This window comes from Nerophis ophidion, linkage group LG12 (assembly GCF_033978795.1).
Source record: "Nerophis ophidion isolate RoL-2023_Sa linkage group LG12, RoL_Noph_v1.0, whole genome shotgun sequence".
NCBI classification, from domain to species: Eukaryota; Metazoa; Chordata; class Actinopteri; order Syngnathiformes; family Syngnathidae; genus Nerophis; species Nerophis ophidion.
The window spans coordinates 62,963,159-63,100,658 of record NC_084622.1 but is presented as its reverse complement, the minus strand read 5'-3'; the positions used below and the strand labels follow the sequence as shown (position 1 = coordinate 63,100,658).

Here is a 137,500-nt window from a genome sequence, read left to right as displayed (position 1 = left end):
ATAGGCAAGCAGCTTGGTGTGAAAAAATCAACTGTGGGAGAAATTATCAGAAAATGGAAGACATACAAGACCACTGATAATCTCCCTGGATCTGGGGCTCCACGCAAGATCTCATCCCGTGGGGTCAAAATGATCATGAGAACGGTGAGCAAAAATCCCAGAACCACACGGGGGGACCTGGTGAATGACCTGCAGAGAGCTGGGACCAAAGTAACAAAGGTTACCATCAGTAACACACTACGCCGACAGGGAATCAAATCCTGCAGTGCCAGACGTGACCTCCTGCTTAAGCCAGTGCATGGCCAGGCCCGTCTGAAGTTTGCCAGAGAGCACATGGGTGATACAACAGAGGATTAGGAGAATATCATGTGGCCAGATGAAACCAAAATAGAACTTTTTGGTATAAACTCAACTTATCGTGTTTGGAGGAAGAAGAATACTGAGTTGCATCCCAAGAACACCATACCTACTGTGAAGCATGGGGGTGGAAACATCATGCTTTGGGGCGGTTTTTCTGCTAAGGGGACAGGACGATTGATCCGTGTTAAGGAAAGAATGAATGGGGCCATGTATCGTGAGATTTTGAGCCAAAACCTCCTTCAATCAGTGAGAGCTTTGAAGATGAAACGTGGATCCCAAACACACCGCCCGGAAAACGAAGGAGTGGCTCCGTAAGAAGCATTTGAAAGTCCTGGAGTGGCCTAGCCAGTCTCCATACCTCAACCCCATAGAAAATCTGTGGAGGGAGTTGAAAGTCCGTGTTGCTCGGCGACAGCCCCAAAACATCAATGCTCTCGACAAGTTCCGCATGGAGGAATGGGCCAAATATTTATTTTCCACCACAATTTACAAATAAATTCTTTAAAATTCCTACAATGTGAATTCCTGGATTTTTTCCCCACATTCTGTCTCTCACAGTTGAAGTGTACCTATGATGAACATTACAGACCTCTGTCATCATTTTAAGTGGGAGAACTTGCACAATCGCTGGCTGACTAAATACTTTTTTGCCCCACTGTGTGTGTGTGTATATATATATATACACTGTGTATATATACACACACACACACACACACACACACACACACACACACACACACACTATTTTATATGGCTTTATTGAGTTTACAACCCCCTGACGTTGTTTTATACTGTTTCTGTACATAATTAGGGTCCGCCCTGCTTATGGCAAAGGACTCCACAGGATTCCTTTGCCATAGGCAAGGACCCTATTGTTCCTGCTGCGTTTTATTATTATTGTTTATTCCGCACTTACGCGCGGCAATTTGACCCCCTTAACATGCTTCAAAACTCACCAAATATGACAAACACATCGGTCTACCGGGACACCCCAACATATTAAGCAACCAAACCCCAAAAATGAAAATTGCGCGCTAGCGCCCCCTAGGAAAAAAAACCCCAAACTGCTTGTAACTTCCGTTAGGAATGTCGTAGAGACATGAAACAAAAACCTCTATATAGGGCTGACTTATACCTAAATTTCATAATTGTATCTTCTGGGGCAAAAATCAACAAAAATTTTGCAAAAACCCATTCAAAGCAACATTTTCACAAAAAATTCTACTTTTGCCTCTTTGATCTGAAATTTGACCCCCTTAAAATGCTTCAAAGTGCCAGTTAAAGCTATACTATGCCAAGCGAAAGCCATTTATCAACAACATCCAGAAACGCCAATCTGTAATTTGACCCCCTTAACATGCTTCAAAACTCACCAAATTTTACACACACATCAGGACTGGTGAAAATTGCCATCCAATAAAAAACCAAACCCCAAAAATGAAAATTGTGCTCTAGCTCCCCCTAGGAAAAAAAACTGACAAAACTGCTTGTAAATTCTGTTAGGAATGTCATAGAGTGATGAAACAAAAACTTCTATGTAGGTCTGACTAAGATCGGGACTCGGGACACGGCGGCGGCGGCCAACGGCGGACCCGACCAACGCTGCTTGCAGCTTTAAATGTGATCATTGTTATTTATTTGCTTATATGTAAATGTTGCATATTATAAATCAAAGTTTAATAAAAAAAAACACACACAAAAAAATCAAGTAAAAAGTGCGGTATGCTAAAGAGTTGTATGGGCCAATTGGTGCCATTTACTTGTTAATTATGTCTTTTTCAACTCTCAACCTGAAAATAAACATATATAACTCCTTAAAATGTGTATAGGTTCATCTCAAGAAACTGGATTTTATAATTGTACATTGTGTGCAGGGTTCTTTAGACAAAGATGACTCATTTGAGTAACAGGACTGAACGTTATAGGACAGGGGTGTCAGACGACCTGACTGAGGTTTTATTGAAAAATAAATAAAGTCCAATTGCTCAAGCCATGCCCTTTCTGGTGGTTCTGTGATAACGATATCACCCACGGAGCAGAACAGATGGGGAGTTGCCCACACCCGAGCTAACTGATAGCAGCTTTCTGTGAGACTTTTTAAAGCTGAAGAAAGATAAGGAATCCTTATATAAACAAGCCATCAATGCCCTTGATCAGAAGGAGCCGACATGGATCTCATTCACAAGCAAAGGTAAGACCACCTTTCTTTTATTTTTTATTTACCGGCATTCTTTACAACCAAGCAAAATCCCATTGAGATCAAAGATCTCTTTTCCAAGGGAGACCTGCATGGCCAAGAGGGCAGCAGCAAGGTTACATTAAAAGCAGTAAACAACACAAAAAACATCACATTTACAACATTAAATAACTTGCTACATGGTGGTTTATACTGGAAATCCAAACTGTTGACACACTGCATGTTGACATATGTTGCTATACTGACACCTGGCGGTGAAAACGCAAAACTGCAATCTAGGGATAACAGTCTCCTTTGTAGATTCATTTAATTGACATTCATTTCAAGTGCTTGGATTTGAGTCATAAAGTGAATTTCACGACCTTGTATTTTATGAATTAAAGACAAATAAAACATAACAAATGAGCTGTAAAAGACGGTGCTGAAAATAATAACCCTTATAATGTATTTTTTTTTATTAAATGTGCTTTTCATGATGGTATCCTTACATCACACTCAATTTTTTACTGCATTCCATTGGTAAGCATAGGGGTGAGAAGAGGTTTTAAAATGATTAGCGCCCGCTTACTTTTACCGCATGCCTTAAATAAGCACAGGTGTGAGACGAGGTTTTAAATTTATTAGCGCCCTGGCGGCTATTCAAGGAAATACGCTAAGTCAAAATTACCATCATCTTTGAAGCAGTTAGAGGTCCGTGCAGTGCTCGCAATTGGTTGATGGCGCAAAGCGCACCCTGAAGTACATTGTAAAATTGTGTTCATTGTTTAATTTTTTTAATGCTTAAATCTACTATGTTTACATTGATTCATTTTTTAGTTAGGTTACCTTGATTTCGGCTTTTGTGTCATGTTTTTTTTTTTGTTTATATTATAATTGTAATATTTGGAGAATGATGAATGAATGTGTTGTGGCAGTTGTAGATTTCACCAATGTGGTGGTTTGAGAAAACACTTGCTTTTCCAAGCACCAACATGAGAATGCTAAACAGGAAGTGCTTACAGTTTTCTAAATACACTTAAACAAAGTCTAAGTTCATTATCTTCTTCATGGTGTTTTTGAAAATGCACCAAGATTTCCCTCAAAAATGTTCAAATGTCAAGAGGATTGTTTTGTAATATGTAGATTTTTAGAATTTGCCCCTTCTATTTTTAGTAAACAGGGTAAAACAAAGAAAACAATCTGAAGTTGCCTTTACTTTACTTAATGCTATGATCTCACCAGTCTAGCCCATGTGGACACAGACTCTCCTCCATGTGGCCCCCGAGCTAAAATGAGTTTGACACCCCTGCTTTAGGACAAGGTTTTTAGCATAGAATTAGTAACGACATGAACTATTGCTCCATAGCATTTATGATAATAGAATATTGACACAAAGCACATTGCAAAACTTTAACAGAACCCAAAAAATATTCGAATATACTAAGTTTTTAATATTTATTTTTTAGGTTGGGGGACAGTGCTGGGATTCATAAACATGTAAGATACATAAAAAGAAATAGCTGGACTTATTTTCGACTGATGTGATTTCTGGTATCCGCAACATTTTTCACAAGTGGGAAATGTGTTAGGGTTGGGGTGTCAGATTTGTTCTCATTGAGGGCCACATCGCAGTTGTGGGGGCCTTCCGAGGACCACTTGTAACGGTGGATATATTGATATTCTTGCACAATTGCCAATGCAATTGATTATGAAATGTTTTCTACAAACACATAACTTGCTTTAAAGCAGGGGTCCCCACACTTTTTCTGCAGGCGAGCTACTTTTCAATTGACCAACTCGAGGGGATCTACCTCATTTATATATATCATTTATATTTATTTATTTATGAAAGAGACATTTTTGTAAACAAGTTAAATGTGTTTAATGATAATACAAGCATGTGTAACACATATAGATGTCTTTCTTTCATGAAGACAAGAATATAAGTTGGTGTATTACCTGATTCTGATGACTTGCATTGATTGGAATCAGACAGTAATGATGATAACGCCCACATTTTCAAATGGAGGAGAAAAAAAAGTTGTCCTTTCTGTACAATACCACATGAAAGTGGTTGGTTTTTGGCATCTAATTCATCCAGCTTCCATACACTTTACAAGAAAAACATTGGCGGCAAATTCCGTAGCTTGCTTGATTGACATTCACGGCACCCGAGGGTCTTGTGAGATGACGCTGGCTGCTGCCAGTTCATTATTATGAAAAAATGACAGAGAGGAAGGCGAGAAACACTTTTTATTTCAACAGACTTTCGCGCCGTCCCTTCCGTCAAAACTCTAAAGGCCGACTGCACATTTCCTATCTTCACAATAAAAGCCCTGCTTCATGCTGCCTGCGCTAACAAAATAAGAGTCTCAGAAAGCTGGCGTGCACACGCCAGCTTTCTGAGGGATCGTTTGTGCACGCCAGTTTTCCGAGACTCTGTATTTAGTTAGCGCAGGCAGCATGAAGCAGGGCTTTTATTGTGAAGATAGGAAATGTGCAGTCGGCCTTTAGAGTTTTGACGGAAGGTACGGCGCGAGAGTCTGTTGAAATAAAAAGTGTTTCTCGCCTTCCTCTCGGTCATATTTTCATAATAATGATCTTGCAGCAGCCAGCGTCATCTCACAAGACCCTCCGGTACCGTGAATGTCATTTAAGTGACGTCTTGGTGAAGATTGATGATCACTCATTTTTAGGTCTATTTTTTTTAAAAGCCTGGCTGGAGATCGACTGACACACCCCCCGCGGTCGACTGGTAGCTCGCGATTGACGTAATGGGCACCCCTGCTTTAAAGTGAATGCGACAAGCAGATATTTAAGTATACTCATTTTTTTTTGTAATATAAAGTATTATATTTGCTTATGTCCTTTTAGCGTGGATAAAATTATTCATTTTTAGCCTCCTCAAAACACACCTCTTCAGATCTGCTTTTAACCTGTGATTAATGTTCTGTGTCTTGTAATGTCCTGTTTTATGTATTTTAACAATGTACTGCTTTTACATTTCCTGTATTTTATATTACTTAAAATTGTTTTATATTTTAATTATTTTTTTAGCCTGTAAAGCAGTGGTCCCCAACCACCGGGTCGCAGAAGAATTTTTTATTACAAAAAAACAAAAACAAATTATTAAATCAACATAAAAAACACAATATACACTTACAAATAGTGCACCAACCACAAAAAACTCCCCTTTTCATGACAAAAACAAGAAAAAAAAAAAGGACCCCCCCACCGGGCCGCGGGACAAATTATTAAGCGTTGACCGGTCCGCGGATACAAAAAGTGAATTAGTGAAGTGAATTATATTTATATAGCGCTTTTTCTCTAGTGACTCAAAGCGCTTTACATAGTGAAACCCAATATCTAAGTTACATTTAAACCAGTGTGGGTGGCACTGGGAGCAGGTGGGTAAAGTGTCTTGCCCAAGGACACAACGGCAGGGACTAGGATGGCGGAAGCGGGGATCGAACCTGCAACCCTCAAGTTGCTGGCACGGCCGCTCTACCAACCGAGCTATACCGCCCCGTTGGGGACCACTGCTGTAAAGCGTGTTTGAGTGCTAAGAAAAGCGCTATATCAAAGAAAATGTATTATTATTATTATTATTTATTTTCTGGTTGACCTATCACACTAGGCTGCTAACAATTTAGCACCCTAGCTCCGTTATGTCCGCTGTAATATTGACACAAATTAGAAATAAGTCTCCAATGGCTGTGCTGGTGTTAAATAGCAAACAGCATCAAGAAATTATCTTAGATTGCGCTATAAACTAAGATCTAACCAGCCATGACAAAATACGTATTTCATGGAAAACCCAAATTTTACCAAAAAGGAGCGGTGCTTTTTCTAGTGTTTAAAGTAGTTTAAATATATTATTTTTTGTGCTTTTACACACTGCTGTGGACATCCAATGGATCCCAGGCCACGCTTTGGACACCCCTGCGATAAACAGAGGACAACGGCAGGGTGAAAAGTTGAACCGCATTCAGGACCTTGTCACATTAATCAGCTCTTAGTCATTTATGGGCCTTGATAGCAAAGCAGAGTTGTCTTATCTTGTAATTGGCAATTAACTAAAAGGTCTTCTAAGAAATTATCACACAGTTGTTTTTGTCATTTTTAGGACCTTTGGTTTTTGCCCTAAGTCCTGAGTTTGTAAACACCAGAAACAAAAGACTTTGACAATGAAAGATATCGATCCAATCACTGGTACCAACCATATACTTGTCAAGAAGTGTTGATGTCGAACCCCAAGATGGCTTCTTGCAGGAAAACATGATTTTAATGCCTAAAGAAAATCCAGGAAAACTGGAACCAGCAAACAGCTTACAATCCTCAAGCACCGACTGGAGGGCGAGGCAGGTATAAATAGTAGCCTGATTGCCAATTGCCACCAGGTGTGCCAGGCCGCCAAACAGGGACGGGTGAGCGCTCAGGTAGACGTGTAGGAAATGGAAAACAAAATAAGAGCGCTGACAGGAAATAAAACAGAGAAAAACGGAACATAACAAAATTGTCAGTGACAAGCCTGCCAGTAGCCCCCTTTCCGATAATGGATAAAAGACGTTCTAAAAATAAAATAAAATAAATAAAAGTCCTAAGTCACCGGAGGGAGGACAAGGCGTTTGGGCGCCAGGCCTGCCAGAGACGAGGAAGCTGGCAACGCCATGGGGGGAGCTGCTGAAGACGATGTTGTCGTCGCGGGAGGCGCCGGATCAGAAGGCGGCAACAACGTCGGCGTGGGAGGGCCCACCGGGGTTGATGGCGGCCTCTGCAGGCCCAATTGGGTGGATGGTGGTGCCCGCAGGCCCAACAGGGTGGATGGCGGCGTCCGCAGGCCCATTTGAGTGGATGGCGGCCTTCGCAGGCTCAACGGGTTGGATGGCGGCGTCCGCAGGCCCATTTGAGTTGATGGCGGCCTTCGCAGGCCCACCTGGGTGGATGGCGACGTCCGCAGGCCCACCGGGGTGGATGGCGACGTCCGCAGGCCCACCGGGGTGGATGGAGACTCCCGCAGGCCCACCGGGGTGGATGGAGACTCCCGCAGGCCCACCGGGGTGGATGGCGACGTCCGCAGGCCCATTTGAGTGGATGGCGGCCTTCGCAGGCCCACCTGGGTGGATGGAGACGTCCGCAGGCCCACCGGGGTGGATGGAGACGTCCGCAGGGCCACCTGGGTGGGTGGCGACGTCCGCAGGGCCACCTGGGTGGGTGGCGACATCCGCAGGTTCAACGGGTTGGATGGCGACGTCCACAGGCCCACCTGGGTGGGTGGCGACGTCCGCAGGCCCACCGGGGTGGATGGCGACATCCGCAGGTTCAACGGGTTGGATGGCGACGTCCACAGGCCCACCTGGGTGGATGGCGACGTCCGCAGGCCCATCAGCGCCAGAATCTTGTCAGGCCTCAAAGACAGGGGTGCTGACACTTTTTCTGCAGGCGAGCTACTTTTCAATTGACCAAGTCGAGGAGATCTACTTCATTCCTATTTATAATTTATATTTATTTATTTATGAAAGAGACATTTTTGTTAACAAGTTAATGGTGTTTAATGATAATACAAGCATGTGTAACACATATAGATTCCTTTCTTTCATGAAGACAAGAATATAAGTTGGTGTATTACCTGATTCTGATGACTTGCATTGATTGGAATTAGACAGTGGTGCTGATAACGTCCACATTTTCAAATGGAGGAAAAAAAAAAGTCCTCCTTTCTGTCCAATACCACATGAAAGTGGTTGGATTTGGCATCTCATTTGTCCAACTTGCATACTCGTTTTTAAACACTTTGTTATGAGAGTAGCATATGTGTGTGGCCCTTTAATGTCTGGCAGCAGGTGAGTGACGTCAGTGAGTGTGTGGGCGAGCGAGGAGAGGGAGCGGTCGCTGAGGGCGGGGGAGAAATACATTGGCATTAATTAGCTTGTGCACGCTAGCTTCCTGAGACTCTTATTTTGTTAACACAGGCAGGATGAAACAGGTCTTTTATGGTGAAGACAGGAACTCTGCAGTCGCTCTTTAGAGTTTTGACAGTAGGTACGGCCCAAGAGTCTGTTGAAATAAAAAGTGTTTCTATCCGCCCTGTAAGTGATTTTTTTCTTAATAATGAGCTCGCAGCAGCCAGCGTCATCTCACAAGATCCTCGGGTGCCGAGAATGTCAAACAACTGAGGAAGTGAAGTTTTGGTGAAGATTGATGATCGCTAATTTTCATGTCTATTTTTATCATGCCTGGCTTGGATCGACTGACACATGCTCTCCGATCGACCGGTAGCTCACGATCGACGTAGTGCCCACCCCTGCTCTAAGAAAAAGAAATATCCACAGGGTTGGCATTTGGCTAAATACAGAGTCTCAGAAAGCTGGCGTGCACATCACTTGTGCAAGCCAGCTTTCCGAGACTCTTATTTTGTTAGCGCAGGCAGCATGAAGCAGGGCTTTTATTGTGAAGATAGGAAATGTGCAGTCGGCCTTTAGAGTTTTGACGGAAGGGACGGCGCGAAAGTCTGTTGAAATAAAAAGTGTTTCTCGCCTTCCTCTCTGTCATTTTTTCATAATAATGAACTGGCAGCAGCCAGCGTCATCTCACAAGACCCTCGGGTGCCGTGAATGTCAATCAAGCAAGCTACGGAATTTGCCGCCAATGTTTTTCTTGTAAAGTGTATGGAAGCTGGATGAATTAGATGCCAAAAAACAACCACTTTCATGTGGTATTGTACAGAAAGGACAATTATTTTTCTCCTCCATTTGAAAATGTGGGCGTTATCATCATTACTGTCTGATTCCAATCAATGCAAGTCATCAGAATCAGGTAATACACCAACTTATATTCTTGTCTTCGTGAAAGAAAGACATCTATATGTGTTACACATGCTTGTATTATCATTAAACACATTTAACTTGTTTACAAAAATGTCTCTTTCATAAATAAATAAATATAAATGATATATATAAATGAGGTAGATCCCCTCGAGTTGGTCAATTGAAAAGTAGCTCGCCTGCAGAAAGTGTAATCGTTTGACCTCTGTTATTGCCAACAAAGGTTATATTACAAAGTACTGAGTTTAATTTTTGTTATTGACCAAATACTTATATTCCACTATAATTTACAAATACATTTTTTAAAATTCCTACAATGTGAATTCCTGGATTTTCTTTTCCACATTCTGTCTCACAGTTGAAGTGTACCTATGATGAACATTACAGACCTCTGTCATCATTTTAAGTGGGAGAACTTGCACAATTGTGGCTGACTAAATACCTTTTTGCCCCACTGTATGTTAAAGTTATGTAAAATATAAAATGTTATCTACAGTCTATATGACTTTATAAGGCATATGCAAAACCTCCTACTAACAATTTTTTAAAAGAGCATCAAACATTCATAATATATATTTTCTAGCCTAACTTGCAGATCTCCAATGAATTACTGTGTGCACTCTGAAGTGTCCTTAGCTTCCACTCTTTCCTTGAAATGTTTCTCCAATTTCCCCTGCTGACCTGCCAGCAACCTCAATTTACAAGCTCAAATTAAGATAAGGACAGGTTGTAGAAAAGTCAAACCGATGAAGACCGATGAAGGTGGCACATTATCTTATCTCTGGTAAAGAAATGTGCTGTCATGAGAATAAAAAATCTCCTGCACATAGGACAACATTTACAAGATTGGGGTCTTGTGCAGGTAAAAAAAAAAAAAAGCACAGACTGCTTTTGCTGAATGAAAACATTTATTTTGTATTACCAGGTTATATTATGATTTACGAGTCTTTGGAACCAGAATGCACACATCATGAATACAATTTGTTGTATTTGAATTGTACTACAATAGTTTGGATATATACATATAAACAACAATGTATTATTAGTCCATTGTGATGTTACTGTCACAACCTAATTGTGTCATGGCGTGCAGTAGTGGTCCCGATCTGGATCTCTGTGTCCAGAAGGTCAAAATACAGGCTTCTGTAATGCGTCATATGTATGGGTGGGAACTTAGCTGCAAGGAACAATCTTGATTGCAGTGACTCATGTGAGCAACAAGGCAGCCAGCACACTGCACCCACCTGTGGCTTCTGATGGGAAGATAGAAAAGAACACACTCTTTTAATTGCGGAAATAATTGAACATTGTGTTTAATATTGTGGTTGCAATTTGCAGTGTCGTAGAACAGCACCACAGGAGGGCTTTGGGGGCACCAGAAGATTTGAACGAGAGTCAATAGCAGTGACGTGCTGTCAGGGGAGGCAAGTGCAGGCAGTGCCTCACCTGACACCAGGTGGCTTAACCATGAGATGTTCCAAAACGAAGTAATAAAATAAAATAAGTGTTAATATTTCTCTTTTGGTTTATGCTTTCTATGGGATTTTGGTTTGTTTCCTGTATATTTTGATAATCTTCATGTTTCCTGATCAAAACAATGCAGCAGATGAGAAGTGAGGCAGACACAGGCGGTGCCTCCACGGCTACACATAGTGTGTAATGGGCGTGTGCGTGCCAGGGCGAGCATGCTTGTTGCCACGGGGAAAAGGCAGGGTATGAGGCAGCAAGTATCTGTGCCTCAAGGTACGGGGCGATATATTGTCGACTTGTAGTTCAATGCCTCAGCAGTACATTGACTCGCCACACTGGGAGAAGTGGGGGCGTTCAAGCTAGCAAACACAGGTCTTTCCAGCAGAAGCCAGTCTTTTTTTCTTTTCTTGTTTTTAAACTGTATTTATAACAAACATGGCATTTTTATTAGAGTAAGCCAGCGTTTGTGAGTGTTTTTTGTCAGATGCAAAAATATTGTTTAATTTCTTCAAATGAAATGAAATTAAATGAATGTGTCTGCCAATATGGAGGATTATATACTGCAGTGGTTCTCAAATGGGGGTACGTGTACCCCTGGGGGTAGTTGAAGGTATGCCAAGGGGTACGTGAGACCTTTTTTAAATATTCTAAAAATAGCAACAAATCAAAAATCCCTTATAAATATATTTATTGAATAATACTGCAACAAAATATGAATGTAAGTTCATAAACTGTGAAAAAAAAATGCAACAATGCAATATTCAGTGTTGACAGCTAGATTTTTTGTGGACATGTTCCATAAATATTGATGTTAAAGATGTTTTTTTTTTGTGAGGAAATGTTTAGAATTAAGTTCATGAATCCAGATGGATCTCTATTACAATCCCCAAAGAGGGCACTTTAAGTTGATGATTTCTTCCGTGTGTAGAAATCCATCTATCCATTTAATTTCCACGGCTTATTCCCTTTGGGGTCGCGGGGGGCGCTAGTACCTATCTCAGCTACAATCGGGCGGAAGGCGGGGTACACCCTGGACAAGTCGTCACCTCATCGCAGGGCCAACACAGATAGACAGACAACATTCACACACTAGGGCCAATTTAGTGTTGCCAATCAACCTATCCCCAGGTGCATGTCTTTGGAAGTGGGAGGAAGCCGGAGTACCCGGAGGGAACCCACGCATTCACGGGGAGAACATGCAAACTCCACACAGAAAGATCCCGAGCCCGGGATTGAACCCTGACTACTCAGGACCTTCGTATTGTGAGGCAGACGCACTAACCCCTCTTCCACTGTGAAGCCCAATACTGAAACATTTCAAGTAAAAAGTTTCCTCAATACCGACCTCGGTATTTTACTTGTTATAGAATTGATAGCAACGATTTCAGTGCCAAGTGAACTTTCTAAAACGATGAATACCTTATGTTGGAGGCACATATATCCACAACACATACAGAACTGCCAAGACAGTGTCAAATAAAACCATCTTCTTTGGTATTTTTGATACAACTGCAGGCCTCAAATTTTTAAAGTCAAGGCAAGTGTTGCCTTAAAGTAGTTTTAATATCATATACTTGTGTGTGTATGTATGTATATATATATGTATATATATATATATATATATATATATATATATATATATATATATATATAGTTTTAATATCATATACTTGTGTGTGTATGTATGTATATATATATATATATATATATATATATATATATATATATATATATATATATATATATATATATATATATATATATATATATATATATATACATACACACACACAAGTATATGATATTAAAACTCCTTTAGGTGTATGTATGTATGTATATGTGTGTGTATATATATATATATATATATATATATATATGTAGGTGTGGGAAAAAATCACAAGACTACTTCATCTCTACAGAACTGTTTCATGAGGGGTTCCCTCAATCATCAGGTGATTTAAAAAAAAAAAAAAAAAAAAAAAAAAAATCTCCTGATGATTGAGGGAACCCCTCATGAAACAGTTCTGTAGAGATGAAGTAGTCTTGTGATTTTTTCCCACACCTACATATTGCGCTCTACCACGGTATCGAGCACTATTCTCTGGATAATCCAATCAAGACACATATATATATATATATATATATATATATATATATATATATATATATATATATATATATATATATATATATATATATACATATATATATACACACACACACACACACAAATAATCAAATGTTAATAAATTCATATAGACTATCACAGTGGTTCTCAAATGGGGGTACGCGTACCCCTGGGGGGTGCTTGAAGGTATGCCAAGGGGTACGTGAGATTTTTGAAAAATATTCTAAAAATAACAACAGTTCAAAAATCCTTTATAAATATATTTATTGAATAATACTTCAACAAAATATGAATGTAAGTTTATAAACTGTGTAAAAGAAATCCAACAACGCAATATTCAGTGTTGACAGCTAGATATTTTTGTGGACATGTTCCATAAATATTGATGTTAAAGATTTCTTTTTTTGTGAAGAAATGTTTAGAATTAAGTTGATGAATCCAGATGGATCTCTATTACAATCCCCAAAGAGGGCACTTTAAGTTGATGATTACTTCTATGTGTAGAAATCTTTATTTATAATTGAATCACTTGTTTAGTTTTCAACAAGTTTTTAGTTATTTTTATATCTTTTTTCCAAATAGTTCAAGAAAGACCACTACAAATGAGCAATATTTTGCACTGTTATACAATTTAATAAATCCGAAACTGATGACATAGTGCTGTATTTTACTTCTTTATCTCTTTTTTTCAACCAAAAATGCTTTGCTCTGATTAGGGGGTACTTGAATTAAAAAAATGTTGACAGGGGGTACATCACTGAAAAAAGGTCGAGAACCACTGGACTATCATATAGTGTATGATCTAACTTGTAGTAAAGTTGTGTATAAACGAATATATAAAACACCATGCAATTTTCAGTCCATTATTGTTTACATCAGCAACTTATGTTCAACGTTTACAAAAAAATTACACACGTGGTCGTTGAAAGCCCATCCATCTATCCATTTTCTACCGCTTATTCCCTGTCGGGGTCGCGGGGTGCGCTGGCGCCTATCTCAGCTACAATCGGGCGGAAGGCGGGGTACACCCTGGACAAGTCGCCACCTCATCGCAGGGCCAACACAGATAGACAGACAACATTCACACACTAGGGCCAATTTAGTGTTGCCAATCAACCTATCCCCAGAGCCACGAATCAAAATAAACATTCACGTTACAGCACACAAACAACATCGACAAGTCGAGAACTGCTGAGTTTCGAGGGCAAACGATCGACTAATTTAGCACTCCTTTTTAATTATTAAATTAACCTACCGAAAGAAGTTGCTACATTTTTTCCCAACAGCCTGTAATTCTTTGTTTTATTTTTTGGATCAGTTCCTTACTCTGCATTTTGGGAGCTGCCTGACGTAAACTCTGTTGTTTATAACGATTAACGTTAATTATGCGATGTCTTAAACATTTGAAAATGTAAGGAAAAAAGTAATGTCGGGGCGATTTTAGTAATTTTATACGACGAAACAATTACGTTGCAATTGTCCATTTACAAGTAAAAAGTTAAGGGCGGTCACGGCACGTTCTTGCTGTCAATGCTGGTCCATTTTTTAGGGCAGTAAAAGTGAGAAGGGCAGTCGCGGAACTTGCCGCGGTTGCCGTGGTTGAAGTCGAACCCTGCCACTGTGTTCATGTTGCTTTATATCACAAACATTTGTACAATTTATGGAATGTAGGAAATGAAGAGATACCTCATAAAAGATTTGGGGATTCACAGGGAAGTGTGCTTGCTGAATATCTTTTAGGGTTTCACTTTTCCTCCATTTAGCTCGACGGTTCTGAAACCAGATCTGTAGAAGGGATACACAAAAAGGGAACATATATTTTTTTTAATTTCACATAATCTGCATTGTATTTGAAGCAGGCCAATGGCTTATTGTTGCCGACAGGTAGAAGTGAATTCTTGGACGCGCTGTGCAAAGATACAGGCTGGGTTTTGTGTAGTTATTAAAAGAAGACTCCTTTGCACATCAGGGGTGTCAAACTCAAATACAGAGTGGGCCAAAATTTTAACCGGAACAAAGCCGCGGGCCAAGGTTGAACAAATTAACCTTTTAATAGGGACCCAAACAAGTTTGCATTAAATATTGAACAAGCAAGGCTTATATAACTTTAGTGACATGCAAAATCCAGTTTCAAATAATAATAATAAAAACATATCAATGGCATATCAAATAACATTTAAATAAAAATGTTATGCCTTTTTTTCTATTTGCAATCTTCTGAGGTAAATATCAATTTTTTTCCACAGGCTAATAATAAATTCGAAAATAAAATAACAATAATGAATGAACCAAACATTCAAGCCTTGAAGTAGCAAGAGAAAATGCATGAATTAAACGTTAATTATTGGTTAGTTTGCTGGAAGTTTCCCGGAAGTCTTAGTGCTGCAAGGGGTTCTGGGTATTTGTTCTGTTGTGTTACGGTGCGGATGTTCACCCGAAATGTGTTTCTCATTCTTGTTTGGTGTGGGTTCACAGTGTGGCGCATATTTGTAACAGTGCTAAAGTTGTTTATACGGCCACCCTCAGTGTGACCTGTATGGCTGTTGACCAAGTATGCCTTGCATTCACTTGTGTGTGTGTGTGTGTGTGTGTGTGTGTGTGTAAAAGCCACAAATATTATGTGACACGCTGTTAGTACGGAGGAAAAGCGGACGTGACGACAGGTTGTAGAGAACGCTAAAGTCAGTGCCTTAAATGCACGCCCCCAATATAGTTGTCCAGGTGGAAATCGGTAGAAATTCGGGAGAATGGTTGCCCCGGGAGATTTTCGGGAGGGGGACTGAACTTCGGGAGTCTACCGGGAAAATTAGGAGGGTTGGCAAGTATGAGTATTAGCGGTGAATGCGGTGTTACAGCTGCACCGACGCTGTATAATACCGGCGGGCCAGCTCTAATGCTAAATTGATATTGCCTCAAGGGGCAAATTAAATTACACGGCGGGCCAGAGTTTGACACCCATGCTTTAGATTATTATTCTACACATGTAACACACTCACCAGTGACCAGCACCTACCTTCAACCCTCCAGACAGCCTCACACATAACACATTACTCCTTAAAGGCCTACTGAAATGAGATTTTCTTATTTAAACGGGGATAGCAGGTCCATTCTATGTGTCATACTTCATCATTTCGCCATATTGCCATATTTTTGCTGAAAGAATTTAGTAGAGAACATCGACGATAAAGTTCGCAACTTTTGGCCGCTAATAAAAAAGCTTTGCCTGTACCGGAAGTAGCAGACGATGCGCGCGTGACGTCACGGGTTGTGGAGCTCCTCACGTCCTCACGTTGTTTACAATCATGGCCACCAGCAGCGAGAGCGATTCGGACAGAGAAAGCCACGATTTCCCCATTAATTTGAGCGAGGATGAAAGATTCGTGGATGAGGAAAGTGAGAGTGAAGGACTAGAAAAGAAAAAAAAAGGCGAGGGCAGTGGGAGCGATTTAGATGTTATTAGACACATTTACTAGGATAATTCTGGAAAATCCTTTATCTGCTTATTACTAGTGTTTTAGTGAGATTATATGGGACCTGAAAGTTGGAGGGGTGTGGCCACAGGTGTTGTGACCGCCAGTGTCTCCGTTGGGAGGAGGTAAGAGAGTCCGCAGCTGCAAGAGGATGCAAGCTCCGCTCATGTCTACGGTAAGAGCCGACTTATTACCACCACTTTCTCACCGAAACCTGCCGGTTGACATGTGGTAGAGAACCATGTTCGCTTGACCGCTCTGTTCCATAGTAAAGCTTCACCTTCGGGTATGTGGACAAGGAAACACCGGCTGTGTTTGTGTGGCTAAAGGCAGCTGCAATACACCGCTTTCCACCTACATCTTTCTTCTTTGACTTCTCCATTATTAATTGAACAAATTGCAAAAGATTCAGCAACACAGGTTGTCCAGAATACTGTGTAACTATGTGATGAAAAGAGATGACTTTTTGCCGTGAATGGTGCTGGAAGAACCTGTCCGCTACAACCGGTGACGTCATCATACGCGTCATCATTCCGCGACGTTTTCAACAGGATACTTCGCGGGAAATTTAAAATTGCAATTTAGTAAACTAAAGCGGCCGTAATGGCATGTGTTGCAATGTTAATATTTCATCATTGATATATAAACTATCAGACTGCGTGGTCGCTAGTAGTGGCTTTTAGTAGGCCTTTAAATGTGATTCTGTCTTTTAAACCAGTCTAACAGTAAAAACAATTCATGCTTAAACATGGGTTGATTTTGGTGGTGACTTGAATATATTAGGTCTTAAGTATCCTATTAAAAAAAGGTGTTGTATGATGTATTATATGCTTAGATAGTTTAATATGTACTTTAATGGAACAAAACTCGGTCAGAGTGTCAATCAAAAAACCATGCTCCTCGTGCCTAACACGGCAAGCTTGCACACCTGTATACATCCCAAAGTCAGGTGCAGACATGAAGCCAACTGCTCTCTGGTGTTAACATCCGGGTAGTGAGTCTGCTGGAAGACATTCTCCAGCTCCTGCACCTGGAGCGGTGTAAAAGTCACCCTGGTTTGTCGCTTTTTTCTCACATCTGTAAACAAAGAGATTGGAGACTGTAACTGCTACAAGCATCTTACAGACAAAAAGGAATGGTAAAATGTACATGTAAAAGTCATTAAGTAAAAAAAAAAAACGCAACATAAGAATTACCCAGAATTCCAATGCATCCATGACTCTTGGCTATATTATACACCCCACTAGCACGAAACCAGCCCCCCCCCACGCGCCGGTTGAGGTGGGCGGGGTTGGGGGCACGTGGATGCATTGGAATTCTGGGTAATTCTTATGTTGCGTTTATAATGTGTTACAGAGCCATTGTTTTCCAGAAATGTGTTTGGTGTGGGTTCACAGAGTGTGGCGCATATTAGTAAGAGTGTTAAAGTTGTTTATATCACAACCATCAGTGTAAAAGGCATGTCTGTTGACCAGAGGTGGGTAGTAACGCGCTACATTTACTCCGTTACATCTACTTGAGTAACTTTTGGGATCAATTGTACTTTTCAGAGTAGTTTTTATGCAACATACTTTTACTTGAGTATATTTATAGAGAAGAAACGCTACTTTTACTCCGCTCCATTCATCTACATTCAGCTCGCTACTTTTTTTATTGATCTATTAATGTTTGTTTGGGTTTTTCAAAGTAGGATCTACGCATGCCTGCGTTTCACCAATCACATGCAGTCACTGGTGACGTTGGACCAATCAAACAGAGCCAGGTGGTCACATGACCGTCACACCCGACTCAAACAAGTTGAAAAACTTATTGGGGTGTTAACATTTAGTGGTCAATTGTACGAAATATGTACTGTACTGTGAAATCTACTAACAAAAGTCTAAATCAATCAATCAAAAGTGTATAGGAAAAAAGACACTTTTCATTTCAACCGTACTTCCCGTCAAAAGCCTAAAGACTGATCGCACAGTTCCTGTCTTCACAATAAAAGTGCCGCTCCATCGCGCCTGCGCTAACAAAATAAGAGTCTCCGAAAGCCAGCGCAAACAAGCGAGCAAGCTACGGAGTTTGCTGCCAATGTATTTCTTGTAAAGCGTATAAAAACGAATATGGGAGCTGGACAAATATAAGATGCCAAAAACCAACGACTGTCATGTGGTATTAGACAGAAAGGAGGACTTTTTTTCTCCTCCATTTGAAAACGTGGACGTTATCAGCACTATACTGTCTGATTCCAATCAATGCAAGTCATCAGAATCAGGCACTACACCAACTTATATTCTTGTGTTCATGAAAGATAGGAATCTATGTGTTAAACATGCATGTATATTCATTAAAACATCTTCAACATGTCAACAAAAACGGCGAAATAAATAAATATGATATGTGTGTTTTTGTATATGATATGTGTGTGTATGTATATGTATATATGAGGTAGATCACCTCGACTTGGTCATTTATTAAGTAATAGATTAACGTTGAAAAACTTATTGGGGTGTTACCATTTAGTGGTCAATTGTACAGAATATGTACTGTACTGTGCAATCTACTAATACAAGTTTCAATCAATCAATCAATCAATCAATTAATCAATGAATCCCTACTGAGGCTATGGTGCTGTTAAGTTATTGTGGCTCAATGTGCCTTAATTTTTTTTTATTTTAATGTACTATTATTTAATATATATTATTGTTTTAGTTGCTTAAGAGATATTCCTGGCTCTGAATTTGTTTGTTGCTATTTTTATGTTTTTGTGCATTACTTGTTGCCGTAATCATTAAACAAACAGGTTACTCATCAGTTATTCAGTAATTGAGTAGTTTTTTCACAACATACTTTTTACTTTTACTCAAGTAAATATTTGGGTGACTACTCCTTACTTTTACTTGAGTAATAAATCTCTAAAGTAACAGTACTCTTACTTGAGTACAATTTCTGGCTACTCTACCCACCTCTGCTGTCGACCAAGATTGCATTGCATGCATGCCTTGAATAAGCGCAGGAGTGAGAAGAGGTTTTAAATTAATTAGCGCCCCGGCGGCTATTCAAGGAAATACGGTATTAAGAAATGTGTTATAATGAACAAGTACAAACAGGGTGGTGTAAAATTCTGGATTTCACAACACTAAACAACACCTTCAAGATGAATTTGATAAGACACTATTTGCAAGACCCTACCTCAATTTGGAACTTCATTTCTCATCATGTATTTTCTAACGTTGGAGGCCTAAAATTTTTGCCATTGTGTAACTTGTCATGATTTGTGGTCCGGTTTATGTTTTTGTTTTTTTCTGTTAGTTTTAAGACTCCATTTGTTTCTTTTTTTAGTTTCCATGGCAACTAATTAGTTTCACCTGCCTCTGGTGTTCGGGACACGCACCTGCTAGAGTCAAGAGAACATTATTTAAGCCTGTCTTTGCCAGGGAGTCGTCCTGGCGTCATTGCTTGTTTTCATGAGATCCCATAGTTCATGTTGTTCGATTCATGCCGTGTCCACATAAGTCGTGTTTGTTTCATTCCACAGTTTTGTGTTTGTTCCCCGCCATAGTTTCTTGTTTGTTCCACGCCGTAGGTTTTGTTTGTTTACCTCATGAAGTGCCAAGATTTGTAGTTAGATTAATAAATATGTTCCTACCTACAAGCCTTGTCCGGAATAGTCCGTTTGCATCCCGGGAGAACAAACCTCGCGACATGACTACAACATTGATAGGATTCCTGTTGCTCTTTCAAACTTCCACAAACAAACACTTCTGGCATGGTCTCTTATATACAAGCAGTTTCTCACCTATGAAATATTTCATTTGGAACAATAAAGACATATGTTACAAAACAAAATCTATTTTCCTCAACAATTGGTTCAACAATGATATTTTAGTGAGTCGGCTTTTCAATAAGGAAAGTTAACTTTTTAATTACCAATAATTTCTCAACCATTTTAAGGTCCTTGTGACTCCCAAACAATTTGCCATTGAATTTGATGCTATTACAACAGGTATTGTTATGTTGTACAGGGTTTACTCATCTCCTCTTTCTGCTGTAAAAATTGTGAATGATCCACTTGACACTCTTGTGGAGAAACTTTGCTTTGATCAGAAAAATCAGCAGTTTATTCCAAAATGATTGTGTCTGTCTCCTATGTAATTGCGCTCTGGAATACTGTTGTGAATGACATCTGCTCGGTCAAAACGGGATCCCTTCCTAAAAAGGTATTTACTTCCCAACAAAGTAAAAGAGATATCTTTTAAAAATAATTCATCGTTATTACCCTGTAAAGACTGCGATGGTTAGATACAAGAAAGACATTGATGTTACCGGCACCTTATGTAAAATGCATCCAGAGACTGTTTACCACCTGTTTTTGACTTGTGAAAGCACTCGATCACTATGGCAGGGCATCTGTCGCTTCATGCTGGACAATATTCATGACAAATTTGTGCTTTGTTTTAAAATATGTGCTATTTGGATTTACACTGTATGAAAAAAAAAAGTACATTAATTTTACATTTGCAAACTCATCTTAGCACTTTAATTGGTTAAGTTTTGTATTCATAAATGTAAGTTTCTCAATACCTGACCTGTTTTTTGTGCCTTTAAAAAAGATTTAGAACTCTACATTAAAGGGGAACATTATCACCAGACTTATGTAAGCGTCAATATATACCTTGATGGTGCAGTAAAAAAGACCGTATATTTTTTTAACCGATTTCCGAACTCTAAATGAGTGAATTTTGGCGAATTAAACGCCTTTCTGTTTATCGCTCTTTTGGCGATGATGTCAGAACGTGACGTCACCGAGGTAAAACCATTTTCATTTTCAACATATTGCAAACACCGGGTCTCAGCTCTGTTATTTTCCGTTTTTTCGACTATTTTTTGGAACCTTGGAGACATAATGCCTCGTCGGTGTGTTGTCGGAGGGTGTAACAACACTAACAGGGAGGGATTCAAGTTGCACCACTGGCCCCAAGATGCAAAAGTGCCGAGAAATCTGCCGCCAGACCCCCATTGAATGTGCTGGAGTGTCTGCACATTTTACCGGCGATGACAGACATGGCACAGAGATGTATGGATAACCTGCAGATGAATTTGCAACGATAAAGTCAACGAAATCACAAAGGTGAGTTTTGTTGATATTTGGTCGCGGCGTGACTGCCAGCTAATCAATGCTAACATGCTACGCTAATCAATGCTAACATGCTATTTACCGGCGGTGCTAAAGCAGACATGGCACAGAGACGTATGGATAACCTGCTGATGCATTTGTAACTATATTACCTTTCCTTCCACCCACATTTAATGCGAAAAAAAACACCAAACGACGGATTTAAGTTGCTCCAGTGTCAAGAGATGCGAAAGTCCTGATCGTTTGGTCCGCACATTTTACCGGCGATGCTAACGCAGCTATTCGGCCATGCTATGGCTATGAATAGCGTCAATAGCTATTCGCTCAATAGCTTCAGTTTCTTCTTCAATACTTTCATACTCCAATCATTCGTTTCAAAACATGCGTAATCTGTTGAATCGCTAAAGCCGCTGAAATCCGAGTCTGAATCCGAGCTAATGTCGCTATATGTTGCTGTGCTATTCGCCATTGTTTGTTTACATTGGCAGCACTATGTGATGTCACAAGAAAATGGATAGTGTCTTTGCAGAGAGCGAAAAAAAGGCACTTTAAAGCTTTTTTTAGGGATATTCCAGGACCGGTAAAATTTTGAAAAAAACGTCAAAAAATACAACAAGCCACTGGGAACAATTTTTATTGTTTTTAACCCTTTTGAAATTGTGATAATGTTACCCTTTAAAACATTAATATGTATGGCTTGTACTTGTATAGCGCGTTTCTACCTTTAAGGTACTCAAAGTGCTTTGACACTACTTCCACATTCACCCATTCACACACTGATGGAGGGAGCTGCCATGCAAGGCGCTAACCAGCAACCATCAGGAGCAAGGGTGTAGTGTCTTGCTCAAGAACACAACGGACGTGACGAGGTTGGTACTAGGTGGGGATTGAACCTGGGACCCTTGGGTTGCGCACGGCCACTCTCCCAATTGCGCCACGCCGTCCCTATAATATATATATATATATGTATATATATATATATATATATATATATATATATAGGCTCACTCAATTTCAGTTAATAACTTAAAAGTGGAACACAGCATCATCGTTTTCACAACTTTTTGGTTGTTAGAGGTAGAGTGTTTTAATGTACAGTTCAAAATCTGTAAATTCAAAGTAACTAAAATAGAATGCAATACATATATAATCAAAAGTAACTAAACTAATGTGCAATATATATATTGCATTCTATTTTAGTTACTTTGAATTTACAACCCTCTACTGCTGTTTTGTACGTTTTTTGTACCTACTTTGATTATTATTTCTCAACAGTTTGTAAATGTATAAAGGTTAAAAAAAAGACTGTCACAGGCTGACGCAAATCTTTGTTGACAGAAATGTTCCAACATTTTTGCAACATTAAACATCATTAGTAAAATGGAGGCTTCTCAGAAGGTGAGATAACTCCTGGAAATTACTGGCTTAGAAATGACAAAGGTATACATGTGTGTGTCCAAAGTAAACAGCTATTAGAAATACAGCCTATGTTATCTACAGATAATGTGTCATGAGACATGTGAATATAGATTGAATAAAGAGGACTTAAAAGGAAATTAAATGAGGACAAAAATACCTACATGCGAGGCATATTGATGCAATATGTACATACGGCTAGCCTTCCATCCATCCATTTCCTACCGCTTATTCCCTTTTGGGGTCGCGGGGGGCGCTGGCGCCTATCTCAGCTACAATCGGGCGGAAGGCAGATAGCTAATTAGCATCAATTAGTTTGCAGTAATGCAGTGACTAAATATGCCTGATTAGCACCACACACAGGTCAATAACATCAACAAAGTTCACCTTTGTGCTTTGACATTAAAAATTTGGTGGCCAAAATGAGACAAAAAAGGAGTGGCATAAAACATGTCTTAGAAAGTTGTGCACGTAAACCAGACTTGGGCAATAATTTTGACACGGGGGACAAATTTAGAGAAAAATATCTGTCTGGGGGGTCGGTATATCTATTTTTAGAAAAACTAATACAAAACCTCACAATAATGTGTGACTGAATGCTAAAAATGTTATGACAGACTACCTCAAAAACGGAATGGAATTTAAATTTTTCTATGAATGATAAAATGTGGAATATTGAGAAAATATGAATGTCACAGCCTCTCTCAATCGCCATATTTTACAATGAAACCAAATGCAACAAACACAGCGAAATATGAAAGTGAAGGGTACAAAAACAAAAAACATCTCCAATCTTATATATCTGATACATCACTAAGCTTTAGAGCTTTCTTGTAAAAATCTCTTTCCACGTCTGTCTATGACACTCGCATTTCAGGCTCAGGAAACACTCTGTAGAAACGCTTCCCGCCCACAGTGCTTGGTGCCTCGTCTGACCTACTGTGATGTAGATTACCATAGTAACTAGTTGGGTTGTACGGTATACGGGTAATAGTATAGTACCGCGATACTAATGAATCATATTCGGTACCTCTGAAAAGTACCAGTCCGCCACACCTTAAGATTTTTTGTTAAAATAAAGCCAATAATGCAATTTTTTCTGGTCCCCTTTATTTAAAAAAAGTACTGAAAATTACCGAAAAGTATCGAAATAGTATTGGTATCAGGACAACACTAGTCACTAAAATATCATGCGAAAGTGCAGATTTCAACCATTGAAATACTTTATATAGTTGAAGACTTACGGTCTTTAGAAAACATTACTGCAGATCATACACTTTGCATCTTAAAGAGTTCAAAAAAATATTTGGGAATGTCGGCGGGCCGGATTGAAAAGCTTAACGGGCCGCATGTGGCACCCAGGCCTGACGTAAACAAACTATGAGGAGTTCAATGACCGCCAAAATTAGTAAGACAAAACAGCGCTTGCCAAATAGTCTCTAATAACTGAAGCGTCTTTAATATAAACAGTGTGATTTATACCAATTATGGAGGTTTGTGTCATGTTTGTCCTCCTACAGAAACCATATTAAAACAAAAAATATATTTTTTCCCCTCATCTTTTTCCATTTATCATACATTTTTGAAAAAGCGTCACAGAGCCACTAGGCCGGCACTATAAGAGCCTAATGCGGCTCTAGAGTCATGGGTTGCCGACCGCAGGCTAGCCTTAGATGCAGCCTTGCCTGTGCTTTTCTGTGCATTTTGAGTTTTGTACTTTAGGTACTCTTTATAACTGCACACCGCCTGCCTTTTGGGGTCACATTTAACAAGAATGACCTCATTCTACATAACATTATAGTTTACAAGAATACAGTTGTTGTATTCCTATTTAAAAAAAAAATACAGTTATGGAAAGAAACTTGTAGTGGTAGGTGAAAATGTGTAATATTCTGAGAAAAAGTCATAAAATTACTAGAATTACATTGTACTGTTACATGAAATCGTAGTAATAGTTTACAAGAATAAAGTTGTAATATGACAAGTATAAACAATTGTACAGTTACATAAACCAGTAAAAGTAGAAGGAAAATAGTGTACGTGTAAGAAAGAAACACAAATAGAATGTTTTGGAAAAGTTGTACTTTCTCAAGGATTACATCCCACTGTTGAAAGAAATAAAGTCGTAGTTTACAAGAAAAAAGTTTGAGTATAATACGAATGAGGTAAAACATTTTATAGTTAAGGGAATAAGTGAAGTGAAGTGAATTATATTTATATAGCGCTTTTCTCTAGTGACTCAAAGCGCTTTTACATAGTGAAACCCAATATCTAAGTTACATTTAAACCAGTGTGGGTGGCACTGGGAGCACGTGGGTAAAGTGTCTTGCCCAAGGACACAACGGCAGTGACTAGGATGGCGGAAGCGGGAATCGAACCTGCAACCCTCAAATTGCTGGCACGGCCACTCTACCAACCGAGCTATACCGCTATAAATGTGTAGCGATAGCCACCAAAAAGTTGTAATATCCGGAGAGAAAGTTGCAATGTTACAAGAAATATGTCATACTGTTACATAAAACAGTAATTGTAGAATTAAGATAGAATTAAATTATATTTTTAAAAAAAAGTACTGGTACAGGAATAAACTTGGAGCGGTAGAAGAAATAATGTTGCTATTTTAGAAAATAAAAATCATGTTCCGAGAAAAAATATTATTAAAAAAAGTCATTTTTTGATGAATAAAACTATTGGGTGGAACCCTGAAACAATTAAGTTGTAATTTAATAACAATACATTTTACTGTTACAAAATTAAGTCATAATGTTAAGAAAATATAGTCTCCTAATTACAATAACATTAACAATATCATTGAAATAAAGTCTTTGTTTATGAGAATATGGTTATAATATCAAAAGTATAAAAACAAATCGGAGGTTACAGTTAGAAACTCATAGCAAACAATAAAAACATCATAATGTTAGAAAAAAAGTGAAAAAGTCAACAATTCCCCAGCATACAGTCATAATTTTCACAAAGATGACACATGAACATTGAGCAGTAGTCTGGTTCATACTGTACAACTAAATATATCTTCATAACATTTCATGCTCAAACTCAACACAAGAGGGGAATTTCTGTCAATTCAGTTTTTTACTCGGGAACATACAATAAAATATACAGTCACATTAATTGTATTTTGAAGTGTACCTTGAACAAATGAGTTATTTCGAAGCACATATCACTGTGGATAAATATAAAAACATACCTGTGCATGAATTGTGGTTAGATACCCTGCTGTTCTCCATAACAAAAGACCGATTGTGATGAGCTTCTTCTCTGACACAAGTGGGCTTCCTCAGAATCTCTTCAATGGAATGAGATAAATGTTTGCGTGGTTCCTGATCGGAACTTTTCTCAGTACTATCTTTGTCCCACATGGTATTAACCTTTTTGTCTTAAAATGACCCTTTACTGGAAGCACAACCCCTTCCAAAAACTGTGTGAACAACAGCTTAGGTTGAGAAAACAGTTCTGACTTCCTCCTCCTGTCTTTGGTACTTATCTTGCACTCTGCTCCCTGAAAGATGAGGAGATTCAAGTTGGCCTCCTTCACCTGTGGGCATGTGTTTAACCTCCATCACATGACCACCGTGCAGGAGGGGCGACGGGTGTACTTCTAGGAAAAGCCTAATCACCATCCATTGTTAAAATTCTCCAAGTCCGCAAAGAGTACGCTCACACCTTGATCATTACATCGGCACCGGCTTATCAGTCATGCATTATTTCAAAAACATTGCTTGTGTTGTTGCGGCAGCCTGAGATAGACTGAGTTGTAAAACATAGTGGATTTAGAGGGCAGATCCTTTTTTTTCGTTCTTATCATTAAATTCAGTGAAAAGATTATCTTTATGATCTTGGCCTCTCTGTGGCCTCTCACACTGAAGTTGAACTCTCAGAAACATTTGCTTAAGAGGCGGATGCTGACATCTTGTGGTGTGTTCTGGCAAGAACTATGTAGGTAAGGTATTAGACCTGAAAGGCATACTGAAAGCCACTACTAGCGACCACGCAGTCTGATAGTTTATATATCAATGATGAAATATTAACATTGCAACACATGCCAATACGGCCGGTTTAGTGTACGAAATTAAAATTAAAAATTTCCCGCGGAGTTTCTTGCCGAAAACGTCGCCGAATGATGACGTTTGTTTGTGACGTTATTGGTTGGAGGGGACATACTAGCTCAGCACCACTTACGGCTAAAAGTCGTCTCTTTTCATTGCATAATTACACAGTAATTTGGACTTCTGTGTTGCTGAATGTTTTGCATTTTTTTCAATTGATAATGGAGACTATAAAGAAGAATGCTGTTGGTGCAAAACAGTGTATTGCAGCTGTCTTTAGCACCGAGACAGAGCCGGTGTTTCTTTGTTTGTTGTGAAGCTTCAACACAGAGCGGTCAAGCGAACATGTTTCTCTACGTCAACCAGCATGTTTTTGGATGGGAAAATTGTGATATATTTATCTTACCGGAGACATCAGTGGATTATTCGTCCTCTTGCAGTAGCTGTCAAAAGAAGCAGGTGTGAGCTTGGCTCCTCGGCTTCTCTCTGAGACATTGCGTGTTCACCGCAGCCATCCGACTTTGAGGTATGCCTTTACAATCTCACTAAAACACTATTAAAACAATAAGCAGATAAGGGATCTTCCAGAATTATCCTAGTAAATGTGTCTAATTACATCTGAAACGCTCACACTGTCACCGCCCAGAGCCGTCGCTTTTTATTTTATTATTATTATTTTTTTTTCCAAGTCCTTCACTATCAATATCCTCATCAACAAATCTTTCATCCTCGCTCAAATTAATAGGGAAATTGTCGCTTTCTCGATCCGAATTGCTCTTACTGCTGGTGGCTCACATTATAAACAATGTGAGAATGTGAGGAGCCCTCACACCGGTGATGTCACGCGCACATCGTCTGCAAGGCTTTTTTATTAGCGACCAAAAGTTGCGAACTTTATTGTCGATGTTCTCTACTAAATCCTTTCAGCAAAAATATGGCAATATTGCGAAATGATCAAGTGTGACACATAGAATGGACCTGATATCCCCGTTTAAATAAGAACATCTCATTTCAGTAGGCCTTGAATGAAGAATGTTTGCACTTGGATGATCTTTTTGCTAACAACTTCTTGGCACTGTATTCGAAATGAAATCTACATGGTTGAAAAGCAATATTGTTTCTTTCCTGTATTTACCGTAATTGTAAATTAAGGTCTGTTAAGTGAGCAGAATAAACACCCATAATACTGGGAGGAGAAGATGCGGATGTAGGTATGGTATTGGCTGTCAGAACTACTTACAGGTATCCAGGGGGGTCACTAGATTTGAAGTATACTTGCACTTGCAACATCTTTTAGCTCACAACTTCTCGGCACTGTATTCCAATTACACAACAAACACTGAATACATCCAAATGTTTAAAAGTGGAAGTGCAAGAGTAGTGTTAGTCATCTTTAGTAAGCGTGAGATGGCCCAAACACATACAGTAAGGAAAATGTTGTTGCAGAGCACTACAGAGTTGACCTGAACACAGAAGAGGTTTTGGTGGAAAGAAACATTCTTGACTGGAAAACAGAGGCTGGATGTCCACCCAAAGATATGTTGTCCGTGCACAACCTCTTTGATTCAGAATTGTTGCACTTGCAAGATTTTTTTGCTCACGACTTGTTGTTACGGTATTAGAATTACACAGCAGATACTGCTGATATCTAAATGGTTGAAAAGCAATATTGTTTGTTTCCTGTATTTACCGTAATTGTAAATTAAGGTCTGTTAAGTGAGCAGAATAAGGGGTGCAATTCATTTTGTGTCTCTGTCTTCATAAATATGCAGAATCTAGACTGCAATATTACATACATCTTACTAAATTGGCTAAATGTCAACACTTAGTATGCTAACAGTTAGCATGCAGGCAAAAAAACAACAACAATATATTTGGCTTAGTTTTGATATCTAAAAAACTGTCTAAGCTGCTAACAGTTAATTTGTTACCATGTTAACTGTTGGCCTTCTATCAAGCTAATGCCACGTAAAACATATCGATTACTTTTAGTTTGTTTGTTTTTTACTTAAAAAATTGTATAACATGCTAACAGTTAACATGATAGCATCTTAACTTAAGTATGGTAGCACTCAGTACGAAGAGTGTCAAAGGTGTCGATTGAGTTGAGCATTTTGACTCTGAAATAGTTACATCTTGTGGGAAAAGTTTATTCTGGAATACACCGAAATTCATCCATCCATTTTCTACCGCTTGACCCTATCTCAGCTGCATTTGGGCGGAAGGCGGGGTAGGCCCTGGACAAGTCGCCACCTCATTGCAGGGCCAACACAGATAGACAGACAACATTCACACACTAGGGCCAATTTAGTGTTGCCAATCAACCTATCCCCAGGTGCATGTCTTTGGAAGTGGGAGGAAGCCGGAGTACCCGGAGGGAACCCACGCAGGTACCGGGAGAACATGCAAACTCCAAAAAGAAAGATCCCGAAATTATCAATTAAAATTTTAAATTCTACTTACTTTAATTTCGATTTGCAATTCTACTTCCCTGTGATGAGGCGGCGACTTGTCCAGGGTGTACACGTCTTTCAATCAATCAATCAATGTTTATTTATATAGCCCCAAATCACAAATGTCTCAAAGGACTGCACAAATCATTACGACTACAACATCCTCGGAAGAACCCACAAAAGGGCAAGGAAAACTCACACCCAGTGGGCAGGGAGAATTCACATCCAGTGGGACGCCAGTGACAATGCTGACTATGAGAAACCTTGGAGAGGACCTCAGATGTGGGCAACCCCCCCCCCTCTAGGGGACCGAAAGCAATGGATGTCGAGCGGGTCTAACATGATACTGTGAAAGTTCAATCCATAGTGGCTCCAAGACAGCAGTGAGAGTCCCGTCCACAGGAAACCATCTCAAGCGGATCAGCAGCGTAGAGATGTCCCCAACCGATACAGGCGAGCGGTCCATCCTGGGTCCCGAATGCAGCTGAGATAGGCTACAGCAGGGGTAGGTAGGGAACCTATGGGTCTGGAGCCAAATGTAGCTCTTTTGATGACTGCATCTGGCTCTCAGATAATTTTTAGCTGGCATAATGAAATAATTCCGCTGGTAATCAGTGTCAAAAATAACGTTCAAAAGATAAAACATTGTCATGCATTTTAATCCATCCAACCGTTTCCTACCACACCTGTTAAAGAAGTGACATTAAAGGTCAAAGTATTTGATCTATTATTGGTTAGCTTCAGAATAACAATGTTATTAAAAGGAATAGGATACTTATTATTCTCTAAAAATGTTGGTCTTATTTAAAAATGCACGCATTTAGTTGTATTCAGTGTTAAAAAATATTATATGGTTTTCATGCCAAAAAGGTTCCCGACCCCATTGGGCTAGAGCAGTGGTTCTCAAATGGGGGTACGCGTACCCCTGAGGGTACTCGAAGGTAAGAGGTACGTGAGATTTTTTTTTTTTAATCTTCTAAAAATAGCAACATTTCAAAAATCCTTTAGGAATATATTTATTGAATAATACTTCCACAAAAAATACATGTAAATTCATAAACTGTAAAAAGAAATGCAACAATGCAATATTCAGTGTTGACAGCTAGATTTGTGGACATGTTCCATAAATACTGATGTTAAAGATTTCTTTTTTTGTGAAGAAATGTTTAGAATTGTTGCGACTTGTCCAGGGTGTACCCCGCCTTCCGCCCGATTTTAGCTGAGATAGGCGCCAGCGCCCCCCGCGACCCCAAAAGGGAATAAGCGGTAGAAAATGGATGGATGGGTGGATGTTTAGAATGAAGTTGATGAATCCAGATGGATCTCTACAATCCCCAAAGAGGGCACTTTAAGTTGATGATTACTTCTATGTGTAGACATCTTTATTTATAATGGAATCACTTGTTTAGTTTTCAACAAGTTTTTAGTTATTTTTATATCTTTTTTCCCAAATAGTTCAAGAAAGACCACTACAAATGAGCACTATTTTTTTCTCTGTTATACAATTTAATAAATGCGAAACTGATGACATAGTGCTGTATTTTACTTCTTTATCTCTTTTTTTCAACCAAAAATGCTTTGCTCTGATTAGGGGGTACTTGATTTAAAAAAAATGTTCACAGGGGGTACATCACTGAAAAAAGGTTGAGAACCACTGAGCTAGAGCATCTACCGCCACCCTGAAAAGGACAAGCGGTAGAAAAATGGATGGATGGATATGCTGATCATCAAAACGCCCACAATACTGGGAGGAGAAGACGCAAATGTAAATATTTAGCACACACAACGTGTCAACAATCATAACTGGGCAGCACGGTGGGAGAAGGGTTAGTGCATCTGCCACACAATACGAAGGTCCTGAGCAGTCCTGGTTTCAATCCCGGGCTCGGGATCTTTCTGTGTGGAGTTTGCATGTTCTCCCCGTGACTGCGTGGGTTCCCTACGGGTACTCCGGCTTCCTCCCACTTCCAAAGACATGCACCTGGGGATAGGTTGATTGGCAACACTAAATTGGCCCTAGTGTGTGAATGTTGTCTGTCTATCTGTGTCGGCCCTGCGATGAGGTAGCGACTTGTCCAGGGCCTACCCCGCCTTCCGCCCGAATGCAGCTGAGATAGGCTCTAGCGACCCCCCCGCCACCCCCAAAAAGGGACAAACGGTAGGAAATGGATGATGGATACATAACCCAGGGTTTTTCAACCACTGTGCCGTGAGATACAGTCTGGTGTGCCGTGGGAGATTATCTAATTTCCCCTATCCATCCATCCATCCATTTTCTACCGCTTATTCCCTTTCGGGGTCGCGGGGGGCGCTGGCGCCTATCTCAGCTACAATCGGGCGGAAGGCAGGGTACACCCTGGACAAGTCGCCACCTCATCGCAGGGCCAACACAGATAGACAGACAACATTCACACACTAGGGCCAATTTAGTGTTGCCAATCAACCTATCCCAAGGTGCATGTCTTTGGAAGTGGGAGGGGCCTATCCCCAGGTGCATGTCTTTGGAGGTGGGAGGGGCCTATCCCCAGGTGCATGTCTTTGGAGGTGGGAGGAAGCCGGAGTACCCGGAGGGAACCCACGCATTCACGGGGAGAACATGCAAACTCCACACAGAAAGATCCCGAGCCTGGATTTGAACCCAGGACTGCAGGAACCTCGTATTGTGAGGCAGACGCACTAACCCCTCTGCCACCGTGATTGGTTAAAAATATGTTTTACAAACCAGTCATTATAGTCTGCAAATGATGTGTTATTGTTGAGTGTCAGTGCTGTCTAGAGCTCTTCCATATCAGTAGGTGGCAGCCGGTAGCTAATTGCTTTGTAGATGTCGGAAACAGCGGGAGGCAGCATGCAGGTAAAAAGGTGTCTAATGATTAAACCAAAAATAAACAAAAGGTGGGTGCTCATAAGGGAAGGCTATGCAGAACCTAACTAAAACTGAACGGGCTACAAAAGTAAACAAATACAGAATGCTGGACGACAGCAAAGACTTACTGTGGAGCGAAGACGGCGTCCACAATGTACAACCGAACATGACATAACAATCAACAATGAAAACAAATGAAATATTCTTGATTGCTAAAACAAAGTAGATGCGGGAAATATCGCTTAAAGGAAGACATGAAACTGCTACGATGAAATACCAACAAAAAAAGAGAAAAAGCCACCAAAATAGGAGTGCAAGACAAGAAGTAAAACACTACAAAAAAGTGAAAATATGTCATGATGTGATGTGACAGGTGGTAACAGTACACCTACTTTGAGATAAGAGCTGTATTGATGCATGCTTGGTTATGCTTTAAGGCAGGGGTCGCCCGCTGGCCCGTTCTAAAAATAGCTCAAATAGCAGCACTTACCAGTAAGCTGCCTTTATTTTTAGAATTGTATTTATTTACTAGCAAGCTGGCCTGGCTTTGCTCAACATTTTTAATTCTAAGAGAGACAAACCTCAAATAGAATTGAAAATCCAAGAAAGTATTTTAAAGACTTGGTCTTCACTTGTTTAAATAAAAATCATTATTTTTTTACTTTGCTTTTTATAACTTTCAGAAGGACAATTTCAGAGAAAAAATACAACCTTAAAAATGATTTTAGGATTTTTAAACACATATATCTTTTCACCTTTTAAATTCCTTCCCCTTCTTTCCTGACAATTTAAATCAATGTTGAAGTATTTTTATTTTTATTTTAAAGAACAATACATACATTTTCATTTATTTCTTCATTTTAGCTTCTGTTTTTATGACTAAGAATATTTGTGAAATATTTTTTCAAACTTATTATATTTAAAATTAAAAAAAAATTTCTGGCAAATCTAGAAAATTTGTAGAATGAAATTTGAATCTTAATTCAAAGTCTTTTGAATTTCTATTTAAAAATTTTGTTCCGGAAAATCTAGAAGGAATAATGATTTGTCTGTTAGAAATATGGCTTGGTCCAATTTGTTATATATTCTAACAAAGTGCAGATTGGATTTTAACCTATTTAAAACATGTCATCAAAATTCTAAAATTCATTTTAATCAGGAAAAATTACAAATGATGTTCCATAAATTCTTTTTTTTATTTTTTCAAAAAGATTCAAATTAGCTAGCTTTTCTTTTTTTGGGGTTGAATTTTGAATTTTAAAGAGTCGAAATTGAAGATTAAACTATGTTTCAAAATGTAATTATAATTTTTTTTGTGTGTTTTCTCCTCTTTTAAACCGTGTGGAGTTTGCATGTTCTCCCCGTGACTGCGTGGGTTCCCTCCGGGTACTCCGGCTTCCTCCCACTTCCAAAGACATGCACCTGGGGATAGGTTGATTGGCAACACTAAATTGGCCCTAGTGTGTGAATGTTGTCTGTCTATCTGTGTTGGCCCTGCGATGAGGTGGAGACTTGTCCAGGGTGTACCCCGCCTTCCGCCCGATTGTAGCTGAGATAGGCGCCAGCGCCGCCCGCGACCCCGAAAGGGAATAAGCGGTAGAAAATGGATGGATGTATGGATAGCGCCCGGGCGGCAATTCAAGGAAATACGTTATTTAGCGTTTTGTAGCATCCCGACCAACATCCCTAGGGATGTGGCGCCAGTATTTGCTGCGGCCTCCAGTCTGTCGCTGCCAGCTCTGTTTGTTTTTGTGCTGTTCGCGTCTGTTGCCGTCTTTGTCAGTTCACTGTGGTCAATTTCACTCACCCGGCCGGAGTCCTGCCTTCCTTTCCCGCCTCCTGGCTCCTCTCCCCCGGCGCCGCGACAAACATGGCCGCCAGCAGGTGCAAGTTAGGACATTCCTGGCCCGGCTTCCCGAAGGAAGAATGGTCCGCTAGCTGGTCTCTTCCTGCACCCGCGTTCGCTGGATCCCGCCCTTTCCTGGTTTAGTTCCTGTAGTCGGATTGGAGGGGGGGAGGCTCGCCCCCATTGCTCCTGCTGTCCCCGCCCCCGGAGGCGCGGGGTGAATTCAGGCCACCTTGGGCTCTGTCCTGGCACCACCCGGATCAGCTGTTGGACGCGCCGGCCCCGGTCAAGTTCGGTCTTGTTAACTCAAGATCTTTGACCAAAAAAAACCCAACATTTATCCTGAAGGATTTATTAAGGACTTCCTCTGTGTGACGGAGAAATATGGCTGAGAGCCGGTGAGTCCGCGCCTTTTCATGAACTTTCACCACCGGAGTGCTCGTATTTTTATTCTGCGGTCGTCCGGAACAATAATTCTTGAACTCGCTTTATAAGTAATATATTTATTTAAAGGGAGCATTTTTTTCCTCCTCTGTTGACAGCAGTGTTGGCGCTAGAAATTTTGATAATGTAAATTTTTGGGGTCCCACTTTTTTTGTAAGCGTTTTGAAAAAAATATATTCAAACCCCGTATCTATATGAGTTGGGAAATTGTGTTAGCTGTAAATATAAACGGGATACATCCATCCATCCATTTTCTACCGCTAATTCCCTTTCGGGGTCGCGGGGGGCGCTGGCGCCTATCTCAGCTACAATCGGGCGGAAGGCGGGGTACACCCTGGACAAGTCGCCACCTCATCGCAGGGCTACAATGATTTGCAAATCCTTTTCAACCCATATTCAAATGAATACACTACAAAGACAAGATAGAAGCATTTAAGTCTCACCTTAAAACTCATCTGTATATTCTAGCCTTTAAATAGACTCCCTTTTTAGACCAGTTGATCTGCCGTTTCTTTTCTTTTTCTTCTATGTCCCACTCTCCCTTGTGGAGGGGGTCCGGTCCGATCCGGTGGCCATGTACTGCTCGCCTGTGTATCGGCTGGGGACATCTCTGCGCTGCTGATCCGCCTCCGCTTGGGATGGTTTCCTGCTGGCTCCGCTGTGAACGGGACTCTCGCTGCTGTGTTGGATCCGCTTTGGACTGGACTCTCGCGACTGTGTTGGATCCATTGTGGATTGAACTTTCACAGTATCATGTTAGACCCGCTCGACATCCATTGCTTTCCTCCTCTCCAAGGTTCTCATAGTCATTATTGTCACCGACGTCCCACTGGGTCATTATTGTCACCGATGTCCCACTGGGTGTGAGTTTTCCTTGCCCTTATGTGGGCCTACCGAGGATGTCGTAGTGGTTTGTGCAGCCCTTTGAGACACTAGTGATTTAGGGCTATATAAGTAAACATTGATTGATTGATTGATATTTGATGTTCAAACTCATAAACTTTATTTTTTTTTTTGCAAATAATAATGAACTTAGAACTTCATGGCTGCATGAAGTAGTTGGGAAAGGGTGTGTTCACTACTGTGTTACATCACCTTTTCTTTTAACAACACTCAATTAAACGTTTGGGAACTGAGGAAACTAATTGTTGAAGCTTTGAAAGTGGAAGTCTTTCCCATTCTTGTTTTATGTAGAGCTTCAGTCCTTCAACAGTCCACGGTCTCCGCTGTTGTATTTTATGCTTCGTAATGCGCCACACATTTTCGATGGGAGACAGGTCTGGACTGCAGGTGGGCCAGGAAAGTACTTGCACTCTTTCACTACGAAGCCACGCTGTTGTAACACTTGTCTTGCTGAAATAAGCAGGGGCGTCCATGACATGTTTTGGATGACATGCTCCAAAACCTGTATGGACCATTCAGCATTAATGGTGCCTTCACAGATGTGTAAGTTACCCATGCCTTCGGCACTAATGCACTCTCATACCATCACAGATGCTGGCTTTTCAACTTTGCGCCTATAACAATCCGGATGGTTATTTTCCTCTTTGATCCGGAGGACACCACGTCCACAGTTTCCAAATATAATTTAAAATGTGGACTCGTCAGACCACAGAATGCTTTTCCACTTTGCATCAGTCCATCTTAGATGAGCTTGGGCCCAGCGAAGCCGGCGGCCGGCGTTTCTGGGTGTTGTTGACAAATGGGTTTTGCTTTGCATAGTAGAGTTTTAACTTGCACTTACAGATGTAGCAACCAACTGTAGTTACTGACAGTGATTTTATGGAGTGTTCCTGAATGCATGTGGTGATATCCTTTACACACGGATGTCGGTTTTTGATGCAGTACCTAAATACAGAGTCTTGGAAAACTGGCGTGCACAAGCGACCCCTCAGAAAGCTGGCGTGCACATCACTTGTGCACGCCAGCTTTCCGAGACTCTTATTTTGTTAGCGCAGGCAGCATGAAGCAGGGCTTTTATTGTGAAGATAGGAAATGTGCAGTCGGCCTTTAGAGTTTTGACGGAAAGTACGGCGCGAGAGTCTGTTGAAATAAAAAGTGTTTCTCGCCTTCCTCTCGGTCATTTTTAAAAATAATGATCTTGCAGCAGCCAGCGTCATCTCGCAAGACCCTCCGGTACCGTGAATGTCATTTAAGTGACGTCTTGGTGAAGATTGATGATCACTCATTTTTAGGTCTATTTTTTTTAAAAGCCTGGCTGGAGATCGACTGACACACCCCCCGCGGTCGACTGGTAGCTCGCGATCGACGTAATGGGCACCCCTGCACTACGCCATGTCGCCCCTTGAATATCTCCATCGAGACAGAGAGACTTTTAAAACTGAAGAAAGATAAGGAAGACTTCTATAAACAAGTTATCGATGCTTTTGATCATAAGGAGCTGCGCATGGACTTAATTTATAAGTAAAGGTAAGACCATAATAACTTTTTTATTAAATGTGCTTTTCATGACGGTATCCTTACATCACACTCAAATTTTTAAGCGCAGGCCTAAATTTACCGCATGCCTTTGGTAAGCGCCGGAGTGAGAAGAGGTTTTAAACTAATTAGCGCCCTGGCGGCAATTCAAGGAAATACAGTAGTTCTTCTTTTAAGGTGCTACACCAAATATTTTCCCGAGAAAGATTATAATCACTATAACAGTGTTTTTCAGCCTTTTTTGAGCCGAGGCACATTTTTTGTTTTTTAAAAGTGCGGAGGCACACCACCAGCAGAAATCCTTAAAAAACAAAACTCAGTTGACAGTAAAAAGTCGTTGTCGCAATTGTTGGATATGACTTTAAAGCATAACCAAGCATGCATCAATATAGCTCTTGTCTCAAAGTAGGTGTACTGTCACCACCTGTCACATCACACCCTGACTTATTTGGACTTTTTGGCTGTTTTCCTGTGTGTAGTGTTTTAGTTCTTGTCTTGCGCTCCTATTTTGGTGGCTTTTCCTGTTTTTTTGGTATTTTCCTGTAGTAGTTTCATGTCTTCCTTTGAGTGATATTTCCCGCATCTACTTTGTTTTAGCAGTCAAACATTTTTCTGTTGTTTTTCTCCTTCTTTGTGGGGACATTGTTGATTGTCGGATGTACATTGTGGACGCCGTCAGTAAGTCTTTGCTGTCGTCCAGCAATCTGTTTTTGTTTACTTTGTAGCCAGTTCAGTTTTAGTCTTGTTCTGCATAGCCTTTCCTAAGCTTCAATGCCTTTTCTTAGGGGCACTCAGGTTTTTGTTTATTTTTGGTTTAAGCATTAGACACATTTTTACCTGCATACAAAGCCATTAGCTACCGGCTGACAGCTACTGATATGGAAGAGTATAACGTGGTAAGTCTGTCGATCTCCAGACAGTACAGAAACTCAACAACACATCATTTGCAGACTATAATTACTGGTTTGCAAAAAATATTTGTAACCCAGATAGGTGAAACTAGATAATCTCCCACAGCACACCAGACTGTATCTCACGGCATACTAGTGTGCCGCGGCACAGTGGTTGAAAAACACTGCACTATAACACATTAAAATGACAATTGGTCCCTAACGTGCATATGTGGCAAGTGTTGGGAAAATAACTTTTGAAAATACGTTACTTTTTCCCAAAAAACATTGACATTACCAACACACTTATTTCCTAGTAAATGTTATTAGATAGCAGAAAAAATTATACCGCATCAATTTTTCAAAAAAACTTTAAATATCTGGTGTGTGCTGGTGAGAAATGTTTCATGAGATTAGCAATCAAAAGTGAAGTGAAGTGAATTATATTTATATAGCGCTTTTCTCAAGTGACTCAAAGCGCTTTACATAGTGAAGCCCAATATCTAAGTTACATTTAAACCAGTGCGGGTGGCCCTGGGAGCAGGTGGGTAAAGTGTCTTGCCCAAGGACACAATGGCAGTGACTAGGATGGCACAAGCGGGAATTGAACCTGCAACCCTCAAGTTGCTGACACGGTCACTCTACCAACTGAGCTATGCCGCCCCAAGGTCATATCTGTGACTTTGCGTGTGCTGCACATGGCCCACAGACTGGTAGATCAAATTTGAAAAAAGTGTAACTTTTTCTCATCGTGAACGACCTAGGGGGAATAGTTGCCTGGTCTCGTGTGCGAGTCGTTCCCAACAGTGTTTTAAAAAATCACAAGGGACTGACTCAAATGCAATTTTAAGGAAAATTCAAAGGGCACATTTGATAAATGTCTTACAGAAAAATTTTAAATCACTTTCTGGAAGACTCAATGGATTGGAGCACATCATCCATTTCTTAGAATGGTTACACAATAACGAAATAGATGGTCGTAAAAAATAGGTCATATAATCTTGACCTTACATAACTTCTTGTTCAGACCTTTTATTTAACTGTGTGCTTTGTGACTAAAGCAAGGCTGTCCAAACCTTCCATGAATATCCTCAAATCTCAGTAAAGACTGAGATTGGTGGGGACGCAAAAGTGCTCCAAGGCAGCACTCTGAAAGTTTACTTTTTTTTTTTTTACATTAGCAATCATAATTTCACGTCATGCAGATGTTATAGTGTAAAGCAGGGGTGCCCATTACGTCGATCGCGAGCTACCAGTCGACCGCGGGGGGTGTGTCAGTCGATCTCCAGCCAGGCTTTTAAAAAAAATAGACCCTAAAAATGAGTGATCATCAATCTTCACCAAGACGTCACTTAAATGACATTCACGGTACCGGAGGGTCTTGTGAGATGACGCTGGCTGCTGCAAGATCATTATTATGAAAATATGACCGAGAGGAAGGCGAGAAACACTTTTTATTTCAACAGACTCTCGCGCCGTAGCTTCCGTCAAAACTCTAAAGGCCGACTGCACATTTCCTATCTTCACAATAAAAGCCCTGCTTCATGCTGCCTGCGCTAACTAAATACAGAGTCTCGGAAAACTGGCGTGCACAAGCGATCCCTCAGAAAGCTGGCGTGCACATCACTTGTGCACGCCAGCTTTCCGAGACTCTTATTTTGTTAGCGCAGGCAGCATGAAGCAGGGCTTTTATTGTGAAGATAGGAAATGTGCAGTCGGCCTTTAGAGTTTTGACGGAAGGGACGGCGCGAAAGTCTGTTGAAATAAAAAGTGTTTCTCGCCTTCCTCTCTGTCATTTTTTCATAATAATGAACTGGCAGCAGCCAGCGTCATCTCACAAGACCCTCGGGTGCCGTGAATGTCAATCAAGCAAGCTACGGAATTTGCCGCCAATGTTTTTCTTGTAAAGTGTATGGAAGCTGGATGAATGAAGTGCCAAAAATCAACCACTTTCATGTGGTATTGTACAGAAAGGACAACTTTTTTTCTCCTCCATTTGAAAATGTGGGCGTTATCATCATTACTGTCTGATTCCAATCAATGCAAGTCATCAGAATCAGGTAATACACCAACTTATATTCTTGTCTTTGTGAAAGAAAGACATCTATATGTGTTACACATGCTTGTATTATCATTAAACACATTTAACTGGGACGGCGTGGCGCAGTGGTAGAGTGGCCGTGCGCAACCCGAGGGTCACTGGTTCAAATCCCACCTAGAACCAACCTCGTCACGTCCGTTGTGTCCTGAGCAAGACACTTCACCCTTGCTCCTGATGGGTGCTGGTTGGCGCCTTGCATGGCAGCTCCCTCCATCAGTGTGTGAATGTGTGTATGAATGGGTAAATGTGGAAGTAGTGTCAAAGCGCTTTGAGTACCTTGAAGGTAGAAAAGCGCTATACAAGTACAACCCATTTATCATTTATTTATTTAACTTGTTTACAAAAATGTCTCTTTCATAAATAAATAAATATAAATGATATATATAAATGAGGTAGATCCCCTCGAGTTGGTCAATTGAAAAGTAGCTCGCCTGCAGAAAAAGTGTGGGCACCCCTGCTCTAGACCAAGCCTGGGCAATTATTTGGACTCAGGGGCCAAATTTAGAGAAAATAATGTGTCTATTTTCAGGAACACTAATACAAATACTCACAATAATGTCTGAATTCTAAAAACGTTATGATAGACCGCCTTAAAAAAACGGAATGTAATTTTAAATTTTTTTACTGAATAAGATACACAGAATGTAAAGCATGAAGATTGTGGGATTTACAATATTAACCATGAAGGATAAAACACTGAATATTGACAACACATGAACATTAATCGACATACTAGGGCCCATTTAAAGGCCTACTGAAATGAGATTTTCTTATTTAAACGGGGATAGCAGGTCCATTCTATGTGTCATACTTGATCATTTCGCGATATTGCCATATTTTTGCTGAAAGGATTTAGTAGAGAACATCGATGATAAAGTTCGCAACTTTGGATGCTAATAAAAAAGCCTTGCCGTTACCGAAAGTCGCAGACGATGACGTCACCCGTGTGAGGTCTCCTCACATCCTCACATTGTTTATAGTGGGAGCCTACAACAAAAAGAGCTAATTGGACCGAGAAAACGACAATTTCCCCATTAATTTGAGCGAGGATGAAAGATTTGTGGCTGAGGATATTGATAGCGAAGAACTAGAAAAAAAAATTAAATAAATAAAGTTGAAGAAAAAAAAGGCGATTGCATTGTTAGCAATTTAGATGTTTTTAGACACATTTACTAAGATAATTCTGGGAAATCCCTTATCTTTCTATTGTGTTGCTAGTGTTTTAGTGAGATTATATAGTACCTGATAGTCGGAGGGGTGTGTCCACGGGTGTCTTGACGCCAGTTTCTGAGGGAATTAGTCACGGCAGCAGCAGCACGACAGAAGTTCCGCTAATCTCCGGTATGAGGCAACTTTTTACCGCAATTTTCTCACCGAAACCTGCCGGTTGACAAGTGGTCGGGATCCAGGATCACTTGACCCCTCTGATCCATAGTAAAGCTTCACCTACGGGAATTTTAAACAAGGAATCACCGTGTGTTTGTGTGGCTAAAAGCTAAAAGCTTCCCACCTCCATCTTTCTACTTTGACTTCTCTATTATTAATTGAACAAATTGCAAAAGATTCAGCAACACAGATGTCCAGAATACTGTGTAATTATGCGATGAACAGAGACGACTTTTAGCCGCTAGTGGTGCTGCGCTAATGTCTCCTCCAACTCGAGACGTCATCATTCCGCAACGTTTTCAACAAGAAACTCCACGGGAAATTTAAAAATGTAATTCAGTAAACTGGCATGTGTTGCAATGTTAATATTTCATCATTGATATATAAACTATCAGACTGTGTGGTCGCTAGTAGTGGCTTTCAGTAGGCCTTTAGTGTTCCCTATCAACCCATCCCAGGTGCATGTTAGGGAACCCACGCAGTCATGGGGCGAACATGCAAACTCCACACAGAAAGATCCCGAGCCCGGTATTGAACTCAGGACTACTCAGGACCTTCGTATTGTGAGGCACATGCCCTAACCCCTGTACCACCATGCTGCCCCACATGTAAAGCCATTCACAGTTATTTTTGTTATTATTTTGTTTTATTGATTTCATTTTTACAAACATACAAACAAATAATCAGTCAAATATGGATTGTAAATGGCAAAATCAAGTATAAAATATATAAACAATTAATATATTGAGTGTATATATATACAATACAGGTGAAAAGTTTGGACACCTTCTCATTTATTGTGTTTTCCTTATTTTCATGACTATTTACATTGTAGATGTTCACTGAAGGCATCAAAACTATGAATGAGCACATGTGGAGTTATAAACGCAACAAAAAAAGTGAAATGACTAAAAACATGTTTTATGTTCTCGTTTCTTCGCAGACTTTCTTCTAGTTTGTACTTTTTCCGCACACTCTTGGCATTCTCTCGATGAGCTTAAAGAGGTAGTCCCCTGAAATGATTTTTTTGTGAAGTGAAGTGAATTATATTTATATAGCGCTTTTCTCTAGTGACTCAAAGCGCTTTACATAGTGAAACCCAATACCTAAGTTACATTTAAACCAGTGTGGGTGGCACTGGGAGCAGGTGGGTAGAGTGTCTTGCCCAAGGACACAACGGCAGTGACTAGGATGGCGGAAGCGGGAATCGAACCTGCAACCCTCAAGTTGCTGGCACGGCCACTCTACCAACCGAGCTATACCGCCCCACAAGTGTGAAGTAAAAACGAGAGAATGCCAAGCGTGTGCAAAGGAGTATTCAGAGCAAAGGGTGGCTACTTTGAAGAAACTACAATATAAAACATGTTTTCAGTTATTTCACCTTTATTGTTAAGTACACAACTCCACATGTGTTCATTCATAGTTTTGGTACCTTCAGTGACAATCTACAATGTAGATAGTCATGTGTGGAGGAGGGCGTGGTCGGCGCGCCTACTGCAGGAATGGGGTGTGTATGGCAGGCCTCGAAACCAGCGACAGGCGAGTGGATTGCCCAGCTGGGACTGGTTATCTAATCACCTGTCGCCTTTATTAGCAGCAGCCGGACCAAGACACGGGAGTTGGAGTTTTAGCCAGAGGGAGAGACACAAGAAGCGGAGACACGCCGGACTGAAAAGTCAGAAATATATATTGCTGGAAAGCAAACCATACTGGTGGATGTCAATAAAAGACGTGATTCAACCTGTTTACCGGGCTCACGAAAGATCTGTTGGCACCAGGAGAACCCTCCCGGCAAAGAGATGTTCACATGAATATAAAGAAAACGCATTGGATGAGGAGAAGCTAAGTCCAAACTTTTGGCCTTTACTGCATGTATATTTAAATATTAATATATATCTAAATATGTATAGTTTGTTTGTATGTTTAGCACCTAGAAATGCTGCTGATGCTCTAGTGTCACAAAGAAAGTGCATCCATCCCTCGGCTTCTAAACTTACTGCTCAAGGTCTTTGTGGTCGAGCTCAAAAATATAAGGTCCTGGATCATAATGTTTCCTAAAGTAATCATTGTTGGCTCTCACAAAGTCTGCTTGATTAGCATTGTTGTTGATGGGGAAGGGATCTGTGGTTCAATCACACCATCACTTGATTGGCTCCCTCGTTATCTCTCAAAATTGCTCTGGAATCTCCCTGAGATGAATACTGTTTTGATCTAATATATTTATCTGTAAACTTTGGAAGTCTTCTGGTGTCGTAAGTCAAATATGACAGTAGCTTCAATATGGAAACAACTTGTTTTTCCTGTCTAATACTAATAATAATGGATTATATTTATAGAGTACTTTTCTAGACACTCAAAGCGCTTTACAGAGAAGTGGGAACCCATCATTGACATCCCTTTCACACCCTCCTTTCACTTCTTCTTCTTCTTCTTCTTTTACCGCCACCACTTCTTTCACTTCTTCTTCCTCTTCTTGTACTTCGTCTTTTTCTTCCAGCACCACCACTTTCCCCACTTCTTCTTCTTTTTCAGGTGCACGCTCCACCGGCTGTGCATTTGTTTCCTCAGCAGGGGGCGCCTCCTCTGCATTGCCGTCTCCCTTTTCGTGCTCATCCGCTATTTCCTTGGGGGGGCACTCGCCGCCTCCCCCCACCTGTTCCGCCAGCGCTTGCAGGAGTCGGCAGTTCTGCCGGCTGCTTACTGCCAGCTGTGTGACCGCCTCCGGTGGTCCAGCTACGTTGGGCACCAAATGTGGACAACTTTTCCTGTCGCTGCTTTGGTTCCACTGACCACCCAGGAAGGACATAGCTTTTGCACAAGGTTGGACTCTTTATTTTTCAATAAAGCTTTTCTGCAGCTCGGATCGCTTTTCTGCTCCTCTCCTTCTCACTCCTCGGTCGCGCTTTCAGCCGGCCGCGTTGTCGTCTCTCGTGCGCTGTTGTCTCTCTCTTTCGCTGCTGCCGCTCTTCGTCCGTTCTTGCAGCTGCCGTCGTCGTCGTCCTCTTCTATGGCGCGCTCTGTGTCGCTCTTTGATCGCTCTTGCTGTTCATCTGCTCTTGCAGGCTCTCCAATTCCTTCCTCCTCGATCTCTCCTCCTTCTCCCCTTTTTTTCATCATCAAGAGAAATGTTAATAGATTCCCAGTGTGTGAGCCACGCGCCTGAATTAGATTGCGGCCACGTTGCTTCCGGCACGCCCCGCCTCTCCGCTCTGCCTCATCCTCCGCCTCCTTGCCGCCATCTTGGGCAGGGCTGCAGCATGCCCTGCCCCGCCGTCGGCCCGTTGGCTCCGCCCTTCCACACCCCGTTTCCATATGAGTTTGGAAATTGTGTTAGATGTAAATATAAACGGAATACAATGATTTGCTAATACCTTTTAACCCATATTCAATTGAATGCACTACGAAGACAAGATATTTGATGTTCAAACTCATAACCTTTTATTATTTTTACAAATACTAATTAACTTAGAATTTCGTGGCTTTAACACGTGTCAAAGTAGTTGGGAAAGGGCATGTTCACCACTGTGTTACATCACCTTTTCTTTTAACAACACTCAATAAACGTTTGGGAACTGAGGAAACTAATTGTTGAAGCTTTGAAAGCGGAATTCTTTCCCATTCTTGTTTGATGTAGAGCTTCAGTCGTTCAACAGTCCGGGGTCTCCGCTGTCGTATTTTACGCTTCATAATGCACCACACATTTTTGATGGGAGACAGATCCGGACTGCAGGTGGGCCAGGAAAGTACCTGCACTCTGCTTTTACGAAGCCCCGCTGTTGTAACACGTGCTGAATGTGGCTCGGCATTGTCTTGCTAAAATAAGCAGGGGCGTCCATGAAAAAGACGGCACTTAGATGGCAGCATATGTTGTTCCAAAGCATGTATGTACCTTTCAGCATTAATGGTGCCTTCACAGATGTGTTAGTTACCCATGCCTTGGGCACTAATACACCCCCATACCATCACAGATGCTGGCTTTTGAAATTTGCGTCGATAACAGTCTGGATGGTTCGCTTCCCCTTTCGTCCGGATGACACGATGTCGAATATTTCCAAAAACAATTTGAAATGTGGACTCGTCAGACTACACAACACTTGAAATGAAATGAATTATATTTATATAGCGCTTTTCTCTAGTGACTCAAAGCGCTTTACATAGTGAAACCCAATATCTAAGTTACATTTTAAACCAGTGTGGGTGGCACTGGGAGCAGGTGGGCAAAGTGTCTTGCCCAAGGACACAACGGTAGTGACTAGGATGGCAGAAGCGGGAATCGAACCTGCAACCCTCAAGTTGCTGGCACGGCCACTCTACCAACCGAGCTATGCCGTCCACTTTGCATCTGTCCATCTTAGATGATCTTGGGCCCAGAGAAGCTGGCGGCGTTTCTGGATGTTGTTGATAAATGGCTTTCGCTTTGCATAGCAGAGCTTTAACTTGCACTTGGGGCGGTATAGCTTGGTTGGTAGAGTGGCTGTGCCAGCAACTTGTGGGTTGCAGGTTCGATTCCCGCTTCCACCATCCTAGTCACTGCCGTTGTGTCCTTGGGCAAGACACTTTACCCACCTGCTCCCAGTGCCACCCACACTGGTTTAAATGTAACTTAGATATTGGGTTTCACTATGTAAAGCGCTTTGAGTCACTAGAGAAAAGCGCTATATAAATATAATTCACTTCACACTTCACTTACAGATGTAGCGACCAACTGTATTTAGTGACAGTGTTTTTCTGAAGTGTTCCTGAGCCCATGTGGTGATATCCTTTAGAGATTGATGTTGGTTTTTGATACAGTGCCGTCTGAGAGATCGAAGGTCGCTGTCATTCAATGTTGATTTCCGGCCATGCCGCTTACTTGCAGTGATTTCTCCAGATTCTCTGAATTTTTTTGATGATATTATCAAACTAAGAAGTTGAAATCCCTAAAATTCTTGCAATTGCACTTTGAAAAACGTTGTTCTTTGACTATTTGCTCACGCAGTTGTGGACAAAGGGGTGTACCTCGCCCCATCCTTTCTTGTGAAAGACTGAGCATTTTTTGGAAAGCTGTTTTTATACCCAATCATGGCACCCACCTGTTCCCAATTAGCCTGCACACCTGTGGGATGTTCCAAATAAGTGTTTGATGAGCATTCTTCAACATTATCAGTATTTATTGCCTTTCCCAAATTCTTTGTCACGTGTTGCTGGCATCAAATTCTAAAGTTAATGATTATTTGCAAAAAAACAAAAAATGTTTATCAGTTTAAACACCAAATATGTTGTCTTTGTAGCATATTCAACTGAATATGGGTTGAAACTGATTTGCAAATCATTGTATTCCGTCTTATTGTGGCGGTCCGCTTCCTGTACGATCAGTGCCAGAGCTTGGTCCGCATTGCCGGCAGTAAGTTGAACACATTTCCAGTGAGGGTTGGACTCCGCCAAGGCTGTCCTTTGTCACCGATTCTGTTCAGAACTTTTATGGACAGAATTTCTAGGCGCAGTCAAGGCGTTGAGGGGTTCCGGTTTGGTGACTGCAGGATTAGGTCTCTGCTTTTTGCAGATGATGTGGTCCTGATGGCTTCATCTGACCGGGATCTTCAGCTCTCACTGGATCGGTTCGCAGCCGAGTGTGAAGCGACCGGAATGAGAATCAGCACCTCCAAGTCCGAGTCCATGGTTCTCGCCCGGAAAAGGGTGGAGTGCCATCTCCGGGTTGGGGAGGAGACCCTGCCCCAAGTGGAGGAGTTCAAGTACCTAGGAGTCTTGTTCACCAGTGGGGGAAGAGTGGATCGTGAGATCGACAGGCGGATCGGTGCGGCGTCTTCAGTAATGCGGACGTTGTACCGATCCGTTGTGGTGAAGAAGGAGCTGAGCCGGAAGGTAAAGCTCTCAATTTACCGGTCGATCTACGTTCCCATCCTCACCTATGGTCATGAGCTTTGGGTCATGACCGAAAGGATAAGATCACGGGTACAAGCGGCCCAAATGAGTTTGGGTCTCTCCCTTAGAGATAGGGTGAGAAGCTCTGTCATCCGGGAGGAACTCAACGTAAAGCCGCTGCTCCTCCACATCGAGAGGAGCCAGATGAGGTGGTTCGGGCATCTGGTCAGGATGCCACCCGAACGCCTCCCTAGGGAGGTGTTTAGGGCACGTCCAACCGGTAGGAGGCCACAGGGAAGACCCAGAACACGTTGGGAAGACTATGTCTCCCGGCTGGCCTGTGAACGCCTCGGGATCCCCCGGGAAGAGCTAGACGAAGTGGCTGGGGAGAGGGAAGTCTGGGTTTCCCTGCTTAGGCTGTTGCCCCTGCGACCCGACCTCGGATAAGCGGAAGATGATGGATGGATGGATGTATTCCGTTTATATTTACATCTAACACAACTTCCCAACTCATATGGAAACGGGCTTTGTACATTTTTTGCCACAGCTCCCCCCGGGGGTGGACTGCTCTATCGGCACTTCAATGCGCATATGAAAAGCAAAGTGTTGATCTCGTCTTCTAACTTTTCTTCCAACTCCGTAAAATAAATCATCTGACGGGTGTGTCAGGGATAATACATAATAATGTCATCACATGGCCTCAATTGTGACACATCCTTCCTGACTGCACACTGTCACATGCAAAGCATTCACACGAGGAGGTCCACTGAGGTCGTTCAGTCTTGCTGCTGATTTGCCTAATTTTCACAGACTATTTATGCACCATATGATGCTCCTTCTACAGCGGGGGTCGGCAACCCGCGGCTCCGGAGCCGCATGCGGCTCTTTGATCACTCTGATGTGGCTCAGGTGCTAAATTGTCGACCCCAACGATTATTCCCGGAGGTTTCCGGATTTTAGTGCCTCTCTCTGAGATACCACCCGGGGTTAAAATTCTCCGATTGTCACCTTGCCTTCAATATTGAGGGTGTGCAGTAATTGCAGTGCCTTTAGCCTCCTCCACAACATGTCGTCGCGCCCGTTTTTACACCGCGTGTCGACTGATTACATTTTATATTCAACCTCTATCAACACTCGAAAGCGACTACAACGCATACTTAGTCAACAGCCGTACAGGTTACACTGAAGGTTGTAATATAAACAACTCTAACACTTTTACTAATATGCGCCACACTGTGAATCCACACCAAACAAGAATGACAAACACTTTTCGGGAGAACATCGGCATTGTAACACAACATAAACAAAAAAGAACAAATACCCAGAATCCCATGTATCCCTAACTCTTCTGGGCTACCTTATACACCCCCGCTAGCACCAAACCAGGCCCCCACAACCCCGCCCATCTCAACCAACGCACGGAGGGGGTGGGGGGATTTGGTGCTAAATGTAGCTCGGTAGAGTAGGGATGCATGGGATTCTGGGTATTTGTTCTTTTATGTTTATGTTGTGCTACAGTTCCGATGTTCTCCCGAAATGTGTTTTTCATTCTTGTTTGGTGTGGGTTCACATTGTGGCGCATATTAGGAACAGTGTTAAAGTTGTTTAAACGGGCATTCACGGTGTGACCTGTATGGCTGTTGACCAAGTATACCTTGCAATCGTTTGCATGTGTCTGCAGAAGCCTCATCCGACATGTGACTGGACTGGAGAGCCTATTGACACATAGACTTTTGACAAGAACAAGAAAGTTTGATCACATTACGCCTGTACTGGCTCACCTGCACTGGCTTCCTGTGCACTTAAGATGTGACTTTAAGGTTTTACTACTTACGTATAAAATACTACACGGTCTAGCTCCATCCTATCTTGCCGATTGTATTGTACCATATGTCCCGGCAAGAAATCTGCGTTCAAAGGACTCCGGCTTATTAGTGATTCCTAAAGCCCAAAAAAAGTCTGCGGGCTATAGAGCGTTTTCATTTCGGGCTCCAGTACTCTGGAATGCCCTCCCGGTAACAGTTCGAGATGCTACCTCAGTAGAAGCATTTAAGTCTCACCTTAAAATTCATCTGTATACTCTAGCCTTTAAATAGACCTCCTTTTTAGACCAGTTGATCTGCCGCTTCTTTTCTTTCTCCTATGTCCCCCCCTCCCTTGTGGAGGGGGTCCGGTCCGATGACCATGGATGAAGTACTGGCTGTCCAGAGTCGAGACCCAGGATGGACCGCTCGTCGGGACCCAGGATGGACCGCTCGCCTGTATCGGTTGGGGACATCTCTACGCTGCTGATCCGCTTGAGATGGTTTCCTGTCGACGGGACTCTCGCTGCTGTCTTGGATCCGCTTGAACTGAACTCTCGCGGCTGTGTTGGAGCCACTATGGATTGAACTTTCACAGTATCATGTTAGACCCGCTCGACATCCATTGCTTTCGGTCCCCTAGAGGGGGGGGGGGGGGGGGGGGGGGGGTTTGCCCACATCTGAGGTCCTCTCCAAGGTTTCTCATAGTCAGCATCGTCACTGGCATCCCACTGGATGTGAATTCTCCCTGCCCACTGGGTGTGAGTTTTCCTTGCCCTTTTGTGGGTTCTTCCGAGGATGTTGTAGTCGTAATGATTTGTGCAGTCCTTTGAGACATTTGTGATTTGGGGCTATATAAATAAACATTGATTGATCGATTGATTGAACATGTTGTAGAGGGCACCAAAGGCAGCGCCTTCATAGGAAGAAGCCCGAATTAATCTTGGTCAAGGGGAAACTTGTAAACATTTATGAAAATAGTTGATCTAACATTCGGTAGTCTCCGGAAATATTCGGGAGTGTTTCAAGTGTGATGCTGTTAAGAGGCATTCATATAAAACTCGCGGGTCCCACTATCAATAAGTTTTGATATCAATATGTGTCTAAGACCACTGGTTTATATATAGCACAAAGTAAAAAAAACTATGTTTTCAGTGTTATTTCATTTTAAATTACAAAATAGATTTGTGGCTGCCATTGTTTTCTTTAATTTGTGAAACGGGTCAAAATGTCTCTTTAAGTGGTAAAAGTTGCCGACCCATATTCTACAGGATGTGACAAGTGAAGATAATTATTCAGATTACACTTTTAATTAAAAAAATGTCACATGTCAAAATTAAAGAGTTAGAAAACTAAACAGTGTGCTAAAATATTTTTTTTCTGTGAAATTTGTGCTTTAGATATTGTGCTAATAGACAGGGACTGTTAATATGTCGGTTGGGCCTATAGTCTTAATTTTTTTGACACACTGTGAAAATTGTGTGTCAAAAAAAGGTTCCATCCTTGGAACAGCTCACAGTAATTCAAGAGATGTGGACTACAATCAGTCTCTTGGACCAATGCAGCATTTAATACAATTTAGAGGTAAATCGGGTGGGTCAAATAAGGAAACAAAATTAACATTAATGGTTTATAGCCATCATGTGATAGTGTGGCATCACGTGTTAGTTATGAACACTTGACAGCCCAAAATTCCTCTTCAAAATTCCCAGATACGGCCCGACAGCGTAGAAAATCCAAAATCTGGGCCGCAGGTTATTCCTGAGTAAAAAAAAAAGTATATGTATTTGTATATTTTTTTTAATTATAATTTTTTTATCCATCCTAGGATCCCCAATTTACGGCCCGCCAGCGTCCAAAATCCGAAAGGTGCAGAGTAAAAAAAAAAATAACAAACGTTTTTTCTTCTTTTTAATCATAATTTCTTTTTATCTAACAGTTAGATAAAAAGAAATTATGATTAAAAATTATTTTTTATTTTTTTATCTATCATAGATAAAAAAATACAAAATAATAATAATGATTTTTTACTCAGGCCTACCCACGGGCCGGATTTTGGAATTTGGACGCTGGCGCGCCATATCTGGCCTGCGAGATGTAGTTTGGAGACCCCTGAATTAGATAAAAATTACAATAAATTTAAAAAAGGGGGGGGGGCTTCTTTTACCCGTGACTGCCGTATTTTGGACGCTGGCGGGCCGATGCTAACATACTATTTACGCTAGCTGTATGTACATTTGAAACTAGATACCCACATTTTATGCGAAACAAACACTTACCAATCGACGGATTTAAGTTGCTCCAGTGTCACAAGATGGGAAAGTCCTGATCGTTTAGGTCCGCACATTTTACCGGCGATGCTAATAAGGTAGCCATGCTATGGGCCACTTCATTAGGTACACCCACGCTATGGCCGAATAGCGTCAATAGCTATTCGCTCAATAGCTTCAATTTCTTCTTCAATTTCGTTTTCGCCATCCGCCTCCATACTCCGACCATTTGTTTCAATACATGCGTAATCTGTTGAATCGCTTAAGCCGCTGAAATCCGAGTCTGAATCCGAGCTAATGTCGCTATAGTTTGCTGTGGTAACCGCCATGTTGTTTGTATTGGCAGCCCTGTATGACGTCACAGGGAAATGGATAGTGGTTTCGAAGATAGCGAAAATAAGGCACTTTAAAGCTTTATTTAGGGATATTCCGGGACCGGTAAAATTAAAAAAAAAAAATTAAAAAAATACAACCAGCCACTGGGCACTGATTTTTATTGTTTTTAACCCTTTTGAAATTGTGATAATGTTCCCCTTTAATGGAGCTACTATTTCAGCGTAATTTGGTATCCAACTTCTACAGTAATTACTTAATCCTAGAAATGACATAATTTGCTTCTTTGTTTGTGGTTTTGGTGCTTGTAGTACTGCTGTTTTTCTGCGTCCATCTTTGTTTAGAGAATGTCCCAGATCCGGGGTGGTCATTACGTCGATCGCGAGCTACCGGTCGATCGCGAAGGGTGTGTCAGTCGATCTCAAGCCAGGCATGATAAAAATAGACATAAAAATTAGCAATCATCAATCTTCACCAAGACTTCACTTTCGTCAGTTGTTTGATATTCTCGGCACCCGACGATCTTGTGAGATGACGCTGGCTGCTGCGAGCTCATATTTAAGATAAAAAATCACTTACAGAACGGAGAGAAACAATTTTTATTTCAACAGACTCTTGGGCCGTACCTACTGTCAAAACTCTGAAGACCAACTGCAGAGTTCCTGTCTTCACAATAAAAGACCCGCTTCATCCTGCCTGTGCTAACAAAATAAGAGTCTCAGAAAGCTAGCGTGCACAAGCTAGCAAGCTACGGAGTTTGATGCCAATGTATTTCTCCCCCGCCCTCAGCGACCGCTCCCTCTCCTCGCTCGCCCACACACTCACTGACGTCACTCACCTGCTGCGGGCTACACACATATGCTACTCTCATCACAAAGTGTTTAAAAACGAGTATGCAAGTTGGACAAATGAGATGCCAAATCCAACCACTTTCATGTGGTATTGGACAGAAAGGAGGACTTTTTTTCTCCTCCATTTGAAAATGTGGACCTTATCAGCACCACTGTCTGATTCCAATCAATGCAAGTCATCAGAATCAGGTAATACACCAACTTATATTCTTGTCTTTGTGAAAGAAAGACATCTATATGTGTTAAACATGCTTGTATTATCATTAAACACCATTAACTTGTGAACAAAAATGTCCCTTTCATAAAAAAATAAATATAAATTACGACTATGAACGATGTAGATCTCCTCGACTTGGTCTATTAAAAAGTAGCTCCCCTGCAGAAAAAGTGTGAACACCCCTGTCCTAGATATTTTACTTCAGTTTTGCTTACTTTGTGTCCTTCACTGTGTAGATGATTTAGTAATGTTAATGTTTATTTTCTTCAGGTTTCTTTATCCGGCGATGCTAATAATACGTCATCTACGTATATCAGGACTTGACTTCCTCCTGGAGGGTCGAATTTGGACATACTTGCATGCATTGCTTGTGAATAGATTGTCGGACGTTCCGCATACCCTTGAGGTAGTCTTGTATAGGTGTATCTTTTCCCTTTGTAAGTCAATGCAAACCAAAATGGACTTTCTTTATGTATTTGTATCGAGAAAAATGCATTACTGATATCAATCACCGTGAATTGTGTAGCATCCGTTCTTAGACTGTTCAACAACGTGTATGGATCTGGTACACATGGTGCACGTTGTATTACTGCATTGTTTATTGCCTGTAAGTCTTCTACCATTCGCCATCCCACTGAAGGCGGCTGCTTTTTTACAGGAAATATTGGGGTATTACATGGTGAATCCTCGCATTCTATTAGAACTCCTGCTTTAATTAGATCTTCTATTACAGGTTGTATTCCTTCTAATGCATCTGGTTTTAGTGGATTTTGTTTTATACATGGTCTGTATTCTGTTTTTGATCTGATTTGTTCTGGTTGTATATTTTTAATTTTTACCACATCAGTGGGTCCTTTCGACCATAATTCAATCGATCAATCGATCAATGTTTACTTATATAGCCCTAAATCACTAGTGTCTCAAAGGGCTGCACAAACCACAACACAAACCACTACGACATCCTCGGTAGGCCCACATAAGGGCAAGGAAAACTCACACCCAGTGGGACGTCGGTGACAATAATGACTATGAGAACCTTGGAGAGGAGGAAAGCAATGGATGTCGAGCGGGTCTAACATGATACTGTGAAAGTTCAATCTATAATGGATCCAACACAGCCGCGAGAGTCCAGTCCAAAGCGGATCCAACACAGCAGCGAGAGTCCCGTTCACAGCGGAGCCAGCAGGAAACCATCCCAGGCAGAGGCGGATCAGCAGCGCAGAGATGTCCCCAGCCGATACACAGACAAGCAGTACCTGGCCACCGGATCGGACCGGACCCCTTCCACAAGGGAGAGTGGGACATAGAAGAAAAAGAAAAGAAACGGCAGATCAACTGGTCTAAAAAGGGAGTCTATTTAAAGGCTAGAGTATACAAATAAGTTTTAAGGTGAGACTTAAATGCTTCTACTGAGGTAGCATCTCGAACTGTTCCCGGGAGGGCATTCCAGAGTACTGGAGCCCGAAATGAAAACGCTCTATCGCCCGCAGACTTTTTTTGGGCTTTGGAAATCACTAATAAGCCGGAGTCCTTTGAACGCAGATTTCTTGCCGGGACATATGGTACAATACAATCGGCAAGATAGGATGGAGCTAGACCGTGTAGTATTTTATACGTAAGTAGTAAAACCTTAAAGTCACATCTTAAGTGCACAGGAAGCCAGTGCAGGTGAGCCAGTACAGGTATATATGTATGTATATATGTATATAAAGGTATATACAGTACAGGCGTAATGTCATCAAGCTTTCTTGTTCTTGTCAAAAGTCCAACAGCCGCATTTGGTATTTCATCTAAAAATAGTTCTTCAGCTCCGGTAAGCAGCAACTGTCAGTGTTTTGCGTCGGATTCTAGATGTACTCCACTTTGTAGAGTTACAGTCCAGAACAGACTTGTTTTTGTCATTCCAGTTTTTCTATTTACACATGTTTTGTCTGAGGTCTTTTCCCAATTAGTCAAACATTCTCCTTTTGTTCATAATGCTCCTAGATTTTTCCATTTCATGTCATAATCTCTGTACAGTGATAGATGTGGTGCAGTATACATTCTGAACAGGGCAGACATGGGTGCAGGTAACTTTACAGCTGCTGCTTCCCCGTCAGTGTACAGATGTGTCAGTGTTACTTTTGTTGGAGTCTCTTTCTCTAATTTCTTTTGATAGCCACAATCAGGTCCGTCTCTGTACCACGTGGGCATATGTAATTTGTCAACGTTCATGGTTACGTTTCTTTCCCTCATTTAGCGACGCTGTTGCTGTGTTTAATGGAAGTGTATTTTTTAGATCTAGGGCAGGGGTCGGGAACCTTTTTGGCTGAGAGAGCCAAGAATCCAAATATTTTAAAATGTATTTCCGCAAGAGCCATATAATATTTTTTTTAACACTGAACACAACTAAATGTGTGCATTTTTAAGTAGGACCAACATTTCTAGAGTATAATAGTGTCATGATCCGTAGTCTGGATCATGTTTAGTTTAGTTATTTTCTGTTAGTTTGGACTCCCTTTGTTGTTTTTGTGAGTCAGTTTGGTCACCATGGTAACATATTAATTCCACCTGCTGAGGTTTCCAGACGCACACCTGTTTTTGTTAATTACTTCCTTATTTAAGCCTGCCTTGTCCCGTCAGTCGGTCTCGGTCCCTTGTTTGCGGTATGCAACTGTTTCGTTGGTAATTACTAGGTTTCTTGTTACCTGATCCTGTGCTAGTGTTAGCATTAGCTTCTGTGCTTTCGCCACGCGTTTCTTTTCGTCTGTTTTTGTACCAGTGTTTTGTTATTAAATCATTCTTACCTTTTAGTTGTGGTCCGGAGTGTCTATGTTTGCGTTGGAGGAACGATCCCGCATTAAAATGCGACCCCCACGTGACAAATAGCTCTCTTATTATTTGTAATAACATTGTTATTCTGAAGCTAACTGTGGAGGGGGCGTGGCCTGCGGGCCTGTAGCGAAGCAGGGTGTGCCAGGACAGGCCTCGAAATCAGCGACAGGTGCGTAAAAGGCCCAGGCTAAGACCGATTTTTTTATTTTATTTTAATCTTCTATTTATTTTTTTTCTCCCATCCCCCCCTTCTTTGTTTACCTTTCTCTCATCTTTTTTGTAAGGGGCGCTGGAAGCCGGCAGACCCGTCAGCGATCCTGTTCTGTCCCCCTGTAATGTTTGTCTAAACTTGAATGGGATTGTGCTGAAAATTTTAATTTTCCTGAAGGAACTCTCCTGACGGAATAAATAAAGTACTATCTATCTATCTAATCTTGTTATCTAATCACCTGTCGCTCTGTTATAAGCAGCAGCCAGGAAGAGAGACGGGGGTTAGGGCTGGAGCCAGAGCGCGAAGGAGAACGAAAGAGAAAAAGACAATTGCTGGAAAGCAACGGAGAGACTTATTGAAAAATAAAAAAATATTGCAACCCTGAAACAGGCTCTCATGTCGGTGCTTGGTGGTCTGAAGAACCCCCGGGGGGGCAAACCTTAAACTAATTAATAATAAATAAATCACTTCTTACCCTTAATGCAACTTCTTGAACAAGTGCGGTAGAAAAAAGTATGGATGGATTCAAATGCATGAGCATGTTTTATATTTTGCACGTTATTTTTAACACTTTGATTACAAGTGGAATTATTAATTACTTATTGTGTTAAGCAGTGTCAGCTCAGATTTATCCAAGAGCCAGATGCAGTCATCAAAAGAGCCACATCTTGTACTCCCTGATCTAGGGAGTACAAGTATTTGGGTCCTCCTACTCCTTCCAGTACGCATATGTCTCCTCTCTCTAATTGGTGTTGTCTTGTAACAATCATTCCTCTTTCATAATTTGATACTATCGCTAATCTTAGCACGGTCATCACATCCCGTTCTGATAGGTTTACTGGAAAGTCTGGGAAAATTATAATTGGCATGTTACACAAGTTCCCTAACGGGTCTCGCAACCATACTTTTTCTGTTTTCTGCTACTGTCACAATTTCACCATTTGCTGCTCTAGCAGAAATTTTATTTCCTCTTAGTTTTATTCCTGGAAAATGCTATCTACATGTAGTTCGGCATTCTCCGGTGTCGCACAGAAATTGGATTTCTTTGCCATTTATTTCAATTATTATTCCTGGTTTACTTAGGTTCCCATAATTTACTATGTCCTCATGATCACTCTGATCATTTTCTTTGTCTTTTGGTGTGGTCCTTGGAGATTTGGACGTCTCCTGACCTAGTCATGCTGAGTAATATTGAGAGTTGTCTTTTTTTGTCAGGACAGTCTCGTGCCAAATGTCCTTCTTTCCCACAACACCAACATGCAAATTCCATCTACCTCGACCTGGTCGTCCTCGTCCTCTAAACTGTCCTCTATCCCGCCCTCTATTTTGGTTGTAATATATTTCGCTATTTTCCTGCTTGTGGTAGAATGTGTCAGTATCTGCTTTGGCTTTCTTTCTATTTGTAACTTTTTCTGCATGTAATGCATGATTTATGTATTCATTCAATGCTCCTGTGGGAAATCCAATGTAATGTTTATTCACCCACTTGTCTGGAGTTTGGATGCTGAATGTTTTTTAATTGTTGCTGGTAGAGTCCCTGTGGATCAGCATTTTCATTTAAACAATGGATGTCCGCTAACTTTTTGCAACTTAATGCCAAAAAAACGGAAATGCTGATTATCGGTCCTGCTAGACACCGACCTCTATTTAATAATACAACTTTAACATTTGACAACCAGATAATAAAACAAGGTGACTCTGTAAAAAATCTGGGTATTATCTTCGACCCAACTCTCTCCTTTGAGTCACACATTAAAAGCGTTACTAAAACGGCCTTCTTTCATCTCCGTAATATCGCTAAAATTCGCTCCATTTTGTCCACTAAAGACGCCGAGATCATTATCCATGCGTTTGTTACGTCTCGTCTCGATTACTGTAACGTATTATTTTCGGGTCTCCCCATGTCTAGCATTAAAAGATTACAGTTGGTACAAAATGCGGCTGCAAGACTTTTGACAAGAACAAGAAAGTTTGATCACATTACGCCTGTACTGTATATACCTTTATATACATATATACATACATATATACCTGTACTGGCTCACCTGCACTGGCTTCCTGTGCACTTAAGATGTGACTTTAAGGTTTTACTACTTACGTATAAAATACTACACGGTCTAGCTCCAGCCTATCTTGCCGATTGTATTGTACCGTATGTCCCGGCAAGAAATCTGCGTTCAAAAGACTCCGGCTTATTAGTGATTCCTAGAGCTCAAAAAAAGTCTGCGTGCTATAGAGCGTTTTCCGTTCGGGCTCCAGTACTCTGGAATGCCCTCCCGGTAACAGTTCGAGATGCTACCTCAGTAGAAGCATTTAAGTCTCACCTTAAAACTCATTTGTATACTCTAGCCTTTAAATAGACTCCCTTTTTAGACCAGTTGATCTGCCGCTTCTTTTCTTTCTCCTATGTCCCCCCCTCCCTTGTGGAGGGGGTCCGGTCCGATGACCATGGATGAAGTACTGGCTGTCCAGAGTCGAGACCCAGGATGGACCGCTCGTCGGGACCCAGGATGGACCGCTCGTCGGGACCCAGGATGGACCGCTCGCCTGTATCGGTTGGGGACATCTCTACGCTGCTGATCCGCTTGAGATGGTCTCCTGTGGACGGGACTCTCGCTGCTGTCTTGGATCCGCTTTGAACTGAACTCTCGCGGCTGTGTTGGAGCCACTATGGATTGAACTTTCACAGTATCATGTTAGACCCGCTCGACATCCATTGCTTTCGGTCCCCTAGAGGGGGGGGGGGGGGGTTGCCCACATTTGAGGTCCTCTCCAAGGTTTCTCATAGTCAGCATTGTCACTGGCCTCCCACTGGATGTGAATTCTCCCTGCCCACTGGGTGTGAGTTTTCCTTGCCCTTTTGTGGGTTCTTCCGAGGATGTTGTAGTCGTAATGATTTGTGCAGTCCTTTGAGACATTTGTGATTTGGGGCTATATAACTAAACATTGATTGATTGATTGATAGTCCACTGTGTTTTTTGTTTTTTCCAGTCTCAGTTTATAATCTTCAAAAGTTTCTTCGTTTTTTTTGTTTTGTTGTTCCCAATTCAGTGTAATTCGCTCTCTTTTGGAACCTTTGTTCAACTCGTGTCATTAGGTCTCGCACTCTATTTCTTAGCTCGTCATGGTCATGCTCAAAAGGTATTGTGTGAATTATATTTATATAGCGCTTTTCTCTAATGACTCAAAGCGCTTTACATAGTGAAACCCAATATCTAAGTTACATTTAAACCAGTGTGGGTGGCACTGGGAGCAGGTGGGTAAAGTGTCTTGCCCAAGGACACAACGGCAGTGACTAGGATGGCGGAAGCGGGAAGCGAACCTGCAACCCTCAAGTTGCTGGCACGGCCACTCTACCAACCAAGCTATACCGCCCCGTATTCTTCTTCCGTCTTGCATATCCCATGGGATCCCAATTGCCTCTTACTTGGTGCCATTTCGGCGCCAATGCAGTCATCCAGGCAGTCTGTGTCTCTATCCCGTTCATGTGAGAGGATCTGCGGAGGTTTTCCATTCCCTCGAGGAACTGTGTTACGTCCTCGGTGTATGGTGTTACCTCTTCTAATGCTTTTTTAACATCTACCGATGTCCATGTTCTGTGTACTAGCAGTGTTGGAACTTGTCCCTGTTCTCCTGCACCTGGATTAACCACTTCAATTAATGGAAATATTTCTCCATTGTCAAAATTATTGTCCTGAGTTGGCGTTTTTGGTTTTGTGGGAAAAAATCGATTTGAATACGAATCGAATCGTTTACGTTGTGCGATTCAGAATCGATTGTCATTTTTAAAAAAATCGATTTTTTATTTAAATTTATTTTTTATTTTTTAATCAATCCAACAAATAATACTATAATAATGCAATCCAATTCCAAAACCGAACCTGACCCAGCAACACTCAGAACTGCAATAAACAGAGCAATTGAGAGGAGACACAAACACCACACAGAACAAAACAAAAGTAATGAAACAAAAATGAATATTATCAACAACAGTATCGATATTAGCTATAATTTCAGCATAGCAGTGATTAAAAATCCCTCACTGACATTATCATTAGACATTTATAAAAAATAATAAAAAAGAACAATAGTGTCACAGTGGCTTACACTTGCATGGCATCTCATAAGCTTGACAACACACTGTGTCCAATGTTTTCACAAAGATAAAATAAGTCATATTTTGGGTTCGTTTAATAGTTAAAACAAATTTAAATTATTGCAATCAGTTGATAAAACATTGTCCTTTACAATTATAAAAGCTTTTTTAAAAAAAATCTACTACTCTGCAAGCATGTCAGCAGACTGGGGTAGATCCTGCTGAAATCTATGTATTGAATGAATACAGAATCGTTATGAATCGGAAAAATATAGTTTTTGAATCGAGAATCGAATCGAATCGAATCGAAAAAATCGATATATTATCGAATCGTGACCCCAAGAATCGATATTGAATCCAATCGTAAGACACCCAAATATTCACAGCCCTAATATATACATATATATGTATGTATATATATATATATATATATATATATATATATATATATATATATATATATATATATATATATATATATATATATATATATATATATATATATATATGGCCCGGCCCCTGGTTAATTTTTTTTAACCCAATGTGGCCCCCGGGTCAAAAAGTTTTGGGACCCCCAGTATAGGGTGTCAAAATATTGGGTTAATTGTGATGAATTCATTACAATCATATTTAGGGCGTTGTTTTTTAATCGTTTGAATGATGTCTTGTTTTCAGCATAACGTAAATTGGAGAAATGGCGTAATTTTTGGGCGTATTTTGACCCAGGTTAAGATAACTTTATACTATCAAAACCAGTCTTCAGAAAAACGGCGTTACTAGAATATCGTTACTTTTTCTAGTAACGATTAATCGACGGTTATTAATTACTTTTATGTATCTTACGACGCCGTTACCGATACGTATAAAGTTACGTGGCAGGTGATGCAGACAAGACAGCTTTAGAATCTCAGCAAGTTCATTCACTTCAGGAAGTCGCTCCTAATGCGTGCAAGCTGCAGCTGAAGTCCCGCTTCACTTGGCAACAGGCAGTGCCTTTTAAGGGCACGCACTCTTCTCTCATGAAACATCTCTCATCTGCGTACACCAGATATATGAAAGGTAAAAACAAAAGTAATGCATTATTTACATTCCATAGTAATTACTTACAATTGTTAAATAACAATTCCGTTATTAATTCAGTAATTTTGGAGGGAAAGTAACGTAAATGTAATGAATTACTTATTTAAAGAAATGTTCCTAACACTGATTATAACCCATCTATACATCAATATAGTAATATTAAACATGCACAATGACATGTACATTATATTTAAAATCATGCATGCCATTTAAAGGTCTCACTTTCTAACAAATGGCTTCACTTTTGCCAGAAGGCACAGCTGAAAAAAAACAACCTCTCATAACAACAGGCTGACTTTGTTTGGCAAAATTCATAATTCAAATGCCCGGATTCTGTACCATTTTTGCAGTACGGGGCAGGAGAACCCAGATTAAGAACAGCATCAGGGAAAATGTTGGACCCAAACACAAGGCATTCTGTTTTGGACTCTTGTAAGAAAGTATGTGACAAGCATGCTTTGACGTCTCATGCAGTTGATGCCTCAGGGCCTCAGTAAAGTTCAAAGATATTATCCTGTCATCTAACATTAGAAAAGCCATACATTCTGAAACAAATGTTATTGAACGAAAATGAGGTTGGGTTGCGTAACTCAAATGAAGATTGTCTTGTACATACACCCACCTGGGGAAAAAAAGGTCATTCCTTCAAACACTAGCCAACCTCAAGACCTCAAAATGAGGGAAATATTCAACAGGGGTGGCATGAGGACACACACACACACACACACACACACACACACACACACACACACACACACACACACACACACACACACACACACACACACACACACACACACACACACACACACAGACAAAAAAAGGAAATACTTGAATTTCACAATGTTCATGAATTTGACAAACAGTCCACAGTAGGGTTGTACGGTATACCGGTACTAGTATAGTACCGCGATACTAATTAATCATATTCGGTACTATACCGCCTCTAAGAAGTACCGGTCCCCCCCTCCACCCCACCTCCCCCTCTTTTATTAACGGGCATGATGGCGCCTCGTCGTCACGTTGTGACATTACTGGTTTTGCGAGCAGAGGAGCATGTTCGGCAGCGCACAACCGCAGAGTACTTACAAACAGACAATGTATGTCGACAGAAAAAGGAAAACAGATGCCTTTTGTCTGAAAAATTAAAGATAAAGGTAAAGCTTTAACACTGAAACACCCTTAGGAAGAGGTGCTTTAAGACATGGCTATATAGCATGCGGCTAATGTCGAGCCGCGGTCTGCAGTATTTTAGCTACTTCTAAATCACTAATTCTTGTCACACCTGTTTTGTCATGTTATGTTTTTGATTTTGGACAATCAGTCACGAATTGCACTTCCTGGTTTTGTTTGTTTCCATGCCAACCTCATTAGTTTTCACCTGTCACGTCCCTGTTCTCAGCCTCACCTGTTTTCACTAATCATCACAGCTATTTAAGTCACTCTTTTTCTTGTCTTCGTCCTGGGATCTTCACACTCGCACGCACCCTATCCATGCTGTTCAAACTTTCACGTCCTCGTCCACAGTTCCATGCCGTGTAAGTTTATGTATTTATGCCACAGTGCACTCTTTTGTTTCATGTCTTTAGTCTTGCCCTTGTGCTGTTTAAGTTTATAGTTATATTGTCTTTCATGCCAACGAGCAGGTGTTTTTGTTTCACGTTTGTACTGTTTAGCCAAGTTTCTTCCTCTTTGTGAGCGCCCTCAGTTTGATTATTTTTGATTATAGTGTCACGCCTGGCTCGTCCTGTAATCCCGCTGCGTGGAAGGAGCACACACAATCCATGTCAAAGCCTGACAATCCTCGCCTCCATGGCGACAAATAAAGTACGTTTTTTACAAGTATCATCCCTGCAGGACGAGGAATAGTTCAACATGCTTCACTACATACCGAAGTTCACCGGCACCACAATGTAAACAAACGCCATGGGTGGATCTACACCTGACATCCACTGTAATGATACCATATTATGTTTATAAACTCAGGCAATATGTCCCCGGACACATGAGGACTTAAAAATGACCAATGTATGATTCTGTAACTACTTCGTATCGGATTGATACTCAAATTTGTGGTATCATCCACAACTAAAGTGAAGTATCCGTACAGAAGACCAAGTGATTATTACATTTGAACAGAAGTGTAGATAGAACATGTTAAAATAAAAAGTAAGCAGATATTTGTTGTGATCTGATGGTCCGATCTTTACATATTGTTGCTTTGTTCCTTTTTTCACATCCTGTTGTTTTGACCTCCTTATTTCCTGTTTTGCTCTGTCACCATGGTTGCATATCATTTCCACCTGCTACTCTCGGTTCCCGCACATCTGTTTCTACACCTGTTTCTGCCTTATATACGCCTGCCCCTTTTCGTTCTTCTGTCTCTATTTGTATTGTCCACTGATGATGAATCCTGTTCCAGTCAACAATGACCGGTAAATTCATCTTCTCGCCACTTTATATTCAGTTTGTTGGCAACTTAACGCCCAAAAAACGGAAATGCTGATTATCGGTCCTGCTAGACACCGACCTCTATTTAATAATACAACTTTAACATTTGACAACCAAATAATAAAACAAGGTGACTCGGTAAAAAATCTGGGTATTATCTTTAACCCAACTCTCTCCTTTGAGTCACACATTAAAAGCGTTACTAAAACGGCCTTCTTTCATCTCCGTAACATCGCTAAAATTCGCTCCATTCTGTCCACTAAAGACGCTGAGATCATTATCCATGCGTTTGTTACGTCTCGTCTCGATTGCTGTAACGTATTATTTTCGGGTCTCCCCATGTCTAGCATTAAAAGATTACAGTTGGTACAAAATGCGGCTGCTAGACTTTTGACAAGAACAAGAAAGTTTGATCACATTACACCTGTACTGTATATACCTTTATATACATATATACATACATATATACCTATACTGGCTCACCTGCACTGGCTTCCTGTGCACTTAAGATGTGACTTTAAGGTTTTACTACTTACGTATAAAATACTACACGGTCTAGCTCCATCCTATCTTGCCGATTGTATTGTACCATATGTCCCGGCAAGAAATCTGCGTTCAAAGGACTCCGGCTTATTAGTGATTCCCAGAGCCCAAAAAAAGTCTGCGGGCTATAGAGCGTTTTCCGTTCGGGCTCCAGTACTCTGGAATGCCCTCCCGGTAACAGTTCGAGATGCTACCTCAGTAGAAGCATTTAAGTCTCACCTTAAAACTCATCTGTATACTCTAGCCTTTAAATAGACCTCCTTTTTAGACCAGTTGATCTGCCGCTTCTTTTCTTTCTCCTATGTCCCCCCCTCCACAAGGGAGGGGGTCCGGTCCGATGACCATGGATGAAGTACTGGCTGTCCAGAGTCGAGACCCAGGATGGACCGCTCGTCGGGACCCAGGATGGACCGCTCGCCTGTATCGGTTGGGGACATCTCTACGTTGCTGATCCGCCTCCGCTTGAGATGGTCTCCTGTGGTCGGGACTCTCGTTGCTGTCTTGGATCCGCTTGAACTGAACTCTCGCGGCTGTGTTGGAGCCACTATGGATTGAACTTTCACAGTATCATGTTAGACCCGCTCGACATCCATTGCTTTCGGTCCCCTAGAGGGGGGGTGGTTGCCCACATCTGAGGTCCTCTCCAAGGTTTCTCATAGTCAGCATTGTCACTGGCGTCCCACTGGATGTGAATTCTCCCTGCCCACTAGGTGTGAGTTTTCCTTGCCCTTTTGTGGGTTCTTCCGAGGATGTCGTAGTCGTAATGATTTGTGCAGTCCTTTGAGACATTTGTGATTTGGGGCTATATAAATAAATATTGATTGATTGATTGATTGATTTTCTCATGGAAAAACAAAACAAAACAAAGCAATCAACCAAATAATTAATGGGGGGTTATCAATCAATCAAGAGGAGAGTGGGACATAGGAGAAAGAAAAGAAGCGGCAGATCAACTGGTCTAAAAAGGAGGTCTATTTAAAGGCTAGAGTATACAGATGAGTTTTAAGGTGAGACTTAAATGCTTCTACTGAGGTAGCATCTCGAACTGTTACCGGGAGGGCATTCCAGAGTACTGGAGCCCGAACGGAAAACGCTCTATAGCCCGCAGACTTTTTTTGGGCTTTGGGAATCACTAATAAGCCGGAGTCTTTTGAACGCAGATTTCTTGCCGGGACATATGGTACAATACAATCGGCAAGATAGGCTGGAGCTAGACCGTGTAGTATTTTATACGTAAGTAGTAAAACCTTAAAGTCACATCTTAAGTGCACAGGAAGCCAGTGCAGGTGAGCCAGTACAGGTGTAATGTGATCAAACTTTCTTGTTCTTGTCAAAAGTCTAGCAGCCGCATTTTGTACCAACTGTAATCTTTTAATGCTAGACATGGGGAGACCCGAAAATAATACGTTACAGTAATCGAGACGAGACGTAACAAACGCATGGATAATGATCTCAGCGTCTTTAGTGGACAAAATGGAGCGAATTTTTGCGATATTACGGAGATGAAAGAAGGCCGTTTTAGTAACGCTTTTAATGTGTGCCTCAAAGGAGAGAGTTGGGTCGAAGATAATACCCAGATTTTTTACAGAGTCACCTTGTTTTATTATTTGGTTGTCAAATGTTAAAGTTGTATTATTAAATAGATGTCGGTGTCTAGCAGGACCGATAATCAGCATTTCCGTTTTTTTGGCATTAAGTTGCAAAAAGTTAGCGGACATCCATTGTTTAATTTCATTAAGACACGCTTCCAACTGACTACAGTCCGGATGTGTTCTAGTCTATATGATATCATATTTTGAAGTCAAAAACCTAATCAAAGTTTCACGTGTTGTAAAAAGCTGGTTTTATGCAATAATTACTTTTTAGTGTGTCTTAACATACCTTGTGTGAGTGTGTGGGGCGGCAAGGGTTTGACTTTGGGTGGAACAGGGCACCTTTCAGCAGTCCTGTAAAGGGGGCCCAGAATTTGGTGCTCTGCCCCTAAGTATGTATCAGTACAAGCCAGGTAGAGATACTTGGAAATAATCAAACTGTATATACTTGTGTCAGTATGCACTTATCAATAGAAGTATACAGTCGTGGTCAAAAGTTTACATACACTTGTAAAGAACATAAAGTCATGGCTGTCTTGAGTTTCCAATCATTTCTACAACTCTTATTTTTTTGTGAGACAGTGATTGGAGCACAAACTTGTTGGTCACAAAAAACATTCTTGTAGTTTGGTTCTTTTATAAAAATGTCTACTGAAATCATCACATGGACAAAGAGAAGACCTTCTGGAAGAAAGTCCTGTGGTCGGATCCAGACAAAATGGAGCTGTTTGGCCACAGGGGTTAGTGCATGTGCCTCACAATACGAAGATCCTGAGTAGTCCTGTGTTCAATTCTGGGCTCGGGATCTTTCTGTGTGTTTGCCTGTTCTCCCCGTGACTGCGTGGGTTCCCTCCGGGTACTCCGGCTTCAACCCACTGCCAAAAAACATACACCTGGGGATAGGTTGATTGGCAACACTAAATTGGCCCTAGTGTGTGAATGTCGTCTGTCTATCCGTGTTAGCCCTGTGATGAGGTGGCGACTTGTCCAGGGTGTACTCCGCCTTCCGCCTGAATCAAACTGAGATAGGCTCCAGCACCCCCCCGCGTCCTCAAAAGGGACAAGCAGTAGAAAATGGATGGATGGATGTTAGGAGGAGAGGAGGTGACACCTTGAATCCCAGGAACACCAACCTACCGTCAAGCATGATGGTGGTAGTATTATGCTCTAGACCAGGGGTTCTCAACCTTTTTCAGTGATGTACCCCCTGTGAACATTTTTTTATTAATTCAAGTACCCCCTAATCCGAGAAAAACATTTTTGGTTGAAAAAAAAGAGATAAAGAAGTAAAATACAGAACTATGTCATCAGTTTCTAAATTAATTAAATTGTATAGCAGGGCTTCACGGTGGCAGAGGGGTTAGTGCGTCTGCCTCACAATACGAAGGTCCTGCAGTCCTGGGTTCAAATCCAGGCTCGGGATCTTTCTGTGTGGAGTTTGCATGTTCTCCCCGTGACTGCGTGGGTTCCCTCCGGGTACTCCGGCTTCCTCCCACTTCCAAAGACATGCACCTGGGGATAGGTTGATTGGCAACACTAAATTGGCCCTAGTGTGTGAATGTTGTCTGTCTATCTGTGTTGGCCCTGTGATGAAGTGGCGACTTGTCCAGGGTGTACACCGCCTTCCGCCCGATTGTAGCTGAGATAGGCGCCAGCGCCTCCCGCGACCCCGTGTTTGTGACGTCCCGGGTTGGATGGGACATATTAGCCCAGCACCACACACGGCTAAAAGTCGTCTCTTTTCATCGCATAATTACACAGTAATTTGGACATCTGTGTTAGTGAATCTTTTGCAATTTGTTCAATTAATAATGGAGACGTCAAAGAAGAATGCTGTTGGTGGAAAGCGGTGGATTGCAGCTGCCTTTAGCACTGAAACACAGCCGGTGTTTCTTTGTTTGTTGTGAAGCTTTAACACAGAGCGGTCAAGCCAGCATGTTTCTCTACGTCAACCAGCAAGTTTTTGGATGGGAAAATTGTGATATTAAGTTGGCTCTTACCGGAGACTTTAGTGGATTATGCGACCTCCTCCTGCAGCTCAAAAAGGCAGCTGTGATCTTGGCTTCTCCGAGAGACACTGGCGTTCACCGCACCCATCCGACCTTCAGGTATGACTTTACAATCTCACTAAAACACCATTAAAATAATAAGCAGATAAGGGATCTTCCAGAATTATCCTAGTAAATGTGTCTAATTACATCTGAAACGGTCCCACTGCCGCCGCCTGGAGCCGTCGCTTTTTCTTTTTTCTTTATTTGTGTGATCTTCACTCTAACATTCCTCATCCACAAATCATTCATCCTCGCTCAAATTAATGGGGAAATTGTCGCTTTCTCGGTCTGAATAGCTCTTGCTGCTGGAGACTCACATTATAAACAATGTGAGGATGTGAGGACCCCTCACACCGGTGACGTCACGCGCACATCGTCTGCTACTTCCGGTAAAGGCAAGGCAAAGTTCGCAACCAAAAGTTGCGAACTTTATCGTCGATGTTCTCTACTAAATCCTTTCAGCAAAAATAAGGCAATATCGCGAAATGATCGAGTATGACACATAGAATGGACCTGCTATTCCCTGTTTAAATAAGAAAATCTCATTTCAGTAGTCCTTTAACATTGCTGTATGTATACTTTTGACCCAGCAGATTTGCTCACATTTTCAGTAGACCCATAATAAATTCATAAAAGAACCAAACTCCTTTTTAGACCAGTTGATCTGCCGCTTCTTTTCTTTCTCCTATGTCCCCCCCTCCCTTGTGGAGGGGGTCCGGTTCGATGACCATGGATGAAGTACTGGCTGGCCAGAGTCGAGACCCAGGATGGACCGCTCGTCGGGACCCAGGATGTGTCGGTTGGGGACATCTCTACGCTGCTGATCCGCCTCCGCTTGAGATGGTCTCCTGTGGACTGGACTCTCGCTGCTGTCTTGGATCCGCTTGAACTGAACTCTCGCGGCTGTGTTGGAGCCACTATGGATTGAACTTTCACAGTATCATGTTAGACCCGCTCGACATCCATTGCTTTCGGTCCCCTAGAGGAGGGGGGGGGGGGGGGGTTGCCCACAATATCGCTAAAATTCGCTCCATTTTGTCCACTAAAGACACTGAGATCATTATCCATGCGTTTGTTACGTCTCGCCTCGATTACTGTAACGTATTATTTTCGGGTCTCCCCATGTCTAGCATTAAAAGATTACAGTTGGTACAAAATGCGGCTGCTAGACTTTTGACAAGAACAAGAAAGTTTGATCATATTACGCCTGTACTGTATATACCTTTATATACATATATACATACATATATACCTGTACTGGCTCACCTGCACTGGCTTCCTGTGCACTTAAGATGTGACTTTAAGGTTTTACTACTTACGTATAAAATACTACACGGTCTAGCTCCATCCTATCCTGCCGATTGTATTGTACCATATGTCCCGGCAAGAAATCTGCGTTCAAAGGACTACGGCTTATTAGTGATCCCCAAAGCCCAAAAAAAGTCTGCGGGCTGTAGAGCTTTTTCATTTCGGGCTCCAGTACTCTGGAATGCCCTCCCGGTAACAGTTCGAGATGCCACCTCAGTAGGAGCATTTAAGTCTCACCTTAAAACTCATCTGTATACTCTAGCCTTTAAATAGACTCCCTTTTTAGACCAGTTGATCTGCCGTTTCTTTTCTTTTTCTTCTATGTCCCACTCTCCTTTGTGGAGGGAGTCCGGTCCGATCCGGTGGCCATGTACTGCTCGCCTGTGTATCGGCTGGGGACATCTCTGCGCTGCTGATCAGCCTCCGCTTGGGATGGTTTCCTGCTGGCTCCGCTGTGAACGGGACTCTCGCTGCTGTGTTGAATCCGCTTTGGACTGGACTCTCGCGACTGTGTTGGATCCATTATGGATTGAACTTTCACAGTATCATGTTAGACCCGCTCGACATCCATTGCTTTCCTCCTCTCCAAGGTTCTCATAGTCATCATTGTCACCGACGTCCCACTGGGTGTGAGTTTTCCTTGCCCTTATGTGGGCCTACCGAGGATGTCGTAGTGGTTTGTGCAGCCCTTTGAGACACTAGTGATTTAGGGCTATATAAGTAAACATTGATTGATTGATTGATTGATCTGAGGTCCTCTCCAAGGTTTCTCATAGTCAGCATTGTCACTGGCGTCCCACTGGATGTGAATTCTCCCTGCCCACTGGGTGTGAGTTTTCCTTGCCCTTTTGTGGGTTCTTCCGAGGATGTTGTAGTCGTAATGATTTGTGCAGTCCTTTAAGACATTTGTGATTTGGGGCTATATAAATAAACATTGATTGATTGATGATTTTTGTGACCAACAAGTATGTGCTCCCATCACTCTATCACAAAAAAAGTAAGGGATGTGGAAATTATTGGAAACTCAAGACAGCCATGACATGATGTTCTTTACAAGTGTATGTCAACTTTTGACCACGACTATAGTTCTAAAATCATGCAAGCTTTATTACTTTATTTCCGACTGCAGCGAGGAGTAAACTATTAGTACAGGTTAATGCAAGGGTGGAGGGTCTGGGTGTTGTTATGGCTTGGGAGAGATGCCAGCCTTCTAATTGAATGATGGAAAACAAACGGATGCTGTCTTGAGTCGGCCGGTGCCAGTGGCTGCCTGGTCAGCTGCTGTTACTGATCTAATTGGCTTCACATGAGCTGCGGGTGGGACTCATTTCAATCCTCAAGCAGAGCAGTCCCATGTTTGAACTCTGCTTCCTCCTTACAGGCCCTTCACCGCCCTCTCCTACCTTGCTCTGTGCTCCATTTCCTCACAAGCTGCGTTGCGCTGCCTTTCCAGCGGATGTTTTGCTCATTCTTTATGGGTTTTTTTCTCTATTTTTTGTGACCTGTAGAGAGCTACTTGAAGCCAACATGGCTCCAGAAAAGGAAAGCAATGAGCCAGACAACTACGCATTTGCGGTGAGTACATCTATTTTTTTTTTTCCTCACAGTTAATAAATTGTACGTACAGTATTAAACATAACACAATACAGTGTGATACAGAAAATGGAATGCTTTAAAGTTACATTAATTAGTATTTCCTTGGGTAACACATTGTTAGTTAATCTGTTTTGTAATCTGGGATTTAGTAATAAACAATGCCTTTCTGTTTTTATTACTTTCTTCCGTCTACGAGTATATTATTTCTACATTATCATATACAACACATTTCATCGCACACTATAAAAGATTATTCATGTAAATTTACAAGATTGCTATTATTATGAAAACAGTGCAATACGTTTTCATAACTTTGTCTTGTTATATTCTTATTTCAATCAATCAATCAATGTTTACTTATATAGCCCTAAATCACTAGTGTCTCAAAGGGCTGCACAAATCACCACGACATCCTCGGTAGGCCCACATAAGGGCAAGGAAAACTCACACCCAGTGGGACATCGGTGACAATAATGACTATGAGAACCTTGGAGAGGAGGAAAGCGATGGATGTCGAGCGGGTCTAACATGATACTGTGAAAGTTCAATCCACAATGGATCCAACACAGTCGCGAGAGTCCAGTCCAAAGCGGATCCAACACAGCAGCGAGAGTCCCGTTCACAGCGGAGCCAGCAGGAAACCATCCCAAGCGGAGGCGGATCAGCAGCGCAGAGATGTCCCCAGCCGATACACAGGCAAGCAGTACATGGCCACCGGATCGGACCGGACCCCCTCCACAAGGGAGAGTGGGACGTAGAAGAAAAAGAAAAGAAACGGCAGATCAACTGGTCTAAAAAGGGAGTCTATTTAAAGGCTAGAGTATACAAATGAGTTTTAAGGTGAGACTTAAATGCTTCTACTGAGGTGGCATCTCGAACTGTTACCGGGAGGGCATTCCAGAGTACTGGAGCCCGAACGGAAAACGCTCTATAGCCCGCAGACTTTTTTTGGGCTTTGGGAATCACTAACAAGCCGGAGTCCTTTGAACGCAGATTTCTTGTCGGGACATATGGTACAATACAATCGGCAAGATAGGATGGAGCTACACCGTGTAGTATTTTATACGTAAGTAGTAAAACCTTAAAGTCAAACTTGACTGTTATATTGTTATTCCCATTGTTTTTATTCTTTTTGTAAAATTTCTCTATTTTGATTCCTTTTAAACCCCTATTATTAAATTTTTACTTTTTTTTTAAATTGATCTCAACTCTGTGCACTGCTGCTGGAATTTTAATTTTCCTGAAGGAACTCTCCTGAAGGAATCAATAAAGTACTATCTATCTATCTATCTATCTATCTATCTCTATTAGGAGATTGTATGAACAAGGTTTTGTTGTATAAACCTTCGATGACAAACTATATGAAATAATCTAAACGCTAAAATAAAGGTTGTGTGAGTAGTCAAGTATAATATTGTAGCATAAGTTACAGGACAGTGAAACGGTTTTTCTTTGAGTATATTTATCTTGTAAGTTACCCACAGTCCCCAGGTTTGTTATAAAATATCTTGCTGTCAAAGACACACATACCTTGTTGAATATGCAACCATTTTTTAAAAGAAAAGTATCAAGATATGTAGTCATAAAAAAAAAAACCTGCTAACAAAAAAAGTCCAACCTCCAACAAGATGGTTAGTCCTGCTGTATAGTTGATATTTCAGTCATTAGATCATAATCACAACCTCATAATTGAAACATTGTGTTGACTTTGTTGTGGTTTTGCCTCTTTTATTGGCACAAATTTGACGATGGAAAGACCAAAATGCATTTCTGAAACGTGTTTCTGGCTGCATTAAAGCTCAGGGGGCCTTTCTGTGACCTGCAAGACCCAAAACATGGGGAAGAAGTCGACTCCTCCGTGGATGATGAGGGCAGCAAGCTGGTCTATAGCGTGACAGATGTACCGCCTTGGTACTTATGCGCCCTTCTTGGTATTCAGGTACGTACGTAACATAATATAGAAATAGTCATCTTTGGGTATCTCACAATTCCATTGCAAATCTAGGGGTGATAATTTGATCCGGAATCGATTATCGATTCAACACGATTCTTGTAAATGATTTGGTTTATAATTACAAAACCCAAAACCAGTGAAGTTAAATTGTAAATAAAAACAGAATACAATGATTGGTAAATGCTTTTCAAGCTATATTCAATTGAATAAACTGCAAAGACAAGATATTTACCGTTCAAATTGGAAAACTTTGTTATTTTTTTTTGCAAATATTAGCTCATTTGGAATGTGTTGCCTGCAACATGTGTCAAAAAAGCTGGCACGAGTGGCAAAAAAAGACTGAGAATGTTGAGGAATGCTCTTCAAACACTTATTTGGAACATCCCACGGGTGTGCAGGCTAATTGGGAATAGGTTGGTGCCATGATTTGGTGTAAAAGCAGCTTCCATGAAATGCTCAGTCATTCACAAACAAGGATGGGGCGAGGGTCACCGCTTTGCGAAAAAATGTGTGAGCAAATTGTCGAACAGTTCAAGAAAGACATTTCTCAACGAGCTATTGCAAGGAATTTAGGGATTTCACCATCTACGGTCCGTAACATTATCAAAAGGTTCAGAGAATCCGGAAAGATCACAGCCCGCAAGCAATGACATACGGACCTTCGATACCTCAGGCGGTACTGCATCAAAAAGCGACATCAGTGTGTGAAGGAAATCACCACATGGGCTCAGGAGCACTTCAGAAAACTACTGTCAGTAACTACAGTTTGTCGCAACATCTGTAAGTGCAAGTCAAAACTTTACTATGCAAAGCAAAATAAATTTATCAACAACACCCAAAAATGCTGCCGGCTTTGCTGGGCCCGAACTTATCTAAGATGGACTGATGCAAAGTGGAAAAGTGTTCTGTGGTCTGACGAGTCCACATTTCAAGTTGTGTAAACCGTCGATGTTGTGTCCTCCGGAACAACGAGAAAAAGAACCAACCGGATTGTCATAGGCGCAAAGTTCAAAAGCCAGCAACTGTGATGGTATGGGGGTGTATTAGTGCCCAAGAAATGGGTAACTTACACATCTGTGAAGGTACATACAGGTTTTGGAGCAACATACTGTATGTTCCCATCCAAGCAACGTTATCATTGTCTTGCTAATTTTAGCAAGACAATGCCAAGCCACGTGTTACAACAGCGTGACTTCATAGTAAAAGAGTGCGGGTACTAGACTGGCCTGCCTGTCTACCATTGAAAATGTGTGGCGCAGTATGAACCCTAAAATACCACAACAGATACCCCGAACTGTTGAAAAAAATTAAGCTATACATCAAGCAAGAATGGGAAAGAATTCCACCTGAAAAACTTAAAAAATTGGTCTCCTCAGTTCCCAAACGTTTATTGAGTGTTGTTAAAAGGCAAGGACATGTAACACAGTGGTAAAAATGTCCCTGTGCCAACTTTTTTGCAATGAGTTGCTGCCATTAATCTCTAAGTTTATGATTATTTGCACACAAAAAAAAAATGTTTCTCAGTTCGAACATTAAATATCTAGTCTTTGTAGTCTATTCATTTAAATATAAATTGAAAAGGATTTGCAAATCATTGTATTCAGTTTTTATTTACAAATTACACAACATGCCAACTTCACTGGTTTTGGGTTTTGTGTTATACAACTTTTCCAAAACAATTTACAGGTTACAACAGCTCCTTGTGGCTGCTAACGCACCACTTACTGTTTACGGGCAGTGTTGGCCTAGAGAAATTTATTATTTACATTTTATTTACAAAAATCACAGGATGTAAATCTAATACTGTCACAACATGGCTTGGATTAAAGTTGTTTCTTCGATGCACAGAATGATTTGCATCTTTTATTTATATAATATATACAAAACAGGGAAAACATAAACACTTGCTCGATGGCATGAAACACAATTAAATATAAACTTAAACAGCACGATGGCATGACTATATACAAACGAAACAAAAGACACTAGCTGTGGCATAAACAAAACAATACTAGCTAGCACCGAGGCATAAATACAAAAACTTACTTGGAGCGAAACGAGCGGCATGAATAACGAGGTGTTCGAGGGCATGAAGGTAGCGCAGCATGGGTAGGGTGCGTGCGTGTGCGAAGATCCCAGAATGAAGACAAGAAAATGAGTGACTTAAGTAGCTATGATAATTAGTGAAAACAGGTGTGAGGCTGAGGACAGGGACGTGACATGACAGGTGAAAACTAATGAGTTGGCATGGAGACGAAAACAAACCAGGAAGTGCCAAGACAGAACTTAAATATCCAAAAAAACTAAACATAACCTGACCAAAACCAAAACATAAACTTACAGGCGTGGCAAATACATTACAACCCTTACAATACTTAGGATATAATTTACAAAGCAATTAAGAAGACGAATACAATAATTGATTCTTAGAAAAATATAAATAAGTTAATGCATTTTTTAAAATCGATTCATGAATATTTGGAATCGATTTAGAAATGGAATAATTACAAATAATTTGGATGTCAATCAATTTTTTTAAGCACCCCTAAGAAATAATAATGCATATGTTACCATGTAGGGCTGCGGAGAAGACAATACAATATGAAGCCAAAGTAAGACTAAAACGCGTCCTCCAACGAGCCTCAATGACCATCGCTGGAGGAGCGATCACATTATTGAATTAGATATCATTTTGACTAGTCTTTGTTACTTATATAAATGCACTGACTAGTAAGCAAGCATACAGGATTTTTGTAAAATGTTTGATTTTCAGTTTTTTTTTATCCTTTTCTCTAAAGAAATCCACTACCAACCTCCCATGCAGAACGTCCAAAAAACTATAGCACACATTTTTTTCAAAGGCAGATCAAGATAATGTTTGATTGATTGTGTATTTATTTAAAGGGACAATGCACATAGATCAGGGGCAGGGAACCTATGGCTCTTTTGATGACTGCATCTGGCTCTCAGATAAATCTGAGCTGACACTGCTTAACACGATAAGTAACGAATAACTCCACTTGTAATAACAGTGTTAAAAATAACGTTCAAAATACAAAACATTCGCATCCTTTATTTTGTCCAAGAAGTTGCGTTAATGGTAAAAAGTTATTTATTTATTATTGGTTAGTTTGGGGCTTGCCGACATGAGAGCCTGTTTCAAGGTTACAATATTGTTTTATTTTTCAGTAAATCTCTCAGTTGCTTTCCAGCAATTGTCTTTTTCTCTTTCGTTCTCGCTCTGGCTCCAGCTCCAATCCCGTCTCTCCTCCTGGCTGCTGCTTATATCAGAGCGACGGGTGATTAGATAACAAGGCCCAGGTGGGCCGTCCACGCACCTGTCGCTGATTTCGAGGCCGGTCCTGGCACACCCCGCTTTGCTGCAGGCCCGCAGGCCACGCCCCCTCCACAGTTAGCTTCAGAATAATAATGAATTAATTAACGTGGACCCCGACTTAAACAAGTTGAAAAACTTATTCGGGTGTTACCATTTAGTGGTCAATTGTACGGAATATGTACTGTACTGTGCAAACTACTAATAAAAGTATCAATCAATCAATCAATCAATGTTTTTACAAAGAATAAGCGACCTATTATACTCTAGCAGCGACCGGGCTATGATAGACTGACCATACCTCCTCTTTTCACCGGATATGTCCTCTTTTGCGGGGCTGTCCGGGTGGAGTTTCCTAAAAGCCTCAAATGTCCGGCGTTTTAAGTTAGGGTTGCGTGTATTTTCAATGTACGTTCAGGGTTACGAATGGGTTAAAAACAAAACAAATTGTGCACGCAGCAGCATTCGTGAGGGAGGGGCAGAGACAGAGAGCAAGCGAAAGAGTTATGATAAACGCGCATGTGTCGTCAGGCTCTGTTTTTACCCATAGATTTATCAGACATTAATACTGACAATAGTAATAATGAAATAATAATGATAAATAACAAAATTAACAATAATAATACATAAAAAGCTAGTGTGATTTCTTTCCAATGTAGTGAAGTGAAGTGAATTATTTTTATATAGCGCTTTTCTCTAGTGACTCAAAGCACTTTACATAGTGATACCCAATACCAAAGTTACATTTAAACCAGTGTGGGTGGCACCGGGAGCAGGTGGGTAAAGTGTCTTGCCCAAGGACACAACGGCAGTGACTAGGATGGCGGAAGCGGGAATCGAACCTGCAACCCTCAAGTTGCTGGCACGGCCACTCTACCAACTGAGCTATACCGCCTCAATGTAAGCACGTGGCTCCAAAAATAAACTTAAGAGCATTGTGATTTGACTTCCAAGCATGTTTGTTGTGGTAAGCAAGATGTGTGCAATGATAATCCCATAATTCATCACATGACGGGTCAAGTCACTTGAGTCTTCTTCATGGTTGGTTAGACTCGCTTCGTTTTTACATCCGTGGACCGAATTGTGGAATTTGTTTCAGTTATACTTGATGTCTGAGTCCCAAGGTTTGCTGCCTTGTGTGTTTATTTATATTAACTTCTGCAGCGGTTCAGTCTATACTGCTATTCCAGTCTTCTCTCTAAAGTCGGGTTTTTAAAGGGGAACATTATCACCAGACCTATGTAAGCGTCAATATATACCTTGATGGTGCAGAAATAAGACCATATATTTTTTTAACCGATTTCTGAACTCTAAATGGGTGAATTTTGGCAAATTAAACGCCTTTCTGTTTATCGTGCTGGAGACGATGACGTCAGAATGTGACGTCGCCGCCATTTTCATTTTCAACACATTACAAACACCGGGTCTCAGCTCTGTTATTTTCCGTTTTTTGGACTATTTTTTGGAACCTTGGAGACATCATGCCTCGACGGTGTGTTGTCGGAGGGTGTAACAACACTAACAGGGAGGGATTCAAGTTGCACCACTGGCCCCAAGATGCCAAAGTGTCTGCCGCCAGACCCCCATTGAATGTGCCAGAGTGTCTCCACATTTTACCGGCGATGACAGACATGGTACAGAGATGTATGGATAACCTGCAGATGCATTTGCAACGATAGTCAACGAAATCACTAAGGTGAGTTTGTTGATGTTGACTGCCACCTAATCGATGCTAACATGCTACGCTAATCGATGCTAACATGCTATTTACCGGCGGTGCTAAAGCAGACATGGCACAGAGATGTATGGATAACCTGCAGATGCATTTGCAACGATAGTCAACGAAATCACTAAGGTGAGTTTGTTGATGTTGACTGCCACCTAATCGATGCTAACATGCTACGCTAATCGACGCTAACATGCTATTTACCGGCGGTGCTAAAGCAGACATGGCACAGAGATGTATGGATAACCTGCAGATGCATTTGCAACGATAGTCAACGAAATCACTAAGGTGAGTTTGTTGATGTTGACTGCCACCTAATCGATGCTAACATGCTACGCTAATCGATGCTAACATGCTACGCTAATCGATGCTAACATGCTATTTACCGGCGGTGCTAAGGCAGACATGGCACAGAGATGTATGGATAACCTGCAGATGCATTTGCAAAGATAGTCAACGAAATCACAAAAGTGAGTTTTGTTGATGTTGACTGCCAGCTAATCAATGCTAACATGCTATTTACCGGCGGTGCTAAAGCAGACATGGCACAGAGATGTATGGATAACCTGCAGATGCATTTGCAACTATATTACGTTTCCTTCCACCCACATTTAATGCGAAAAAAAACACTTACCAATCGACGGATTTAAGTTGCTCCAGTGTCAAAAGATGCGAAAGTCCTGATCGTTTGGTCCGCACATTTTACCGGCGATGCTAACGCAGCTATTCGGCCATGCTATGGCTATGAATAGCGTCAATAGCTTTTCGCTCAATAGCTTCAGTTTCTTCTTCAATATTTTCATACTCCAACCATCTGTTTCAATACATGCGGAATCTGTTGAATCGCTTAAGTCGCTGAAATCCGAGTTTGAATCCAAGCTAATGTCGCTATATCTTGCTGTGGTATTCCCATTGTTTGTTTACATTGGCAGCACTGTGTGACGTCACAGGGAAATGGCCAGTGTCTTCGCAGAGAGCGAAAATAAGGCACTTTAAAGCTTTATTTAGGGATAATCCGAGACCGGTAACATTTTGAAAAAAAATTAAAAAAATACAACAAGCCACTGGGAACTGATTTTTATTGTTTTTAACCCTTTTGAAATTGTGATAATGTTCCCCTTTAATATAGCGCATGTCACATGAGACAGTGGACAATGTTTGGGTGCTCCTCTCGTCCCCCCAAAAAATTGCTTTTCTGGAGAATTTTGCACTTTTTTTGTCCACCTGTAAACATTTTTTTAAAGTGAACATTACCCAGCAGGAACGTTGATTACATATGATTTTCCTTTAAAAATGAATTGGAAGCGATGTTGCAAAATAGTTGTATTTGAAAGTTGAGACGACATTGATTATTGTAGAGCAGGGGTGCCCATTACGTCGATCGCGAGCTACCAGTCGACCGCGGGGGGTGTGTCAGTCCATCTCCAGCCAGGCTTTTAAAAAATATAGACCTAAAAATGAGTGATCATCAATCTTCACCAAGACGTCACTTAAATGACATTCACGGTACCGGAGGGTCTTGTGAGATGACGCTGGCTGCTGCAAGTTCATTATTATTCAAATATGACCGAGTGGAAGGCGAGAAACACTTTTTATTTCAACAGACTCTCACGCCGTACCTTCCATCAAAACTCTAAAGGCCGACTGCACATTTCCTATCTTCACAATAAAAGCCCTGCTTCATGCTGCCTGCGCTAACTAAATACAGAGTCTCGGAAAACTGGCGTGCACAAGCGATCCCTCAGAAAGCTGGCGTGCACATCACTTGTGCACGCCAGCTTTCCGAGACTCTTATTTTGTTAGCGCCGGCAGCATGAAGCAGGGCTTTTATTGTGAAGATAGGAAATGTGCAGTCGGCCTTTAGAGTTTTGACGGAAGGGACGGCGCGAAAGTCTGTTGAAATAAAAAGTGTTTCTCGCCTTCCTCTCTGTCATTTTTTCATAATAATGAACTGGCAGCAGCCAGCGTCATCTCACAAGACCCTCGGGTGCCGTGAATGTCAATCAAGCAAGCTATGGAATTTGCCGCCAATGTTTTTCTTGTAAAGTGTATGGAAGCTGGATGAATTAGATGCCAAAAACCAACCACTTTCATGTGGTATTGTACAGAAAGGACAACTTTTTTTCTCCTCCATTTGAAAATGTGGGCGTTATCATCATTACTGTCTGATTCCAATCAATGCAAGTCATCAGAATCAGGTAATACACCAACTTATATTCTTGTCTTTGTGAAAGAAAGACATCTATATGTGTTACACATGCTTGTATTATCATTAAACACATTTAACTTGTTTACAAAAATATCTACTTCATAAATAAATAAATATAAATGATATATATAAATGAAGTAGATCCCCTCGAGTTGGTCAATTGAAAAGTAGCTCGCCTGCAGAAAAAGTGTGGGCACCCCTGTTGTAGAGGGTTAAAAACTTCATTTGACGATTTATTTTTGTCATTCTTCTTGTTTCCTTAGCACTGCTTGACGGCGTTTGGAGGCATCATTGCCATCCCGCTGATCCTTTCACACGGCCTGTGTCTTCAACACGATGCCCTCACACAAAGTCACCTCATCAGCACCATTTTCTTTGTGTCTGGCCTCTGCACTCTGCTCCAAGTCACCTTTGGCGTCCGGTAAGTACGACTCAATCGGTGATCTCCTTCAGAACTCTCGCAGGACACCATCAGAAAAAATGTCCAAAATAAAGTACATAAACTGAGATAATACAAATATATTTATATTTTGCCATTTAGTGGAAGAGCATTTATTGGTTCCGTCACTAAACATCACCATAGATAGAATAACAAAGAAAAATTATCTAGAACTAGTGCATGGGAGTTTGCCCAACCAGTCTACATGTGTTTTGTGGACTTGGAGAAGGCATTCGACCGTGTCCCTCGGGAAGCGCCTGTGGGGAGTGCTCAGGGACTAGAGGGTATCGGACTGTCTGATTGTGGCGGTCCGCTCCCTGTACGATCAGTGCCAAAGTTTGGTCCGCATTGCCGGCAGTAAGTCGGACACGATTCCAGTGAGGGTTGGACTCCGACAAAGCTGTCCTTTGTCACCGATTCTGTTCATAGCTTTTATGGCCAGAATTTCTAGGCACAGTCAAGGCGTTGAGGGGATCCGGTTTGTTGGCTGCGGGATTGGGTCTGCTTTTTGCAGATGATGGGGTCCTGATGGCTTCATCTGGCCAGGATCTTTAGCTCTCACTGGATCGGTTCGCAGCCGAGTGTGAAGCGACTGGGATGAGGGTCCATGGTTCTCGCCCGGAAAAGGGTGGTGTGCCATCTCCGGGTTGGCGAGGAGACCCTTCCCCAAGTGGAGGAGTTCAAGTACCTAGGAGTCTTGTTCACGAGTGAGGGAAGAGTGGATCGTGAGATCGACAGGCGGATCGGTGCGGCGTCTTCAGGAATGCAGACACTGTATCGATCCCTGGAAGGCAAAGCTCTCAATTTACCAGTCGATCTACGTTCCCATCCTTACCTAGGGTCATGAGCTTTGGGTCATGACCGAAAGGACAATATCAAGGGTACAAGCGGCCGAAATGAGTTTCCTCCCCCGGGTGGCGGGGCTCTCCCTTAGAGATAGGGTGAGAAGCTCTGCCATCCGGGAGGAACTCAAAGTAAAGCCGGTGCTCCTCCACATTGAGATGAGCCATATGAGGTTGTTTGGGCATCTGGTCAGGATGCCACTTGAACGTCTCCCTAGGGAGGTGTTTAGGGCACGTCCGACCGGTAGGAGGCCACGAGGAAGACCCAGGACACGTTGGGAAGACTATGTCTGGGAACGCCTCGAGATCCCCCGGGAAGAGCTGGACGAAGTGGCTGGGAAGAGGGAAGTCTGGGCTTCTCTGCTTAGGCTGCTGCCCCCGTGATCCAACCTCGAATAAGCGGAAGAAGATGGATGGATGGATAAAAATATTTATTTTTTTGGGACCAATTTAGTGGAAATGGAGAAACTCTCATGAAGGGATGGGAATTGATATGATTCTTCCTGTTCCGATTCAACTTTCGATTCTGCTTAACGATTCGGTTCTTTAATCGGTCCTCTTATGTGTTTGCATGTTCCAACTGCTGGCATTTTTATAAACAAATGTCTTTGCTCTGTTGTGCAAGAGTTGCAGCTGTTATTTTTGTATCTTTAATGGTTAAAAAAGTGCTTGTTGATTTTAAAGTTTCATTATGTTCCAATTAGGGTTGTACGGTACACCGGTATTAGTATAGTACCCCGATACCAATGAATTATGAAAAGTACCACAACAAAAATAAAAAGAAAACCATTTTAAGTTTCTTGAAAAAAATATTTATGAATTTAATGAAAATCTGCTTCAATTAAATCCCTTACGTGTATGGAACATTTAGGTCTTATAATAAAGCCTACTGTATTTTCCGGACTATAAGGCACATTTAAAATCCAGTGCGCTTTACAACCCGGTGCGTCTAATGTATGGAATAATTCTGGTTTGGCTTACTGACTTCAAAGTAATTTTATTTGGTACATGGTGTAATGATAAGTGTGACCAGGAGAAACCAATCAAACATAAGAGATACGTGTGGACTGCAATATGAAGGTAATATGACTCAAGTAAACAGCGCCAACATTTTATATGGTCCATTGAAAATATAGAACATTACACACGGCGCTCAAAAATCCATCAAAATGTTTCAGTACGACTTTGGTAAGCTATGAAGCCGCACCGCTTGATGGATTGTACTGTGCTTCAACATACGAGTATTATCATGGTGTGTGTATAAGGTAAGACATTATCCGGCATTTTTTTTGTTTCGCAATATTATGCAAAAGCAACTTTTCTTACCTTCTGGTACCTCCTGATCTGTATTTGGGATCTGCATAAATCCTGAAAAATTGCGCGCGTTTGCATTTGTAGTCCAAGTGGACACCGTAGTCGATAAGCTTCTTATTTTTCCCTATCTTCTTGTAATGGGACATTCATCCTCCGCTGTTGCCATTTCTAATATAAAGTTGTATACAGTTCTTACTTAAATCCGTCAGTAAACTTGCCGTGAAAGCGCTAAAACACACCGATGTAGTAAGTTTATATTATTCACCCACGGAACTTTAGGTATTAGAGAGTTCCAGACGGTTTTTCATGAGACACATTTCCGGCGTTGTTGTTGTTTCCGGATGAGGAGATGCTGCTCCGTTATTGATTAAGTAAAGTCTGAATGTCATTAAAACAGTTAGCTTCATCTTTTGACACTTCTTCCACCCCCGTCCTTGCACGCTACACCGCTACAACAAAGATGACGGGGAGAAAACACTGCCGAAGGTGAGCCACATAAATAAGACCGCCCACAAAACAGCGCATCCTGAACTGACTGTCAAAGCGGCTTGAAGATTATCTGTAAAATGTAATCAATGCAACATTTTGACCAGAGAACCACCATTACATGTTATGTAGACCACAAGGAAGTGTTCCCAATTAAAAACAAATTAAATGAAAATATGACTCCTCTAATGTGCCCTATAATCCGGTGCGCCTTATGTATGAACAAAGATCGAAAATAGAACATTCTTTGTCAGTGCGCCTTATTATACGGTGAACCCTATGGTCCGAAAAATACAGTAATAATATAAATATTTAATCGTATACTCTAATAATACACTGGACTCTGCATGATGTCTAATCAGCCTTCAGGGAACATGTGATTTAACTTTAATGTTGTGAATGGGATTGTTGTAATAATGTCTGCTTTTGTTTTGAAAATCAATTAATTTTGTAAATGTACTTTAAAACAGTGGTCCCCAACCACCGGGCCGCGGCTCGATTTGTACCGGCCCGCAGAATAATTTTTTATTATTATTATTTATTATTTTTATTATTATTTTTAATTATTTTTTTTTATTTTTTATTAAATCAACATAAAAAACACAAGATACACTTACAATTAGTGCACCAGCCCAAAAAAAACTCCCTTTTTCATGACAAAAAAAAAAAAAAAAAAAAGTTATCATGGACAAATTATCAAGCGTTGACCGGTCTGCAGCTACAAAAAGGTTGGGGACCACTGCTTTAAAACGTTTGCATTCTCCAACATATTGAATTTTGGTGTCTGAGCAGGATTAGGCGAAAGCATTTTCAACTTACTATCAATGGAATCTTGTTCTTGCTAAATCCACATTCCATTGGCTTAGGGCAGGGATGCCCACACTTTTTCTGCAGGCGAGCTACTTTTCAATTGACCAACTCGAGGGGATCTACCTCATTTATATATATCATTTATATTTATTTATTTATGAAAGAGACATTTTTGTAAACAAGTTAAATGTGTTTAATGATAATACAAGCATGTGTAACACATATAGATGTCTTTCTTTCACAAAGACAAGAATATAAGTTGGTATATTACCTGATTCTGATGACTTGCATTGATTGGAATCAGACAGTAATGATGATAACGCCCACATTTTCAAATGGAGGAGAAAAAAAGTTGTCCTTTCTGTACAATACCACATGAAAGTGGTTGGTTTTTGGCATCTAATTCATCCAGCTTCCATACACTTTACAAGAAAAACATTGGCGGCAAATTCCGTAGCTTGCTTGATTGACATTCACGGCACCCGAGGGTCTTGTGAGATGACGCTGGCTGCTGCCAGTTCATTATTATGAAAAAATGACAGAGAGGAAGGCGAGAAACACTTTTTATTTCAACAGACTTTCGCGCCTTTGCTTCCGTCAAAACTCTAAAGGCCGACTGCACATTTCCTATCTTCACAATAAAAGCCCTGCTTCATGCTGCCTGCGCTAACAAAATAAGAGTCTCGGAAAGCTGGCGTGCACAAGTGATGTGCACGCCAGCTTTCTGAGGGATCGCTTGTGCACGCCAGTTTTCCGAGACTCTGTATTTAGTTAGCGCAGGCAGCATGAAGCAGGGCTTTTATTGTGAAGATAGGAAATGTGCAGTCGGCCTTTAGAGTTTTGACGGAAGGTACGGCGCGAGAGTCTGTTGAAATAAAAAGTGTTTCTCGCCTTCCTCTCGGTCATATTTTAATAATAATGATCTTGCAGCAGCCAGCGTCATCTCACAAGACCCTCCGGTACCGTGAATGTCATTTAAGTGACGTCTTGGTGAAGATTGATGATCACTCATTTTTAGGTCTATTTTTTTTAAAAGCCTGGCTGGAGATCGACTGACACACCCCCCGCGGTCGACTGGTAGCTCGCGATCGACGTAATGGGCACCCCTGGCTTAGGCCCACTGACATGATTTTGTCTTCTTACGCCATTCCCAGGAGTTATGCCTTAAAAAAAAAAAAACACAATCGCGTACATTTCATTGGGTTTCTTGGAACAAAATTTCTTCCAACAGTTTTGTATTTAATGTGTGGCCACTCAGTATCATTTGGATACAACTATACAATTTTAAATATAGCGTGGAAGGTTGTTTTAATGCCATTTAAGAGTTGCCAATTTGAGTTTATGGGCCACAGTTGAAAATGAAACTTGTTAAAATCTGGCAGGGCTCAGTTGGTAGATGGGCCGGGCCGGCAACTTGAGGGTTCCAGGTTTGATCCCTTTTGTTTGTTTACTTACTAATAAAAGAGAAGTTGTCTTGTATGTTCACTATTTTATTTAACAACAAACTTGCAATAAGAAACATATGTTAAATGTACCCTAAGATTTTTTGTTAAAATAAAGCCAATAATCCCTTTTTTGTGGTCCCCTTTATTTCGAAAAGTATCCAAATAATTTTGGTAACCGGTACCAATTTATTGGTATCAGGACAACATTACAGGTCACTATAATGATTCGGATTAAAACAATAAAATATACTTCACCTGCAGCGTAAGGTAAGGGTAGGAGGTAGTGTCGATGTGGATACTTTCTGAATGTTAAAAACCACACATCGCTTGTCCTTTGCTTTCTTTGGACTCACATTGAGCTTGCAAAACTCAAAAAATGCTGTAAAATGGCAAATACACTTCTGAAACACACAAAGTTGTCAGGCTTGCCACTGACAGTTTGTTTGTGTTTAAGTTTTTCCTCTGTGTGTTTAGTATTTCCTGTCAGCACTCTTATTTTGGATCTGCTTCCTGTTTGTCTACCTGAGTGCTTTGTTTCCCCTCAGATGCCACACCTGGTGTCAATCAGCCCGCTCTTATTTTACCTGCTTTGTTCCTTTAGTCAGTGCAAGATTATTGTTGCTCTCGTGTCATGTATTATGGGTCCTGTCGTGTCGTACCTTGTCAAGTCTTTGCAGCGTAGCGGTAAGCTATATTCGTTTGATGTTTGTAGCTTACTGTTTTTTGTTCCCTGCTTCCAGTTTTGTTCGTTTTGCCTTTAGTGCCTTGTGCAAGTGTTTCTGTTACTAGTCTCTTTTATAGTATAAATCAATCATAATTTCTTACCTTCACGCTGTGTCCAGTCCGACCCACACCACGATTCCAGCCAACCGTCACAAAAATAGCACTAAGCACAGTATTGCTGACGAAATGAGCTTGCTCACAATGGATGTGCTGCCTGGCACAAAATGGCTGCTCTATGAGGCATACAATGGGTGGATGAAGCGTTCATACACTGAGACAAAGTTTGTACAACAGAGCATATTTTATTTCGGTCTTTGGTTTGTAAATCGTACAATAAAAAGGTTCCTAAATCAAGGTTCATCATCAATCAATCAATGTTTACTTATATAACCCTAAATCACTAGTGTCTCAAAGGGCTGCACAAACCACTACGACATCCTCGGTAGGCCCACATAAGAGCAAGGAAAACTCACACCCAGTGGGACATCGGTGACAATGATGACTATGAGAACCTTGGAGAGGAGGAAAGCAATGGATGTCGAGCGGGTCTAACATGATACTGTGAAAGTTCAATCCATAATGGATCCAATACAGTCGCGAGAGTCCAGTCCAAAGCGGATCCAACACAGCAGCGAGAGTCCCGTTCACAGCGGAGCCAGCAGGAAACCATCCCAAGCGGAGGCGGATCAGCAGCGCAGAGATGTCCCCAGCCGATACACAGGCAAGCACCGGATCGGACCGGACCCCCTCCACAAGGGAGAGTGGGACATAGAAGAAAAAGAAAAGAAACGGCAGATCAACTGGTCTAAAAAGGGAGTCTATTTAAAGGCTAGACTATACAAATGAGTTTTAAGGTGAGACTTAAATGCTTCTACTGAGGTAGCATCTCGAACTGTTACCGGGAGGGCATTCGAGAGTACTGGAGCCCGAAATGAAAACGCTTTATAGCCCGCAGACTTTTTTTGGGCTTTGGGAATCACTAATAAGCCGGAGTCCTTTGAACGCAGATTTCTTGCCGGGACATATGGTACAATACAATCAGCAAGATAGGATGGAGCTAGACCGTGTAGTATTTTATACGTAAGTAGTAAAACCTTAAAGTCACATCTTAAGTGCACAGGAAGCCAGTGCAGGTGAGCCAGTACAGGCGTAATATGATTAAACTTTCTCGTTCTTGTCAAAAGTCTAGCAGCCGCATTTTGTACCAACTGTAATCTTTTAACGCTAGACATGGGGAGACCCGAAAATAATACGTTACAGTAATCGAGACGAGACGTAACAAACGCATGGATAATGATCTCGGCGTCTTTAGTGGACAGAATGGAGCGAATTTTAGCGATATTACGGAGATGAAAGAAGGCCGTTTTAGTAACGCTTTTAATGTGTGACTCAAAGGAGAGAGTTGGGTCGAAGATAATACCCAGATTCTTTACCGTGTCGCCTTGTTTAATTGTTTGGTTGTCAAATGTTAGAGTTGTATTATTAAATAGAGTTCGGTGTCTAGCAGGACCGATAATCAGCATTTCCGTTTTTTTGGCGTTGAGTTGCAAAAAGTTAGCGGACATCCATTGTTTAATTTCATTAAGATTAAGGTTCTGCTGTACATCTCGCAAATCCATCATGACATTACTCTCAATGAGACATGAATCAAATCATCGCTTCTTTCTCTTTTCTCCTGTCTGTTTCCAGACTGCCGATTCTCCAAGGGGGAACGTTCACTTTGCTGGGACCATGTATGGCGATGCTGTCCATGCCGGAGTGGAGGTGTCCTGCTTGGACGCAGAACGCAACTCTTGTCAACACCTCATCCAGTGAATTCATGGAGGTGTGGCAGAGCAGAATGAGAGCAGTGAGTACTACACATTTCTAATCATCACAGTTAAAAATGTACACGGTAAATCCGTGAGAAATTAAATAGTTCCTTAAAACACAACAGGGATCTAAAAGATCTAAAAACTTTAAAACATGACCAATGCCTTTTTATTTTTATTTTTTTAATTCTTTTTTTTAATTTATTTTTTATTGGTAACACTTTAGTACGGGGAACACATATTCACCATTAATTAGTTGCTTACTAACATGCAAATTAGTAACATATTGGCCCTTAATTAGTCATTATTAAGTTCTTATTAATACCTTATTCTGCATGGCCTTTTTATACAATAAGTAAGCCATTAACTAAGACTCTTCCCTCAATAACCTCAGATTTATTGCTTATTAGTAACTTGGGATGTCCGATAATATCGGACTGCCAATATTATCGGCCGATAAATGCTTTAAAATGTGATCTCGGAAATTATCGGTATCGGTTTTGCAAAATAAAATGTATGACTTTTTAAAACGCCACCGTGTACACGGATGTAGGGTCAAGTACAGAGCACCAATACACCTTAAAGCAGGGGTGCCCACACTTTTTCTGCAGGCGAGCTACTTTTCAATTGACCAACTCGAGGGGATTTACCTCATTTATATATATCATTTATATTTATTTATTTATAAAAGAGACATTTTTGTAAACAAGTTAAATGTGTTTAATGATAATACAAGCATGTGTAACACATATAGATGTCTTTCTTTCACGAAGACAAGAATATAAGTTGGTGTATTACCTGATTCTGATGACTTGCATTGATTGGAATCAGACAGTAATGATGATAACGCCCACATTTTCAAATGGAGGAGAAAAAAGTTGTCCTTTCTGTACAATACCACATGAAAGTGGTTGGTTTTTGGCATAACGTACACCAGGGGTGCCCATTACGTCGATCGTGAGCTACCAGTCGACCGCGGGGGGTGTGTCAGTCGATCTCCAGCCAGGCTTTTAAAAAAAATAGACCTAAAAATTAGTGATCATCAATCTTCACCAAGACGTCACTTAAATGACATTCACGGTACCGGAGGGTCTTGTGAGATGACGCTGGCTGCTGCAAGATCATTATTATGAAAATATGACCGAGAGGAAGGCGAGAAACACTTTTTATTTCAACAGACTCTCGCACCGTACCTTCCGTCAAAACTCTAAAGGCCGACTGCACATTTCCTATCTTCACAATAAAAGCCCTGCTTCATGCTGCCTGCGCTAACTAAATACAGAGTCTCGGAAAACTGGCGTGCACAAGCGATCCCTCAGAAAGCTGGCGTGCACATCACTTGTGCACGCCAGCTTTCCGAGACTCTTATTTAGTTAGCGCAGGCAGCATGAAGCAGGGCTTTTATTGTGAAGATAGGAAATGTGCAGTCGGCCTTTAGAGTTTTGACGGAAGGGACGGCGCGAAAGTCTGTTGAAATAAAAAGTGTTTCTCGCCTTCCTCTCTGTCATTTTTTCATAATAATGAACTGGCAGCAGCCAGCGTCATCTCACAAGACCCTCGGGTGCCGTGAATGTCAATCAAGCAAGCTACGGAATTTGCCGCCAATGTTTTTCTTGTAAAGTGTATGGAAGCTGGATGAATTAGATGCCAAAAACCAACCACTTTCATGTGGTATTGTACAGAAAGGACAACTTTTTTTCTCCTCCATTTGAAAATGTGGGCGTTATCATCATTACTGTCTGATTCCAATCAATGCAAGTCATCAGAATCAGGTAATACACCAACTTATATTCTTGTCTTTGTGAAAGAAAGACATCTATATGTGTTACACATGCTTGTATTATCATTAAACACATTTAACTTGTTTACAAAAATGTCTCTTTCATAAATAAATAAATATAAATGATATATATAAATGAGGTAGATCCCCTCGAGTTGGTCAATTGAAAAGTAGCTCGCCTGCAGAAAAAGTGTGGGCACCCCTGACGGACACTTATTTAGCCTGTTGTTCACTATTCTTTATCTATTTTAAATTGCCTTTCAAATGTCTATTCTTGTTGTTGGGTTTTATCAAATACATTTCCCCCAAAAATGCGACTTATACTCCAGTGCGACTTATACTCCGAAAAATACGGTACTTTAACTCTAAATTAAGATGGTCTGTAAAAATTAATCTGTGCAACATTTTCACCAAAGAACCGCTATTACATGTCATGTCGGCCACAAGGAAGTGTTTGAATGTAGAAATAAAATCATAATATGACCCCTTTAATGTCAGTTCAGAGGTACCTTGTTTGAAAGGGAGGAGGGGAAGGGACAGTTGTTGTTTTTTCCAGGTACATGCACCTGGGGATAGTTTGATTGGCAACACTAAATGGTCCCTAGTGTGTGAATGTTGTCTGTCTATCTCTGTTGGCCCTGCGATGAGGTGGCGACTTGTCCAGGGTGTACGCCGCCTTCCGCCCGATTGTAGCTGGGATAGGCACCAGCGCCCCCCGCAACCCCAAAAGGGAATAAGCGGTAGGAAATGGATGGATGGATGGTCAAGTGAAAGGAGCATGTTTGCATGATTCGTGTCACATTTTTTTTGTAAATAACTCCCTACTTTTTGACGATCCCTAAATAGAACCGTAAGATAAAAAAAATAATATGCTATCAAAAAGCCCACATTGCTAACTATTGACTATTGGTTGTATGGTACTACTGCCAAGCAGTACTTTTTACGATGTTTATATATTTTCTAAAAAATGAACAACAGCGTTGAACTTTTTGTGCTATTACTGAATCATTCCTCTATGTTTTTCTTTTAGCTTCAGGGGTCCATTATGGTGGGCTCGCTCTTGCAGGTGGTTGTTGGATTTTCTGGTCTGATTGGCATCTTCATGCGCTTCATCGGACCCCTCACCATCGCACCCACCATCTCTCTCATTGGACTGTCTCTTTTCGACTCCGCTGGCAACAGTGCTGGGAACCACTGGGGTATTGCCTCCTTGTAAGTTTATATCATGGATGGCATTTTGGATCTGGTTTTTTACCTTTAAAAAAATGTGATTCATTTGATATATTTACAGTGTATATTAGGGCTGCGAATCTTTGGGTGCCCCACGATTCGATTCAATATCGATTCTTGGGGTCGCGTTTCGATTATAAATCGATTTTTTTCCGATTCAACGCGATTCTCGATTCAAAAACTATATTTTTCTGATTTAAAACTATTCTCTATTCATTCAATACATAGGATTTCAGCAGGATCTACCCAGTCTGCTAACATGCTAGCAGAGTAGTAGATTTAAAAACAATTTTTTTATATAATTGTAAAGGACAATGTTTTATCAACTGATTGCAATAATGTAAACTTGTTTTAACTATTTAACCAAAAATATGACTTATTTTATCTTTGTGAAAACATTGGACACAGTGTGTTGTCCAGCTTATGAGATGCCATGCAAGTGTAAGCCACTGTGACACTATTGTTCTTTTTTTTTATTTTTATAAATGTCTAATGATAATGTCAATGAGGGATTTTTAATCACTGCTATGCTGAAATTATAACTAATATTGATACTGTTGTTGATAATATTCATTTTTGTTTCACTACTTTTGGTTTGTTCTGTGTCGTGTTTGTGTCTCCTCTCAATTGCTCTGTTTATTGCAGTTCTGAGTGTTGCTGGGTCAGGTTTGGTTTTGGAATTGGATTGCATTGTTATGGTATTGCTGAGTATTGTTTTGTTGGATTGATAAAAAAAAAGTGAAAAAAAAAAATAATAATAATAAAAAAAGAGAGAATCGATTCTGAATCGCACAACGTGAGAATCGCGATTCAAATTCGAATCATTTTTCCCACACCCCTAATGTATAGATATATATATTTATATATATCTATACATATAGAAATGTGTGTATGGGCTTCACGGTGGCAGAGGGGTTAGTGCGTCTGCCTCACAATACGAAGTTCCTGCAGTCCTGGGTTCAAATCCAGGCTCGGGATCTTTCTGTGTAGAGTTTGCATGTTCTCCCCGTGAATGCGTGGGTTCCCTCCGGGTACTCCGGCTTCCTCCCACTTCCAATGACATGCACCTGGGGATAGGTTGATTGGTAACACTAAAATTGGCCCTAGTGTGTGAATGTTTTCTGTCTATCTGTGTTAGCCCTGCGATGAGGTGGCGACTTGTCCAGGGTGTACCCCGCCTTCCGCCCGATTATAGCTGAGATAGGCACCAGCGCCCCCCGCGACCCCGAAAGGGAATAAGCGGTAGAAAATGGATGGATGGATGGATATATATACATGTATGTATGTATATATATATATATATATATATATATATACATGTATGCATGTATATATATATATATACATGTATGTATGTATGTATATATATATATATATATATATATATATACGCACATATCCACACACACACACACACACACACACACACACACACACACACACACACGTTTAGTCAGGGAAAAACACCGAGGCTATTTCATCCCTACAAGCCTGTTTTGCAGGTTTCTCTGCTCTTCAAGGGATTTCCCTGGCTTGTTGGGATGAAATAGCCTCTGTGTATTTCCCTGACCAAACGTATATTCCGCTCTACCCCGGTATTGATCACCCTATAACGGATAAACCACAGAAACCACGACTATATATATGTTTTATCCAAACAACACAACATTACGGCAAGCTTAAATGTGAACATCCACACACACACACAATTCTTGTTGCTGCTACCAAAAAAATCCAAAAGAGAAAAATCATTCCATCATGTGTCTGAATATCTGAGGCATTGTTGAACACTCTGGGAGTTTTGGAGTGATAAATGAGCAGTGGCTTCACGCAGCCACCACTAGTGTTAGCACAAACAAGCTGTATGAGGTGATCCTTCATCGGCTTGTGTCCTGGTAGTGCCTTCACTTTGGCTGTAATAAAAGGTCCGCTGTGGCATCTTTTTCGGTCTAATCACAAATAGAGACTTGCTGAGGGACAAATCCCCCTTCGCTGATAAAATCCTAGAACTGAAGGGCCTGCAAGTTGGAAGCTAACTAGCTAAAACGCTAGCTCAAAGAAGCTGTTTTGCAACCCAAAGCTATACAGTGAGACCCTGAGAGTTTGGACACTTTTAAAGCATTTTTGATCACACAAAACGACCTCTGAGACGGGCTGGCATAGCTCTGATCCGTGCAAGTACTTCAGAAGTGCCGCTTGCTCGAGATGCGCGGTTTGCGGTCTCACCCGTGGAGTCCGCGGGTAAACCGCGGGTCGGGCGGTTGACATGACGAAAAAATAGATTTTAATTAAATTCGGGTGGGTGGCGGTTGAACCATCCAGAGACATTTGATATACATAGTTCTGGGATCGGTATCTTTTGCCATTCAAAGAGCTATTTAAGACCCATGTCATAAAGCGAAGAAGTCAATGGGAGACGCTATTATTCTCTTGAATGACTGCCGGCAGTCACCCAGATATTAAATATTAGTGCGTGCTATGAAGCCATTGGCTTTGTCGCCTTCTACATCACACACGATCTGGTTGTCAGTCCAGCATCATGTTGGGTGTGGCTTCCGCGGCAACACGCACACGACTGCAAGGCATACTGGGTGACACAGAGTACACTAATGGTTGTGATATAAACAATTTTAACATTCTTAGTAATATGCGCCACGCTGTGAAGCCACACCAATTAAGAACGACAAACACATTTCGGGAGAACATCCTCACAGTAACACAACATAAACACAACACAACAAATACCCATAATCCTTTGTATTCGTGACACATCTGACTATTTTATACACCCCCCCCCCCCCCCACACACACATACCGTCGTAAGGTGGGCGGGGTTGTAAAATATATTCAGGATGTGTCATGAATACAAAGGATTATGGGTATCACTTGTGTTGCGTTTATGTTGTGTCACTGTGAGGATGTTCTCCCGAAATGTGTTTGTCAATCTTGTTTGGTGTGGGTTTCATAGCGTGCCGCATATTAGTAAGTGTTAAAGTTGTTTATATCACAACCATCAGTGTACTCTGTGTCACCCAGTATGCCTTTCAATCTCATACGTGTGATTACGGAAGCTGCACACAACATGTTGCCGGACCAACAATTGGTTCGTACATGTTGTTGAAGGTGTCTAAGGCAGTGGCTTCACAGCACGCCCACATTCTTGTCATCAGGATGAACGGTATTGAATAGTCGCGAGAACGTTAGCGGCTCCAATTGACTACATTACTCTGTGAAACAGTTTTAAATAGCTCTGTGAGTGGTAAAGGTAGCCAACCTCTGCGGGCGACTGGCGGGCGGGTACGGTCCTGGTAAAAAGTTGGTTCGGGTGGACGGCGGGTGGATGACGATTGTGGTGATGCGGATGCGGATGATATAATTGCCTATCCGCGCATCTCTACCGCTCGCAGTCGAAGCTCTTCGACAGAGCTGCGCCTGTGTGCACAGGATGTAAACAGGATGTGACGTAGGGGGTCATGCCTCTTCAAAACGACGCTGCTCAAGTGTACAGGAAGTGAGGTCATCAAAAAGGCAGCCTCCTATGGCTTCAAGCAGCATGCAAAATAAAGGAATGAAGCGTTTGTACGCTGAGTGTAAACCGAAAACGTCGTACATATAGTCCTTTTGACTAAAGCATGTCGTAAAGCTGTATTCCCCTAAAAAGCCGAGCAAGACATCCCGTTCAAGTCTTCCAAAAAGCATACTTAGTACTTAACTTTGTTTTGCAAATGTGCTGAATTGTCTCCTTTTTTTCATTCAGGACCACAGCACTGATCATCGTTTTCTCGCAGTACCTCCGTCATATTCCTGTATGTTTCCCAACATACAGCAAGGATAAAAACTTACATACCTGCCGTGTTTACGTCTTCCAGATTCTCCCTGTATGTTGACAAGGCATTTTGTGTTGTCTTTTTTTTGACACATTTGGACCTCTTTTCCTCCAAGTAATTTGGTTTTCCTTTTAGGTTCTGCTCGGAATCGGTTTGTCCTGGCTGCTCTGCTATATTTTAAGTATCCTTAACGTGCTTCCTTCCGACCCTGGCCAGTATGGGTACCTGGCTCGTACGGACTTAAAGGGAGATGTAGTGGCCAAAGCCCCCTGGATCGTGTTCCCCTATCCTGGTAAGAAGATGGTACACGTTAAGAACAGGCTAATGATTGCATTTATGCACACCAAGTCCCTCCCTTTTGGCTTAGGTCAATGGGGGATGCCCACTGTCAGCCTGGCAGGGGTGGTTGGCATTTTGGCAGGTGTGATTTCCTCCATGATCGAGTCTGTTGGAGACTACCACGCATGCGCCAAGTTATCGGGGGCTCCGCCTCCACCTAAACATGCCATCAACAGAGGGATTGGGATAGAGGGGCTGGGGTGTTTGCTGGCTGGAGCCTGGGGGACAGGAAATGGTACCACCTCCTACAGTGAGAATGTCGGAGCCCTCGGCATCACAAAGGTAAGCTTGGGAAGATTTTCCGTATTGGAATGTTTGCATGGATTCCTCAATTCCTGCTGCAGGTTGGAAGTCGCATGGTGATCGTGGCTGCGGGCATCTTCTTGATAGCCATGGGTGTGTTTGGTAAAGTGGGAGCCATATTTTCCACCATCCCATCACCCGTCATTGGGGGGATGTTCATGGTTATGTTTGGGGTCATTTCTGCGGCAGGAATTTCGACTCTTCAGGTGAGCGTTACTAAAATGTCCTATTTTTAACTTCTTCTTTTTGCTATATCTGTATTTTTATGCGTTTTACTTTTTAGTATACAGATTTGAATTCGTCTCGCAACATCTTCGTTTTTGGTTTCTCCGTGTTCTCGGGTCTGGTTATACCTAACTGGTTATTAAGGAACCCACAAGCTATTTCTACAGGTACAACGCTCTAATTATAATGTTTTAAAGGGGAACTGCACTATTTTGGAATTTTGCCTATCAATTACAATCCTTATGTGAGATAAGCACATATTGTTGTTTTCTCTTTTTTATGCATTTTACTGTCAAAAAAACAGCTCTTAAAACACCGCCATCATCGTTTTATATAAACACTGTAAGTATATATGTAATGTAGTAACAGACATATTCATAATTATGTGTTTGACTGAGGGAGTTGACGGCACAGACACCAGGGGGCGGTAAAGCTCTATGATTTATCATATATATATGAATGATAAATGGGTTGTACTTGTATAGCGCTTTTCTACCTTCAAGGTACTCAAAGCGCTTTGACACTACTTCCACATTTACCCATTCACACACACATTCACACACTGATGGAGGGAGCTGCCACGCAAGGCGCCAACCAGCACCCATCAGGAGCAAGGGTGAAGTGTCTTGCTCAGGACACAACGGACGTGACGAGGTTGGTTCTAGGTGGGATTTGAACCAGTGACCCTCGGGTTGCGCACGGCCACTCTCCCACTGCGCCACGCCGTCCCTATATATATATATATATATATAATAATACAACAATACCAACTAATAAGTATAGAATGGTGTGTGTGACAAAACCCAAGAGTGTGTTGGTGAAGCTATGTGTGTAGTGTGTGTTATCAAGTGTTGAGTAGAGCGAGAGGGGGGACAAAGCAGGAAGGCAGTCCGTAAGCCAGCAAGCAGTCGAGGGTAGGAGAGTGGCAGTGTAGTCCGTGTCCGAGCAGGGGTCAAGGATCGAGGGAGGCACTCAGAATCCGGAGTGGAATGACAATAGGTGAAACTCGGGAAAACACTGTGGCAGTACAACACAGATATCAGACACGGAAGTAAACGCAGAGAGAAAAAGAGATCATAAATCTTGTGTCGGCTCACGGTACATAATAGAGAACTGAGATCCCGCAAGGACCCGTATACTGTACGTCCTCATCAGTCCCAGGTGTGCAGATTGCCGATCACCCACAGCCATGCCGGTATGTGGGCGTGATGCAGCCAGCATGAGCAGGAGCGTGTCTCAGCGCGCTGCCAGCGGAGGTGCTGGCAGACCCAGCTGCCGGAGAAAAGTGGGTTAGAGCCCGCGCCGTGACAAATAACATGTCATTTTTCCGTCTTTAGCAAAATTTAAGCATCTGGCGGAAAATGAATTTCGTAGCGTTCAATTTTTCCTTTAACAACAACACCACTAAGGATGGCAGACTTCATGAAAGACAAAACACATATTAACAGAAACACTAACTGTACAATGTTGCTGTCACTAGGATACGTTTAGCCGTTTAGATGAAAAATTAATCGAAGGGTTTTTTAAAAAAAAAGCTGGTGTCTTTCTCACCATTTACGGATGACAGACTTCACGGTCTGTGGCCACAACCTTTTTCTATCCAAGTGAGAGGCATGATTAATAATCTAGAACAGGGGTAGAGAACCTATGGCTCTAGAGCCAGATGTGGGTCTTTTGATGACTGCATCTGGCTCTCAGATAAATCTGAGCTGACACTGCTTGACACGATAAGTAATGAATAATTCCGCTTGTAATCACAGTGTTAAAAGTAACGTTCAAAATATAAAACATTCTCGTGCATTTTAATCCATCCATCCGTTTTCTACCGCACCTTTTCAAGAAGTTGAGTTAATGGTAAAAAGTTATTTATTTATTATTGGTTAGTGTGCGGCTTGCCCTCCTGGGGTTCTTCAGACCACCAAGCACTGGCATGAGAGCCTGTTTCAGGGTTACAATATTATTTTATTTTTCAGCAATTGTCTTTTTCTCTTTCGTTCTCGCTCGCACTCTGGCTCCAGCCCCAACCCCGTCTCTCCTCCTAGCTGCTGCTTATAACAGAGCGACAGGTGATTAGATAACAAGGCCCAGGTGGGCCATCTACGCACCTGTCGCTGATTTCGAGGCCGGTCCTGGCACACCCTGCTTCGCTGCAGGCCCGCAGGCCACACCCCCTCCACAGTTAGCTTCAGAATAACAATGTTATTACAGAAAATAACAGACTTATTATACTCTATAAATGTTGGTTTTACGGAAATACCTTTTGAAATATTTGGCTTCTTGGCTCTCTCAGCCAAAAAGGTTCCCGACCCCTGATCTAGAATGAACTTTCACCAGCCAACATGCGATAATAAGCAGCAGCTTGTCTGAGTAAATGCTTATAATAACAACATTGCTAATACTTGGTTACCATTCGGGTCATGAAATGTAAATTAATTTTTAGCGGCGTTTTTTGGGGTTTTCAAGGCAAAATGGATTACTCCCATTAGCACCAATGCTAGCCACCTTGAACGAGCCGATCATTATAAATTAGAAAAAAATGATTAAAAATACATTTGTGTTCTTGGCTTATATAAGAATTGTGAATGATGGGCAACATTCCAAAATAATGCAGTTTTGCAAGTTGTGACTTGAAGAAATCAAAGAGTGTTGTTGTCTTTGTGTGCAGGTGTGGCCGAGATAGACCAGTTGCTGCAGGTTCTTCTAACAACAAGTATGTTTGTTGGAGGCTTCTTTGGCTTCTTACTAGACAACACAATTCCAGGTAATAATGTTTTAATACTAAATTAGCAGAGCATGTATTTGTGTTGAATATGCGTGATTGGCAACACTAAATTGGCCCTAGTGTGTGAATGTTGTCTGTCTATCTGTGTTGGCCCTGCCATGAGGTGGCGACTTGTCCAGGGTGTACCCCGCCTTCCGCCCGATTGTAGCTGAGATAGGCGCCAGCGCCCCCCACGACCCCGAAAGGGAATAAGCGGGAGAAAATGGATGGATGCATCAACAAATAATGCTGTTTAAAGGCCTACTGAAAGCCACGGAAAAGGGTGGAGTGCCATCTCCGGGTTGGGGAGGAGACCCTGCCCCAAGTGGAGGAGTTCAAGTACCTAGGAGTCTTGTTCACGAGTGGGGGAAGAGTGGATCGTGAGATCGACAGGCGGATCGGTGCGGCGTCTTCAGTAATGCGGACGTTGTACCGATCCGTTGTGGTGAAGAAGGAGCTGAGCCGGAAGGCAAAGCTCTCAATTTACCGGTCGATCAACGTTCCCATCCTCACCTATGGTCATGAGCTTTGGGTCATGACCGAAAGGATAAGATCACGGGTACAAGCGGCCCAAATGAGTTTCCTCTCCCTTAGAGATAGGGTGAGAAGCTCTGCCATCCGGGAGGAACTCAAAGTAAAGCCGCTGCTCCTCCACATGGAGAGGAGCCAGATGAGGTGGTTCGGGCATCTGGTCAGGATGCCACCCGAACGCCTCCCTAGGGAGGTGTTTAGGGCACGTCCAACCGGTAGGAGGCCACGGGGAAGACCCAGGACACGTTGGGAAGACTATGTCTCCCGGCTGGCCTGGGAACGCCTCGGGATCCCCCGGGAAGAGCTAGACGAAGTGGCTGGGGAGAGGGAAGTCTGGGCTTCCCTGCTTAGGCTGTTGCCCCCGCGACCCGACCTCGGATAAGCGGAAGATGATGGATGGATGGAATAATAAATAAATAATAAATGGGTTGTACTTGTATAGCGCTTTTCTACCTTCAAGGTACTCAAAGCGCTTTGACACTACTTCCACATTTACCCATTCACACACTGATGGAGGGAGCTGCCATGCAAGGCGCCAACCAGCACCCATCAGGAGCAAGGGTGAAGTGTCTTGCTCATGGATGAAAGCCACTACTAGCGACCACGCAGTCTGATAGTTTATATATCAATGATGAAATATTAACATTGCAACACATGCTAATACGGCCGCTTTAGTTTACTAAATTACAATTTTGTGTTGAAAACGCCGCGGAATGATGACGCGTGTTTGTGACGTTATTGGTTGGAGGGGACATGTAAGCCCAGCACAACTTACGTGTAAAAGTTGTCTCTTTTCATCGCCCAATTACACAGTATTCTGGACATCCGTGTTGCTGAATCTTTTGCAATTTGTTCAATTAATAATGGAGAAGTCAAAGTAGAAAGATGGAGGTGGGAAGCTTTTAGCCTTTAGCCACACAAACACACGGTGTTTCCTTGTTTAAAATTCCCGGAGGTGAAGCTTTACTATGGATCAGAGCGGTCAAGCAAACATGGATCTTGACTACATGTCAACCGGCAGTTTCGGTAAGAAAATTGTGGTAATAAGTCGGCTCTTACCGGAGATCAGCGGAGCTTCTGTCCTACTGCAGCTTCATGACTTCCCTCCACACACCCGTGGCCACACCCCTCTGACTATCAGGTACTATTTAACTCACTAAAACACTAGCAACACAATAGGCAGATAAGGGATTTCCCAGAATTATCCGAGTAAATGTGTCTAAAAACATCTGAATAGCTCTCACTGCAGTCGCCTTTTTTTTTCTTTTTCTAGTCCATCCATCCATCCATTTTCTACCGCTTATTCCCTTTTGGGGTCGCGGGGGGCGCTGGCGCCTATCTCAGCTACAATCGGGCGGAAGGCGGGGTCCTTCACTCTAAATTTCCTCATCCACGAATCTTTCACCCTCGCTCAAATCAATGGGGAAATTGTCGCTTTCTCGGTCCGAATCGCTTTAGCTGCTGGTGGCTATGATTGTGAACAATATGAGGATGTGAGGCGCTCCACAACCCGTGACGTCACGCACACACTGTTTGCTACTTCCAGTAAAGGCAAGGCTTTTTTATTAGCGACCAAAAGTTGAGAACGTTATCGTCGATGTTCTCTACTAAATCCTTTCAGCAAAAATATGGCAATTGTCGCAAAATGATCAAGTATGACACAGAATGGACCTGCTATCCCCGTTTAAATAAGAAAATCTCGTTTCAGTAGGCCTTTATTGTAATCTGCTGTTTTGTTTGAAATATCTGTTGTTTATTAATCTGAGTGTTCTGGGGGCAGATAAATATGAGAATATTATTCTTCCATCTGCTCTTTTCTGATCATGGAAATGTATAAGAGACAAAAAACAATGAAAGTGTCACCTGTATGTGGCTTCTAAATATGCATTTTCATAAAGGGAATTAAAAGAAATGGAAAAAAAGAAAAGAAAAATGAGTGTCAATATCGAATAGGTTCAATTAAATGAATTTTGTTATGCTAAAATACATTTAAATATGAGAAAAATTGCCGGTATTATAAAGAAACTGTTTGCCTTCCAATCAGCTTTTACATTTTAATTAAACTTTTATCAAATAAAAAATACTATTATTTATTTATTTAAAAGTACAAACCAACTTTAATTAAGGATAATATAATACTGTCATAGTACTGATATTTCTTATTTATTTAGTATTCTTTTTTGCTTGAAAATGTTTAATTTAGAACCAAAAAAAAGTGTAAAATATCGTTTAAAAAAAAAAAAATCGGTATGTGATGTTTATTGCACTTGATTTTGTGGGCAGACATCATAAAGTGAGTTTATATTTGTGGCAGGCCATGACAAAAACTTTTTAGCACACTAAAATGAATAGACATTACTTTCAAGACTTACTGATGGCAATACTTGTGTTTAGTGCCTTTATCTTAGCTTACCGTATTTCCTTGAATTGCCGCCAGGGCGCTAATTAATTTAAAACCTCTTCTCACTCCGGCGCTGACCAAAGGCATGCGGTAAATTTAGGCCTGCGCTTATAAATTTGAGTGTGATGTAAGGATACCATCATGAAAAGCACATTTAATAAAAAAAACTTTGCTATGGTCTTACCTTTACTTATAAATGAAGTCCATGCGCAGCTTCTTCTGATCAAGAGCATCCATAACTTGTTTATAGAAGTCTTCCTTATCTTTCTTCAGTTTTAAAAGTCTCTCTGTCTCGATGGAGATCTTCCTTTATTACCTCCTGCTTCGATTGAAAGTCCAGTTTAGAAAACTGTTTCGTTTTAGATGTGTAATCCTCCATGTTAAAAGTGCAAGCGAGAGGAAAAAATAAACGATCGCTGCTTGTTGTCACTTCTTCTGCAGCCGAGTTGTCGAAAGAAGGATAACTAGCGCCCTCTACCACCAGGAGGCGGGAGTCATTTAATGACTCATATTTGACACACGCAGCTACGGTGTATTAATAAAACATAGCCGCTTACTGTTCTTTTTAGCATATTCAATAGGTTGGACTTTTAATCCTACTGAATAGCTCTTGATCTTCTTCCCTTTATGCGATTTGAAATCATTATTTCTCCTCCATTTTGAAAATGATGACAGGTGAAGTGTCACTCGTGACGTGACGAGTTTGACCCGGTGGAAATTCTAGGCATGTGCTGATTATTTGGCAAAACGAGTTTGACACGGCGTAAATTCTAGACATGCGCTAATAAAAATAATATTTTGCGAAACGGGTTTGACCCGGCAGTAATTCTAGGCAGGCGCATACTATATACCCGCCGGCAATTCAAGGAAATACGGTATTTTGTTTGATTAACTTTCATAAGTGTATTGTTAAACAATAGTTTATTTTATCCTGATGCTTGAGGCAAGACTGGTGTTCCAAGCACACATTTGAGGCATGTACATATTTATTACAGGAACCAAGCAGGAACGAGGCATCCTGGCCTGGAACAAAGCCCACGAGGACAGCACCAGCAACACGGTGGACAGTGAAGAAGTCTACAGTCTTCCTTTCGGCCTGAGTTCGTACTTTTCGTCCTCGTCATGGATCCGTTACTTACCATTCTGCCCACCCGCTGTGCCAAAACGCTCCGATGGATTTGGAGCAAACGCGACATCTGAAGACGCTACGAGTCGACATCCGGAGCCTTCGCACATCATCAATGGAGTCGATCCTTAGGCGGTCACCTCACACAAGCACACAAGCTTCCCACTTTTGGGGACTCGCATGTGCATACAGTGCCAATAGAGACACTTCAATTCCAACCTTGGCTTTATAATATCATTTATGATTATTTATATATCAGTGGTTCTCAAATGTGGGTACGTGTACCCCTGGGGGTACTTGAGATTTTTTTTTAAAAATATTCTAAAAATAGCAACAATTCAAAAATCCTCTACAAATATATTTATTGAATAATACTTCAACAAAATATGAATTTAAGTTCATAAAGTGTAAAAAGAAATGCAACAATGCAATATTCAGTGTTGACAGCTAGATTTTTTGTGGACATGTTCCATAAATATTTCTTTTTTGGTGAAGAAATGTTTAGAATTAAGTTGATGAATCCAGATGGATCTCTATTACAATCCCCAAAAAGGGCACTTTGACTTGATGATAACTTCTATGTGTAGAAATCTTTATTAGGGTCCGCCAGACCCATCGTAATTTATAATTGAATCACTTGTTTATTTTTCAACAATTTTTTTGTTATTTTTTCCTCCAAATAGTTCAAGAAAGACCACTACAAATAAACAATATTTTGCACTGTTATACAATTTAATAAATCAGAAACTGATGACATAGTGCTGTATTTTACTTCTTTATCTCTTTTTTTTTCAACCAAAAATGCTTTGCACTGATTAGGGGGTACTTGAATTAAAAAAAAAGTTTACAGGGGGTACATCACTGAAAAAAGGTTGAGAACCACTGATATATATACATATATATATATATATATATATACATATATATCAGCACTCCCTGCGACCCTGAAGGCAACAAGCAGTATAAAATGGACTATGCGACATGAAATATAATTCTCATAAATAAATAGTTGATTGACAAAGTGCAAGTTTTTCCAATATTGCAAAGTAATTTAATGAGACTGACACATAAAACATACTCAAACACACATTCATACGTATATATATATATATATATATATATATATATATATACATATATACATATATATGTATGTATGTATGTATGTATGTATATATATATATATATATATATATATATATGCTGAATTTCCCCCAGGGATCAATAAAGTACTTTCTATTCTATTCCATATAAATATATATATATGTATGTATGTATATATATATATATATATATATATATATATATATATATATATATATATATATATATATATGCTGAATTTCCCCCAGGGATCAATAAAGTACTTTCTATTCTATTCCATATAAATAAATATATATATATATATTTAATTATTTCTCCCATGGACTCAGATTACTTTAAAAATATAAATATTAAGTATATTTTTAGAAAGATTTTACACTCATTATTTGTATTTTAACTTTTTAAATGATATATTCAAGGTTGTCAAAATATGTTGCATTTTATGAGCAACTTGATGATGTATTTGTCCCCAAACAGTTTTTTTGCAGTATAATAGAGCTTATACCTTTCAAATATTTACAGTGACTTTTTGTTAGTGTGTATTTTGAAGAGTATGGCAAAAAACACCAGTGTTCAGATAGTAGAGTAATAATTGTTATTGTATTGTAGTTCATTGTTTTTGTTTGTAATTGCCTATTCAGCCGCTAGAGGGCGGCATGGCTCCATAAAACAAACAATACTGGGGTGCTTGATCATTACTTTAGAGTTTAAAAATGTTTTTCTCAGTTATAAAACCTTCATCTTTTCTACATTTTATAAAATGTCTCTTAAAATGTTTTCAGTTCATCCAGAAGAACATTTGTAAGGTCAGAAGTCACCGAAGGTTTTACACAAGTTTTAGTTTTTAATGTCTTTTCTGCTTTGCAACCAAATCATTTGCCTATTGTGGGATGAATAAAGACTATCTTATACTACCCTATTCTATCCCTCAAATTATTTAATGGGGTTGAGGTCAGGGTTCTGTTAAGTTTTTTTTTTTACGAATATGCATACAGTTAAATATGATATATAAAATGTAACATATTCCCATTTTCTTCATTACAATGTGCCTGAAAATAAGTCGTGTGAAGCAGATCTTATTTAATCCTGCCCCTGTTCCACTTTATAACGACGACTAACACATTTGTTCCCTTCCTGATCTCAGTTTGTACCATCATTGAAATCATCCATCCATCCATTTCCTACCGCTTGTCCCATTGGGGTTCACGGGGGTGGTGCTGGAGCCTATCTCAGCTGCATTTGGGCGGAAACCAATGAATAATAAATACATACAACCAAATCACACATACATAAACTATTCAACATTACCCCGCCTTCTGCCCAAGTGCAGCCTGGGTAGGCTCCAGCACTCCCTGCGACCCTGAAGGCAACAAGCAGTATAAAATGGACTATGCGACATGAAATATAATTCTCATAAATAAATAGTTGATTGACAAAGTGCAAGTTTTTCCAATATTGCAAAGTAATTTAATGAAACTGACACATAAAACACACTCATACATTCATACATATATATACATATATATATATATATATATATATTTATATATATACACATACATACATATATACATACATACACACACACGTATATACTGTACATGCATGTATAGAGTGGCCGTGCCAGCAACTTGTGGGTTCCAGGTTCGATCCCCGCTCCCGCCATCCTAGTCACTGCTGTTGTGTCCTTGGGCAAGACACTTTACCCACCTGCTCCCAGTGCCACCCACACTGGCTTAAAAGTAACTTAGATATTGGGTTTCACTATGTAAAGTGCTTTGAGTCACTAGAGAAAAAGTGCTATATAAATATAACTCACATATACACACATTCATACACACACATATATATATGCATGCATATATATATACATATATATATATATTAGGGCTGGGCAACGATTAAAAATTTTAATCGAAGTTAATCGCACTATTTCCCCGATTAATCGCGATTAACTGCATTGTATACACAAAGCCCAAGAATGAATTCAAAAGTAGTGTGTAGTGCACCTTTATTGGAATATTCTCCCACATGAACAAAAGCGCCAAAACATTTGTTGTGCAAACACAATTTAAAATCAGTCCTTGTTAAACAGTAGCAGTTAAATAGCATATTTGATGAAAATCAACTCAAAAAATGTAAATACAAACATTTAAGCTTATTGCCACTGCCAGGGTATTTAAGTTATCCTGTTTGTTATGGAAAATAAATATAATCTACATTCAAATCTCTGAGCCACAATCATAACATCTGAACAGGCAATTTCTGAGGTAACAGCAGAAACATCTTTTTTATGTTTAAAAAACCTATATTATAGGTAGTGGGCTGTTTTAGTGAATTTTTGATCAAATTATCCGTAGTAGCAATATTGATAATGTTGTGTTTATTCTGCGTAGTGCACTTAAAATAATTATGACCATATCTAGGAATTGATATGATGGGAATATTCCGATTGTTTGCTTGGTGCTTTGATAAACTGAAGGCATCATATACATGGTACTATATTGTGATGTTATGAGCCAGGGGAAAAAAAGAACTACCCTACCCAGCATGCAACGGGAGTGACAAGAATGGGTTGTGTCGCCATGACGGCATCTTGTATGTTGTGATATGCACGCTCTGAAAGTAAACGTTACGAACTCAGCCAACACTCCTGGTCTGCATTATTCATAAATAGACAGACAACACATATACTCCTCTGCTTCACAGGCCGCTGGATGTAGACGGCAAAGTATTCCCATGCTAGCTAGCCGGTCTAGCAAGCACGCCTCTTTCAGTCCAAAACGGCCCGATCTATCCACATCCAGAATTGTCTGGCGGTCGTAAGTGATCCCGGAGTGACCACGCTGTAAGCCAGCCATGACATTTGCAGAGTTGTCCGGTATTTTTGCCAAATGTTCCATCTTTACCAAGAGCCCCTCGATGCCATCTTTTTAAGAAAAGGCGTTAACAAAATAAAAGCATGTAAACAACATACGCAAATGTGCGATAAAATAATTGTCGGTGTTAATAGATTGATGAGTAAACTCGTAATTAACGCATTAATTTGCCCACCCCTAATATATACATATATTTCTGTGGTTTATCCGTTATACCGTGCTCAATACAGGGGTAGAGCGGATCATACGTTAGGTCAGGAAATAACACAGAGGCTATATCAACCCTGCAAGCCTGTTTCGCAAATTCTCTGCTCTTCAGGGGATTTTATTAAATCTTTGACACTGTGTTTTTTCCTGACCTAACGTCCATCCATCCATTTTTTACCGCTTATTCCCTTTGGGGTCGCGGAGGGCGCTGTTGCCTATCTCAGCTACAATCAGGCGGATGGCGGAGTACACCCTGGACAAGTCGCCACCTCATCGCAGGGCCAACACAGATAGACAGACAACTTTCACACACTAGGGCCAATTTAGTGTTGCCAATCAACCTATCCCCAGGTGCATGTCTTTGGAAGTGGGAGGAAGCCGGAGTACCTGGAGGGAACCCACGCAGTCACGGGGAGAACATGCAAACTCCACACAGAAAGATACCGAGCCCGGGATTGAACCCTGGACTACTCAGGACCTTCGTATTGTGGGGCAGACGCACTAACCCCTCTTCCACCGTGAAGCCCCTGACCTAACGTGTGTGTATATATATATATATATATATATATATATATATATAGTAGAATATATCTTTATTGTCATTGTACGTTATACAACGAAATTGTATGCAAAAACTAGTGTAAATTCAGTGTAAACTTAGTGTAAATTCATACCACATAAAAACATAAGAACTTGGATAAATAGATAAAAATAAATAAAAATACCAAGCATACAGCTCACCTGTACAGTCATATATATATATCCATCCATCATCTTCCGCTTTTCCGAGGTCGGGTCGCGGGGGCAACAGCCTAAGCAGGGAAACCCAGACTTCCCTCTCCCCAGCCACTTCGTCTAGCTCTTCCCGGGGGATCCCGAGGCGTTCCCAGGCTAGCCGGGAGACATAGTCTTCCCAACGTGTCCTGGGTCTTCCCCGTGGCCTCCTACCGGTTGGACGTGCCCTAAACACCTCCCTAGGGAGGCGTTCGGGTGGCATCCTGACCAGATGCCCGAACCACCTCATCTGGCTCCTCTCCATGTGGAGGAGCAGCGGCTTTACTTTGAGTTCCTCCCGGATGGCAGAGCTTCTCACCCTATCTCTAAGGGAGAGACCCAAACTCATTTGGGCCGCTTGTACCCGTGATCTTATCCTTTCGGTCATGACCCAAAGCTCATGACCATAGGTGAGGATGGGAACGTAGATTGACCGGTAAATTGAGAGCTTTGCCTTCCGGCTCAGCTCCTTCTTCACCACAACGGATCGGTACAACGTCCGCATTACTGAAGACGCCGCACCGATCCGCCTGTCGATCTCACGATCCACTCTTCCCTCACTCGTGAACAAGACTCCTAGGTACTTGAACTCCTCCACTTGGGGCAGGGTCTCCTCCCCAACCCGGAGATGGCACTCCACCCTTTTCCGGGCGAGAACCATGGACTCGGACTTGGAGGTGCTGATTCTCATTCCGGTCGCTTCACACTCGGCTGCGAATATATATATATATATATATATATATATATATATATATATATATATATATATATATATATATATATATATCCATATATATATATATATATATATATCCATCCATCCATCCATTTTCTACCGCTTATTCCCTTTCGGGGTCGCGGGGGGCGCTGGCGCCTATCTCAGCTACAATCGGGCGGAAGGCGGGGTACACCCTGGACAAGTCGCCACCTCATCGCAGGGCCTATATATATATATATATATATATATATATATATATATATTGCAGCTAACATACACAATCTTAACATTCAACTGTCCGAGAAACCACTGATCCCAGTCACATTCCTCTTAAAAAAAAACTTCCCCTCCATTCCAATATCCCGGAAATATCCGTGAAATGCTCCAGAAATATCCGATCATTTCCAAGTCATCTGTTTGTCATCGACTCTCAGCAAGGGTGCATCACTATAATTAGCCCTGTGAAAAAGAGGTTACAAGAAAACTGACTTGTGACCGTCCAGAAACACCCGCATCCAAATTGTAAGTACAAATATCTCTGGGAGCAACGAAAATAATGTTTTAAAAAGATAAAATAAAAGTAATCTTTTAACATAGTTCAAAACAGCACAACTTTAACATGTGCGACTTCAAAGGAGTTCTTATTCTGAACTGATGTGGCCTTTGATCTCAGATCCTCAAACGTATTGAGTCAGGTCCAATGTATTTTTGAATTGGTTGACTATCCATCCATCCATTTCCTACCGCTTATTCCCTTTCAGGGTCGCGGGGGGCGCTGGCGCCTATCTCAGCTACAATCGGGCGGAAGGCGGGGTACACCCTGGACAAGTCGCCACCTCATCGCAGGGCCAACACAGATAGACAGACAACATTCACACTCACATTCACACACTAGTGCCAAAATTAAATTAAAATAAATCTTTTCACCGAAGTGAAGTAGAAATAAATGTCCGAATTGAACTGACTGGTTTTATTCACACTTTCATTGTTGAGCTGGAGCCTATCCCAGCTGGCATTTGGTGACACCCCCACAGGACACGTGCAAAGACAAACAAACATTGGTTTGGATTTTTGGGTCTGTTTGTGTTTTCGTTCGGTTTCGGACTCATTTGGTTGCGGTTTGTGTGCCTCCCAGTGTGAAAGTTTGTTGTTGACGAACCCCGAGATGCAGAGATGGAGGCAGGCATGGAGTGAGAAAACATGATTTAATATAAAATACTAGAACAAAACCAAACAAAGGGTACAAACAAAAGGCGTGCACCTGGGCGGATAACAAACAAAAAGGCCTAGCGTGGAAGCTAGCAGGTATCTAGCAGGAAATAGAAGTCGAACTTAAAATAAGAAAACAAACTGGAAGCAGGGAACAAAAGACAGTAAGCTAAAAACATCCAACTAAATATTGCTTACCGCAACGCTGCATTGACTCGACAAGATACGACACGACACAACAGGTAGCAATGACAGGAGCGACAAGAAGTGACATCGACAAGACAATAATCCATCACTGACTGGAAGACAAAGCAGGTACAAATGGGAGCGGGCTGATTGACACCAGGTGTGGCCAGGTGCCAATCAACCGCAGCTGAGGGGAAACAAAGCACGCAGTGAGACAAACTGGAAGTTGAACCAAAATAAGAGTGCTGACAGGAACTAAGGACAGGAAATACTAAACACACAGAGGAAAACCTAAAACACAAACAAACTGTCAGTGGCAAGCCTGACATTCAGTTTGTTTCTATGATTGCTTATTGTTTTCACCTGCTGCTTGCTCCTGACGCGCACCGGTTTTGTGATTACTGTCATTATTTAGCCTGCCTTCTCCCGTCAGTCTGTCTTGCTTCCTAATTTGCTACACGCAACAAGTGAAGTGAAGTGAATTATATTTATATAGCGCTTTTTCTCTACTGACTCAAAGCGCTTTACATAGTGAAACCCAATGTCTAAGTTACATTTAAACCAGTGTGGGTGGCACTGGGAGCGGGTGGGTAAAGTGTCTTGCCCAAGGACACAACGGCAGTGACTAGGATGGCGGAAGCGGGAATCGAACCCGCAACCCTCAAATTGCTAGCACGGCCACTCTGCCAACCGAGCTACGCCGCCCCAAGTGACGACTTTTGTTCCCGGTCCTGTTCATGCTAGCTTCCATGCTAAGGCCCTTTTTTTGTTTTCTAGCTCCCATGCTAGCTCTTTTTATTTCTTGATAAATCATTTCCTACCTTGCACGCTGTGTCCGAAGCCCGTCTGCATCCTGGGGAGAACGAAACCCGCAACACCATGCGACCAACGCGTCACACAAACCTTCACCTTTCTTATACAGACGTGGTCAAAAGTTTACGTACACCTGTAAAGAACAAAATGTCATCGCCGTCTTGAGTTTGCCATCATTTCTACAACTCTTATTGTTTTGTGATAGAGTGAAGAAAAATCAACAACTCTCAAATGTAATTTTCTTTAGCACATAGGTCTTTCCTCCACAACATTTAGCAGCATAAACAACACATCTGGGGCTTTTCGAGGTAAATCGAAAAAATTCCGCCCCTTGCTCTTCCTCCATAAAGTGAATCATTGTGTTAGAGGAAGAGGATTGTTACGGTCACACGGATCCTTCCTCCCTCACATGCAATGTAGTTTACAAAAAGACTTCTAAGGGAATGCTTGGCGGATGGTTCACTCCTTCTGTGGTCTGACCACAAACCGTGTCCGCACGAGAATGTGTGTTTGGTTTTGTTTGTAAGCAGGTATGTGGCTCTTACTCTAAGTGACTGTCTTCAGTGGCCCTGAGAGATTCCTGGCCCTGGTGTAGTCTGCAACATCCAGCGAAGATCCAGCACGTTTATAGAGTCCCTGGTCTGAAGGGTTTTGTTCATTTACATCTTTTAAAGGCCTACTGAAAGCCACTACTAGCCACCACGCAGTCTGATAGTTTATATATCAATGATGAAATATTAACATTGCAACACATGCCAATACGGCCTTTTTAGTTTACTAAATTGCAATTTTAAAGGGGAACATTATCACAATTTCAAAAGGGTTGAAAACAATAAAAATCAGTTCCCAGTGGCTTGTTGTATTTTTGGAAATTTTTTTCAAAATTTTACCGGTCCCGGAATATCCCTAAAAAAGCTTTAAAGTGCCTTATTTTCGCTATCTTCGAAACCACTATCCATTTCCCTGTGACGTCATACAGGGCTGCCAATGTAAACAACATGGCGGTTAGCACAGCAAGATATAGCGACATTAGCTCGGATTCAGACTCGGATTTCAGCGGCTTAAGCGATTCAACAGATTACGCATGTATTGAAACGGATGGTCGGAGTATGGAGGCAGATAGCGAAAACCAAATTGAAGAAGAAATTGAAGCTATTGAGCGAATAGCTATCGACGCTATTCGGCCGTAGCGCGGGCGTACCTAATGAAGTGGCCCATGCCTTATTAGCATCGCCGGTAAAATGTGCGGACCAAACGATCAGGACTTTCGCATCTTGTGACACTGGAGCAACTTAAATCCGTCGATTGGTAAGTGTTTGTTTCGCATTAAATGTGGGTATCTAGTTTCAAATGTACATACAGCTAGCGTAAATAGCATGTTAGCATCGATTAGCGTAGCATGTTAGCATCGATTAGCTGGCAGTCATGCCGTGACCAAATATGTCTGATTAGCACATAAGTCAACAACATCAACAAAACTCACCTTTGTGATTTCGTTGACTTAATGGTTGCAAATGCATCTGCAGGTTATCCATACATCTCTGTGCCATGTCTGTCTTAGCATCGCCGGTCAAATGTGGAGACACTCTGGTACATTCAATGGGGGTCTGGCGGAAGATTTCTTGCCAGTGGTGCAACTTGAATCCCTCCCTGTTAGTGTTGTTACACCCTCCGACAACACACCGTCGAGGCATGATGTCTCCAAGGTTCCAAAAAAATAGTTGAAAAAACGGAAAATAACAGAGCTGAGACCCGGTGTTTGTAATGTGAAAATGAAAATGGCGGGTGTATTACCTCGGTGACGTCACGTTCTGACGTCATCGCTAAAAGACCGATAAACAGAAAAGCGTTTAATTTGCCAAAATTCACCCATTTAGAGTTCGGAAATCGGTTAAAAAAATACATGGTCTTTTTTCTGCAACATCAAGGTATATATTGACGCTTGCATAGGTTTGGTGATAATGTTCCCCTTTAAATTTCCGGCGGATTACTTGTTGAAAACGCCGTGGAATGATGACACGTGCGCGTGACGTCCCTGGTTGCAGGGGACATGTTAGCGCAGCACCATTTGCGGATAAAAGTCGTCTCTTTTCATCGTGCAATTACACAGTATTCCGAACATCTGTGTTGCTGAGTCTTTTGCAATTTGTTCAATTAATAATGGAGAAGTCAAAGTAGAAAGATGGAGGTGGGAAGCTTTAGCCTTTAGCCACACAAACACACGGCGTTTCCTTGTTTAAAATTCCCGGAGGTGAAGCTTTACTATGGACCAGAGCGGTCAAGCGAACATTGATCCCGACTAATTATTAAAAGGCAGTTTTCGGTGAGAAAATTGTGGTAAAAAGTCGCCTCTTACGGTAGATCTGTAGAGTTTACGCCGTCCTTGTATCTGCGGTGACTTCCCTCAGACACTGGCGTCAACACACCCGTGGACACACCCCTCCGACTATCAGGTACTATTTAATCTCCCAAAAAAACTAGCAACACAATAGAAAGATAAGGGATTTCCCAGAATTATCCTAGTAAATGTGTCTAAAAACATCTGAATCCGTCCCACTTTAATTTTTATTTTTTTTATTTTTTCTAGTCCTTCGCTATCAATATCCAGGAATCTTTCATCCTCGCTCAAATTAATGGGAAAATTGTCGTTTTCTCGGTCCGAATAGCTCTTACTGCTGGAGGCTCCCATTAGAAAGAATGTGAGGACGTGAGGAGCCCTCACTCTTCTGACGTCATCGTCTGCGACTTTTGGGAAAGGCAAGGCTTTTTTATTAGCGACCAAAAGTTGCAAACTTTATCGTGGATGTTCTCTACTAAATCCTTTCAGCAAAAATATGGCAATATGGCGAAATGATCAAGTATGACACATAGAATGGACCTGCTATCCCCGTTTGAATAAGAAAGTCTCATTTCAGTAGGCCTTTAATCTACTTAAACTCTTCCATTAACATTTAGAGTATGCAGACTTTATAGTATATTGACTCGACTATTACAACGCACTTCTTGTCAGGATCCCCAGCAAGAACATTCAGAAGCTGCAGTACATACAAAATAGTGCTGCTAGGATCCTGATTAGAGTGCGGAAATACGACCACATCACACCAACTCTCAAATCCCTTCACTGGCTTCCTGTTCCACTCCGGATTGAATTCAAAATCTCCCTACTAACTCACCAGTGCCTCCATGGAAATGCCCCCGTCTACCTTAAAAAACTGCTCACCCCAAACAGGCTAACCTCCTCCAACCTCCAAGTACAAAGCTACGAACTATGGGAGACCGGGCTTTCTGCTCCGCTGCTCCCAGTCTGTGGAACGCTCTCCCTGACCGCCTGAGGGCACTTCAGACTGTGTATGCTTTTAAAAAAAGCTTAAAAACCCTTCTTTTTAAAAAAAAAGCCTTTTCATAGATATTAGGGGTGTGGGAAAAATCGATTTGGATACGAATCGAATCGTTTGCGTTGTGCGATTCAGAATGGATTCTCATTTTTAAAAAAATCGATTTTTTTTAAAAATTTAATATTTAAAAAAAAATGTTTTTTTAATCAATCAATCAATCAATGTTTACTTATATAGCCCTAAATCACTAGTGTCTCAAAGGGCTGCACAGACCACTACTACATCCTCGGTAGGCCCACTCCCTTTTTAGACCAGTTGATCTGCCGTTTCTTTTCTTTTTCTTCTATGTCCCACTCTCCCTTGTGGAGGGGGTCCAGTCCGATCCGGTGGCCATGTACTGCTCGCCTGTGTATCGGCTGGGGACATCTCTGCGCTGCTGATCCGCCTCCGCTTGGGATGGTTTCCTGCTGGCTCCGCTGTGAACGGGACTCTCGCTGCTGTGTTGGATCCTCTTTGGACTGGACTCTCGCGACTGTGTTGGATCCATTATGGATTGAACTTTCACAGTATCATGTTAGACCCGCTCGACATCCATTGCTTTCCTCCTCTCCAAGGTTCTCATAGTCATCATTGTCACCGACGTCCCACTGGGTCATTATTGTCACCGATGTCCCACTGGGTTAATCCAACAACCCACTACACAGCAATACCATAACAATGCAATCCAATTCCAAAACCAAACCTGACCCAGCAACACTCAGAACTGCAATAAACAGAGCAATTGAGAGGAGACACAAACACCACACAGAACAAACCAAAAGTAGTGAAACAAAAATGATTATCAACAACAGTATCAATATTAGTTATAATTTCAGCATAGCAGTGATTAAAAATCCCTCATTGACATTATCATTAGACATTTATAAAAAAATAAATAAAAAAAAGAACAATAGTGTCACAGTTGTCACGAAATTGGAGAGTGGATCCCAAGGATGCAGAGACGTAGTTTGGTATAGTTAAGTTCTTCCTTTATTTAGGTGGAAGTGGAACGTAGCCAAAACAAAAGGCGATGGTGGAAATACAAAAACACACCATGAATAAATAACTATATCAAACAACCAAAAATAGAACAGAAAACGCTAGACAAAGCTAGGAACAATACAGGCTGGGAAAAATACAAAACAGGAGTACAAAGTACAAAATAAGGACGCTAGACGAAGCTAGGATAATTTACTTCAAAACACGAAGTAAAACAAAGAAAAACAAAATGCTAACTAAAGGCGCTAGACAAGGCTAGGATATAAATAGGCAAACCTAACTAAATACAGAGTCTCGGAAAACTGGCGTGCACAAGCGATCCCTCAGAAAGCTGGCGTGCACATCACTTGTGCACGCCAGCTTTCCGAGACTCTTATTTTGTTAGCGCAGGCAGCATGAAGCAGGGCTTTTATTGTGAAGATAGGAAATGTGCAGTCGGCCTTTAGAGTTTTGACGGAAGGGACGGCGCGAAAGTCTGTTGAAATAAAAAGTGTTTCTCGCCTTCCTCTCTGTCATTTTTTCATAATAATGAACTGGCAGCAGCCAGCGTCATCTCACAAGACCCTCGGGTGCCGTGAATGTCAATCAAGCAAGCTACGGAATTTGCCGCCAATGTTTTTCTTGTAAAGTGTATGGAAGCTGGATGAATTAGATGCCAAAAACCAACCACTTTCATGTGGTATTGTACAGAAAGGACAACTTTTTTTCTCTTCCATTTGAAAATGTGGGCGTTATCATCATTACTGTCTGATTCCAATCAATGCAAGTCATCAGAATCAGGTAATACACCAACTTATATTCTTGTCTTTGTGAAAGAAAGACATCTATATGTGTTACACATGCTTGTATTATCATTAAACACATTTAACTTGTTTACAAAAATGTCTCTTTCATAAATAAATAAATATAAATGATATATATAAATGAGGTAGATCCCCTCGAGTTGGTCAATTGAAAAGTAGCTCGCCTGCAGAAAAAGTGTGGGCACCCCTGCACTACAGGTTTAATTTAACAAAAACAAAAAAAAAGAGAATCCCACTCTCAATATCTTTGTGTATCTTTGTGGGGGGTCGAAAGCAAAACATGTCAGCTTCGGTTACAAGTTGTGTCTCCCAGCTTACTTCCTGTCTCTGACCTCACAGGTCAAGTTAGTATAATGAGCACATTCAGACGCCCTCTCCTGCCTCCGGGAGGCGTCTGGCCAAATGTCACCGCCATACTTCAATCAATCAATCAATGTTTACTTATATAGCCCTAAATCACTAGTGTCTCAAAGGGCTGCACAAACCACCACGACATCCTCGGTAGGCCCACATAAGGGCAAGGAAAACTCACACCCAGTGGGACGTCGGTGACAATGATGACTATGAGAACCTTGGAGAGGAGGAAAGCAATGGATGTCGAGCGGATCTAACATGATACTGTGAAAGTTCAATCCATGATGGATACACCACAGTCGCGAGAGTCCAGTCCAAAGAGGATCCAAGACACAGCAGCGAGAGTCCCGTTCACAGCGGAGCCAGCAGGAAACCATCCCAAGCGTAGGCGGATCAGCATCGCAGAGATGTCCCCAGCCGATACACAGGCAAGCAGTACATGGCCACCGGATCGGACCGGACCCCCTCCACACGGGAGAGTGGGACATAGAAGAAAAAGAAAAGAAACGGCAGATCAACTGGTCTAAAAAGGAGGTCTATTTAAAGGCTAGAGTATACAAATGAGTTTTAAGGTGAGACTTAAATGCTTCTACTGAGGTGGCATCGCGAACTGTTACCGGGAGGGCATTCCAGAGTACTGGAGCCCGAACGGAAAATGCTCTATAGCCCGCAGACTTTTTTTGGGCTTTGGGAATGACTAATAATACTTCTTATGCTCACGCCGTTTCTGCGGGATCCTTTGGATTTGCAGGTCTTGCAATGATGACTCACGATTTACAAGGTTTGCATGTGAAATGTTACTGGTTAGGATTCCAAAAATAGTGCAACTGTTAACTAATCAAGTCTTTCACTCGACATAGCCATAAATGTACTAGATCAGGGATGTCAAACTGGTTTTCTTCATCAGAGGGCGGCTTGTAACAGCGAATAATGTACGAATTCGCCTCTGCATTTCATTATTAATTATAGAAATATTTTTAAGTAGACTGTTGATTTTACAGTAAAAACTTTACATATGGTCTTTTTTTAATATCTCGATATTTTTAGGCCATATCGTGATACACGATATATATCTCGATATTTTGCCTTGGCCTTGAATGAACACATGATACATATAATCACAGCAGTATGATGATTCTATGTGTCTACATTAAAACATTCTTCTTCATACTGCATTCATATATGCTACTTTTAAACTTTTATGCAGAGAAGGAAATCACAACTAAGTCAATTGACCAAAACTGTATTTATTAAAAAGTTTGCACAAACATTCATGTCATTTCAATCAATCAATCAATCAATCAATGTTTACTTATATAGCCCTAAATCACTAGTGTTTCAAAGGGCTGCACAAACCACTACGACATCCTCGGTAGGCCCACATAAGGGCAAGGAAAACTCACACCCAGTGGGACGTCGGTGACAATGATGACTATGAGAACCTTGGAGAGGAGGAAAGCAATGGATGTCGAGCGGGTCTAACATGATACTGTGAAAGTTCAATCCATAATGGATCCAACACAGTCGCGAGAGTCCAGTCCAAAGCGGATCCAACACAGCAGCAAGAGTCCCGTTCACAGCGGAGCCAGCAGGAAACCATCCCAAGCGGAGGCTGATCAGCAGCGCAGAGATGTCCCCAGCCGATACACAGGCGAGCAGTACATGGCCACCAGATCGGACCGGACCCCCTCCACAAAGGAGAGTGGGACATAGAAGAAAAAGGAAAGAAACGGCAGATCAACTGGTCTAAAAAGGGAGTCTATTTAAAGGCTAGAGTATACAAATGAGTTTTAAGGTGAGACTTAAATGCTTCTACTGAGGTAGCATCTCGAACTGTTACCGGGAGGGCATTCCAGAGTACTGGAGCCCGAACGGAAAACGCTCTATAGCCCGCAGACTTTTTTTGGGCTTTGGGGATCACTAATAAGCCGGAGTCCTTTGAACGCAGATTTCTTGCCGGGACATATGGTACAATACAATCGGCAAGATAGGATGGAGCTAGACCGTGTAGTATTTTATACGTAAGTAGTAAAACCTTAAAGTCACATTTCAAAACAGAAAGTGCAAGATTGTCAGAGACATTTTAAAACAAAACGTGTGCACTTTTGTGCATGATGTCACTAAGATGACTTATCAAAACAACACTAAATTAAAGGCCTACTGAAAGCCACTACTAGCGACCACGCAGTCTGATAGTTTATATATCAATGATGAAATATTAACATTGCAACACATGCATATACGGCCTTTTTAGTTTACTAAATTGCTATTTTAAATTTCGCCTCACAATACGAAAGTCCTGCAGTCCTGGGTTCAAATCCAGGCTCGGGATCTTTCTGTGTGGAGTTTGCATGTTCTCCCCGTGAATGCGTGGGTTCCCTCCGGGTACTCCGGCTTCCTCCCACTTCCAAAGACATGCACCTGGGGATAGGTTGATTGGCAACACTAAATTGGCCCTAGTGTGTTTTTTGTTGAAAACGTCACGGAATGCACGGAAATATTAGCCCAGCACCACTTATGGCTAAAAGTCATCTCTTCCATTTTTTCCATCCATTTTCTACCGCTTATTCCCTTTCGGGGTCGCGGGGGGCGCTGGCGCCTATCTCAGCTACAATCGGGCGGAAGGCGGGGTACACCCTGGACAAGTCGCCACCTCATCGCAGGGCCAACACAGATAGACAGACAACATTCACACACTAGGGCCAATTTAGTGTTGCCAATCAACCTATCCCCAGGTGCATGTCTTTGGAAGTGGGAGGAAGCCGGAGTACCCGGAGGGAACCCACGCATTCACGGGGAGAACATGCAAACTCCACACAGAAAGATCCCGAGCCTGGATTTGAACCCAGGACTGCAGGACCTTCGTATTGTGAGGCAGACGCACTAACCCCTCTGCCACCGTGAAGCCTAAAAAAAAAGTCATCTCTTTTCATCGCATAATTACACAGTAATTTGGACATCTGTGTTGCTGAATCTTTTGCAATTTGTTCAATTAATAATGAAGACGTCAAAGAAGAATGCTGTTGGTGGAAAGCGGTGTATTGCAGCTGTCTTCAGCACCGAGACACAGCCGGTGTTTCTTTGTTTTTAACACAGAGCGAACATATTTCTCTATGTCAACCAGCAAGTTTTTGGATGGGAAAATTGTGATATATATCTTACCGGAGACATCATTGGATTATTCGTCCTCCGGCAGCAGCTGTTTAAAAGGCAGCTGTGAGCTTGGGTCCTCGGCTTCTCTCTGAGACACGGCGTGTTCACCGCAGCTATTCGACCTCGAGGTATGTCTTTACAATCTCACTAAAAACACTATTAAAACAATAAGCAGATAAGGGATCTTCAAAAATTCATCCTAGTAAATGTGTCTAATTACATCTGAAATGCTCACATTGCCGCCGCTTTTTATTTTATTTTATTTTTTCTAGTCCTTCGCTATCAATATCATCATCCACAAATCTTTCATCGTCGCTCAAATGAGTGGGGAAATTGTCGTCCGAATAGCTCTTGCTGCTGGAGGCTCCCATTATAAACAATGTGAGGACATGAGGAGCCCTCACCCTTGTGACGTCATCGTCTGCTACTTCCGGTACAGGCGAGGCTTTTTAATCAGCACCAAAAGTTGCAAACGTTTTCGTCGATGTTCTCTACTAAATCCTTTCAGCAAAAACATGGCAATATCTGGAAATGATCAAGTACGACACATAGAATGGACCTGCTATCCCCGTTTAAAAAAGACAATCTCATTTCAGTAGGCCTTTAAGGTGCACTTTTTGTACAGAACGCCACTACAATAGATTAAAACAAATAAAGTGCACTTTTGTGAGTGATATGTGAAATGTATGACTTTTTTAAACGTTGTTGTACAGAGTGGTACACGAAGATAGGGAGAATTATAGAGCGCACACTTGGTCAACAGCCATACAGGTCACACCGAGGGTGGCCGTATAAACTTTAACACTGTTACAAATATGCGCCACACTGTGAACCCACACCAAACAAGAATGACAAACACATTTCGGGAGAACATCCGCACAGTAACACAACACAACATAACAGAACGAATACCCAGAAACCCTTGCAGCACTAACTCTTCCAGGACTACAATATACACCCCCCCACCTCACCCTCCTCACGCTCTCTCAGGGAGAGCATGTCCCAAATTCCAAGTTGCTGTTTTGAGGCATGTTAAAAAAAAAAGATGCACATTGTGACTTCAATAATAAATATGGCAGTGCCATGTTGGCACCCCTTGCAGCACTAACTCTTCCAGGACTACAATATACACCGCCCCCACCTCACCCTCCTCATGCTCTCTCAGGGAGAGCATGTCCCAAATTCCAAGTTGCTGTTTTGAGGCATGTTAAAAAAAAAAATGATGCACTTTGTGACTTCAATAATAAATATGGCAGTGCCATGTTGGCACCCCTTGCAGCACTAACTCTTCCAGGACTACAATATACACCCCCCCCCACCTCACCCTCCTCATGCTCTCTCAGGGAGAGCATGTCCCAAATTCCAAGTTGCTGTTTTGAGGCATGTTAAAAAAAAAAAGATGCACTTTGTGACTTCAATAATAAATATGGCAGTGCCATGTTGGCATTTTTTCCCCCATAACTTGAGTTGATTTATTTTGGAAAACCTTGTTACATTTTTTAATGCAAATAATGTGTTAATTCCACGACTGTATATATCGGTAAAGAGTTGGACAATATCGGAATAATGGATATCGGCAAAAAAGCCATTATCGGACATTTCTACTCTCAGCTAATCGTTATGCTTTAAGCTGCAAGAAAACTATTTTGTTACGAGCATCTCCACCACTAGTTGGCACAGCCAATTTCACAGTGAACTGTTAAGAATGCTCTTGCTATTGGAGGTCGTGATCTTGAAAAAGCAAGAGACTGCATGCAACTTGCAGGATAAGAAGTGTTTAATGTTCAAAAGTCCAAAATTCAAACTAGATTGCAGCGGGGTAAATCCCCAGAAAAACACAGGGATGCTGTTCATGAAAAAAAATAGCCTTCAGAAAACTATGGCGAATAAAAGTCATTAAGCAAGATTCAAACGCCCACTACCCATGCTGGTGCCTCCCCCACATCCACCCACAAAGATCCCACACACACACTCACTCTCAAAGAAATGTGACTCTTTAAATAGTGCCCAGGTGATGATTAGCAGCAGGTGAAAATCATGATTACTAATCACCCCCAGCTGATGAAGACAGCGCCAAGGAGCAGTGTGAAGCTAGTGTAGGAACAACACAAACAGAACAGGAAGTGGAAACAAAATAAGAGCACAAGAAAGGAACCAAAAACACGGTTAAAAAAAACTGCGAAAACTAAACAAAGAAAGTCCTGGCCTAAAACCCCTTAGTCTGGGGGTCTACTGGGACTGGGACTAATGAAAAATGGAAAAAAAAATGAGGGTGAAAAAAAATAAAAAACATTTTTTAAATATGGTTTCGGCAGGAAGACAAACATGACACAAACCTGTTAGAAAGCACACTGTTTATATTATATTTTACATTTCCCGGGAGTTCCGTCTTGAAAACGTCATGTAATGATGACGTGTACGCAAGACGTCACGCGTTTTTATTAGGGGTGGGCGATATCAATCCGATACGATACCGGCCAGTATCGCCGATACCAATACCGGAAGTGTCGTCATCTGATGGGGGGAAGGGGGGGCACTTCGGGGTATCGATACTTTTGAAAAACAAATTTGTACTTTTGCCTTTATGAATTGATTATGATAATAAGACAACACAGGACAACGATTTAAGTCAAAAAATAAAATATTTATTACAAAAGTAAATAAATAAATGATAAATGGGTTGTACTTGTATAGCGCTTTTCTACCTTCAAGGTACTCAAAGCGCTTTGACACTACTTCCACATTTACCCATTCACACACACATTCACACACTGATGGAGGGAGCTGCCATGCAAGGCGCTAACCAGCACCCATCAGGAGCAAGGGTGAAGTGTCTTGCTCAGGACACAACGGACGTGACGAGGTTGGTTCTAGGTGGGATTTGAACCAGTGACCCTTGCAGTAGTGAATTATATTTTTATATTTATATAGCGCTTTTTCTCTATCGACTCAAAGTGCTTTACATAGTGAAACCCAATATCTAAGTTACATTTAAACCAGTGTGGGTGGCACTGGGAGCAGGTGGGTAAAGTGTCTTGCCCAAAGACAACACGGCAGTGACTAGGATGGCGGAAGCGGGAATCGAACCTGCAACCCTCAAGTTGCTGGCACGGCCGCTCTACCAACCGAGCTATATCAATAGCAATAAAGTAATGCAAATAAGGTGCAAACAACTACTGAACCTGGCTTGTCGCCTCAAAACACACAAACACTGAAGGTAGATAACAAAACTCTAGTTATTGAACAAAGTTGTAAACATGAACACAAAACAAAAGAACTGAGAAATTATATAAAAGTAATAATATCAATTACAATAAAGTAAATAGTGCAAATAAGGTGAAAACAAATACTGAACTTGGCTAGTCGCCTCACAACACACAAGAACTGAAGTAAAAAAGAAAACACTAGTTATTAAACAGTTGTCTTAATGAAATTAAACAATGGATGTCCGCTAACTTTTTGCAACTCAACGCCAAAAAAACGGAAATGCTGATTATCGGTCCTGCTAGACACCGAACTCTATTTAATAATACAACTCTAACATTTGACAACCAAACAATTAAACAAGGCGACACGGTAAAGAATCTGGGTATTATCTTCGACCCAACTCTCTCCTTTGAGTCACACATTAAAAGCGTTACTAAAACGGCCTTCTTTCATCTCCGTAATATCGCTAAAATTCGCTCCATTTTGTCCACTAAAGACGCCGAGATCATTATCCATGCGTTTGTTACGTCTCGTCTCGATTACTGTAACGTATTATTTTCGGGTCTCCCCATGTCTAGCATTAAAAGATTACAGTTGGTGCAAAATGCGGCTGCTAGACTTTTGACAAGAACAAGAAAGTTTGATCACATTACACCTGTACTGTATATACCTTTATATACATATATACATACATATATACCTATACTGTATATACCTTTATATACATATATACATACATATATACTGTATATACCTTTATATACATATATACATACATATATACCTATACTGTATATACCTTTATATACATACATATATACCTATACTGGCTCACCTGCACTGGCTTCCTGTGCACTTAAGATGTGACTTTAAGGTTTTACTACTTACGTATAAAATACTACACGGTCTAGCTCCATCCTATCTTGCCGATTGTATTGTACCATATGTCCCGGCAAGAAATCTGCGTTCAAAGGACTCCGGCTTATTAGTGATTCCCAAAGCCCAAAAAAAGTCTGCGGGCTATAGAGCGTTTTCATTTCGGGCTCCAGTACTCTGGAATGCCCTCCAGTTCGAGATGCTACTTCAGTAGAAGAATTTAAGTCTCACCTTAAAACTCATTTGTATACTCTAGCCTTTAAATAGACTCCCTTTTTAGACCAGTTGATCTGCCGTTTCTTTTCTTTTTCTTCTATGTCCCACTCTCCCTTGTGGAGGGGGTCCGGTCCGATCCGGTGGCCATGTACTGCTAGCCTGTGTATCGGCTGGGGACATCTCTGCGCTGCTGATCCGCCTCCGCTTGGGATGGTTTCCTGCTGGCTCCGCTGTGAACGGGACTCTCGCTGCTGTGTTGGATCCGCTTTGGACTGGACTCTTGCGACTGTGTTGGATCCATTATGGATTGAACTTTCACAGTATCATGTTAGACCCGCTCGACATCCATTGCTTTCCTCCTCTCCAAGGTTCTCATAGTCATCATTGTCACCGACGTCCCACTGGGTGTGAATTTTTCCTTGCCCTTATGTGGGCCTACCGAGGATGTCGTAGTGGTTTGTGCAGCCCTTTGAGACACTAGTGATTTAGGGCTATATAAGTAAACATTGATTGATTGATTGTAAAAATGAACACAAAACAAAAGAACTGAGAAATACTTATCGTTATTTTAGTGCAATAAAATACTTTACAGTTTACAACCAAGACATTAAGTCGCACTGGAAACGCACGCGTGTGTGTGTGTGTGTGTGTGTGTGTGTGTGTGTGTGTGTGTGTGTGTCCGAGTGAACCTCGGAGCGAATTATACTGATGTGTGTGCGCCAACGCACCAAGCGTCATGCTAATTGTATTTATTTTATTTTGTTTTGGCTTGAAGATGAATTTTTAAAGTGTTTTTAAATTTAGTTCGCGACCCATCACTAGTGGTGACGAGCGCTCACATTTTTTTTAAATCGGAGTGATTCGCTTAATTTGGTGAAGTATCGATACCATCACGCCAGTATCGATACGATACCGATACTCACCAAGTATCGATGCTATCGATACTTGGTATCGATACGCCCAGCCCTAGTTTTTAGGAAGTATGATCGCTGCACACACACACACAGCTAAAAGTCGTCTGCTTTAACGTCATAATTACAGAGTATTTTGGACATCTGTGTTGCTAAATCTTTTGCAATTTGTTCAATTAATATTGGAGAAGTCACAGTAGAAAGATGGAGTTGGGAAGCTTTAGCCTTTAGCCACACAAACACACGGTGATTCGTCGTTTAAAATTCCTGGAGGTGAAACTTTCCTATGGATCAGAGAGCGGTCAAGAGAACATGGATCCCGACCGAATGTCAACCAGCAGGTTTTGGTGAGAAAATTGTGGTTAAAAAGTCGCTTCTTACCGGAGAAAAGCTGAGCTTGGGCAGTCCATGAAGCTGGCGTCGATTCCCTGAGACATTGGCGTCAACACACCCTTCCGACTATCAGGTACTATTAAACTCACTAAAACACTAGCAACACAATAGAAACATAAGGGATTTCCCAGAATTATCCTAGTAAATGTGTCTAAAAACATCGGAATCCGTCCCAATGCATTAGCGTTTTTTTTCTTTTTTCTAGTCCGTTGCTATCAATATCCTCAAACACGAATCTTTCATCCTCGCTCAAATTAATGGGGAAATTGTCGTTTTCTCGGTCCGAATAGCACTTTTTGTTGGAGGCTCCCATTATAGGAGGAGCCATCAAACATGTTACGTCATCGTCTGCTACTCCCGGTACAGGCAAGGCTTTTCTATTAGCGAGCAAAAGTTGCAAACTTTATCGTGGATGTTCTCTACTAAATCCTTTCAGCAAAAATATGGCAATATCGCGAAATGATCAAGTATGACACATAGAATGGACCTGCTATCCCCGTTTGAATAAGAACATCTCATTTCAGTAGACCTTTAAGCATGCTTCACTGTTTCGAGTATTTGGCGAGCGCCGTTTTGTCCTACTAATTTTGGCGGTCCTTGAACTCACCGTAGTTTGTTTACATCAGTGGTCCCCAATCACCGGGCCGCTGGGACTCGGCTCGACTGGTACCGGGCTTCAGAAGAATTTTGTATTAATTTATCTATTTATTTTTAAGAGAAGTGGTTCCAGAGCCCTTGCTGTGCGTCGAAGTGAGTCCGACTACATCCAGCCGGAATTTCTCTACGTCGCGCACTAGCTCAGGCTCCGTTCCCCCCCAGTGAGGTGACGTTCCACGTCCCAAGAGCGAGCTTATGTAGCCGAGGATCGGACCGCCAAGTGCCCTGTCTTCGGCTGCCGCCCAGCTCACATTGCACCCGACCTCCATGGCCCCTGCTATGGGTGGTGAGCCCATTGGAGGGGGGACCCTCCATCGTGCCCCACCTCCGGGCCTGGCTCCAGAGGGGGGCCCCGGTGACCCGCGTCCGGGCGAGGGGAAATCTGGGTCCTTTGCTTTTACTTTTCATAGAGGTTTTCGAGCTGCTCTTTGTCTGGTTCCTCACCTAGGACCAGTTTGCCTTGGGAGACCCTACCAGGGGGCTTAAAGCCCCCGGACAACATAGCTCCTAGAATCATTGGGACACGCAAACTCCTCTACCATGATAAGGTGGCAGCTCAGAGAGGAAAAGGGTGTAGTGCCATCTCCGGGTTGGGGAGGAGACCCTGCCCCAAGTGGAGGAGTTCAAGTACCTAGGAGTCTTGTTCACGAGTGAGGGAAGAGTGGATCGTGAGATCGACAGGCGGATCGGTGCGGCGTCTTCAGTAATGCGGACGTTGTACCGATCCGTTGTGGTGAAGAAGGAGCTGAGCCGGAAGGCAAAGCTCTCAATTTACCGGTCGATCTACGTTCCCATCCTCACCTATGGTCATGAGCTTTGGGTCATGACCGAAAGGATAAGATCACGGGTACAAGCGGCCCAAATGAGTTTCCAGGTCTCTCCCTTAGAGATAGGGTGAGAAGCTCTGCCATCCGGGAGGAACTCAAAGTAAAGCCGCTGCTCCTCCACATGGAGAGGAGTCAGATGAGGTGGTTCGGGCATCTGGTCAGGATGCCACCCGAACGCCTCCCTAGGGAGGTGTTTAGGGCACGTCCAACCGGTAGGAGGCCACGGGGAAGACCCAGGACACGTTGGGAAGACTATGTCTCCCGGCTGGCCTGGGAACGCCTCGGGATCCCCCGGGAAGAGCTAGACGAAGTGGCTGGGGAGAGGGAAGTCTGGGTTTCCCTGCTTAGGCTGTTGCCCCCGCGACCCGACCTCGGATAAGCGGAAGAAGATGGATGGGTGGATGGATATTTATTCTTAAATTTTAAAATGTTTTATTTTTAATAAATCAACATAAAAACACAAGATACACTTACAATTAGTGCACCAATCCAAAAAACCTCCCTTTTTCCCGCGGGACGTATTATCAAGCGTTGACCAGTCCGCAGCTACAAAAAGGTTGGTGACCCCCATGTAGAACTTTCTCCGACTTTCTAGGACGTGTTTTATGCTACTTCTTTTTCCGTCTCATTTTGTCCACCAAACTTTTAACGTTATGCGTGAATGCATCAAAGGTGAGTTTTGTTGATGTTATTGACTTGTGTGTAGTGCTTATCAGACATATTTGGTCCCTGCATGACTGCAAGCTTATGCCTCATTTGTAGCTATATTTGAGTTCATTTAGTTTCCTTAAAGTCCTCTTACTTCATTTTATATCTCATGACACACTATCTGTATGTAATTTGACTTTTGATTTTTTGCGGCTCCATACGGATTTGGTTCTGTATTTTTGGTCCAATATGGCTCTTTCAACATTTTGGGTTGCCGATCCCTGCCTTAGTCAAGCAATTCCAGCCGTGTGGGACAGAATTATCGTCATGTCAGTCAAGTACATTAAATTCATTAAAACATTAAAAACGCAATTTGCAGCAACAGCTGGTTTACCAAATGTAATCAGAGCTATTAACTGCACACACATTGCTATTAAAGCGCCATCATATGATGAATATAAACGGAATATAATGACTTGCAAATCATTTTCAACCCATATTCAGTTGAATATGCTACAAAGACAACATATTTGATGTTCAAACTGATAAACTTTTTTGTTGTTGTTGCAAATAATCATTAACTTTAGAATTTGATGCCAGCAACACGTGACAAAAATAATGGGGAACGGTAGCAATAAATACTGATAAAGTTGAGAAATGCTCATCAAACCTCATTTGGAACATCCCACAGGTGTGCAGGCTAAATGGGAACAGGTGGGTGCCATGATTGGCTATAAAAGCAGCTTCCATGAAATGCTAAGTAATTCACAAACAAGGATGGGGTGAGGGTCACCACTTTGTATGCAAATTGTCGAACAGTTTTAGAACAACATTTCTCAACGAGCTATTGCAAGGAATTTAGGGATTTTCCCATCTACGGTCCGTAAAATCATCAAAAGGTTCAGAGAATCTGGAGAAATCACTGCACGTAAGCGATGATATTACGGACCTTTGATACCTCAGGCGGTACTGCGTCAAAAACCGACATCAGTGTGTAAAGGATATCACCACATGGGCTCAGGAACACTTCATAAAACCACTGTCAGTAACTACAGTTGGTCGCTACATCTGTAAGTGCAAGTTAAAACTCTACTATGCAAAGCCAAACCCATTTATCAACAACACCCAGAAACGCCGCCGGCTTCGCTGGGCCCGAGCTCATCTAAGATGGACTGATGCAAAGTGGAAAAGTGTTCTGTGGTCTGATGAGTCCACATTTCAAATTATATCTGGAAACTGTGGACGTGGTGTCCTCCGGAATAAAGAGGAAAATAACCATCCGGATTGTTATAGGCGCGAAGTTGAAAAGCCAGCATCTGTGATGGTATGGGGGTGTATTAGTGCCCAAGGCATGGGTAACTTACACATCTGTGAAGGCACCATTAAAGGGGAACATTATCACAATTTCAAAAGGGTTAAAAACAATAAAAATCAGTTCCCAGTGGCTTGTTGTATTTTTTGAAGTTTTTTTCAAAATTTTACCGGTCCCGGAATATCCCTAAAAAAATCTTTAAAGTGCTTGATTTTCGCTATTTGCGATGCGACTATCCATTTCCCTGTGACGTCATACAGTGCTGCCAATGTAAACAAACAATGGCGAATAGCACAGCAAGATATAGCATGGCTGCCTTATTAGCATCGCCGGTAAAATGTGCGGACCAAACGATCAGGACTTTCGCATCTTTTGACACTGGAGCAATTTAAATCCTTCGATTGGTAAGTGTTTTTTTCCGCATTAAATGTGGGTGGAAGGAAACGTAATATAGTTGCAAATGCATTTGCAGGTTATCCATACATCTCTGTGCCATGTCCGCCGGTAAATAGCATGTTAGCATCGATTAGCTGGCAGTCATGCTGCGACCAAATATGTCTGATTAGCACATAAGTCAACAACATCAACAAAACTCACCTTTGTGATTTCATTGAATTTATCGTTGCAAATGCATCTGCAGGTTATCCATACATCTCTGTGCCATGTCTGTCGTAGCATCGCCGGTCAAATGTGAAGACACTCTGGTACATTCAATGGGGGTCTGGCGGCAGATTTCTTGCCAGTGGTGCAACTTGAATCCCTCCCTGTTAGTGTTGTTACACCCTCCGACAACACACCGACGAGGCATGATGTCTCCAAAATTCCCCAAAAATAGTCGAAAAAACGGAAAATAACAGAGCTGAGACCCAATGTTTGCAATGTGTTGAAAATGAAAATGGCGGCTGTATTACCTCGGAGACGTCGCGTTCTGACGTCATCGCAAAAAGAGCGATAAAGAGAAAGGCGTTAATTCGCCAAAATTCACCCATTTAGAGTTCGGAAATCGGTAAAAAAAAATTATGGTCTTTTTCCTGCACCATCAAGGTATATATTGACGCTTACATAGGTCTGGTGATAATGTTCCCCTTTAATGCTGAATGGTCCATACAGGTTTTGGAGCAACATATGTTGTCATCCAAGCAAGGTTATCATGGACGCCCCTGCTTATTTCAGCAAGACAATACCAAGCCACGTGTTACAACAGCGTGGTTTTGTAGTAAAAGAGTGCGGACCTGTCTCCCATCGAAAATGTGTGGCACATTATGAAGCGTAAAATAAGACAACGGGGACCCCGGACTGTTGAACGACTAAAGATCGACATAAAACAAGAATTGGAAAGAATTCCACTTTCAAAGCTTCAAAAATTAGTTTCCTCAGTTCCCAAACGTTGATTGAGTGTTGTTAAAAGAAAAGGTGATGTAACACAGTGGTGAACATGCCCTTTCCCAACTACTGTGGCACATGTTGCAGCCATGAAATTCTAAGTTAATTATGATTTGCAAAAAAAATATTAAAGTATAAGGGTTTGAACATCAAATATCTTGTCTTTGTCAATTGAATATGGGTTGAAAGGGATTGGCAAATCATTGTATTCCGTTTATATTTACATCTAACACAATTTCCCAACTTAAACGGGGTTTGTACAAATGGAAGGTGATGCACAAATGCAATGACCAACATTGCAGAGATGTGGCCTGCTTCAATACTTCAATCAATCAATCAATGTTTACTTATATAGCCCTAAATCACTAGTGTCTCAAAGGGCTGCACAAACCACTACGACATCCTCGGTAGGCCCACATAAGGGCAAGGAAAACTCACACCCAGTGGGACGTCGGTGACAATGATGACTATGAGAACCTTGGAGAGGAGGAAAGCAATGGATGTCGAGCGGGTCTAACATGATACTGTTCAATCCACAATGGATCCAACACAGTCGCGAGAGTCCAGTCCAAAGCGGATCCAACACAGCAGCGAGAGTCCCGTTCACAGCGGAGCCAGCAGGAAACCATCCCAAGCGGAGGCGGATCAGCATCGCAGAGATGTCCCCAGCCGATACACAGGCGAGCAGTACATGGCCACCGGATCGGACCTTACCCCTCCACAAGGGAGAGTGGGACATAAGAGAAAAAGAAAAGAAACGGCAGATCAACTGGTCTAAAAAGGGAGTCTATTTAAAGGCTAGAGGCTACTTACATGATAAATAACAGCATGCTTGGGGACAAATACAACCTGGCATTGTGTGCAATTTTTGTGGTTTCTTGGTGAGTACATTTACTTATGTAATCCTCCTAATGTAAAAGCCTGTGAAGCACATGGACCATACTGTATGTGCCCCCCCCCAAATGTTAAATCCCGTCTTTAAAGAATCATTGTGAGTCAGCGGTTAAAATTAGTGATTTGCTGTTTTCTTTCTGATTAAACTCCATCTTAAGATCTTTCAAAAATGCTGACAGAGCACATTTTTCCAGTCCAGCGCGAAACGCCTCCTTCTTTTTTGACGTCTCGCTTATTATACTCGTCTTTTCTGACTGTGCGGGTGTGGGATCTCAGGCATATTGCTAATTGAAATATTATTTGCGTATTTCAAACGGGGGAAGAGGACGGGTCGTGTTTCAGCCACTTTACCATGTGGGCTCATTTCCACGTGGATCGGGGCGTACAAAAGAAGTGTGCTTGGATTCATGCGTGCACGTACTTTAATACGAAACCCAAAACCAGAAATAAAAAGTAAATAAATAAAAAAAAGAATACAATAATTTGCAAATCATTTTCAACTTGCATTCAATTGAATAGAATGCAAAGACAAGATATTTCTTCTTCACACTAAGAATTTAATTTTTTTTGTATATAATCATTATCTTAGAATTTAATGGCAGCAACACATTGCAAAAAAATTGGCAATGGGGCATTTTTACCACTGTGTTACATGACCTTTCCTTTTAACAACACTCAGTAAATGTTTGGGAACTGAGATCATTTTTAAGCTTTTCAGGTGGAATTCTTTCCTATTCTTGCTTGATGTACAGCTTAAGTTGTCCAACAGTCCGGGTTCAACACATTTTCAATGGGAGACAGGTCTGGACTACATGCAGGCCAGTCTAGTACGCGCACTCTTTTACGATGAAGCCACGCTGTTGTAACATGGCTTTGCTGAAATAAGCAGGGGCGTCCATGATAACGTGGCTTGGATGACAACATATGTTGCTCCAAAACCTGTATGGACCTTTCAGCATTAATGGTACCTTCACAGATGTGTAAGTTACCCATGCCTTGGGCACTAATACACCCCCATACCATCACAGATGCTGAATTTTGAGCTTTGCGCCGATAATCCGTTCGTTGTTCCAGAAGACACGACATCCACAGTTTCCAAAAACAATTTGAAATGTGGACTCGTCAGACCACAGAACACTTTTCCACTTTGCGTCAGTCCATCTTAGATGAGCTCGGGACCAGCAAAGCTAGCGGCGTTTCTGGGTGTTGTTGATAAATGGCTTTCGCTTTGCATAGTAGAGCTTTAACTTGCACTTACAAGACAGTGGTTTTATGAAGTCTTCCTGAGCCCATGTAGTGATATCCTTTACACACTGTAGTCACTTTTTGATGCAGTACCGCCTGAGGTATCGAAGGTTTGTAATGTCATTGCTTACGTGCAGTGATTTCTCCAGATTCTCTGAACCTTTTGATGATATTACAGACCGTAGATGGTAAAATCCCTAAATTCTCTGCAATAGCTCATTGAGAAATGTTGTTCTAAAACTGTTTGACAATTTACTCACATATTTGTTGGCAAAGTGGTGACCTTCGACCCCATCCTTTTTCACAGTATCATGTTAGACCCGCTCGACATCCATTGCTTTCGGTCCCATAGAGGGGGGGGGGTTGCCCACATCTGAGGTCCTCTCCAAGGTTTCTCATAGTCAGCATTGTCACTGGCGTCCCACTGGATGTGAATTCTCCCTGCCCACTGGGTGTGAGTTTTCCTTGCCCTTTTGTGGGTTCTTCCGAGGATGTTGTAGTCGTAATGATTTGTGCAGTCCTTTGAGACATTTGTGATTTGGGGCTATATAAATAAACATTGATTGATTGATTGATTGATAATCCGTTCGTTGTTCCAGAAGACACGACATCCACAGTTTCCAAAAACAATTTGAAATGTGAACTCGTCAGACCACAGAACACTTTTTCACTTTGCGTCGGTCCATCTGAGATGAGCTCGGGCCCAGCAAAGCTAGCGACGTTTCTGGGTGTTGTTGATAAATGGCTTTCGCTTTGCATAGTAGAGCTTTAACTTGCACTTACGGATGTGGCGACGAACTGTATTTACAGACAGTGGTTTTATGAAGTGTTCCTGAGCCCATGTAGTGATATCCTTTACACACTGAAGTCACTTTTTGATGCAGTACCGCCTGAGGTATCGAAGGTTTGTAATGTCATTGCTTACGTGCAGTGATTTCTCCATATTCTCTGAACCTTTTGATGATATTACAGACCATAGATGGTAAAATCCCTAAATTCTCTGCAATAGCTCATTGAGAAATGTTGCTCTAAAACTGTTTGACAATTTACTCACATATTTGTTGACAAAGTGGTGACCTTCGACGCCATCCTTTTTCACAGTATCATGTTAGACCCGCTCGACATCCATTGCTTTCGGTCCCATAGAGGGGGGGGGGTTGCCCACATCTGAGGTCCTCTCCAAGGTTTCTCATAGTCAGCATTGTCACTGGCGTCCCACTGGATGTGAATTCTCCCTGCCCACTGGGTGTGAGTTTTCCTTGCCCTTTTGTGGGTTCTTCCGAGGATGTTGTAGTCGCAATGATTTGTGCAGTCCTTTGAGACATTTGTGATTTGGGGCTATATAAATAAACATTGATTGATTGATTGATTGATAATCCGTTCGTTGTTCCAGAAGACACGACATCCACAGTTTCCAAAAACAATTTGAAGGTGGACTCGTCAGACCACAGAACACTTTTCCACTTTGCGTCAGTCCATCTTAGATGAGCTCGGGCCCAGCAAAGCCAGCGGCGTTTCTGGGTGTTGTTGATAAATGGCTTTCGCTTTGCATAGTAGAGCTTTAACTTGCACTTACGGATGTGGCGACGAACTGTATTTACAGACAGTGGTTTTATGAAGTGTTCCTGAGCCCATGTAGTGATATCCTTTACACACTGAAGTCACTTTTTGATGCAGTACCGCCTGAGGTATCGAAGGTTTGTAATGTCATTGCTTACGTGCAGTGATTTCTCCATATTCTCTGAACCTTTTGATGATATTACAGACCGTAGATGGTAAAATCCCTAAATTCTCTGCAATAGCTCATTGAGAAATGTTGTTCTAAAACTGTTTGACGATTTACTCACATATTTGTTGGCAAAGTGGTGACCTTCGACCCCATCCTTGTTTGTGAATGACTGAGCATTTCATGGAAGCTGATTTTATACCCAATTTTGGCACCCACCTTTTCCCATTTAGTCTGTTCACTTGTTGGATGTTACAAATAAGGGTTTGATGAGCGACTTTCTCAGTCTTTTTGCCACTTGTGCCAGCTTTTTTGAAACAATTTGCAGGCATCAAATTCCAAATGAGGTAACATTTGCAAAAAAACAACAACAACGTTTTCCAGTTCGAACGTTAAAGGGGAACATTATCACAATGTCGGTAGGGTTAAAACCAATAAAAATCAGTTCCCAGTGGCTTATTTTATTTTTCGAAGTTTTTTTCAAAATTTTACCCATCCCGGAATATCCCGACAAAAGGCTTTAAAGTGCCTGATTTTCGCTATCTGTGAAGCCACCGTCCATTTTCCTGTGACGTCATCCAGTGATGCCAATACAAACAACATGGCAAGATATAGCGACATTAGCTCGGATTAAGACTCGGATTTCGGTGGTTTAAGCGATTCAACAGATTACGCCTGTATTGAAACGGATAGTTAGAGTATGGAGGCAGATAGTGAAAACGAAATGGAAGAAGAAACTGAAGCTATTGACGCTATTCGGCCATGTCTGCCTTAGCATCGCTGGTAAAATGTGCCGACCAAACGATCGGGACTTTCACATTGACACTGGAGCAATTTGAATCCGTCGATTGGTAAGTATTTGTTTGGCATTAAATTTGAGAAACACTGAATGCAAATACAGCTACAAATGTACATACAGCTAGCCTATATAGCATGTTAGCACCGATTGGCTGGCAGTCATGCCGCGACCAAATATGTCTGATTAGCACATAAGTCAACAACATCAACAAAACTCACCTTTGTGATTTCGTTGACTTTATCGTTGGAAATGCATCTGCAGGATATCCATACATGTGCCATGTCTGTCGTAGCATCGCCGGTAAAATGTGCGGACCAAACGAGGGACTTTCGCATCTCTTGACACTGGAGCAACTTAAATCCGTCGATTGGTATGGGTTTGTTTGGCATTAAATGTGAATGGAGGGAAAGGCTGGATGCAAATATAGCTACAAATAAGGCATAACTGTCAGACCTAGGGATCATGTTTTGTTTTGGTCATGTTCGGTTTGTTTTTTTGGACATTTGGTTCTGTCTTTTCACTTCCTGGTTTGTTTTTGTTACCATAGCTACTCATTAGTTTCCCCTAGTCACGCCCCGATCATCAGCCTCTCACACCTGTTTCTAGTTACCACGGCCACTATTTATGTCACTTGCTTTCTGTTTATCGTTCTGGGATTTTTGCATTGTGCCTCATGCCTTCACGCACCCTCGCCGGTAAAATGTGCGGACCAAACGAGGGACTTTCGCATCTCTTGACACTGGAGCAACTTAAATCCGTCGATTGGTAAGTGTTTGTTTGGCATTAAATGTGAATGGAGGGAAAGGCTGGATGCAAATATAGCTACAAATAAGGCATAACTGTCAGACCTAAGGATCATGTTTTGTTTTAGTCATGTTCGGTTTGGTTTTTTGGACATTTGGTTCTGTCTTTTCACTTCCTGGTTTGTTTTTGTTACCATAGCTACTCACTAGTTTCCCCTATTCACGCCCCGATCATCAGGCTCTCACACCTGTTTCTAGTTACCACGGCCACTATTTATGTCACTTGCTTTCTGTTTATCGTTCTGGGATTTTTGCATTCTTCCTCATGCCTTCACGCACCCTCGATTACCTTGCTATCCATGCCCCTTGTACCGGTCACAGTAAGTGTTTTTGTGTTAGTTATTCATAGTTCTGCCACAGTGCAAGTTTAGGTTTAGTCCATTGTCTTTCATGCCATCGAGCAGTTGTTTTGTTTTCCTGTTTGTATTTTTGTCGCCAAGTTTTGTACCTCTTTGTGAGCGCCCTTAGTTTGTTTATTTTTGTATTTAGTATTCCAAATAAACCACCATGTACTCACAGTCACGTCTGACTCGTCCCGTATTCTCCTTGCATCGAAGTAGCAAAAATAACCACAGTCCAGGCTTGACAATAACAACATACGCCTTGCCTAATTAGCATGTTAGCATCAATTAGCATGCCGTGCTAATCGATGCACATTCTACGTAAATCAACTTGAATCCGTCCCTGATCGTGTTGTTACACCCTCCGACAACACACCGACGAGGCATGAGGTCTCCAAGGTACCGGAAAACAGTCGAAAAAAACGGAAAATAACAGCTGATTTGACTTGTGTGGCGTTGACTACCTGGGTGACGTCACATTTTGACGTCACATTTTGACGTCATCGCTCCGAGAGCAAATAATAAAAAGGCGTTTAATTCGTCAAAATTCACCCATTTAGAGTTCGGAAATCGGTTAAAAAAATATATGGTCTTTTTTCTGCAACATCAAGGTATATATTGACGCTTACATAGGTCTGGTGATAATGTTCCCTTTTACGTGTCTTGTCTTTGGAGTCTATTCAATTGAATATCGGTTGAAAAGGATTTGCAAATCATTGTATTCTGTTTTCATTTACGATTTACAAAACGTGCCAACATCACTGGTTTTTGGTTTTGTACATCTGAATTTTTCTGTGCATATGTTTTCTGGATTTGACCGCACACCATTTTTTTAGTAGGAAATCCACACAAGTCTTAATACATGAGGCCCCTGGCCATGATCACATGGCCCCCCTACAGATTGGGGCACAAAAAAAACGTCGAGGTTTATGCAACAGGCTCGAACCAGGCTAATCGTACCAAAACCAAGACTATGTATGAAAACCAAGACATATTTTTATATATTTCTGAAAAGAGAGGTGCCACTGCATGGCTCTTGGGTTAGGCCAGGGGTGGGCATTACGTCGATCGCGATCGACTGGTCGATCTCGGAGGGTGTGTCAGTCCATCTCAAGCCAGGCATTAAAAAATGTACATAAAAATGAGCAATCATCAATCATACCAAGACTTCACTTTCGTCAGTTGTTTGACATTCTCGGCACCCGAGGATCTTGTGAGATGACGCTGGCCGCTGCGAGCTCGTATTTAAGAAAAACATGAGAGGGGGCGGGGTTGCCCACATATGCGGTCCTCTCCAAGGTTTCTCATAGTCACCCTCATCGACGTCCCACTGGGGTGAGTTTTCCCTTGCCCTTGTGTGCGCTCTGTGCCGCGGATGTTGTTGTGGATTGTGCAGCCTTTGAGAGACTTGCGATTTAGGGCTATATAAATAAACATTGATTGATTGATTGACATCGAGTCACATAATATATGTGGCTTTTACACACAAACAAGTGAATGCAATCATACTTGGTCAACAGCCATACAGGTCACACTGAGGGTGGCCTATTAAACCAATTTAACACTGTTACAAACCGGGCTTCACGGTGGCAGAGGGGTTAGTGCGTCTGCCTCACAATACGAAGGTCCTGCAGTCCTGGGTTCAAATCCAGGCTCGGGATCTTTCTGTGTGGAGTTTGCATGTTCTCCCCGTGAATGCGTGGGTTCCCTCCGGGTACTCCGGCTTCCTCCCACCTCCAAAGACATGCACCTGGGGATAGGTTGATTGGCAACACTAAATTGGCCCTAGTGTGTGAATGTTGTCTGTCTATCTGTGTTGGCCCTGCGATGAGGTGGCAACTTGTCCAGGGTGTACCCCGCCTTCCGCCCGATTGTAGCTGAGATAGGCGCCTGCGCCCCCCGCGACCCCAAAAGGGAATAAGCGGTAGAAAATGGATGGATGGATGGATCACTAACAGGGCGGACGCAGAGAAACACATTTTATTTCTAGAGACTCCGTACCTACTGTCAAAACTCTAAAGAGCGACTGCACAGTTCCTGTCTTCACCATAAAAGACCTGTTTCATCCTGCCTGTGCTAACAAAATAAGAGTCTCAGAAAGCTAGCGTGCACAAGCTAATTGATGCCAATGTAGTTCTTCCCCGCCCTCAGCGACCGCTCCCTCTCCTCGCTCGCCCACACACTCACTGACGTCACTCACCTGCTGCCAGACATTAAAGGGCCACACACATATGCTACTCTCATAACAAAGTGTTTAAAAACCAGTATGCAAGTTGGACAAATGAGATGCCAAATCCAACCACTTTCATGTGGTATTGGACAGAAAGGAGGACTTTTTTTTTTCCTCCATTTGAAAATGCGGACGTTATCAGCACCACTGTCTAATTCCAATCAATGCAAGTCATCAGAATCAGGTAATACACCAACTTATATTCTTGTCTTCATGAAAGAAAGGAATCTATGTGTGTTAAACATGCTTGTATTATCATTAAACACATTTAACTTGTTAACAAAAATGTCTTTTTCATAAATAAATAA

General features: G+C 41.6%; 3 protein-coding genes across 9 annotated transcripts in view; 1 reads left to right on the top strand and 2 right to left on the bottom strand.

Annotated features, from left to right (window-relative positions):
- Positions 1-7,024, bottom strand: part of bicd1a (bicaudal D homolog 1a) — a 127,202-nt gene extending 120,178 nt beyond the window's left edge. For 2 of the 5 annotated variants that reach the window (XM_061917947.1, XM_061917948.1), the window contains exon 1: positions 6,764-7,022. The gene's annotated coding sequence lies outside the window, so the exon portion shown is untranslated. Of the gene's footprint in view, positions 1-6,763 lie in introns of all 5 variants that reach the window. The other 3 variants (XM_061917944.1, XM_061917945.1, XM_061917946.1) reach the window with 3 other exon arrangements.
- Positions 7,025-10,249: 3,225 nt separating this feature from the next.
- LOC133563678 (retinal homeobox protein Rax) lies at positions 10,250-26,361 on the bottom strand. Its single transcript, XM_061917953.1, has 4 exons — positions 26,175-26,361; positions 17,357-17,505; positions 14,645-14,743; positions 10,250-10,613 (listed from the first exon to the last, which is right to left on the bottom strand). The coding sequence occupies exons 1-4, from the start codon at positions 26,344-26,346 to the stop codon at positions 10,425-10,427; spliced, it is 609 nt and encodes a 202-aa protein (XP_061773937.1). The 5' UTR covers positions 26,347-26,361; the 3' UTR covers positions 10,250-10,424.
- Positions 26,362-34,398: 8,037 nt separating this feature from the next.
- On the top strand, positions 34,399-103,188 carry slc23a4 (solute carrier family 23 member 4). 3 transcript variants are annotated; one of them, XM_061917951.1, is made up of 13 exons: positions 44,124-44,278; positions 70,448-70,514; positions 72,334-72,474; positions 80,022-80,179; positions 87,507-87,666; positions 90,439-90,620; positions 94,396-94,516; positions 94,601-94,757; positions 94,833-95,086; positions 95,149-95,313; positions 95,391-95,499; positions 97,998-98,093; positions 102,021-103,188. In XM_061917951.1, exons 1-13 carry the CDS (start codon positions 44,208-44,210, stop codon positions 102,281-102,283), a joined length of 1,944 nt encoding a protein of 647 aa, XP_061773935.1. In that variant the 5' UTR covers positions 44,124-44,207; the 3' UTR covers positions 102,284-103,188. The 3 variants fall into 3 exon arrangements, with proteins under 3 accessions (XP_061773934.1, XP_061773936.1, XP_061773935.1); XM_061917950.1 differs by lacking the exon at positions 44,124-44,278 and adding an exon at positions 34,399-34,596 and having other exon boundaries at positions 94,601-95,086; XM_061917952.1 differs by having other exon boundaries at positions 43,786-44,278; positions 94,601-95,086.
- Positions 103,189-137,500: the final 34,312 nt, after the last annotated feature.

Coding starts and splice junctions, on each gene's coding strand:
- LOC133563678 (XM_061917953.1), bottom strand. CDS start 26,346: ATGTGGGACAAAGATAGTACTGAGAAAAGTTCCGATCAGGAACCACGC. Junction 17,506..26,174: donor TAACCACAATTCATGCACAG/GTATGTTTTTAT, acceptor CTTTGTTTACAG/ATGTGAGAAAAAAGCGACAA. Junction 14,744..17,356: donor TGACTTTGGGATGTATACAG/GTGTGCAAGCTT, acceptor TCCCTTCTACAG/ATCTGGTTTCAGAACCGTCG.
- slc23a4 (XM_061917952.1), top strand. CDS start 44,208: ATGTGGACAACTTTTCCTGTCGCTGCTTTGGTTCCACTGACCACCCAG. Junction 70,515..72,333: donor CAGACAACTACGCATTTGCG/GTGAGTACATCT, acceptor GCTGCATTAAAG/CTCAGGGGGCCTTTCTGTGA. Junction 98,094..102,020: donor ACTAGACAACACAATTCCAG/GTAATAATGTTT, acceptor TATTTATTACAG/GAACCAAGCAGGAACGAGGC.